This window comes from Tursiops truncatus, chromosome X (assembly GCF_011762595.2).
Source record: "Tursiops truncatus isolate mTurTru1 chromosome X, mTurTru1.mat.Y, whole genome shotgun sequence".
Taxonomy (NCBI): Eukaryota; Metazoa; Chordata; class Mammalia; order Artiodactyla; family Delphinidae; genus Tursiops; species Tursiops truncatus.
In genome coordinates, this window is record NC_047055.1 from 118,820,493 (window position 1) to 118,943,752 (window position 123,260).

Genomic DNA, 123,260 nt, shown 5'->3' on the forward strand with positions numbered 1-123,260 from the left:
TGGGGAGTCTCATTACTCTTTATTACGAATGTATTTATCTACCTATTCACTTGTTTACTAGCGACCTCCCCACTTCACCTCCCTCTGTCAGTTGTGTAACTTAATATGCAGACATAAGTAAAGAAAACCCTGTGTCCACAGTGAGCCAGTAATGCCTGTGACCCTGGCAGAGAAGCGCACGCCTAGCTCCCTCAGATCCCCTCCCTCTTTCCGGCCCTGCCTGCCCCCCATCTGCTGATCTAGTGTGAGTCATCCTTTGCTCGCATCCCGACACACCCAGTCCCAAATGAATACTCACTTCTTGTCTTAAAGCTGCTACTCTAATTGCTGAAGACCCCCCTCTCTCTCTCTTTGCAGTAGGTTAAAGTTCAGCCTGCAGAATATTAATTCTGTATTTTGATCCCCGGGGCTAGTCTCTTCTCCTAAGGCAGTTACTATTTTCTCCTACATAGATCTAAGGACACAGGGGGAGTCCTTCTCTCCCGCAGCACAGCAAATATGCCTACCCCCTCCCTGGAGTAACCAGGCTGATTTTATAGACTTCCCTCATTTTTACTATGAGAGTGAACACCTTCTAACCTGATCTTACCCCAAGGAATGTCTGCCTAGTACTTTCTTACTGAACAGTCATCCATTATCAGTGCTCCCCACTCTACCTTCACCACCTGTCTCGTGAGGAAACAGGTTTAAATTGATCTGCACTGTTTAAAACAATGAAATATCCAGTATCCTGTGATAAACCATAATGGAAAAGAATATGAAAAAGAATATATATATGTATAACTGAATCACTGTGCCGTACAGCAGAAATTAACACATTGTAAATCAACTACTTCAATAAAAAATTTTTTAAAAGAATGACAAATATTATAAATAACCTAAATAACTCAAGGGAATGAGGTGAGAAGCAATATGGCCGGGTGTTACGAACTTGGACTCGAAAGCCAGACCATCTGGGGTTGAACCCCAGATACCAAGTTAATGAACGTCTTAACTCAGTTTCCCGGTCTGTAAAACAAGAGTACTCATAGTACCTACCTCACAGAGATGGTGTTATAGTGCTTAGAACAGAGCCAAGCGCATAGGAAGCATTCCGTGTTAGTTGTTAATATTTACAAGTCTACCGTGGAATACAGTTTGACCATTTAAATGGATGACGAAGATGCATATTTACTGGCGCGCAAGAAGCTTTACAGTATAGCACTAACTCAAAGCAGATGTTAGGACAGCAGCCATTTGGAATATGCATATATCATACATGTGTGGGGCCACGTTAGAATATATACCGAGGCTAACGGTAGTTTTTACTGAGTAGTAGAATTTTAATTGATTTTATTTATTGATCGGTCTTTTCCATATGTTCTCATTTTCGACATTAATTATGTATAACTTGAATAATGTTTCAGAATAAAAAAAAGAATTCTCTGCTTACCTCATTGAATCCTGTGGCTTCCTGGTTTCAGGTCCTCTTTGTACGCGAGGTACATAAACAATTCTATTGTTAGGATTGTTTTGTTGGCTAGCCCTGCGGGGGATGGATTATATTTAGAGAGAGCGGTTAACCACTTTGGCTTTAGTCTTCTTACATATTTATGTTTCCATAAGTTATCTCCTCCCGTGAAAGCTTAAGGAGGCACAGTTCAGCTCAAGCAAGCAGTAAAATCCACACTTTTTGCCTCCGGGTTCCAGGCTTTTTCCTACTCCACCATCTTTAATTAAAGATCATTGATCACTTGTGTTTGCTAGAGCACAGGTGCCCTAATTACCCTAGAAGATTCGTTAACTAGTTGTGATTTAAAGAAACATCCCACCACAGTATTGAAACAACAGGCCTTTAAAATGATTTCAGCTGAGAGGTACCAACAAGTTTGAACAATAACATTTGATTGAGACAGAAAGGTCAGCCCCAACTGGTTTCTGTCTGTAGCTAAAACTTACATCACGCTGGTTGTAATTTTGCAACGTCAGAATAGTTTGTCCAATTCAGGAAAAACCTCAGACCGACTGATTGTTTGGTATTATACAGTCCAAACATCTGGATGCCTGGATTCTATGAAGTTGGCTGTTTTGTTGCTACTGTCTGTGTTTCCTTTCCTGTAAAGAATGGTAATGATGCAAACCCCAGCATCCTCCATGGATTTGTTTGAATAAGTTCTGCCTTTGTCCAAAAAAAAATGTTTATTGTAAAACCAAAGACATTCCACACGTCCCTGGTGAAAAGTTCCACACGTCCCTGGTGAAAAGTTCAGGGTGACTTCCAGTAAGTCCAGAGGGTCTGAAAATCATGGACTGGAATCTACCACAGCACCACTGCTGGCAGCCCAGGACTTGACGTAAGGAGAAAATGTTAGTATTCAGGATCAAGGTGAAAAATTTGACATTTCTTAATGTGCAATAATTTACTTGTTTATCAGCCACCTTTTCCCTCCAGTGTCTATTCAAATGAAGTATCACGCCTGAAAGGCACTTTTTTTTTTTTTTTTTTTTTGCGGTACGCGGGCCTCTCACTGTTGTGACCTCTCCCGTTGCGGAGCACAGGCTCCGGACGCGCAGGCTCAGCGGCCATGGCTCACGGGCCCAGCCGCTCCGCGGCATGTAGGATCTTCCCGGACCGGGGCATGAACCCGTGTCCCCTGCATCGGCAGGCAGACTCTCAACCACTGCGCCACCAGGGAAGCCCTTGAAAGGCACTTTTAAAAGATGTCTTCCCAAATGAAGACATGCCTACAATAGCAGAGAGCAAAGGATGAAGCAATGGGCAAATGTTCAGTAAAAATGTCCTAATATTCCTGCATTCTTGGTGTTTCTTCTCCTTTTCGTCGAGCTGTGTGGTAACGTCTCCCTCTTCTGACTTACCCCACGCGATTTTGTGTAGTGTGGACGTAGACTTTGCATTGTGACCACAGTAGACACCACACATGGTCAGTGGCCTTAGAGTTTCAAGGTTTCTCCAAATGTCATCCCGAAGCCGCCTCTATCAGGATAATCTGGCTGCTTGTTGACTACTGCAACAAGCTGCACCTCACCTCACACTTACTGAATAAACATTTCTAGGAGCAGAGCTTGGAAATCTGCATGTTCATCAAATTTTCCAGATTATTCTATGCACACTATAGTTACAGACTGAAGTGTCCACTGTTTAGGCCAATATTCTTCTTTCAGGAGACTGACGTTAACCCACAGCCAGAGTCCTATGAATTAGACCAAAGCCAGTGGCACCTCCTAGCTCCCTGCCTTGCTGTCCAAGATGCTGGAGGGATTAAGAGTGGGGCAAGAAACAACCCTAGTCACTGAAAATGTGAGTGTCCAATAGGACCCCAGTAAGAAAAATGAAAAGTCAAGACAAGATTGGGAGAAAATATTTACACATCATCTGTCTGATAAAGGACTCACATCCAGAAATATCTAAAGAACTCTCACATTCCAGTAAGAAAAACAAAACAAACAACTCAGTATAAAAAGAACCAAAAGATTTGATCACACACTTCACTAAAGAGATGCAGATCGCAAATGAGCACAGGAAGAGATGTTCAACATCATTAGTCATCAGGGAAATGTGAACTAAACCCACAAGGAGATGCCACTACAAACCCATAAAAGTGTCTGCAATTTTTTCTAAAAACTGACTATACTGCCAAGGATGTGAAGCAATTGGGAATCATACGTCACCAGTGGGAATAAAATGGTACTGCCACTTTAGAAGACTGGCAGTTTCCTTTAGGTTGAACACGCACTTAGCATACAACTCAGCATTCCCACTTCTAGGATTTACTCATGCAATGGACTGAATGTTGCTGTCCTCTCAAAATTCATGTGTCAAAATCTTAACCCCCAATGGGACAGCATTTGGAATTGGGGCTTTGGGAGGTGATTGGGTCATGAGGATGGAGCTGTCATGAATAGGATTTGTGCCCTTATAAGAGGGCTCTCTGGCCCACCCTCTTTTTTTGAATATGAACTTCAGTTCAGGTGATTTTTTTGATCCAGAAAACACCTATCTACACAGCAGGAGACCAATGGAAAAATAAATGTATAACAACGACAACAAAATAAGAAAAAAAAGAAGATATTGAATCACTCCCATTGTTTTAATTTCCTAGTGTCAAATACGCAGCCTGGGTGATTGACATTTCTTACTTGCTGACTCGGTCTGACTGGTGCCACAAAGACATGGCCAATTTTTTCCCCATAAACGGGAAGAAAGGGGCAAAGGACAGTATGAGGATTTTAGGGAAACCAAGGAAATTATGAGATACAGATGAAGTAGATTAGATCCCAGAAGTGGCATCTCAGATTCTGAAAGAAAGAACCAAGGAACATATAATTGCACCAAGCTGCCATTCGAGGAAGAATAAGATGCACCTCATGGTTAAAGATAAAAGTTTTAAATAGCAAGAAGGATGGGATGAAGTTAATCTGAAAACAGTTAAACCTGGTGCATCATTAGAAAAATTGGTGAAACACCTACTTGGGTGAAAGGAATTTGACTTGTCATGAATAATGGCTGTTGTAAACTACACCTCGTGGAAAGACAAGTTTGGACATTTCTCTTCTTTCCTTCGGCATCGCAGCCTTCATTCTCTAGTGTCATGACAACACTACAGGGTCTTAAAATAGTTTCCCCTTCTCTAGTCACTTTTTTTTTCTTTTTTTTTTCTAGTCACTTTTGCAAAGCTGCTTCAGGTTTCTAGAATTCAATGGCACTCAAGTGGGGAGCAGCTGACGCTCAGGAATGCACTTCTGAAGAAAGGTGGCAGCTGGGAAAGCAGGGCAGCTCTCTTTGTGCCCAGGGATCAGGAGAGCTGTGAATCTGGCAGGGGAAGAAGATGTCTTCAAATACTCAGAACAGACACCACAGAAGGATCTGATTGCCCTTGGTCTACAGATGCCACATACTCCTCGCTGCCTGCAGCTGCCATTTCAATCAGGGCTTCATTACAGAGCAAATTTTCCTCTTAAAGTATTTTCTTTCATAGGAATCCTGTCTGTATGAGCACTGTGTTCAACCCCAATGCCAGGGAAGACCAGCTGTAAAGATACAGGTTGGTGTGAGTGAGTAGAACATGACATGAGGATGTTTTAAGTGGCTGGGCATTTGTTCTAATTTTCATTCTTCCTGACTCCCCAACCTTCTCTACCACTGATCCAATTAGCCACGCACGAAGCACTGTATTTCTTTAAGAAATTACTATAATGGATGGAATTGGGAAAATAAGTATAGAAAGATTGTTGCTACTTCTCTAAAAATTTGTTTTCTTATATCTAAATCACAACTAGCGATGCTAATTTCTGTAAAGTTAACCAGCCACCTTCCCTGTGGCCCAGCAGTTTTCTTCCTAGGTACATAACCACGAGAGATGGAAACACAGGGCCGAAAATACAACGCTCGTAGCAGCTTTATTCCCAATAGGTCCAAACTGGAAAGCGTTCAAACGCTCATCAACAGAAGAATGGCTAAACAAATTGTGGCATACCCTTACAGTGGAATAATACACAGTTTTTGGAAAAAAAGAAAAAAACTACCGATACACGCAACCACACAGATAAATCTCAAAAACATTATGTGGAGAGAAAAAAGCCAGACGCCAGAGTATGTTCTGTATGAGTTCAGTTATATGACGTTCAAGAGTAAGCAAACCTAGTTCATGAGGGTCACTGCGGTGTGAGGACGGTGGGGAAACAAGGGAACTTGTTTCTGGGGTGATTGGAAAGATTCTATATCTTGATCCAGGAAGTGGTTACCAGGAGGTATATGTAGGTAAATAATCAAGCTGTACACTTAAGATGCATGCATTTTACTGTATGTAAATTATACCCCAGTTGAAAAACAAAGGACCATCAGGTGTCCATGTCCAGTTGCTGCAGGCCTGACAGAACGTGCGGGGATTTCTTGCTTATAAGCATCAGACTTGGCTTTGTGCTGCTTGACCACCAGGCAATAAAGAGAACAAAGTAACATTTCTCATAGTTATAGGACGGAGGAGGCACACATTCACCATGGGTTGAGCACCACGTGCTTGGTACTGTGCTGGGGGCCTTGGGAGGCTTAACAATCAATCCAACAGCGTTCCTGCCTCCTGGGAGCTTACAGTCTAGTGTAGAACATACCGCATGTACACTGACAGGAAATCAAGGTAGAAAGTGACAGGTGGCTCCAGCTACGGTGGAACCAGGCACTGAGATGAGCAGGTGGTTTGCCCAGCAGTCACCGGGAATTGTTGCCTGACAGAGGCAGAGGGAAGGTAGGCGCCATGTTTCCACAGGCAAGGGTGATTCAGAGGGAGCGTGGTGCAAAGAAAATGGACATCCTCTCCTCAAATTCTACCCCATAAAGGCTGTGGCTTTGTCTGTGTTGTAAGAGTTTGTCCCTCGGCCTCAACCGATCAACATGGGGGCTCAAGGAGTGGTAGGGTATTTTAGTTTCCTAGGGCTGCTGTAACAAATTACCATAAACTTGGTGGCTTAAAACAAGAGATTTATTTGCATGGTTCTGGAGGCCAGAAGTTTCTAATCCGTATCACTGGGCCAAAATCAAGGTGTGGCAGGGTCACTCTCCCCTTGGAGGCTCTAAGGGAGAATCTATTCTCTGCCTTTTCCAGCTTCTGGTTACTGCTCTCATTCCTTGGCTGGTGGCCCCATAGCTCCACTTTCTACCTCTTTTATCACATTACCTTCTCCACTGTGCATGTGTCATACCTCCCTCTGCCTCCCGCTTATAAGGATACTCCCAGTGGCATGCAGGGCCCACACAGATAATGCAGGATCGTCTCCCCGTTTCAAGATCCTTACCTTAATCACATCTGCAAAGACCATTCTTTTTCTTCATATAAGGTAACATTTACAGGCTCCAGGGATTACGACCTGGTCTTTGGGGGCCATTATTCAGCCTACTACATAGGGCCAGCCCATACCTTGGTCCTGACCCCTGTAAACAGAGGCCAACACTGACCTCTCGCTGTCAGGAAGAAAGATGCAGTGAATTAAAACCCGTAGGCATAGTTCCACCTTTTCTCTGTCCCGCCTTCTGCCTAGCTGTAGGCGCTGCTGGCTTCCTGGTTGCAGACTGTCGCTTTGAAGAAGCCCCAGACAGAGCTTCCTCAGAGCCGCAGGTGGGGTTTCTCACCACAGCACTAGTGACACGTGGCGCTGCATCATTCTTTGTGGTGGGGCCGGGGGCCGCCGTGTGCACGGCAGGGTGTTGGGCTGCCTCCCTGGCCACCACCCACTAGATGCCAGGAGCGCCCTCTCTCCAGCTGCGACAACCAAAAATGTCTCCAGACATTGCCAAATGTCCCCTGGGGGCCCAAACTGCCCTGGCTGAGCACCGCTGCTCTGCACGGAGGACATGGGGCCTCTCTGTGGTCTCAGGGGAGGCTGGGTTGCGTAGCCATCTCCCTCCTGTTTCTCAAGGTCTCCTCAGTTTTGAAGACACAGCCGACCGTGTACCGGGTCTCTGCTGTAGCCCACACGTCTTTAGTCTCACTGAGGAAGGAGGACCTTCTAGAGCTGGGTTTCCTGAGACTGGGGCCCTGAGTGAGGGGCTCAGCTGCTGGATTGCAGGCTCCTCTCTGACCAGACAGTTCTGGATGCGATCTCCTAGGGGGTCACTGGGAACTTTCCCATCCTCAGGCCTGAGACAAGCCAAACAACCTCACAACTTTCTTTCCATAGGGTCCTGAGAGTCGGAGACAGTCGATGTCTTAGAGATTGGAGTTCCTGGCGCCATTGTGTACTACTTAAGGCCTCTCTGTTCTTGCCTGTAAACATAGGAAAACATCTCAATGGAGTGAGGGGCTTGGGCATCTGACTGCTGGGGCGGCTTCTTAGGTCCACTACTTCTAAGCTCGGGCCCCTTGGAAAGTTATGTAACTCCCTGCGTCAGTAACTTCATCTGTAAAACGTGGATAAGAATAGGATTTCCTTTGTGGGATCATGGTGAGAATGAAACGGACGGTGCATCTAAAGCAGCTGATAAATATTCACTGGAAAAATGTAGAATGGAGTTTATCGTATTTGTGTTGTCTCTCTCTACAAGATTTGATGATCCTTTTTAAGCACCCCTTAAGGAGAAACTTTAAAGGATGCATTTATTTCCCAGAGGCTCTGAGGAACGGGTCTCCTACACATCATAGATAAAATGCAGTAAAGCCTGCGCCATGCCTTCACCATCCCCATAACCTCCTGAGCCACCCCTGGTTATTTACTTAAACAAAACTAGTTTCTGTTTTCTATGTATTTTCAGGTAAATGCTAACAAGCCAGAAGCTGCAATTGAAGCTTTAAAACAAACAAAAAAATGCCCCAAAGGCATTAAGATAAGACGTCTTTCATAACTGGGAGAAAGACACATACTTCTCAAAGCCTTGCTTTTCAAGTGCATATATTATCAATCTAGTTGAATGAGGTAAGATAACTACCAAATATGGGCAGGACATACTGCGAAACCTCACTTGTGATTGGCTCTTCACGTTGCCCCCAAAAGAGAACATTGTGTTTTCAATGGTGGTCCCAGGAAATCTTGAAATCAACCGAACGAATGGTGTTTCAAACTTGACCGTCGTTATTTCAACCAGAGCCCCAGGCCCACCACTATTGGCTGCTGGAAGAGCCAAGCCCTGAATAGGGGCTGACATTTCCAACCCCTGTTTGACAGAACTTAATTAGCGAAGAAGCCACACCCCAGTGTCGGAGACATTTGAGTCTCAAGAGCTTTCGATCCCAGCATTGGGTTGAATTTCACTTTCCTTTCTTGCCACGCTGCCAGTTTGTCCTGCTGTAAGCCGACCAGCTTAAACACTCTGCAAAGGCAGCTACAGTTCAGAGGATTTTCAGAGCCCCATCAAAAGGCCGGTGCTTGTAAAAGGATGTGGACGGGGTAGCTTCAGCTGGCCCCTCTCAGCGATGGCCTGACACGATAAAATGCTTTGCAGCTTGAATTGCCGCCAAGTGTTTTAAAACTCTGGCGTTTGTTCCAGGCCTTGTGTAATTCTTTGTTATCGGCAACACAGGCACTCTCTTTGCTCTTGTGATCAGATCACGAGTCTCTTGCACAATCACCCCAGGAACTCTGGAAGGATGAAAGCTATTAACCCCAGCCTCGTTCTGTGAGCAACCCAAGGCCTCCTTAGATAGCTACACTGTGGGCTGGGGCTCCCTATCAATCATTTGCACACACTGTCAGTCCTCTCTCCCAAACCTTTGATAAGCACCAATTCAACCACAAGTATCCCTTGGGAAGGCGATGGATATTATTATCCCCAGGGGAAAAGCAAACAATGACGCTGTCAGTTCCGGCCAGAAGCAGAAGAGGGCCAGGATCGGTTCACCTCGAGCTGCCCACTGCACAGTGCCCACTGACTGAGTGACCTCAAAGGTCAGCTTATACATTCGCTTCCCTCTGTGCAAGAGCTAATCACTTACGCAGGCGCGCTCCCCTTACTGAAACCTCAAACCCTCCTTGGCTACCCTGTCACGAACCCTGACTTGAATAAAGAAGTGTGGGTTTGGAGGACCTAAGGGAACTTTTGGATGAGGTATATGTCTTTTTCATGTTCAAGTTGAGGGCATTTTGTGCTGGTCACTTTGGGAAAGGTCAGTCATTCTGCCAACACAGTCCTGGAGGGGTCATTTCCTTCTAGAGCAACCTTGGGAAGCACCCTCAGCTGCACCTCTGATCAGTTTTCCTCCTGGATGTTGAAATTCCTGTTAGGGAGCTGGTCTGTGCTTTTCATTCTCGCTTGAGACACTGCACAGGCACTATTAGTCCTCAGTACCAAGGATCCTTTCATAATAAAGAGCAAGAAAACCTTATGTGACTGTAAACTGGTACAGCCATTTTGGAGGGCAGCCTGACAATGGGCATCGACAGCCTCAAAAGTATTTACACCTTTTGATCTTGAAGTTTTTACTTCCAGGGTCCTACGTTTGGCCAATATTCAGAGATACAGTCTAAAGTCTACGAAAAGAGATGTCCAGTACAGTGTTTTTTATCCTGGAGAAAAATTGTAGACCTTTGAAGCGTCCCTCAGTAGTAATTTTTAAATATATATGGCATGTTCTTACAGTGAACATAGCCATTAATAAACCACGTTGTAGGAGAATGGGGGTAATGTAGCTAAATTACCACATAACATGAAGAAAGATGGGAAACAAAATTGAATATCCAGAATGACCTAGGTTTGTAAAAAAAAAAAAAAGGGACACGTGTTTATGGCAATATGCAGAGGTAGAGAAAAACACTACAAGGAAATACATCACAATATTAACAGCGGCTTCAGCTTGGCTGGGGAGGAATTAGGAAAAGAATATCCTTAGTTAATTAATTAATAACATGAAAATGAGAGAAAAGCAAGGTACTAATAGGCCAGTGGACATGATGGAGGTCCTGAGGCCATGTGTACTCTCCACTCCGCTGCTTAGAACAGGGTTACCCTGATTCCATAGAACCTCTGCAGGGGGAGGGGGGAGGCCCTCCTTTCACACTCAGATATGGAGACTGAAAGCTCGCCCAGGCCTGTGGAGAAGGAGGTAGCTGCTCTTGCATGTGAACTGAGGGGCAGTGGGCTGTGAGCATCCTCCCAGCTGACTGAGAAAATGCAGGAGTTCCAAGCTGACTAGCAGAGAGGGCTAAGAAACAAGGCCAGGGCAGCTGGTATCCGGCTGAGACAGTCTTCTGTTTCCTTGAGTTCACACAGGCGAAGAGGAAGCCTTCATCGACCGCAGAGCACAGTGAAGCAAACTCTGTGCAGAGCGCAAGGAGGGGCCCCAGAGGCCCCAGAGAACCCCGATTTGGGGACCTGTAGCCGTGGCTACAGTGCTCTCTTATCTTCAGGAAACTGCTCACCCTGAGCTCAGAACTTTGACACCACTGGTCACTGGTCGCCAGATGCTTGTCCTCAACGGCACTGAATACGTGTCCATTGTCGTTTACAAGAAGAGAAGTCTCTGGCATTCCTTGGGGGATATGCTGAGCTGACTTGGGAGGTCTGATGAGAACGTTACACAAAGCCATGCTCTCCTCCGTGCTCTCTGATTAGTCTTTGGTGGGTACCGGACTCAGCAGGAGAAGCTGCCAACCTTCTGGCCTCACAAACCAACCTGCCCATGCCAGTCCCATCGACTCCATCTTGGACAACTATCTCACCATCGGTCAGTCATGTTCCCTTATCTCAGCCCCATGCTTCCTTGGAGGTCCCCCTGCCAAAGTGCACTGCTTTTAGCCCCAGAGATGTCCCAACTCCTCCCTAAGGCCTCGATGGACCGGCTCCGCTGGATCTACAATCTCCTCTCTATTGTCCTGTGTTATCTGTGTGCTGATGGGGAGACTGACTGATGGAAAGTATTCACAAATATCTTAAAATACAAAGTACAAGTTCTTCTTTCTCCTTGCTTGGAAACAGCACACAGGCAATGCAACTTGTACTCTACTGTGCAACCCTACTCAGGAGCCACATGAAACACGAAGCTTCTGGGGTGGGGTGGGGGTTCCTGCAAGCATGTGAGAGATAGTCGTGGTTTGAGGGCAACAGTCAGGTAGATCTGGCAGCCGGAAACGTTCACACCAGACACCCTTTCTGGCTTCTGTCTAACTCTAGTGTTAAGTTAGACACTGTCCTTTTGCTACTTGGACAAAAGTCATTTGATTTCTCACACTGTATTTATTTTTTCTGATTGCAGCCATGAAAAGGACGGCAAACTGGATCCAGCTGAGGAGAGGCCTGGGTCTGGGGCCTTTTCCCAGCTCCTCAGATTGAGTCATTTTTCCTTGAGCCACAATCCCTCAAAAACTTCTAAAGAGACCACTTAGAGAAGGAAGAGCCCCACTCTACTAAGGCAGCTGAGTGAGCCCTCCTGGGAAATGAAGCTAAAAGAGAATACCTTTTAGCCGCCTGCTCTTAGGAATCTGGTCTTAATGCCAATCGTTGTTATTTATCACTACTGAAGACGTATTAATGGTGAGCCTGAGAGGCCCGAAGATGATCAGACTCCTAGGAACCACATGTTCAGATCCCAGTGGCATTTGGTCAGGTTTTCCCCTTCCGAGGAAGATGAAGTCCATAATTTAGGAGACAGGCTCACAAGCTTTGCAAGCAGGTTACACTTCCATTATGAAGAAAAAAACCAACCAAACAAAAAAACCCCTCGTGTTGCACCACTGATTTCAAATACAACCACACTGCAAGACTGCAAGATGATGGACCTTGCACAAGGGTACCGAAGATAGAGGGGAGCTTTTGTAAATATTTATATATTTCTCCACTGAGGGTTTTTGTTTATTCCTAAACTTTAGACAGAGTTAGCAAAGGGAACAGCTGGTGCACAAAATCTCAAATGGAGGATGGTTTCTCTCCCTCCCCTTCTGATTTCTCCATTCCTCACTCTAAAAGTCACACACTTTGATAAACAACCCAAGAGACATTTGTAAATTGATAATGCTCAGCTTTTAACAATTCCCCTGAACAGCCAATGCTCTACTGTCTAGTTAACAGTCGAGGTGGTGGCCTGTCTTCTTAAAAGTCACTAATGGTTTCCTAAACCCACATTCCCGTCCTCCTATTAACATTCTTTCTTGCTCAACTGTTGCTAAGATGAAAATAAACAAACAAATGAATGAATACATCAAATGGGATGTGGGTTTGGGATTCAGTGCCTTTTGCCCTCATGTCTGATCCAAATTCAAGCCCCAAAACGAAGGAAAAGGCAAGACAAAGTCCTGAGTAAAAGAGAGACTGTAAAACTATTCCTGAAAGCAGCTGCAGAAGGAGTAACCTAGATAGCCACGTGTTCTGGGTGGGAGGGTGTGGGCCGGGGAGTGAAACTGATGGAGAAACAAACCAACCCCGCCCTCCCCGGGGGTCCTGCAGGCCCCCCCACAGCCCAGGTGGGTTGCCTCACTCCCTACAGGCTGACTTCCGGTGAGAGACTTCCTGTCGAGGAAAAAACCCGTGGTGGTTTCTGAGTTCTTGCCCTGTGTATTCTGTTTTCAGCTTTCAAGAGCCTGTCATAGAGAAGGCACTACACACTGAAACACTACTCTATTTTGCATACAGATTTGCTTGGAAAATTCTAAATTTATTAACATTCAGACTGATATTAAGATAGACATATTACTGTCTGAGCAGGGTCTGCAAGGCCTACTTGGACCTAGAAGTAGACTACAGTTAGATAAACGCCCAATCCCAACCATTTCAGAATAACAAATAGGTTTAGATGCTGGAGGAATAATCAGTTCTCCATCACAGATGTCCTGGTTTCATTTATCTGGTGAAGGAAAGAAGGTCTTAATTATTTACAATCTTTCTATAGCAGATACTGATTCCTTTCTCTGTTGGATTAAAGCACAAGTCCAAGAGTTGATGAGCTGTCACTTGACTGCTTCTAAATTGGTAAAAATAACTAAATAGAGACTTTTGGTGGTATGGTGAAAATCTCAAGGTTAGGCTGTACTAAACTATTTTTCTCCTATTGTTTCTTTAGTTTAACCGTGACCTTGGAGGTCATAACCTGTGTTTTACAGAAGAGAAAACGGAAGACCAAGGTCACACAGATAAATGGTGACCCCAATTGTCTTAAAAGCCCCAATCTCCCAATTACTGCGCTTTGCACAAAACTCTCCAAACCATGGGCAGGACTTTCTGTATTCACATTCTCAAAGGATCGTGGACTTCATATTTCAATAACAGTCATTAAGTTTCCTAACTAGGAAGAACAACCCACATAGCCAAGTGTTCTGGGTGGGAGGGTGTAGGCCGGGAGTGAAACTGGCAGAGAAACAAACAAGCCCCGCTTTCCCCGGGGTCCTGCAGGGCCCACCCCCCCGCAGCCCAGGTGGCTTGCTTCGCTCCCTGCAGGCAGACTTCCGGACAGAGACTTCCTGTCGAGGAAAAAACCCATAGTGGTTTCCCTCTTCTGGCCAACAAATTAGAAGAACCAAGGGTTCAGGCCGACTGAAGCAGGCAGTGCTTTGTTGGCCTTGCATGTATATATATGTCACTTATTGCCCTGCATCTAAAAACAGTTTTAGCATAAATTTCAGCCTTTCTCCTTAAACTGGGGAGAATGATCAAACAAGCTAGATTTCTTTTTAAAAAATCTTTTTAATGTTTCACCCTCACTTGCCATTTCAACAAATTTAGCCAAGAGATGCTAATGCAGTTATAAATGTTTATTATTCCAGTGGTTTCGATAATTTTATTGGGAACATAATAGCCTCTAGAGAATGGCAGAAATTGCAGCGAGACGTATTTAAGGAGATTGCTTACAGAGTTGTTTTTTCAAAAAGGTCAGGTTTACATTTATTCAATGATTTTCTGCGGGGTGGGAAAGAGGAAGGAGGAAACATTACTAACTAGGTTGCTTGGTTTTTTGTTTTATCAGACTGTTGTCCTGGTTGATTCCACCAACTGAGGGATGTTTCAAACGGGTTTATATTTAGGATGTGGGTTGGGATGGGGGTTTCTCAGCCTTCGAACTAGTGACATTTTGAGTCAGGTCATTATTCGTTACGGGGCTGCCCTGTGTTTGACAAAATGTTTAGCAGCATCCCTGGCCTCTGTCTATTAGATGACAGTAGTAATGCCCACCTCCACGTGTTATGACAACCGAAAATGTTTCCAGATATTGCCAAAGGTGCCCCTGCCGATTTGCCCCTGGTTGAGAACCACTGAGTTGGGCAAGTTTTGGAGTCTCCCAGGCAGCTTTTGCCGTACATCATAAGAGCTCTAAGAGGAATTGGCTTCTCTGGATATTTTTTGCTTGGTTTATGCTCCAAGGACATATGAAAAATTCTAAGTGACGCTGTCTGCCTCACAGCATCACTAATCCTCCATCCAACTCTCCCTGTGAAAACAGACGCCCGCTATTATTTGAGGAGAGGTTTCAGCTAATCAAGGAACGCGTTCCTATCAACTTGCTTTACATCAGATAAAGAGAAGTCATTTTTCTTTCACCATCAGGCACGTTTCTGCTCTTGGTTACAAGATGTGGGTATGCATGTGGTTTTTAGCTCCTGCGTCTTTGCTGGTCTCTGAACCGGCCAGTTCTGCCTCAGAAATGCAGCGTTTCCTACGTGGCTCTGGTCAGAGCCCTCTGCAGTACAGGAGTCGCTAATATTGGGTCATGCTATTTTTGCATTCTCTGAAATTACAACATTCACAAAAAATCCCACCTCCCCTCTGCTTTTTGAGCTTTTTTTTTTTTTTCCCCTCAAATGGAATCCATATGGGTGGTGTGTCCAAGTCAGTGCCAGGACAATGGAATGTGGATTGGTGAAGCATTCCCCTAAGCCCAATGAGAGTATGGTAACTGATGGGGAGAAATCCTCCCGTGTCCAAAGCTGAAACTTTGTGTTCAAGAGCTCTCCTACCAGAATTCCACACTAAGTCTTATCTACCTGACATATTCTGGTACTCGGATCCTCCTCAATTTTATTATGCTTGAGATAAACAGATGCACACAAAAATATGTTTTGGCTTCAATGTCAGTATTGAGAGAAGGAGAGGTAGGATTTCTTGTTTGCTTTTGCATCAGACAGCAGCAATACCAGCCACCATACAGATCTAAATTAATAGAGACGTCCCAGCTGTAAAATGTAATCGCTGGAAGCTCACGGTGCTATTTTCTAATCATAGATCTCCTTGTGCAAGGCCTGTGTGCACGAGTCTGCGACCTGGCTTTCCAAAAGCAACTTCCTGCTCAGGGACAAAAATATTTCAGGCAGAGATCTATTTCTAAATTCTTGTCCTTTCTTTTCTCTCTCTTCCTTTTTTTTTTTTTTTCTCAAACTTTCACTCCCCTTGTGACAAATCCAGTTGTCTGACTTGAAATGCTAATATGCGTGTTCTTTGGACCTCCCACAATCACCCAGGCCTGGCACAAATGTGATAAATAAATGCAAACACAAAGAGGTTTTATATTCTCCCCTGTCCCTCCCCCACATATAAGCTGTAACAACCCCAACTGGCCCTGAGAAAGGGGATAATGCTATTTGTTGAAAAATGCTATTTGTTAACTTTACCCAGTAGAAAATGTCTTCCAGTTCTACCACTTTCTATAGTTAATAACTTTTAATCCAAAGGACCTCCTTCAGGTTCAAAACTCAAGTGGCTTGTGACAAAAGAGAGAAGAGACTAGAGGGAAAGAGGAGTTTCTGGAAGTTTTCACTTCAACCGAAATTCTTTTATGCCTTCATGAAGTATAAATACTGGCAGAGAAGAAAAAGCCATAAGGGTGCTTTACTATTAGAAAATGCTTCATTTTCTGTGGATGTTTCCTTCAGAATCCACCTAACTGAATCTGTTTGAACATGTAATTCTTTTTTTTTTTTTTTTCGGTACGCGGGCCTCTCACTGTTGTGGCCTCTCCCGTTGCGGAGCACAGGCTCCGGACGCGCAGGCTCAGCGGCCATGGCTCACGGGCCCAGCCGCCCCGTGGCATGTGGGATCCTCCCAGACCAGGGCTCGAACCTGTGTCCCCCGCATCGGCAGGCAGACTCTCAACCACTGCGCCACCAGGGAAGCCCTGAACATGTAATTCTTTGTTATTTGATTCTGTGGACCTTTTTTGAAAAATCAACACAAAGTGGGCCCAGAATGCAGAAGCAGGCGAAAATCCTTAGTGGAGCTACATTCCAATGGCGGGGGGGAAGAAGGAGAGAAAGAGAACAAAAGCCACAAACGGAATCAACCAGTCAGAGTCCATAGTTTGTTCGAAGGTAATAAGTGGAGCAGAATAAAGGGAAGGGCACTTGGTGCTGGTGTAACTGGAAACAGGATGGTCAGGACAGGCCTCCTTGAGACATCTGAGCAGAGACATGAAGGGGGTGAGGGAGGGAGCGCCGTGGGTGCTGGGGAGAAGCACCGTCCAGGCAGAGGGAACAGCCAGCGCCAAGGCTGGGAGGGTGGCAGACGGCTGACACAGAGACGCAGCGTGCACCGAGGCCAGCGCACCCAGTAAGGGAGTAGGGGCAGCGGGGGGGCGGGGGATGACACCAGGGGGCAGCAGATCCTGCAGGCCTTGGCAGACCACTGTAAAGACTTGGCCTCTGCTCTCAAGGAAATAAGGAGCCATTGCAGGTTTTAATTAACAGTTCTTTCTTTTTTCCTCACTGAGGTGAAATTCACGTAAGAGAAAGTGACCCACTCAGTGGCATTTAGTACATTCAAAATGTTGTTCTCACCTCACTTCTATCTAGTTCCAGAACGTCTCATCATCTCAAATGGAAACCCCCCTCTGCATTAGCAGTCATTCCCCACTTCACCCTCCCCTTCAGCTCCTAGCAACCACCAATCTATATTATATCTCTATGGACTTGCCTCTTCTGGGTGTTTTACATAAATGGAATCATACAGTACGTGGTCTTTAGTGACCAGCTTCTTTCACCTGGCATGACATTTTGGAGGTTCATCCATATTGTAGTATATGTCAGTACTTCCTCCCTTTTTATGGCTAGTAATATTCCATTGTACAGGGAGACCACAATTTGTTTAGCCACCCATCAGCTAATAGACATTTGGGCCATTTCCACCTTTTGGCTATTGTGAGTACGCTGCTATAAACACTGTAGGTTGTTAAGTAACAAAGGGACATGATCTCACTTCCATTTTATACAATACATGCAAGGCTATTTTATTCGTAAATTCGATGTTAAATGGTAAAAGTAAATAAGTGAATGAGTGTTTCTCCCACCGTATTCATTAGATTCATCCTTCTGCCATGTGCTACCGACTGCTTGGCTTCTTAAAATGTCATCTAATCCCTCCAGAACCATATTTTTTAAAATAATTTTTCCCTACCATTGGCAATTAAAGGCCGATTGACTGTTAAATACAAGAATCCTCTCATTATCCAAAGAATTAATGTTTTCCAAAATTGACAGGAATTTTTAAGAAGGACAAACAATGATGATGAAAAATGAAAATTCTCCAGCCGAAAGGGAAAATCATTCTTGCTTGAAAATAAAAATGAACCAAATGCATCATGGTGTCTGGAAATGGATTCTGAAACGGAAAAAAAGGACAGCCTTGGTGTCCCTGAGCTCCTGAGGGCAAGGCAGTGCCTGACTCAGAGGAAGTCTTCATCAGTTGGGCTCACCTTCCCTCCTCCACCAAATAGTTCACGTGTCTATGACCCGCCAGACATTGCTAGGTGGCAGAGAGCAAAGAACAATGACACATTTTCCCCCTCTGTCACAAAGCAGCTGTGAAAACACAATGGGGCCCAGAGGCAAGTACCTGGAGCCCCGGGAAGCCAAGCCCCAGGCATCAAGTCTCTTCCCGAGTTTAGAACGCGCTTCCGGCTCCCTGGCTCTCCATCTGCCAACCTGTTTTGAGTCACAGAAATCATTCTGATAAGGAAAATGAACGGTGTTCCGGTGACACCATCTTCCCCTGTGTGTGCGCCTTGGTGTGGCTGGAAAGGCAGTGGTGGGCTCGGCTGATCTCTGAAGTAAAAGCCCAAATTGGAAGCTCTTTCCTTTTCCAGCAGGGAGCCTCCCCCAGATTCCGCCCTGTGAGTGCTGTGAAGAAGCCGAGGCTGCGGCACTTACTGCGCGCCCAGCGGCGCCTCTCCATCACCCCCAGAGAAGCAGCGTGTGCCTGTGTGATTCCCAGAACAGGTTGGGCCAGGGACGAGAGGGATAGTGGGGGGGCAGAGAGAGAGAGAACGCCCCCCCACGTTTTTAGCCAGGCACAGTCAGGTTAAAAGCATCCAGCCTTGAGGAGGAAAGAACACCCCTAAACACAATTTCCAGCCTCTGCACCGTCTTGGCTGGGGGGAGGGGGGAGGGGAGAGGGAGGGGGGAGGCGGGAGAAACAGGCCAACGTGAAGTTTAGGGCATCCCTGGCTTCTGACTCTGTCCACATAACCTCTGATGGAAAAAGTGACTCTCAGAGGAATTGGAAATCATCCAGAGCTTGCTTCAGGGGTCCCCTCCCTAATTTCCCCAATTTGAAAGGGGAAGGGCTGCTTAAGAAAGGATTCTTTTCTAAGGATGTGTTGAAAGTTTGCAAAATATAGCAGTCTGCGCCATCCTATATTCTGGGGTCCCCTGTACCACGCCCAAGGCCACTTGTTGGGGGAAACGCGGCGCTGAGAAGTCCAAATGCGTTGACCCCACTGACAAATAAAGACTCCGGTTTTCTCTTGCCTCCCATCCTTGGCCCCTGCCGTGTCCTGTGCCTGGAACAGTGTCACCTACCCACACTCCATCCTGGCTTCCAGCAGCCCAGCCAGTGTTGGCTGGCAAGTCTCAGCTCTTAAATCAGTTCCTCTTCCCTGTCCCCCCCCCATCCACAAACAAACAAAGCCTGCTAATTAGATTAGGTGCCCATTCTGAGCCCCCTGCATTTGCCTTTCTCGGAAACTTGATCACACTCTGTTCTAGTGTTATAGCTCCGCCAGTGACATGGTACCTGGCAAGAAGCGGGCAGGTAGTCAATAAATGTTTTTTTGAATGAATGGATGAATGAAGTTATAAACAGTAAGTATCTTAGTGGGCACAATACATATCCCCTTACAAAACACAGAGCTATATGGATGATAGATAGGTCGAGTTAAATAGACCTCTGATTGGAGTTCATGATCTCCCTCAGAACAAGTATTCAAAGTTTTCATTTTACCAGCAGGCCTCACACCTGTAAATGATTTGCCCAAGTCACAAGTGATAAAGTCAAGTTCTAATTCATGGGGATAATATTCTGTATATTACTATACGTATATTTATAATTTTCAGGTTCATTTTACTTGAAATAAATATTATGCTGCTAGCCTTGGAATTAATAACATTAATCCTATGGAGAATATATATTGAATATAAAAATACAGAATTGTAAAGTTAGAAGAAGCTTGCATGCTCATCTGGGCCAACTCCATCATTTTACAAATGAGGGAATTGAAGGCCAAAGAGATTAAGAGACTTGTCCAAAGTCACAGAGCTGCTAGACAAGAGGTGGGAATGGAATCTAGACTTTTCAGATGCTAAATTCAGTACTTTTCCTACCATACAACAAAGACGATTGGTTATGAACAAATTCTTTGAACACAGCGTATTTATACTTGGGCCTGCTGTGTTTATAAAACCACACATACCCAGACCTCCCAGAATGATTCCTGTTGCAGAACTCCTATGCCAGTTTCAGAGCGCAGGGTCCAGTGTGGTGACAGAGTTAAGAGTTAGCTCTGAGGTCAGATTACCTGGGTTCAAATTCTAGCTGTGTGACCTCTGACAAATCACTTAGCCTCTCTGTGCTTATTTATCACCTGTAAAATGAGTATAATGGTTCTCATCAGAGAGGGTTGCTGTGAAGATTAAATTATTTACTACATGTAAAGTGATTAGGAGAGTGCCTGACTCATACTAAGTGCTAGTAAATGTCAGCTTAAATCATCTTGGTTTAGAAAACAGCTCACTGCATATACATGGAGTCACCGGTAGTTCACCTGAGCTGAGGAGAGTAGTGATGGGAAACGGTCATGAGAAGGCGTTCTGGGTGCTGATATAATCTTTCCTGAGCTGGTAACTGGTTCCATGGTTATGTACAGTATGTAAAAATCTATCAAGTTGATCCCATATGATTACCAAGAACTGTGAATGGTCTGATTTGCAAGTTGACAAGGTGGCCTGCAGATTCTGATTCTGCATTTAGATCTGGGATGAGGCCCGAGCCTCTGTATCTCTGAGAGACTCCCAGGAGATGTGGGTGTTTTAGCTCATGGAAGACCACACCTTGAGTCATGAGGGGCTGGGAAACTCTCTTTTTCAGGAACTTCTCACAAGACTGGATTCTACCAAACATGCTGTAGCTCTGCTATTGTGTCCTATCTAATATGGGTGGGGGGAACCCACATAAAATTCTCAAAAGCAACCTCTCAATGATTTGTAATTCGGGTCACTCGAAGCTGAATAAATGTAAAATGTAAAAATACTAGAATTCCTAGGAAGGCCTAACATGACAGAAGTATTTCCTACATTGTAGGTAAAAATCATGAATGAGGGCTGAAGAGCAATGAAATGCTAATTTTGCCATAAATGATAACCAACAAACACTAAAACCAAGTGAATGTGATTTTGAGAAACAGATGAGACCTAAGCTAATGAAGGCCTGAACTGACAGAGGCTAAGCTGCTGGTGGAAGATTTCCTGAGCTTCAAATGAAATGGGGAACTTGAGCCACCCTAATCCGAACTGGGCATTCCCCATAGATTAGCTCCATGGACAGAAAGCTGTTTCTGGCTTTCACACAGCCCTGGGCAACAGGGCATCATCAGCAGTGGAGCAGAAAGGACTCAGCTGCACTTCCTCCCATGCTTATCTTCCTTAAGAATCCAATTTCAACCTTGGCTACACTTTAGAATCAATGGAGAAGCTTTGAAAATACTCTTGATTGCCCGGGCTCTTCCAGACCAGTAGACTAGGAATCCCTTGGGGCAGGGCCCACGCATCAGTAGTTGTAAAAATCCCCCCAGTGATGCTGATGGGAACTGTTACCCTTAAGCCTCCGACAGACCTCGGTGAAGGAAGTGAAAGGCATCGCAGAGTGTAGACAGAGCATAAATCACCCAAGTACACACACTTTCCCCTCTTTCACACCTCTGATTCTGCTACTAAGAACCACCAGGTTTTGAGAATAGAGACCAACAGAAGCATGGTTCATTTCCTCCTAGAAATCACCACGTCTCATCTCTCTAGAGCTCATGTTAGCACCAATGTTCTCATTTTTAGGGAATCTGAGCACAAAATTCCCTATCGGGGACTTTGGAGGATACTTGACTGGGGTGAAATTAATGATAGCTCATATTTCTGACAACTTGAGGATGACATTATCTCCATTATTATGAATGATACAGGAATTCTGCAGGATCATATGCTGTTCAGTGAAGATGTCTGGGTTTGGGTCACAGCTTTCTGTATTTACCAGCTGTGTGACCAATTTGAGCAAGTTACTTCACCCCACGAATCCTAATTTGTTCACACATAGGACTCTGTAAAGTTCATAGAGTCGTGAGGAACATGAATAGAAGGAAGTTCGTGAAAAGGACTGTTCACAGTGTCCAGGGCCTAGTAAGCCCTCCATAAATGCCAGCTATTTTTATAAGTTGATTTGTTCTCATTCAAATGCATGAGTCATAGACTGGTGCTGGTGTGTGGATTATTTATTACTCTCCTTAATTAGATATGTAAATTGAGAGTAGATGTTGAGAAACTTTTATACTAATTTGGCAGAGAAATTATATGTCTATTAAATCTAATAATGAAACTCTTAGGCTTGCATTTTGTATGTCCTTTTATTGAATGTTTGTAAATCATTTTTATTTCACTTTAGGAAAGTATTGCTCTGTGGGCTGGTATTTTGTATGTCTTTTGATTTAATTTTTCTAGTCATTCATTTTTATTTCATTTTATGAAAGTATTTTTCCGTAGATAGACTGGAGATTAAAACACTGGTTCTTCACAGAGAGTTTGAGAATAATTGGTTTAAAAATAAATTTATAGAGATAGGCGGGAGCGAGGGAGCGAAGGAGGTAGAGAAGAAAAAAAAAAATAAAAATAAAAATAAATTTATAAATACTGTGTCATAGAAATTAATGGAAAACCCACTGCATTTGTTTTCTATACTGTATAACAAACTATCACATCTTTACCGGCTCAAAATAACACCCACTTATTAGCTCACAGTTTTCTTGGGTCAGGAACCTGGGCTCAGCATGACTAGGCTCTCGGCTTAGGGTCTCACAAGGCTACAATAAAGGTGACAGCTGGCCTTCAGTCAGAGTTTGGTTCCTTGAAGCTATAGGACTGGGATCGCTGTTTTCCTCCTAGTTGTCGGCCAGGGGCTGCTCTCAGCCCCTAGAGGTTGCCCACAGTTCCTCGCCACATGGTCTTCTCACAGACCCTCTCCCAACATGGCAGCTTACTTCTTCAAGACCAGCAAGGGAGAGTCTCTCACTTCAGTCCCCTAACACAGAGTCTCAGGCAATGTAATCAAGAGAGTGCCATCCCCATATATCCGGAAAAGATGAAAACCCTAATTTGAAAAGACACACGCACCCCAACGTTCACAGCAGCACTATTTACAATAGCCAGGACATGAAAGCAGCCTAAATGGCCATCAACAGATGAGTGGATAAAGAAGATATGGTACATATATACAATGGAATACTACTCAGGCATAAAGAAGAATGAAATAATGCCATTTGCAGCAACATGGATGGACCTAGAGATGATCACACTAAGTGAAGTAAGTCAGATGGAAAAAGACAAATATCATGTGATAGCACTTACATGTGGAATCTAAAAAAAAGATACAAATGAACTGTTTACAAAACAGAAATAGACCCAGAGACATAGAGAACAAACTTACGGTTATCAAACGGGAAAGGGGGGGAGGGATAAATTAGGAGTTTGGGATTAACATATGCACACTACCATATATAAAATAGATAAACAATAAGGATTTACTATATAGCACACAGCACAGGGAACAATATTCAATATCTTGCAATAACCTATAATGGAAAAGAATAAAAAAAACACAAGATAGGTATATACGTATAACCGAATCACTTTGCTGTACACCTGACACTAACACAATATTGTAAATCAACTACATGCCAAGTAAAAAAAAGAGAGTGAGTGCCATCCCATCACCTTTACCATATTTTATTGGCTGGAAGCGGATCACAGTTTTCCCTGGCACTCAAGGGGAGAGGATTATATAAGAATATCACTCATTGGAGGTCACCTTAGGGTGTGTCCACTGCACCCATCTACAGATCATCCTATTTTAATGGGTTGAGGCTTCCAACAGTAAGCCACCAATTACCATATATATATATATATATATATATATATATATATATATATATATATATGGCAGCAAGAAGCGTGTATCCATTTACAAGGAATAGATTAAACAAATAGTAGAGAAGTTGGATAATTTGATACTCAAATAACATTAGACATAAATAAACCAATCTAAGACCTAGTCCTGCCAACCTGCATGGCACGATTTTCAAATACTACATAAAAAAAGAAATGTTACTTTTGATTTCCACCTTTTATAATGCTGATGCCTCCGAAAAGAAATTGGCATGTACGGCACATTCTTCTGCAATTATTTTCTGATGAGTATGGAGTTCAACGTAATTGTCCTTGAAATGGGGTATTTAAGAATGTGAAAGCTAATGACCATGTTAATAATGGTGATTCCCAATAAAGATCTACTTATCCTCATACACTCCCTGAAATATAATGCTGTAGCTGGGGAAATTACTTTAAAAATCTCTTTTAGTCTCGGCTAATTTTTATAGACTAAGGGTTAATTGAGGGGGACTTTTTTTGAAAAGCCCACTTCCCTATCTGAATCTACTTGAAAAATCCAGAAAGGGCCTGCGCCGCTATTTGTTCACAGCAGGACTGATGTGCTCGTGGAATTATTTTCCTTCGGGAGAAGTCCAAGTTTGACAGAACAACAGCGGGGAGAGCCCGTTTGTATACCTACGAAAGGTACCTCGCAACTTCAAGAACTTTGGGGATGGGCTCGTATATAAATACACAATGAGCGGATGAGAAACACATCCCTCCAAAGGAGAGCGAGCCATCAATAATGGAGCACAGCTAAAAACATCGCATGGGTGGTTGTGCAACAGAAGTGATTGGGTCAGTAACAGCTCCTTCTGAATTTTAAAGATTTTTAATAGTGGAAGAGGATATGGGGTCAGGGGTGGAGGGGCTGATACGGAAACAAGTAGAGATTATTTTAGGGGATGTCTGTTTGAGCCATATAATATTGATTGGAAGACTCCCAACTCTGCCTTCAGCAGAGAGAAGGTTGATCTATTTACAGAATAGCTGTGCATCGCCAAAGCTTGGTTTCAATACATTACTCCCAAATACCTCCCTCCTGACTTTTGGAAATACATCTTTTTACTGAGACACTTTGCCAGAAGTTATCCCACTGGAGCGCTTCACGATCTCACCTCTAACGGGGTAATGGAGAGACTGTCTTTTACACTCTTGTGGGAAAGTTTTGAAAGCCCCCATTCTGCTTAACTGTGTGAGATCCCTAGGCTGAGGGGGTGTTAGTTTGGGGGAGATGAAAAAGAATAATGAGCAGCCGCAGAGCTCAGGGAGATGTCTTGGGAAGGGCATTGCTGAGATGCTTAAGAACAGCAAATAGTGTCCAGGAGCTGAGAGAGGCACCAAGGAAGGCATCAAAGAACGCACCCCAGCTCTTCCATTCTTGCTCTAGTTCTTAGAGCCCCTGAGGAGAAACACTGTAGGGCTTTAAAGTTACCAGCTGATTAAACTCACAAAAAGCTGAATTCAACTCTGTAGAGTAGTGCTCTCCATTGGAAATATAACGTGAGCCACAAAAGCGAACCATATATATAATTAAAATTTTCCAGGAGCCACTTTTTTTTTTTTTTTTCCTGTTACACGGGCCTCTCACTGCTGTGGCCTCTCCCATTGTGAAGCACAGGCTCCGGACGCGCAGGCTCAGTGGCCATGGCTCGTGGGCCCAGCCGCTCCACGGCATGTGGGATCCTCCCGGACCGGGGCACGAACCTGCGTCCCCTGCATCGGCAGGCGGACTCTCAACCACTGCGCCACCAGGGAAGCCCCAGGAGCCACATTTTTTAAAAGTATAAAGAAACAGGTGACATTAATACACTACATTTTCTTTAACTCAATATATCTAAAATATTATCATTTCAACATGAAATCAACATAAAAATTACTAGACGTTTTATATTCTTTTTTGTACTAAATCTTCAGTTAGGTATGTATGTTACACTTACGGAATATCTGAACTTGGATTTGACACATTTCAGTTTCTTAATAGCCACATGTGTATACTGTATAGAAAACGGCAGCTATAGACAATGGTTCTAATAGATCTCCGGCTCGATACGGCATGTTTAAGACCACACATTGGCAAGGTTGCTGAACATCTAAAACACTAGAGAGTAAATCTGGAACATTCTTCATGGTCTTTCATGGAAGAAAACAATCAAGTAATTTATTCAGGAAGAAAATTGCCAGGACTTCCCTGGTGGTCCAGTGGTAAAGAAACCGCCTTCCAATGTAGAGGACACGTGTTCAATCCCTGTTTGGGGAACTAACATCCCACATGCTGCAGGGCAACTCAGCCCATGTGCCACAACTACTGAGCCTGCGCACCTCATCTAGAGAGAGAAAGTCCGCACACCACAAGGAAAGATCCCGCATGTTGCAGTGAAGATCCCACATGCCACCACTAAGACCTGACGCAGCCAAGAATAAAATAAATTTTTTAAAAAAGAAGAAAATTGCCTACAAATAAATTAACTATCTTTAACATATGAGGTACATCTGTGCATGCTTATATAAAATAGTTTCTGGGCGCTTACCCTAGAAATACCATATTAATTATGGACATATATGTACACACACACAATGTTCAGATGTCCTGAATTTCACAAACCATAACTGATTTTGGAAAACTGAAGCAATAATCTTTGTCAAAGCTTCAGTGTACTAAGGTGACAATTTTTTTTTTCCTTTTGGACAGTTTTGCTTTATGCGTTCAGACAGAGGTGACAATTATTAATGTCCCCATTCTACAAGTGCGTAAGTTGGTACTATTCTCTCAGGGACACATATGGTTTTTGGCTTCTGCTATGGACTGAATTATGTTCCCCCAAAATTCATATGTTGAAGTCCTAACTCCCAATGTGACTGTATTTGGAGATAGGGCTTTTAGGAAGAAATTAAGGTTAAATGAGGTCTAAAGCGTGGGGCCCTAATCCAGTAGCATTGGTAGCCTTATAAGGAGAAGAAGAGAGATCTCTCCCATCCCCCCCCAAATTTGAGGAGAGTGAGAAGGGATCTCACCAGGAACCAAACTGACTGGCACCTTGATGTTGGACCTCCCATCCTCTAGAACCGCGAGAAAACACATTTCTGTTTTTTAAGTTGAAACAAGTATTTGTTATGGTAGCTTAAACAGACTAATATAGCTTCTACTTCTTTTTGAGTCAGAATTCAGCACCAGAAGTGGATCTTAACAGTGGACATCTATAGATAAACTGTACATCCATCACTAGAATTACTCTGCACAAGCTGTCTGTGAATTACTCAATTCCAAGTTGTAAAGCTGACTCATCATCAGGAAACTGAAGCCTGCAAAGGCAACTGCATCTTCCAGAAAAGAAGGTCTCCCTGCCTCTCCCGGATGATATTCCCTTTTGCATTTCTTCTGAAACCATCAGCCTCATTCAAAAGTCATTTGGTGGTAGGGAACCAAAGTCTCTCAAAGTGGTTTAAAAGTAAACGAAGAATTTATTAGAAACACATGTTCAAGTATTTCATGGAACACAGAGGGCTGCACACAAGGGTTAGAACTAGAATACCAACAGACTCTGGGGAGACTCCCTGTGGGCTGCAGTGTCTCCTTTTTCTCTTCTCTCCCTGTGCCTGCTTCTTCCTTCTTTGTCTCTAAAACTGACTTTCTCTTTCTGTTTGTACAGTGTCCAAATGTGGCTACCCTAGTCACAAACATCGACCAGAATCACTTTGTTCCAATTCTACCTTCTTAGGAGGGGGGATCTGATTGGCCCAGATGATAATACTTCCCCACAATCAAATATAGTTATTAAACACAGTCATAGCATTTCGACAAAATGAGAAAATTCATACTCTACAATGTGAAGTGAAAAGTGCTAAAACCAATTGTATTCATCGTGTGAGTGTGACTCTACTAAAAACGCTTTGAAAAAAGATACTAAGAAAACATTCTAAGATATAAAGGGGTTATTGCTTGTTGCCTAAAAACAAACTCAGCAAAATTTAGTGTCATACAGCAATAATTATTTATTATTTCTCATGATTCTGTGGGTAGGCTGGTCTTGGGTGGTTTTCCGTTCCATGTGACATCAGCTGAGGTCACAAATTCAACTGCACTGAACTGGTGGCTAGGCTAGGCTAGGCTGGAAGGTCCGAGAAGGCTTTCCTCACATGTCAGACACCTTGGCCCTCCTCTGTGTGGCCTTTCCACGTTACTAGCTTGGGCTTCCTCACAGCATGGAGTCTCTACATAGTCAGACTGTTTACATGGCAGCTAGTTTCCAGAGGGAAAGTGAAAGTTGCTAGGCCTCTTGCAGTCTGAGCACAGCAGTACCTTTTTAGACTTCTGGTGCTCAGAGTGATGCAGGACATCAGCCCAGATTCCAGGGGAGATAGACCCCACCTCCTGAAAGGCAGAAGAGCATGTGCATACACGGAGAGAAGGAACTGATGGCAGACATCTTGGGAGACCACCAGAGAGGGATCAGAATCTTGGTGTTTGCCATTATAAGTGAGGGCATATTTTCCAGCTTCATTTTGTTTTTCTGTACTTGCAAATTCTTCAATGAGCACCGTTTTAATAATAATAGTAGTAGGTTTTCAATGGTGTTAAGTTCGTAATAATAATTTATTAACTGGTGCCACGTTGAATGTCGGCAATAAATAGATCAAGGGGAAGATGTTTCCACGCATTTGAAGACATGACACTTGCTGGGAAATAATGTCTACAAGAAATTCTTGGCTTTGCCTCTCTCCAGAGTAATAAAAACTAGCCACAATGGCAGCTGAAACACAAGAGGAAAAATGTATTTCCTGCTGTCACCTAAAAATAAATCCCTGCCTTAAGTACTCTGATTCCTGGTCATGTAGCTTCTCTTGTGTTTGTACGAGGACTATGGCCTACATCCTTGAGAATAAATATAGACTCACCCGCCCAGTGGCTGTGAGCATCTTTTACATGAGACCTTGCTCTGATACAACCAGTCTGACAGCCAGTCCGGGGCCAAAAGGCTCCCAAATGTGATGTCTGTTGGCTGCGGCTCAGCAAAAGCAGTTTCATCTCCTCTAAAAGATCTGAGTATTCATTCCCTGCCCTGAGCCTGCATCAGTATTACTGACCGTCCAATTGTTCTGGAACTCACAGGGGGCGAGATCAGATGAGCTCCTTTCATCCAAGGAGCTGCGACTTCTATACACAGGTGACACTGTGCCCTCTCTCGCCTTCCCAGCTTTGTCTTCCACCAGCGCCTTTTCCACAGACCCTCCAACCACATCTATCACTTCACTCTTTCTCCAGGAGATGCACCTGCCCAGGCTCCGACTTATCCAAATCACAGGATTGCCCTTCCTTCCCGGCTGCCTCCAGACCAGGTCCAATCCCCTCTCTCCAGGAACTTTCCCTCGACCTTCAGGTCAAATTTTTCTCCTCCATCCCCATGTTCCCTAGCACTTTGCTCTGCAACTCTGCCCTCAACGCTGGAAATGGGAAGAGGACAAAATTCTAAATCCCTGCTCTTGGAGAGCGCTCAGTCAGGGGTAGAGAGATGTGATGTAATATGGTGATGGTCACCATGGAGCTCTATCTGGGGAGCTATGAGCCCAGAAGACGGGGGCACTTGGTCCAGCCTGGGCCTCCAGAAAGCTGCCTGAAGGAAAAAAGCATGCTGGGAAGAGGGCACAGCAAGAACACAGGCACAGAGGCAGGAAAGCACACGGACTGGTTTTATGGTCTGTGCCAGGTTAGAGGAGGACGCATCGTTGCTCACCTCTGCAGCATGAAGGCCTCCCAGACAGCAGAGGCTCATCTTTGTGACTCAACACATGCCAGGGCTCACGCAGAAAGGAAGTGACCTGCAGTCCCAACTATACCCAGGGGGAGCCCTGGGGATGGCTGAAACCCAAGGTACCGTGTGCCTTACTCTCTCAATCTCTTCCAAGGGAACAGCGGAGTTTCCCAGAGGCTCCACGGTGTATGTCAACAGACTGAACGCAGAGCTGATGATGAGCGAACGCAGCATCTGCTGTGAAGTCAGTGATGAAAGAGATTTGCAACAATGTAAAACATGGCCACTCTTCTCATTACATGCTTTTGTGTTTAGGAAAATAGAGCTGATTTTTTAAAAATAAGAACACGTCATGTTAACACACAATGAGCTTATTCTTATATTTAAATATATTAATAAATAAATATTTTTAAATTTCTCAGGTTTAATTTCTACTATGGTCAATTTGGAGAGATTTGGCCCACATAAAGAGAGGCTCTTTGAGGTCCTTGATAAATTATAAGGGTACAAAGGGGGGCTGGGACCAAAACTTGGGGAATTGCTAGTATGGTCAGCCCTGGAGCCAGATTCCTTTGGTTCCAATCCTGGCTCCTCTAATGGCTAGCTGTGTGACCTTGGATTAGGTTCCAAACTTCTCTGTGCTTGTTTCTCCATCTGTAAAGCTGAAATAACAGTAACAATGCCGCTGCAAGGATTAAAGGGTTCATCAGGGAAAGTGCTTTGGAAAGGTGCACGGTGCCTGGTCAGTGTTCAGGAAGCGTTAGAAAACATTAATGTGCACTTGCAGAAGCACTAGTGGGCCCTGGGCACCGTGCTAGCCTCCAGTGACATAAAGATGACTAATTCAAGGTCAGCGTCCTCAAGGGACCCACAGCAGGGAGAAAGAGCCCAATGAAACAGATCACATGTGTACAGACTTGGCCAGGACCTTCATAAAAGGAATTGAAACATCTTGCTTCAGCAAGAGATGCTGCTGAGACAAATCCCTCACTGAGTCCAGAATGTTCTGAACTGACATATTTGTCAAGAACGTTTACAAAGCTGAGATTTAATGAAAGAAGGGCTGCCTGGGAGTCTGGTTACCAGGGACACTCCTTTTATGACTTGCTTTAGCAACTTATTTCATAAACAGCAAACATCTGCTGTGTTCTTGGCACTCTGCTAGGATTGAGGGTCATCAAGACGATTAAGATACACCTCTTGCTTTGCAGGAACTCCCAGAACTGAGAGGAACACAACCTGACCATTATTATGCACCACAGAAAGTACATGAAAAGAGGCGGTGAAGACACTTCACCTCTCTGATCCCCGTCCTTCACCTAACGGATGAGAACAGCACTGCATAACAGAAGTTCCTTCCTGATCTAAGACCCCAGTCCTCCATTCAACCGTTATCGATCATCTCAGAAACCACGTTTGGAGTTTGAGGGTCATTTGTCAACATCATTAATTTCGAGAGAGCTGTGTTCCATGAGCAATAATATTCCCAGTTTATCAATGGAGCGATTGGGACCTGGGCAGGTTAGAATGTTGTCCAAGGTGAGTCTACATGTTTCCTCCTTTGTACATTTCCCCTCCTTGTACGTTTCCCGCCTTGTATATTTTGTGTGACAAAAATCAAAGGGAGGCACTCCTCGATCTAACACAATGTTATTGTCTTACTTATTTAGTTCATTTCCTCAGATAACCACAAACACTCAGTTTTTTCTTTTAACATAACGTGATATATAAGGGTTACACAATTAGGCATAATACTATTCAATTTTATTTTAGAATTTGGACTGTTAACCTCCTGTATTTTGTAATGGTACTATTGGAAATGTCTGAAATTAGCTAATATTTACAGAAGGACGCCAGAACTTGATTTTATTTCTTCCCTGGATGCAGAGAAACACCAGAGCTGTCACTTATTCTTGTATGGAGAACACTGATTCTAATCACTTGAGTATTGTATTTCCAGCTTAAATGTCCGTACACTCATAGGAAGCATTTTGCTAATGTAATGCTTTGGTAACCAGCCAAGGCTAAATGAAATTTAGGACAATCAAATGGAAGAGAGGCTCAATAGCAGTTTTTAGGCTGTCATTTTTTTTTTTAAATGAAACAAAATGTATAAATTTGGGGAGACCTGTTTGGGACCTAGTCCCAGCCCCTGGATCATTACTGACTCAAAATTCCATGACCTGTATAAGGCCTCCTTATTCCTATTTCTCCATCACTAAGTAGGCAACGTTATATGTGATCACCAATGGCCCACCTTTTTTTTAAGTACTGGAAGATTCTTAAGGTAAAGTCTTCAAGTTGGGAGTACTCAATTTTTAAAAGTATCATTGTATTCCCACCTAACATACATCATAATCATGGAATGATGAGCCCCACATAACCAAATTTTCCAGAATTCTAAAGTCTGTCAATTTTGCCTCTTGCCAAAGTACCCGTGTCTGCTTACTCCCCTTGTTCTTGCAAGTCGCTTTTAATCAGCAGCTTGCCATTTCCAGAGGCTTAAGCAATCTGATAATTCATCTTCTTGGAATTATGCATGACACAAGAGCAATGAGGTCTGAGTCAGGGCCAAGCCCCATTCAGCTTGAAGGATACACAGGCTATTTTACCGTAATGAGTGGAATCTCAGGGTCAGACAGTGTCCACAGGTAGATAATCAAAGTGCCAGTCTCACCACATCCCTATCAGTAAATCATCGGTTTCATTCTGTCAGTCTTTATTGACCCAAGAGCATGGTTTCACACAGTCAGACTCACAAGGCTGTCTCTCTACCAGCTCAGGCTAGCAGACCTTTTCAACTTTTCCTTGGATGACTCATCCTGTTTACATTTTCTGTCTGAGGCTCAAGATAGAAACTCTGAACTTTAGATAAAAGCTGTTTTCTCTCCTTCTCACCACAAAGCTCATATCAAGAGACTACCTTCCTAGGAAAGCAAACTTGATGATACATGTCTGGGAAGGGAGCTCCCTGGGTGGATAAGACAGAAGATAAGAATGCCGAGGAATGTGCTAGGGGGGAGGTGGGCAGACTCTGGGTTGAAGGTATAAGGCCACAGTTCCCAAACATCAGTACTCTCAGAATCCCTGGGGACGTTTGGTAGAAATACAGTTTCCTGAACCCCACTCAGAAATTCAAATTCGGAAGATCTGGGGTTCAGCCAGGAAAGAGCAATTTGAATTCATACTCTGGGGGTTTTTCTGATGGGAGAGGTCTGAGGACGACCCTGGGAATGGAGTGCAGAGAGCAAGCAAACAAAATCAGACAATGCTTGGGTCACCCTTGGAAGGAGGTGAGGAGTCCTCGTTCTGACTTGGAGCAGTATTTAGACAAAAGCCGGAAAAATTTGCTGGCTGAAAAGAGAAACATCAAAGGCAGAATAAAGAGCACGCAAATATGGAGTATTCGAATTTCTTGTAACCTCATTTAATAATAAAATTTTGGCAACAAAGATAGCTACTAGATTCACTCCCAGATTTGAAATGACACCAGAAAGGGTCTGCATGCCATCTGGGAAATGGTGTTTAAACACACACACACACACACACACACACAAGTATCTCAAAGGGACAAAGTTTTTGTGAGTCTTTAATACATGAAGAGTACAAATAGCACCCGAATGGATAGTTTGATATGGGGCACATTCAATTTAGCACAGTTACTTTAAGTCAGGAGGTTCTTAGCTCAGAAATCATTTTTAGACAGCATATTGGGGACCCCTCACCCATCTCCCAGCATCCCTGGCCTCCGTCTTATAAATCTCAGTCCCTCCAGGAGCCCCATAACCCAGATTCCCCCTTACTTACTTCACCTCATCCAGATTCCCATCCCCTGAGAACTGCTCTGCTGTCAGGGAAACAGAATTTAGTAAACATCCACCCGCACTACATGCTAACCCTCCCCAAAATGGGAAGAGCAAGAAATTTGTCAATCCAAAGGAATGACCCTTAATGATCACTGCATTTTATGGAAGGGGTCTTTTCTCCCAGACTCTCAAATTGTCTGGCCTAGATGACATTTGCTCTGTCTGGCCAGAAAAGGCTAGTTCTAGCTGAAAGTCACCATCGCCTATTTCAACGCTGTGCCAGGCACCATTCTAAACCCTTTAGTGTACTAACTCATGTAATCCTTACAACAATTCTAAGAGATGAGCACAATTATTGTCCTGGATTTACAGATGAGGAAACGGAGGTGTAGTGGGGTTCAGTAACCTGCCTTACTAAGGTTAGCATGCCTCCAAAGGGGTGGAATTACATCTCTTAGCTCCACCTTCTACTGTCTTCAAGATTGGAAGTAGCCCTGGACTCTACTAAATCAGTTATAACTGCATTTTTTTCTCTGCAGGTGAGAATTATGAATTGCCAGTTTCTCTAGACATCACTGATTATTTCCCTTAAATATGAAAAAGAATCACTTTGATATTCTACTGCTCGCCTGCCCAAACTCATCTCTACCACCTGCCCTACATCGTCATCCCCAAAGGACTCCTTGAAGGCTCCTGCTCTGTTCTGGATCACCCCAATTCTCAGCCTCAAAATAAGGGTTCTGGAAGCTGCTGTGCCTGGTCTCAAGCAAAGTTCCAGTTACGTTTCCCAGGCTAAAAAAAAAATCTCAGGCCTAATGGTAATTATGCATTATTAATTGGATCCCTGCTGATACTCCTCTATTTCCAGCCAGGCTAAACCTTCCCCTGCCTCTTTCTCACTTGGTATGGCCATGCCTGTAAGACTTATTAATAAGGGAAACCTGTCTCTAAGCAACAGCCCTGAAGGCGGCAGGGCTGAGACACAGTTGCACTGATGCAGACGGCCTACATGAGGAGTGTGCTGGCCACCGGGAGGACAGAAGTCTTCCACGAGTCATGGAGCTCCAGGCTTCAATTTGGCAGGATGACCAGGGAACACACAGTCATGGTGGCCCGACGCTGGCAAGGCTGGTTAAGGAGCTCAGAGTAACCATTGAAAACACAGTTATGTCTCCAGAATGGTCAACACCAGTTAGTCAAGAGTGTGAGTGATATTCTACCTCCTCTATCTTCAGCTCTTAATATTCTCTCCAAAGCAAGACACTCTGCAGGCTAATGGATTTTAAATTGATGACACTGATGTCTCAAAACAATGTTTTTGTGTGCTTTTCTTTTAGAGAATTTCTAACATACAAAAGAGTAGTCGTCAAAATAATACAGTGAAGCCCCAGAACTCATCACTCAGCCCAAACAACCGTCAGCCCTTGGCCAATCCTACCGCATCCACGGCCACATCCTCCACCACCCCCTACCAGACATTCTAGTATTATATCCAAAAATATTTCGGTATGTATCTCTAAAATAGTGGCTCTCAGTTGGGGGTGAAGTTGCCTTTCCCCCTACCCTGGGGACATTTGGCAATGTCTGGAGACATGTTTGGTTGTCACAACTGGGAAAGGGGTCCCACTGGCATCTAGTGGGCGGAGGCCAGGGATGCCACTAAACATCCTACGATGCACAGGACAGCCTCTCCTCTCCCCGAACAAAGAATAATCCCCAAATGTCAGTAGTGCTCAGCTTCAGAAATCCTATTCTAAAAGATAAAAACTTTTTTAAAAGCCTAAACACAATGCCATTTTCACACCTGAAAATAATAATTACTAATATGTTTTAATAAAGCATGGGGCGCCCAGAACAAGAATTGAGCCTTTCATGCTTATGGTTTTTATTGCAAAAAGATCTCCAGGAGATGTATATGAAGGTCTTAAAGTAGCTTACAATGAACTCATGGGGCGTCAACGAACTCATCTACCCACAAGCTACTCCAAGAATATCAATTATGGTTCTCATTTTCAGATAAAGTGAGTAAAAGGAGGCGTGCTACTCTATAATGTTGCTTCAAGTCCCCTCCTCTGTCAGCCCCCACTTCTGTTCATGGACTTCTGAAAATTCATGGAAGAGTACAGTTGAATTAAAAATCAGAAATTATCTGGCCCAACATTTAGCCTTTCAGATGAGACCCAGAGAGCTTCTCTACTTTCCCAAAAAACACACAGCTGGTTGCGTGTAAGTTTTTACAGAATTCACTGAAATATTTTTATTCCATTTCAGCTTTTTTCACAAAAGTTCCTAGAAGAAATGTGCAAGATATAAAATATAGGAAATAATTTGCTATTTGCACATTTCTGGAATACTAAAAATTAAAAATAATACAAATATGGCTATTTTATTCCACTCAAAATGCAGGGTCTTATTTCCGTTTAGGGCAATGGGTAATGTATGCATAAGGACCCTGGATTGGGCAGGAGGGACCCATCTGGCTGGATGAATGATTTGAGCTGGTGAGCAGTGCTTTGATGGGCAGGAAAAAGTGGGATCAATGAGGGTCCTGCAATATAGGGACAAAAGCCTAGTCTTCATTGCAGTGACTAAAATGGAGCTCTTGAATGTTGCTGAGTTCGCAAGTGGGAATGGCAGGTTAGTGTTTGGATAGGGAGAGGGTTTTAAAAAAAACAGGTATGCCAAAAAAAGTAAACATGGGGAGGAATTATTCCTACTACATAGAGGCTAGTTAATTAAATGCCACCCTACATGGAACCTACATTCAGAAAACCACAAGCACTAGGTGACGAGGAAGCATCATTGCTATTGCTGGGAATCATTAAGAATAATAACAACATACGCCAAGGGATGGAGGTTAGACAAGGTTATAAGGAGCTAACCTGCTGCTTTTAAAGAGGCACCAATAAAGAGAATCATAAATCCTTATAATGTCATTCCAGAAACAGAACTGGAAAACTCACAGTGATCAATTCTCATTACTTGTTTATTTGGCTATGGGACTTTGAACTCTCTATTGAGGGACAGTTCCCCATTGTGTGGGTCTTGGTAGATTTCCCAAGCAGAAAGGCAAAGGGTGTCAGATAATTCCCTCTCCCAGAGTCCTCTATGACTGGCACTTGAGCACGTGACCTAGGCTCAGCCAATCAGAAAGTCCCACCTAGGACTTTGAGTCTTGAGGGAGGCGCGCATGAGATGATTCTTGGTGGCAGCGGTGAAGTCGGGAGCCTAAAGGTGCGGGGAGGTCCAGGAGTAGTGGAGTCAGCAGTGAGGCCCTAACCAGAGCACAGCATGACCTTGGCCTTGGCCATCAGGCCCACTGTTGGTTGCTGTTTATTTTCTGTACCTGATCTCTCATTTTCTGGTGATTATAATGAACTACCCATGTCCTTCATCAATTCCTTTTTTGCTTGAGTTATCCAGAGTTGAATTCGATATTTTATAAACAACAGTTCTTACATCCTGTGTCATTGCAGAAAGACCATCCAATGGACATTTAGAATGGCCTGAGTCCTGAGGAATAATCAATAATTTAGGGCAGGGCTTCCCTGGTGGCGCAGTGCTTGAGAGTCCACCTGCCGATGCAGGGGTCACGGATTCGTGCCCCGGTCTGGGAAGATCCCACATGCCGCGGAGCGGCTGGGCCCGTGAGCCATGGCCGCTGAGCCTGTGCGTCCGGAGCCTGTGCTCCGCAACGGGAGAGGCCACGGCAGTGAGAGGCCCGCATACCGCAAGAAACAAAAATAATAATAATAATAATTTAGGGCAAAGGCTTGCCTGAGTATTTGTAATACTAGTAACAAGACTTATTCTTCCATAGCTACATGCCAAATAAGCAAATTCACGATAGTTTTTGAAATAGCAATCGTTAGCATTTATCTTGTCTCCTCTACGTTCCTGAAATCACCAAGCCCCATCTTCACAATGAAAGTTCAGTGTGTCTGTGAAGAGCTTCCCATAATCAAAGATGGGGATAATAAAATCCAGTAGAATTACAACATGTCGTTCGCCAGCGAGTGCTATAAACACAAAATGGCTGTGAATCAGCTCACACACTGTAGAAGAGCAAAGGCTCTATTCTAAACTATTCCAGGGACACCTCCCCTGATACAGGTACCTTCCCTTCCTAAATATCAGCATTGGCTTTCATGCCAGTGTGAAACATGCAACAGATCACTAGATTTAAAAATACACGCCAGTTGATCCCGTTTTTTTTATGTCAAGGATTTGCACAACTAAACAATAATATAAAAATACCACATGTTTATACCAGCAAAGGAAAAAACAACATAAATAGCCACCAGGAGGGAAATGATGAAAAAATGCTATCTCCATACAATGGAATAGTGTGCAACCATGAAATAAAGCAAATATGCATGTAATCATACATGAGAACACCCAAGGTTCAGCATTAGCTTAAATAAAAGGCAAGCGCAGATGTGCAGTGTGATGCTATTTATTTGAAAACAGAGAAATATCAGATGGTATGCTTCCATTCACAAGGTTGTTGAGGAGGAAACTAACTGATGTCATTTACATATAAATTCAGTAAAAAAAAAAAATCTATATGTTTATATAAGGCAGTGTTAATATCCCTCTGAGGAATGGGACTAAAAGCGGGTGAACTGTCATTTCTTTACACTAAGTCCATATTATTTTTAGAATTAAAAAAAAAAAAAAAGATCCCAAATGCCATGATTGTACTGAATAGAAAACACTGATGCAAGGCTGTGGCCTATTCAAGAAACTCTTCCAAATGCATAATTATTATGCATAGGTAGTCTGATGAATGGATTATACTGATTTAGAGCAATACTGACTTGAAGTACACTGTAATTCTGATTATTTATGTAATTATTACTCATAATTAGTGTGATGAATGGATTACGCTGATTTAGAGCAATACTGATTTGAAGTACACTGTAATTCTGATTTTATGGGACTAAGCTAGAAACTCTTGGTTTTTATGATTTTTTTTAACATCTATATTAGAGTATAATTGCTTCACAATGGTGTGTTAGTTTCTGCTTTATAACAAAGTGAACAAGCTATATGTATATGTGCATATCCCCTCCCTCTTGTGTCTCCCTCCCACCCTCCCTATCCCACCCCTCTAGGTGGTCACAAAGCACCGAGCTGATCTCCCTGTGCTATGCGGCTGCTTCCCACTAGCTATCTATTTTACAGCTGGTAGTGTATATATGTCCATGCCACTCTCTCACTTTGTCCCAGCTTACCCTTCCCCCTCCCCGTGTCCTCAAATCCATTCTCTACGTCTGCGGCTTTACTCCCGCCCTACCCCTAAGTTCTTCAGAACCATTTTTTTTTTTTTAGATTCCATATGTATGTGTTAGCACACGGTATTTGTTTTTCTCTTTCTGACTTACTTCACTATGCATGACAGACTCCAGGTCTATCCACCTCACCACAAATAACTCAACTTCATTTCATTTTATGGCTGAGTAATACTCCATTGTATATATGTGCCACATCTTCTTTATCCCTCCATCTGTCGATGGACACTTAGGTTGCTTCCATGTCCTAGCTATTGTAAATACTGCTGCAATGAACATTGGGGTACATGACTCCTTCTGAACTATGGTTTTCTCAGGGAACATGCCCGGCAGTGGGACTGCTGGGTCGCATGGCAGTTCCATTTCTAGTTTTCTAAGGAACCTCCACACTGTTCCCCACAGTGGCTGCACCAATCCACACTCCCACCAACAGTGCAAGAGCCCCCCCACCCCGCCAACACCCTCTCTCCAGGATTCACCACCTGCAGACCTTTTGATGATGGCCACTCTGATCACTGTGAGGTGACACCCCACTGCAGCCTTGATCTGCACCTCTCCAACGACCAGCGATGCTGAACATCCCTTCAGGCGTTTGTTGGCAATCTGTGTATCCTCTATGGAGAAATGTCCATCCAGGTCTTCCGCCCATCCCTGGATTGGGTCGTCCGTTCCTTCAACATTGAGCTGCATGAGCTGCCCGTACATTCTGGGGACTAAATCATCTGTCAGCTGCTTCGCCCGCAAATATATTCTCCCGTTCTGAGGGTGGTCTTTTTCTCTTGTTTATGGTTTCTTTTGCTGTGCAAAAGCTTTTAAGTTTCATTAGGTCCCACTGGTTTTTGTTTTTATTCCCATTACTCTAGGAGGTGGGTCAAAAAGGATCTTGCTGTGATTTATGTCATAGAGTGTTCTGCCTATGTTTTCCTCTAAGTGTTTGATAGTGTCTGGCCTTACATTTAGGTCTTTAATCCATTTTGAGTTTATTTTTGTGTATGGTGTTAGGGAGTGTTCTAATTTCATTCGTTTACATGTAGCTGTCCAGTTTTCCCAGCACCACTTATTGAAGAGGCTATCTTTTCTCCACTGTATATTCTTGCCTCCTTTATCAAAGATAAGGTGACCATATATGCATGGGCTTATCTCTGGGCTTTCTATCCTGTTCCATTGATCTATGTTTCTGTTTTTGTGGCAGTACCATACTGTCTTGATTACTGTAGCTTTGTAGTAGAGTCTGAAGTCAGGGAGCCTCATTCCTCCAGCTCCATTTTTCGTTCTCAAGATTGCTTTGGCTATTCGGGGTCTTTTGTGTTTCCATACAAATTGTGAAATTTTTTGTTCTAGTTCTGTGAAAAATGCCAGTGGTAGTTTGATAGGGATTGCATTGAATCTGTAGATTGCTTTGGGTAGTAGAGTCATTTTCACACTGTTGATTCTTCCAATCCAAGAACATGGTATATCTCTCCATCTATTTTTTTGTATCATCTTTAATTTCTTTCATCAGTGTCTTATAGTTTTCTGCATACAGGTCTTTTGTCTCCTTAGGTAGGTTTATTCCTAGGCATTTTATTCTTTTTGTTGCAATAGTAAATGGGAGTGTTTCCTTAATTTCACTTTCAGATTTTTCATCATTAGTGTACAGGAATGCAAGAGATTTCTGTGCATTCATTTTGTATCCTGCTACTTTACAAAATTCATTGATTAGCTCTAGTAGTTTTCTGGTAGCATCTTTAGGATTCTCTATGTATAGTATCATGTCATCTGCAAACAATGACAGTTTTACTTCTTTTCCGATTTGTATTCCTTTTTTTTTTTTTTTTTTTTGCGATACATGGGCCTCTCACTGTTGTGGCCTTTCCCGTTGCGGAGCACAGGCTCCGGACGCGCAGGCTCAGCGGCCATGGCTCACGGGCCCAGCCGCTCCGCGGCATTTGGGGTCTTCCCAGATCGGGGCACGAACCCATGTCCCCTACATCGGCAGGCGGACTCTCAACCACTGCGCCACCAGGGAAGCCCTGTATTCCTTTTATTTCTTTTTCTTCTCTGATTGCTGTGGCTAAAACTTCCAAACCTATGTTAAATAATAGAGTTAGAAGTGGGCAACCTTGTCTTCTTCCTGCTTGTAGTGGAAATGGTTTCAGTTTTTCACCATTGAGAATGATGTTAGCTGTGGGTTTCTCATATATGGCCTTTATTATGTGGAGGTAAGTGCCCTCTATGCCTACTTTCTGGAGAGTATTTATCATAAATAAAAGGTGTTGAGTTTTGTTCAAAAGCTTTTTCTTCATCTATTGAGAGGATCATATGTTTTTATCCTTCAATTTGTTAATATGGTGTATCATGTTGATTGATTTGCATATATTGAAGAATCCTTGCATTCCTGGGATAAACCCCACTCGATCATGGTGTATGATCCTTTTAATGTGCTGTTGGATTCTGTTTGCTAGTATTTTGTTGAGGATTTTTGCATCTATGTTCATCAGTGATATTGGCCTGACAGTTTTCTTTTTTTGTGACATCTTTGTCTGGTTTTGGTATCAGGGTGATGATGGTGGCCTTGTAGAATGAGTTTGGGAGGGTTCCTCCCTCTGCTATATTTTGGAAGAGTTTGAGAAGGATAGGTGATAGCTCTTCTCTAAATGTTTGACAGAATTCGCCTGTGAAGCCATCTGGTCCTGGGCTTTGGTGTGCTGGAAGATTTTTAATCACAGTTTCAATTTCAGTGTTTGTGATTGGTCTGTTTATATTTTCTATTTCTTCCTGGTTCAGTCTCAGAAGGTTGCATTTTTCTACGAATTTGTCCATTTCTTCCAGGTTGTCCATTTTATTGGCATAAAGTTGCTTGTAGTAATCTCTCATGATCCTTTGTATTTCTGCAGTGTCAGTTGTTACTTCTCCTTTTTTATTTCTAATTCTGTTGATTTGAGTCTTCTCCCTTTTTTTCTTGATGAGTCTGGCTAATGGTCTATCAATTTTGTTTATCTTCTCAAAGAACCAGCTTTTAGTTTTATTGATCTTTATGATTGTTTTCTTCATTTCCTTTCATTTATTTCTGCTCTGATCTTTGTGATTTCTTTCCTTCTGCTAACTTTGGGCTTTTTTTGTTCTTCTTTCTCTAATTGCTTTAGGTGTAAGGTTAGGTTGTTTGAGATTTTTCTTGTTTCTTGAGGTAGGACTGTATTGCTATAAACTTCCCTCTTAGAACTGCCTTTGCTGCATTCCATAGGTTTTGGGTCGTTGTGTTTTCATTATCATTTGTTTCTAGGTATTTTTTGATTTCCTCTTTGGTTTCTTCAGTGATCTCTTGGTTGTTTAGCAGCGTATTGTTTAGCCTCCATGTGTTTGTATTTTTTAGTTTTTTTTTTTCTGTAATTGATATCTAGTCTCATAGCATTGTGGTTGGAAAAGATACTCGATATGATTTCAATTTTCTTAAATTTTCCAAGGCTTGATTTATGACCCAAGATATGATCTATCCTGGAGAATGTTCAATGAGCACTTGAGAAGAAAGTGTATTCTGTTGTTTTTGGATGGAATGTCCTATAAATATGAATTAAGTCCATCTGGTCTAATGTAGGTCTTTTCCTTCTCTGTGTTTCCTGCCTAGAGAAGTTCTTTTAGCATTTGTTGTAAAGCTGGTTTGGTGGTGCTGAATTCTCTTAGCTTTTGCTTGTCTGTAAAGGTTTTAACTTCTCTGTCAAATCTGAATGAGATCCTTGCTGGGTAGAGTAATCTTGGTTGTAGGTTTTCCCCTTTCATCACTTTAAATATGTCCTGCCACTCCCTTCTGGCTTGCAGAGTTTCTGCTGAAAGATCAGCTGTTAACCTTATGGAGATTCCCTTGTATGTTATTTTTGCTTTTCCCTTGCTGCTTTTAATATTTTTTCTTTGTATTTAATTTTTGATAGTTTGATTAATGTATCTTGGCATGTTTCTCCTTGGATTTATCCTGTATGGGACTCTCTGCACTTCCTGGACTTGATTGACTACTTCCTTTCCCACATTAGGGAATTTTTCAACTATAATCTCTTCAAATATTTTCTCAGTCCCTTTCTTTTTCTCTTCTTCTTCTGAGACCCCTATAATTCGAACGTTGGTGCATTTAATGTTGTCCCAGAGGTCTCTAAGATTGTCCTCAATTCTTTTCATTCTTTTTTCTTTATTCTGCTCTGCAGTAGTTATTTCCACTATTTTATCTTCCAGGTCACTTATCCATTCTTCTGCCTCAGTTATTCTGCTATTGAGTTCTTCTAGAGAATTTTTAATTTCATTTATTGTGCTGTTCATCATTGTTTGTTTGCTCTTTAGTTCTTCTAGGTCCTTGTTAAACATTTCTTGTATTTTCTCCATTCTATTTCCAAGATTTTGGATCATCTTTACTATCATTACTCTAAATTCTTTTTCAGGTAGACTGCCTATTTCCTCTTCATTTGTTTGCTCTGGTGGGTTTTTATCTTGCTCCTTCATCTGCTGTGTATTTCTCTGTCTTCTCATTTTGCTTAACTTACTGTGTTTGGGGTCTCCTCTTTGTAGGCTGCAGGTTTGTACTTCCTGTTGTTTTTGGTGTCAGCCCCCAGTGGGTGAGGTTGGTTCAGTGGGTTGTGTATGCTTCCTGGTGGAGGGGACTGGTGCCTGTGTTCTGGTGGATGAGGCTGGATCTGGTCTTTCTGGTGGGCAGGACTGTGTCCAGTGGTGTGTTTTGGGGTGTCTGTGAACTTAGTATGACTTTAGGCAGCCTCTCTGCTAATGGGTGGGGTTGTGCTCCTGTCTTACTAGTTGTTTGGCATGGAGTGTCCAGCACTGGAGCTTGCTGGTCGTTGAGTGGAGCTGGGTCTTAGCATTGGGATGGAGATCTCTGGGAGAGCTCTCGCTGATTGATATTACGTGGGGCTGAGAGGTCTCTGGTGGTCCAATGTCCTGAACTTGGCTCTCCCACCTCAGAGTCTCAGGCCTGACACCCGGCCGGAGCACCAAGACCCTGTCAGCCACACGGCTCAGAAGAAAAGGGAGGGAAAAAAAAGAGAGAAAGAAAAATAAAATGAAATAAAGTTATTAAAATAAAAAATTAAAAAATATATTTAAAAAAATTTTAAGTAATAAAAAATAAAAAGGAGAGAGCAACCAAACCAATAAAAAAAATCCACCAATGATAACAAGCGCTAAAAACTATACTGAGATAAACATAAAAATCAGAAACTAGTCAGTCGCATACAGCAAACCCCAAGTCTGCAGTTGCCCGCAAAGTCCACTGCCTCAATTTTGGGATGACTCGTTGTCTCTTCAGGTATTCCACAGATGCAGGGGACATCGAGATGATTGTGGAGATTTAATCCGAGGCTCCTGAGGCTGCATGGAGGAATCTCCCTTTGTCTTCTTTGTTCACACAGCTCCTGGGGTTCAGCTTTGCATTTGGCCACTCCTCTACGTGTATGTCACCCTCTGGTGTCTGTTCTTCACCCAGACAGAAGGGGGTTAAAGTAGCAACTAATTAGGGGGTTCTGGCTCACTCAGGCTAGGGAGAGGGAGGGGTATGGAATGCGGGGCAAGCCTGCGGTGGCCGAGGCCAGAGTGACGTTGCAACAGCCTGAGGCGCACTGTGTGTTCCCCTGGGGAAGTTGTCCCTGGATCACGGGACCTTGGCATTGGTGGGCTGCACAGGCTCCCGGGAGGGGAGGTGTGGATAGTGACCTGTGCTTGCACACAGGATTCTTGGTGGCGGCAGCAGCAGCCTTAGCATTTTATGCCCATCTCTGGTGTCCATGCTCATCTTTGAAGCTCATTTAGGCGGTGTTCTGAATCTCCTCTCCTAGCGCACCCCAAAACAATGGTCTCTTGACTCTTAGGCAGTTCCAGATTTTTTCCTGGACTCCCTCCCGGTTAGCTGTGGTGCACTAGCCCCCTTCAGGCTGTGTTCACGCAGCCAACCCCAGTCCTCTCCCTGGGATCTGAACTCTGAAGCCTGAGCCTCAGCTCCCAGCCACCACCTGCCCTAGCGGGTGAGCAGACAAGCCTCTTGGGCTGGTGAGTGCTGGTCGGCACTGATCCTCTGTGCAGAAATCTCTCCACTTTGCCCTCTGCACCCCTGTTACTGTGCTCTCCTCTGCGGCTCTGAAGCCTCCCCCCCTGCCCCGTCTCCGCCAGTGAAGGGGCTTCCTACTGTGTGGAAACTTTTCCTCCTTCACAGCTCCCTCCCAGAGGTGCAGGTCCCGTCCCTATTCTTTTGTCTCTGTTTTGTTTTTGTGGTTTTTTTTGCGGTACGCGGGCCTCTCACCGCTGTGGCCTCTCCCGTTGCGGAGCACACGCTCCGGACGCGCAGACTCAGCGGCCATGGATCACGGGTCCAGCTGCTCTGCGGCATGTGGGATCCCCCCGGACCAGGGCACGAACCCGTGTCCCCTGCTTCGGCAGGCGGACTCTCAACCACTGCACCACCAGGGAAGCCCTTGTCTCTGTTTTTTCTTTTGCCCTACCCAGTTATGTGGGGAGTTTCTTGCCTTTTGGGAAGTCTGAGGTCTTCTGCTAGCGTTCAGTAGGTGTTCTGTAGGAGTTGTTCCACATGTAGATGTATTTTTTATGTATTTGTGGGGAGGAAGGTGATCTCCGCGTCTTACTTCTCTGCCATCTTGAAGGTCCTCTCTACCAAAGGTCCTCACATACCAAAGGGGAAAGGTTGGGGGGAGGGATAAATTAGGAATTTGGGATTAACATATACACACTAGTATATATAAAACAGATAATCAACAAGGATCTACTGTATAGCACAGTGAACTCTACTCAATATTCTGTAATAACCTATATGGGAAAATAATCCAAAAAAGAATGGATATATGTACATATGTATAACTGAATCACTTTGCTGTACACCTGAAACTAACACAACATTGTAAATCAACTATACTCTAATATAAAATAAAAATTAAATTAATAAAGATTATCCCAGTAATTGCTATGGCAAATGCTAATGGCCAAAGATTATCTCTGCGTCACAGCTCCTTTTGCATTCATGAACTCATATAGGTTCAAAGTTCAAGTGTGTTGATGAATCCTGACTCACCTGAAATTTGAACACAGCACACTGGTGATTCAGAGACGGTTCAATACTAAACACTGATTAAGTCTAAATGACTAGTGATCAATTATTTTAAATCATAAAGAGGACAGCAAATGTCTATGAATAAAGCGCTTTTAGAAAACCATTTCTGGGATGGCCTTAGGTAAATACAAATTTTCTTAACTAAAATGTCACTGGGGGCCGATAAATGATTACTTATATTCCGGTTGATGGATATTTAGCAAGGAACGAGGAGGCAGAGCACCATGACTCTGGCAGTCGTTCTATTTCAGCTCAAGCTCAATGACTTTCAGATAGGAGGTCACTTCATTGCAATACGGGGGTTGCATGCCTTTACCCTAGAGCGAGATGGCTAGAGCGCTCTGTCCTCCCCTTGAGGCGACCTATGTGACATCACAGACCCTGGATCTTGTTTCTGAGGTGCATGGATCTTGATCGTCAACCTAGACTGGGATGACCAGGCCCAAGAAAACACTCCTCTCATAGGAGACTCGAGAGTGACAAATTACAGAAGTGTCATGTAGCCTGGAAAAAGTCATCTTGGTTTGGAGACAATACTGCTTCAGATACTCTACAGATATTTGTCCATGTCTATGGATATTTGTTCATGCCTCCTGCATTTAATTCAGACAATGCGGTCACCATATCCAAAATGGTGCCCAAGGGAAACCTTCAAGGCACTGGATCCAGGCCTAAAGCCCCTACTTCCCAAAGAGACTCTAGAACCTCTTAACCTTCTTCGAGTCTGATTTTCATTTGCGGTGGTCACAGGTCCAACCATTCAAGTCTATCATGGTCCCATGGATCTGAACCCAAAGCTCAGGACACTGGGAAAATTTCATAGTTTCTTTAGCAGTTTGAGTCGACATAAAGTAATCTTGGGGGCTCCTCTGGTCAGCGAGTCTTCCAATCCTTCCATGGCTGCCCTGCGCACATTCTGTACTGAAAGATGTCATCAAAAATCTACCGTGTCCCTCTGGGTTGGTATAGCAGCCTCACCCCAGAAAAAAAAAAAAGGTCCCTCTTAGACATTACTTGGAAGAATTTTCAACCATGCCAAAGCTGAAGGTGTGAGTGTAGATGGCAATGACATGCTAGGTAGCCTGGGAGCGTGGCTTTGGCCTTGGAGCCTCCGTGACAGGGCCTACATGGGTCCAGTACCATAATTTTAAAATAGTGTGGGGGATGTGTGGGGATGAGCAGGGAGGAAGATGATGGGAGTAGATTACAGCTCCAGGAAGAGGCACCTTTTCGTGTTCAAATGGGGTGAATGGGAGGAACTGTGATGCCAAGATGTGTAAATATTGATTGAAAAATCAGTATAAATATCTTTCCTTTTTCAAAATTATTGTTCCACCATCTTTGTGTATAGCCAGTTGCAAGCTCAAAAAATCCGAGTGTCTCAAATCGTTTCTAATTTCTCTATAATCGGTTGCTTGGATCAACAAAGAGGAAATTGGGAAATTTAATTTTCAGCAGGAAACTTAACGCATAACAAAAGAATAGTGGGGGTGGGGAGCAGACAGAGGAACACAATGGTGTGGGTGTGTTGACCCATCAAACAATTATGCAAACAAAGGCCCTTGGAGCTGGTCTGACTCTGGCAAACAGCCATTGTTGTCTTTGAAACCCTCAGTGACATTGTTGAAATCATCTTCAGAAACAGGAAACGGTGTGATACTGATTTTCGGGCAACCTCATCCTTTCTTGTGAACTGGCAACCTGGCTGTGAGCTGTTAACTCTGATTCACACTAAATGATGGAGGCAGAAACAAAAGTATTTCCTTTTCACTTTAATCTCCACGTTTTCAGAAACAGCTCTGAAGCTAAGTCACTTCTGCTCATTAATGTACCCAAGAAACATTCCTGAAATGAGGCCCGTACAGAGGCCAGACATGGCTTTAGCTCTAGTTTCCATCTGTCGCTAGAATGGGGAGGAAAATCTGCCTCAGTGAGAGAGGAAATTCAGTGGATGATGAGGGCTGTACTAGGTAATCAATCATTCCAGGAGGCATTTCTGCTTTGTCAGAACAAGGCGGCAGATGGGTGTAGAAATATAATGGAGTGTCTGTTTCTTCATCTTTACATCAAGGAAGTTGACCTAGAACAGGGGTTGACAAACTTTCTGTAAAGGGCCTGATGGTAAACGTTTTCAGTTTTGCTGGCCAGATGGCCTGTCGCAACTACTCCACTCTGTCCTTGTACCACAAAAGCAGCCACAGACAATAAACAAATGGGCACGGCTGTGTTCCAATAAAACTTTATTTACAAACATAGGTGGCAGCAGGCTGGAGTTGGTCTCTGAGCCATAGCTTGCTGACCCCTGATCTAGATGATTATATTGATACTTCATTCTCTCTGTTAAAATGTACTTTTGAGAGACAGAAGTTAAAACACCAGCATGCTCTCTTCCTTCCTGGCACTGGCTTCTTTTCCAAACTGCCCTGGCCCTAGAGGGAGGAACTCTCTTTCCCTCTCTTTCTCGGTATCATCTATCCACTGCAATCTGACTACTCCCTACACAGTCCTTCAGAAACTACAAAGCAAAGACCTCTGGTGACCTCCGGATGGTCAAAGCTGTGGGTGCCCATCCAAGTCTCAACCTCCTTGACCTCTATGAGTTCTTTGAATTGCCTGACCTCTCTATAACTCTTAGAACTCAGTCCTCTCTAGAACTCTGGACCCAGCTCTCTGGCTTGTCCTCCCACCTCTGGCTGCTGCGTCATGGTCTGTAGTGCTGCTTCCTTTTCCTCCATCTCCGCCAGGGTCAGCCTTAGCCATTTTCCAGTGCATTCTCCCTGACATCTATCAACCATCTCCTCTCTCATGGTATTTGAGATCTCTTAGATAACTGCACCTTCATCTACCCCCATCCCTGAGCTGAGAATCATGGAGTCATCTTTGACCCCTCACCTTTGACCTGCAAGCTGGTATATTCCCACTTCATATATTGCCTCTCCCCTCCCCCACTCCGAGTCAGTCCATGGATGTAAATGTCCTCAGATGGCAATCACCCTCCACTGAAAGACCCAGATAGTTATTCAGACAATCGAATGAAACTCTCTGAAAAACGGAAATTAGAAGCTAGTGAGAAAAACAACTTTTTACTTGAAAAGAGTAGAGTATTGGAGTGTAGGGAGTTGTAGGACAACTTTCATGGGCTGTAGGCACGTGGCCCTTCACGAACTCTTTCCTCAACAACAAAAAATATTAAAAATTATATTTTATGACTACGTTGGTATGAAGGCAAGTACAGTCCAGGCTGGATTATATTAATTTTTTTCCTTCTGATTTTTAGAAGAAACTGAAATAATTTTGTGGGCCCTCAGCTCCGTGCCTAATGGAAAAATCGCTCCTGGGGATGTTTGTCAGATGTTCATAAAAGCACAAAAGTTCTTTTAAGAAAACCTAATCATGTCAGATATTTACTGTTTTAAACTGTTTATCCTGCTTTTAAAGAAAAATGTAATGAATGTCTGCCAACAGGAAATGTTAACATGAATATCGGGATTATATTCATTCACATCATATAATATTTGGTGACACTGAGATACTGATATCAGGATGAGAAAATCATTTTTTTAATATATTAAAATAATTTATGAATGATAGAAGTAAATCAGCATTCTGATGATGCTGTAAGTCATTTCTTTTTTTTCCAGCTTTATAACTGACAAATAAAAATTGTGTATATTAAGGAATACAATATGATGTTTTGATATACATATACATTGTGAAATGACTGCCACGTCAAGCTAAGTAATATTTCCATCACATCACAGTTACTACTGTGGGTTTTTTCTTTGTTTTTTTGTGTTGAAAACAATTGAGATCTACTCAGCAAGTCATAAGTATACAGATCATATACAGTATAGTCACCAAGCTGTACATTAGATCCTCAGAACTCATTCATCCTACGTAACTGAAACCTTGTACCCTTTGACCAACATCTCCTCCTTTCTCCTAACACCCATCCCCTGGCAGCCACCATTCTACTCTCTGCTTCTATAAGTTTAACTTTCTTAGATTCCATATATAAGTGAGATCATGCAGTATTTATCTTTCTGTGTCTGGCTTATCTCACTTAACATTATGTCCTCTAGTTGCATCCATGTTGTCTCAAATGGCACAATTTCCTTCTTTTTTAAGGAAGAATATATATATGAATATAAGAATATATATATTCTTATATATATTTATATATATATAATTATATATTATTCTATATATAAGAATATATATATTCGTGTGTATATATATATATATATATATATATATATATATATCACATTTTGGTCATCCATTCATCCATCAATGGACATTTAGATTGTTTCCATTTCTTGGCTATTCTGAATTGTGCTGCAATGAACATGCGGTGCAGATATCTCTTCCAGAGCCTTATTTCATTTCCTTTGGCTAAACAGCCAGAAATGGGATTGCTGGATCATATGTTAGTTCTATGTTTAATTTTTTGAGGAATCTCTAGACTGTTTCCATAATGGATGCACCAACTTACATTCCCACCAACAATACTAAGGGTTCCCTGAGAAAATAAATATTGATATGCTTTATTCATGCTTTAATAATAAAATGAAAGCCAGCTATCACCTCTTTCTGCAACCACTAGAGAAGGCATCGATCTCAAACAAAAACTCTGGCTATTCCATTCTATACATCACTTGAATTTGTTGCGTCTGTTTCATTCAAGTACTTCACTGTTTCATCCAGCCAACACTTATTAAGCGTAAACCTTATGCCAGGAATTGTGCTAGGTCCGGCAATACAGCCGTAACTACTGTATCTTCTATTTTAACTGTGACATTTAACACTGTATTAATAGACCTCTCATCAGATTATTCAGAAGTTGCCATTAGCACAGTCACCTCAAATGTCCATAATAATAAAGATAAGAAGTGGCTCCGAAAATGCAAAAGTGATTTAGACTTTGCCCTAAAAGGCATTTTTTTGGATTCCTGGTGGGATTACGAGGAAGGGGCATCAGTGCCTTGCTAGCGATTAGGCTTACATGGCACCTGAATTCCATTCCGCAAGAGCAGGGAAGATGAAGAATGTTTTAGGCCCGAGCTTCTCAAACAAAGGGGTTTTTGAAACACGGGAGATTATTCATTTTATACTAAGACAACACAGACCTACTGGGGAGCGGAGGCAACTTGTTGTCTTTAAAACGTGGAGCTCACACCCTTCATTAAATGTGTGACGTGTGGAATGAATTGAGTTTCTGCATTTAGAACCTCTGGCTCCCAGGAGAAGCAGATGGCCCTGGGAGGAAGGGCCTGGCACAAAGGGCACACGCGTCACATGTCAGCTCTCTCATTCGTTGGAGACAATCCCACCTGTAACACCAACAGTTGACTCAGACATACTTTGGAACGAACAGCTGCGCAGTTGTCTGTCTTATGTGGGGCACGGGCACGGCGTGCACGGAGGAATAACGGCGAAGAAATGAGTCTAAGATGCCTGAGCTGGACGCAGGTTACCACAGACCAAGGTGGCCCCATCTCAGTCCTAGTGGCATCTGGGCCGGGTCATCCTTTGAGAGGGACGGTCCTATGCACTGTAGGATGTTTAGCAGCATCCCTGGGCTCTACCCACTAGATGCCCTCACTCCCAGATGTGACACCAAAAAAAGCCTCTAGACACTGACATCTGTCCCCGGAGGGCAAAATCGGCCCCAGTTGGGAACCACTGCCCTGGTGACCTGTTAGACCGTCCCGAGAATCAAATGACAGAGAGTAAGTGAAACTATCTGGTAGCCCCCAAAGCCCCAACCCAGGGGTTCTCGGTGCAGCCGGCCCATTTCTGTCCCTGGGGAGATTTTAACGTCCTGAGGCCCAGGAAACATGCCAGCTCAGTTGATCAGAAACTCAGCAGGTAGGACGGAGGCAGCAGCGTGATTTGGCATTCCCCCAGTGATTCCGGGGGCCAGCGATGGGGGGACCCCTTGCTCTAAGCAGACGTGTCATTCTCAGGACTGGGTGGGTTAACTGCCATTTGATGGGAAAGCCTGGGCCTGCGCCCCTATATGAATACACAGCACTCATCCACCTACAGACAAAGGCAGCATTTGCTGATGGCCCACGATGGGCCAGCCGTGCACTGAGTGCTGGAGAAGCAAAGTTGACCAAGACTGTTCTTGCCCTCCAGGGAATTCTAATCTACTAGCTGGAGACACTCCTGAAAAGCCCACTGAGAAGGGCCCTGACAGAGTTTGCACAAAGGAGCACACAGAAGAGGGGCATCAGTCGGGGAGGGGTGCCAGGGAGAGGAGGCTTTCTGAAAGAGATGAATGCAGACATTATCCTTAAACAGTCAGAGCCTGAAATGTGCCGTGGCATTTCCAGTAAAAACTTTTGCCAAGGTGGGGAGACATAAATTAGGAGTTTGAGATTAACAGATACAGACTACTATAAATAAAATAAACAAGAGCCTACTTATAGCACAGGGAACTGTAAATTTAGTATCTTGTAATAACCTATAATGGAAAAGAATCCGAAAAAGAACACACACACACACACCATATTGACTCAGTTATACGTATATATGTATAACTGAACCAATTTGCTGTATGCCTGAAACTAACACAGCACTGTAAATCAACTATACTTCAATAAAAAGTTGTTTGCTTTCGGGGGGGGGGGGGGGAGAGAGACTTGGTAAAAACAAACAAAAAAAACCCCACAACTTTTGCCAAGAGCCTAAGAATTGGAGAAAATGCGGAAATTTAAATGAACATGAAACACTCAAGCACCTAGAGGACTCCTGGGAGTGAAACCTCCATCTCCTGCACTACCAGCCCCGTATGATAAATCAGCAATGTTTGCTTGGCCATCAGAGCTTAAATCACTAATTCAGGCTACAGAGCATGGATGTTCCCAGCCTTTAGCCCCATAGGCACATCTAAGACTTCTAGATGTTCTCAAAATGAGCGGTAGGTTTTGTCTAACATTTCTTATTAAAAATTTCAAACATAATACCAGGTGGAAAGAATTCTATAGGGAACACCCATGTTCCCACCACCCAGATTCCACCATTGACATTTTGCTATACTTGCTTATCCATCCACCCGTCTTTCCCCCTGTCCGTCTACTAATCCAAGTTGTACATTTTTTTAAGTTCATTCTCAATGAGTGTGATAAAAGAGTGAACATTTTAAAAAGCCATTCCTAATTTGTTAACCAGCATTATTATTATTTGTTGGCCAAGTCACATAACCATGTGGAGACCAATGTTGGGTGTGGGAGGAGTCAGGCCTTGAGTTGTTAGAAACCAAGTCACTAAATTACTGTACTTATTCTAATAATTCTTGAGAGATAGCCTTTAAATTTGCTTAAACATTTCCTGTGGTCTTTGCAGATAACCTGTAGTGGAAAAAAAAATTGAAGTGACCATGTGCGTCCTAAACACTTTGGTTACTTCACAAAATGTATGTGAAAAATGCATTTGCAAGTGTTTTAGCTTCCTTAAGCCAGCGTTGCCTCAAATACACTTCCTCCCTTTACAAAGGCTTAAAGATTTTCCTATTGAGTTGTTTCTTTCTGAGAAACAGCTCACAAATACTCCAGCTGAGAAAAGAGATAAATTGCCCCATCTGAGAAATGAGAAGAATTTCTTCAAGGTTTTCTAGCTTGGACACTTGGAGTTCTTAAAAAAAGGCTTTGTGCCTGTCAAACACTGCAGAATCCTTTTTTTGGTTGTTTCTAGGCGGTTGTGCCGGAGAAGTAGCTCTGTAATCCTCATTTGTCTCCACCTGACATCTCATCCTGCTTTGTGGCAGAGAATTCTTCCTTGATGTGACATTCCTTTAAAGAAGAAATGAGCTGGCATTGAATTCTTAGCTGAATACCGCTTGTTGGTGTGTGTGTGTTTTTCTGATTACAGAACAGGCCTGGAATACCATTTTCAGCCAAACTCCTTGATGAGGCATTTGCAAATTGTATTTCTCCATATGGGCTATAAAATAGTAAGAATGGTTGCACAAAGCAATCAGCAAGATTTTTCTTCTTTCTTAACTGTTCCACATCTGTAGCTTGAAACAGAGAGAAACCTGAGGCCATTATGGCTTAAAATTGTCCAAGATGTCTCAATGGCTAATTGGGGCGTCAAGTGGATGGTGGGGAAATGGGACGAGCTGGTGGGGTTTAGTGTCAGTAGGCTGGGATTCCCTTCGGGTTACTGAGAACTCCCGGATATAAAGGTAGGCTGACTTGAAGGGGGAAGATGGTTTCCAACCCTGCAATGGAAATGATCCTGTCGAGACAAATCTTGACACAAAAGTGTAGAGGTTGAGTTTCAGGTTGGGGCAGAACTTCCCAGGGTGCCTGTGCTTAGGGCTGGAACCTATGTTGCCATGGGAGTGGCGCTTTTCTGGGATGAGCAAGGGAGTCCGAGTGCTAGGAGTGAACAGTGACAAAGGAGGCACAGGCGCAGTCTTGGGGACCGGCGTGGAGATGGGGAAAGAGCCGTAGACATGATTGATCGTTCCTGATCTCTGGGGCTAGGGACTCTCATATTTCCGAGCCCATCATTTTAGGCAGAACAGACACTTTGCCCAATGGAGTACAAAAGGCCTGGATAGATTCAAATCTATCCTTAGCATTGCTGGTCCAGAAGGTGGAAAAGGATTTTGAGAGTTTCTTAGCAGAAGAAATGGGTTTACGTCTACAGCTGAGGGGCCTCAGGTTGGTTGCTTCTTCCTGCATGACATGAGATGGTGGGGGGCACCCTCAGCCACCAGAGCCCTGTGGCTGTGCTCTCTGGGCTCCAGTGAAGGTGCAGGCAGAGGATCAGCACAGGTTGGGGAAGGGCTCCTCAGTGGAAGAGCAGGTGAAGGAGACGTGCCCAGGAGACAGGCAGGGCAAAAGGTGAGCTCTGGGTGCCCCTGTTGTGGTTTCCTGTTCTTTGTTTCCTCCTGAAGCAATGCAGTTCATATCATGGTAAACTCATCACCAGGCTGAAGCAAACCCGGGTTGCAAACAGACAGAGAGCACGTCTCCTAGAACATTCTGCCTGCTCCAAGCTCCTGCAAGCCATTGGCTGGGCAACTCTTCAGCTTCGCAGATTCACTGGAGAATCATGTCATGCCCGGAGTGAGTGACCGAAGTAGGAGAGGACAAAATGAAGCGCCCTGAGTCTGTGGCAGGTCCTCCAACCTGGTACTCAAGCCCGCCCAAGATTTGTGAATTATCTCTAGAACTAGAGAATTTCTAAGAGCAGAGAATTAATATATCCTTATAGATACCTTAAAGCAACCAGGCCTCAAACCAAGTGATTATTTTCATTCATCCCACTGTCATGCTGAACACCCTTCATAATCTTTTGACCCCTCTTTTCATGAACTTGAATGTCCAGAAATTGTTGCCTAAGACATCCCTGGAACATATCTTGATCCTGTGTTTATTTACTTATTTATTTAATATTTATTTATTTGGCTGCGCCAGGTCTTAATTGCAGCGTGCGGGATCTTCGTTGTGGCATGTGGGATCTTTTAGTTGTGGCATGTGGTACCTAGTTCCCTGACCAGGGATTGAACCCCATCCCCCTGCATTGGGAGCACAGAGCCTTAACCACTGGACCACCAGAGAAGTCCCGATCCTGTGTTTAAAGAAGCCATCTAACATGCAAAAACGCCCACAGAGCAAAGTGGAGATGAGAAAGGCTAAAGCAGCAGAAAAGAGAAAACAAATGAACAACTCTTAAAAGAAACTGGAGAGCTATTGAATAGGTGTCATCAAATACACAGCAATTTCCAAAAGGGAAATTCAGAAGTTGCTGAACCCATCTGCTCAGCTATTGCAGTACTGGCTGGGAGTGGAGGTCGGTTCAGAGTGCTGGGGAATAAAAAGATTCAGCCCCCAGAAAGCCAAGACTTATAGCTGATAAAAACCAAAACTGGGGCTTCCCTGGTGGCTCAGTAGTTAAGAATCTGCCTGCCAATGCAGGGGACACGGGTTTGAGCCCTGGTCCGGGAAGATCCCACATGCCGCAGAGCAACTAAGCCGTGCGCCACAGCTACTGAGCCTGTGCTCTAGAGCCCGTGAGCCACAGCTACTGAGCCTGCGTGCCCCACCTACTGAAGCCCATGTGCCTAGAGCCCGTGCTCCGCAACGAGAAGCCACCGCAATGAGAAGCCCGCGCAGCACAACGAAGAGTAGCCCCCGCTCACCTCAACTAGAGAAAGCCCGTGTGCAGCAACGAAGACCCAACACAGCCAAAAATAAATTTAAAAAAAAAAAACAAAAATCTGTAGGAAGGATCAAAATTAATTGATCCTGACCAGCAAGCCTATGCTCTCAAAGGAGAAATTTGCGATCTTGAATTTAATATCATTTTAACCACCAGAGCCAAATTCATCAAGAATGTTCGGAAGGGGGACTTCCCTGTTGGTGCAGTGGCTAAGACTCCATGCTCCCAATGCAGGGGGCCCAGGTTCGATCCCTGGTCAGGGAACTGGATCCCACATGCATGCTGCAACTAAGAGTTCGCATGCCACAACTAAGGAGCCTGTGTGCCGCAACTGGGGAGCCCACGTGCCACAACTAAGGAGCTGGTGAGCCACAACTAAGGAACCCTCAAGCCATAACCAAGGAGCCCGCCTGCCACAAATGAGACCCAGCGCAACCAAAATAAATAAATACTTTTTAAAAAAGTGTTCATAAGGAACAAAACAAAATTTTATGTTGAGCTTCCTAAAGAATGTTATCAAAGAACATTTTCTGTTACCATTCCAAGTTAAAAAGCTTTATTGTCTCTGTTCTCTTCTTGTTTCCTAACTCCTCTTACACACATTGTTTGTATTGCATGTTTCCGTGTTTACTATGGATGTTAAGGAGACTACCATTCATTCTATCACCTTGTTTGAGAAATGGTTCTCAGTAACAAATCCTTGAGGTTTAGAAAGCAGCTATGGTTAGGTTAAGAGCTCTCCGTCCCCCCTGATTTCAGCCTGCGCTGCTTTTCCAATTTACTGGGATGTCTTTCCTTTGTAAATCAGGATGCTTTTCCCTCTGGTGATTACTGGGGCTGACTGGTTTTGCTCTGCACTTCCCTGGAGGACCCTGTCTTTTCTTTGGCTAACCTTCTGTTGCCCTTCCTTATTTGTAGATCACTGAGGGAGACAGGTTTCCTTTGAATGTCATTAACACTTTGTAATTGGCCAGGAAGCGAACAAGAATACCAAATGTCCCTTTCCCATCATGGGGCCAGCCCTGTTTTGTTTTTCTATCCTGAACCCCAAGCAGGGAGTGGCCCGGATATAAGGGCCCCTCTGGGCGAAGACTGATTAATATCATGCGGAAGTGAAATGTGCACGGTGCTCTAGCAGCTCTTGACCTGTCCGGCTCAGGACTCGGCAAGCTTATCTTTCGAAAACCACAAAAGGACTGTGGATTCACTATAGTGACAGCAATGCTACTGAGAGGCAAAACGCAGGAACACCCAGGCTCTGAGTCAAACAGACTCAGGCTCCAGGGGAGGCCTGGGTGACGTACACTTCTTTTTTTTTAAGTCAGGTGGTGAGGTATAACTTACATACGGTAAAACTCACCAAGGCCTCGTATTTGGAATCGCACTTTCCTATAATCCTTGGAGGAAACTGCACCACATTCAGAGTCAGGAAGCATGGACCCTGTTCCCATTCCCCCCCGCCCCCCACCAATGTCACTTAATAGCTCTCACCTCTGCGTGGCTTCTTTTGTAACATATGAGTTGAGCTAGGTGCTGGTAAGGGCCCCTCTAGATTTTAAGAAGTCCATAGTTTTATGTTTTAAAGTCTTCCCCAAAGATCTTTAAGAATCGCGTGAGTGAAGTTTGCTGTTGAAAGAACGAAGCTTCTAGAGCTCAAAGTTTCATTTTTACAGTTGCTGCTGGGAGACTTCCTAAGCGTGTTGGCGCAGAGTTCCCACCCCCTGCTTTGAAACTAACCTGCAGCCCTACTCCCCACCTTAGTCACCCCAGTCCTGCAGTTCCCAGAGGTGGTGGGAACAGGAAGTCAAGTTTCTCAGAAAGTTCAGGTTGCCTTGGATGGGTGCCAGATGGCGCTGGAATCAAAGCGCTGCAGGGAGACATAGAAGGTTCTCTTCCTCTGGTTACAGAAACGCTCTCCTTACATTCCTCCCTTAAACCTTCCTGAGCTTAAATGCGAAAACCTTTCTGCAGCTGGGGAAAGAGCCCAGCATTCTTTGGTTATGGATTTGGGGCCCTGTTCTACCCATTTCCGAGCGAGACATTCTGGCTTGGCTGAACTTTGTTTGCTCTGCCTTGTCTCTCCTCCCCCCAAACCGAATAAACGAAGCACACACATTCCCGGGTCCAGACTTACAGCCGGAACTGAAATGGGACATTTACTAACATAGCGTGACCAACTTTGAGTTTTTGGAGAGTGTTCCCCCCATTTAAAATGCTCTGGCTTGATTCCCACAGTTGGGGAAGGAGACAACGGCGAGCCCCGTCTCTCCTCTCTCCTCCAGGTGGACACAAAAGCTGCATACCTGCGAGCAGTTGCAATGCAGAAATCACATTCTCTGACTCCTGGCCATTTAAGGCAGCCTTAGTTTTGTTTGGTTTGGTTTGGTTTGGTTTTTGAGTCCTATTGGAAAGCTGATTTCCATGGAATCTTGTGAGACTGACGGAGAAAATCACACCAAAGTCTACATTCCGTGCAGTTTACGGAAGCCGGTCCCAATCTGTGCTGCATCGTTAGGATGGTGTCTGATGACATTTTACCTTGTTCTATTATTTCCAATTTGCACATGTTAACTTCTAACATACTATAAAAGTTTTAATTGTGCTTATAAAAAAGGAAAATAAGAATCAAAATGAGCACGAGAATCAATAACTCCTCAGTAAAGCTGAAAAATGCCAAATGTCCATCTCCTCTCATTAGAATATAAGGGCGTGAGAGCTGGATTCATGTCTGTTTCCTTTATTTCTGTATCACCAGTGCCTAGAACAGTGCCTGAGACCTAGTGTTGAACTGATTAAACAAGGAGGCCCTTAGATGGAGGTGGCTTTAATGCCCTGGTGGCCTACATAAGCAAAACAAAATCTCAGCCTGTAAAGGCCTCAAGGTTACCAAGTTGAAACCTAAGGACGACCAATCCCAAACAGCCATCTAGGCCTGAAGCTACAACCAATCAATCATTTCCTTATTTTGCTTCTGCCTTTTCACTATAAAAGTCTCTCCCTAAGCTGCTGTCAGTGGAGAGCTCCTGACCACTTCTGTTTTGGTGCTGCCCCATCAAATCAACTTTTGCTCAGTTAAACTCAGTTTATCTCTTAACACTAGTAAAGGCTCAGTCGATCTTTGCTGAATGATTGAATACGTGAATGAATTAATAACCTCTCATAGAATCTTCTGGAAGAGATTTTTTTTCAGCAAATCCTTAAATAATACAAGTATTTATTGAGTCTGTGAGGTGAATCAAACAAACAAAAAAATAATATAAAGAAACAGAGTAAGAATGTGTCCACTGACTTATCTATCCAGGGAAGTAACAACTAAGTTTCAAAAAATAAACTATATGAAATACCGCTCAGGAACAAAGAGAAATGAAATACTGACACTTGAAACATCATGGCTTTCAAAATAATTATGCTGAGTAAAACAGGCTGGGTTTAAAAGAGTATCTACTGTATGATTTAATGTATATAAAATTAGTCTATAAAATACAATTGATAGTAACAGAAAACAGGTCAGTGGTTGCCTGGATCCTGAGAGTGGACGGGGAGGGATTACAGACAGGTATCGGGAAATACTTAGGGATGATGGCCATGTTCAGCATCTTGACTGCGGAGATGGTTTTACAGGTGTGTGTATAAATCAAAACTCATCATACTGCACATTTTAAATACATGCAGTTTATTTTATGTCCATTACTCCTCAATAAAGCTGGAAATGCAAAAAGAGTACATTCTAATGTACCAAAATCAAGAACTACCCACTGAGTAAGTAACCCAACAGAATTAATCCAATAGGCACTCAATGAACCGGTGTAAACGAAGTACCTTTATGCTTGTCATGATACATCTGAGGTGTCTATTTCAGAAGCAAAGGTGCCATAACTATGATCCATAGACCTTTTGCTTTATAACCTGCCTCTCCATCTCCACCTCGAACAGAAGAACTGCCTTGCATTTTAATACCCATTCAACAAGTATCTGTTGTACTGTTTTGTTTATGAATTCATTTTCAATTTCCTCTGATCTGTTTTGAACTCGTGGCCTGTCTTCCAAGCTGTTAGGTACCCATCTTCACAGCCATCTGCCTCTCCAGAAAGCTTACCTTAACATCTAGTGATTTTAAAATCTAGGGTTTTCTCTTCCAACCTCCAAATCATTGATAAAACTATGCAGAACACCAGGAAGATGAGGAAGAATTTCCCAGGTTGTTTACTAAGAAAGCAATCTCTGTCACTGAAATCGCGCAGCTTCGCCCCCAAGCTGGAGTCTCACGAGAAGAGGCTTCATCTAAAAAGAAGGTCTGTTCCCAACTGGCTCTCCCTTGTTTTGCACTCAATCAATAAACTTGCGTCAGCTCAGGGAGAAGGGATATGGTGTAAGTAGGAATAACTACTTAAAGTGAAAAGAAACAGGAGATGTTGATCTTTGCTTGACACAAACCTCTATCACTTTTCTGCTCAGCATTCTTTCTTGCTACGCTTCCCCACTTTTCCAGATGGTGCAGTCAGTTGCGTCTGGGCCGTTCCCATATGCATTGTGGTTTACTAGTTCATGTTCACGCCCTGGTCATCTCATGACCTGGCATACCAGGGAGCTGTTTTCTCTTTCAGACACTCTTGGGCCACATTTCCATCGCCCGCGACATCCTCACTTTTAAAAAATTCTATGTGAAATCATCTTTCCCCAGTGGGGTTAGTTAAGGGGTGACTGCTAAAGAGACAACAAATGTTCTAGAGTCCCGGGTCCTGGGTTTGAGTTCTGACCTTGTAACCTTTGACACTTCAGGATTGCTGATGACTCTCAGAGCCTCCGTTTCTTTATCTGTAAAATGAGGCCATAATACTAACCTGCATTGTATTAAAGTACAAGGATTTTACTGCTACCAACCCATGTTTTATTAAAACAGCAGGAATGAATTCTGCCCAACACTGAGTAAAGGCTGACTAATGGGTTCCTTTCCGTCTCACTGGTGGTGTGAATTCAGCCATTTGCCTTCAGGAAAATCCTGGGTTCATCAGTAGTTTGTTTTTGTTTGGTTTCTTGGGGTTTCCCCCACTTCTTTCCACTTGGACAGTTACTAAGCCTAAGGGGGTCTTGGTTGGAGAGACAGATAAATCTCAGATGCTAATGGCTTTTACTGCTACTGATCTAATTACACAAAAGCCTCTGGGGCCTGCCAGGCGCTTCATTACTTGTGTTATATCTAAGACAGTGGGGAAGTCTGGTGGTTTCCTTGGAAATACCCAAGTTCAGAGATTTAGATCACGGGTTTTCTGCAACTTTCCTATAGGGAATCAAATGTGTCCAAGTGACTGAAGTTCTTGCATTCAAGTCCGCTTTTGCCTCGCTCTAATCACTTACTAGTAGCCTAACTAGTGCTTTACGGCTGTGGTCCAGATTCAATTGCTTTGCGGATAAAATGGTTTCTCATATGTATTTTTAAAATGTATTTTTTAATTGAAGTAGAGTTGAATTACAATGTTGTATTACTCCTGTACAGCAAAGTGACTCAGTTATACATATACATACCTTTTGTTTTCATATTCTTTTCCATTATGGTTTATCACAGGATGTTGAATATTGTTCCCTGCGCTATACAGTAGGACCTTGCTGTTTATCCAGTCTCTGCATAATAGCTTACACCTGCTAATCCCAACCTCCCACTCCATCCCTCCCCCACCCTCCCTCCTCCTTGGCAACCACCAGTCTATTCGCTATGTTCCTATATGTATTCTTACATCAAAATCAATCTCTCTCTCTGTCTCTTTCTCTGTCTTTTTTTTTTAATAAAATGGCCCACATTCATGATCTGCAGAAGATGGCAAAGGTGACTCTTTTGACCTGCTGTACTATATAATCTGTGCACCTTTCCACTATTAAAAAAGAAGATTCTTGAAAAGACCAAAGAGAGAGGTTGGAACCAACTCCCTTTCCTGCCAACCCAGGCTCTCTCCTAACTGTGGCCAGTCAAGACCCTTATTTGGCGCCCAGACCCACTCCCAGCACCCGTGGTTTCACGTCAATAAGGTTTTCTTTTTACACACACAGAATTTTAAATTATTTTTGCAATCTAATCAAACCTTCAGAAACAACCATCCATGTACAAGTTCTGAAAGTCGTCTTTGGCAGCGGAAGTATACTCAACCACTTTATATTTGCAAACGCCCACCAGTGGACACAAGAGCTGAGCTCGGAGAGATGGGCAGGAATGGAAAACTCATTAGCTGCCTATTGAATTCAAAGGAAAACAAGCATTTCCCCCAGATGCACAGGCTGAGGAGTGCTATTCCTTTTCATGTGTCAGCACCCAAGGCTCTTGCTTATTCTGAGACTGGAAACACACGGGGTATCCTCCTATTCTCCTCTGGAGGGGAGGAAAAGAGAACAGGTGGGATGAAATGTGGGAGAGGAAAAAGGAAGGACGCCCACAGTGCACTAGAAGGGACCCGCTACGTCCCTTGAAGATAAGGTCCCACATTGAGAATGGTGAGTGTGAAGCTGGGAATCTGCTGACTTGGTAAACAGCTGACTCATACCCCCGAATTGAAGAGATTTGATATTTGCTTTTGTCTAGTTGCCCAGCACTGTTCAGTGAACCATGGAGACCCAAGGGCCATTATCAGTCACTTCCTGTCACCCCACCATCTTCACACCCTCTCTCCATATGGATCCCACAGGCCCATCCTTTATCAGTGATAGGGTGAGAAAGCTGTTTGACAGAAGTACTCCAGACTCCCCTTTCCTCTGATTTTCCGCAATTCCAACATCTCAGATGGGTTGTGGCATGGGGCCAGGGAACACAGCATGGATGAGCCCGCAGAGCAATCCGGAAGGAGAAGAGAGAGGGGTTCTTGGGGAAAGAGGAAAATCCTGCCTGGGCAGGCTGAGCTCTGTCTACACAACAAAGCGACTGGCCAGAAAGGGAAAGATGCGTTCAGTTAAAAGCCTGTTACTCCCAATGTACACAGCAGCACTACTCACTACAGCCAAGACGTGGAAGCCACCTAAGTGGCCATCGACAGATGAATGGATGAAGAGGTGGTACATATACAACGGAATACTACTCAGCCATAAAAAACATAACAATGCCATTTGCAGCAACACGGATGGACCTAGAGATAATCATGCTAAGTGAAGTAAGTCAGACAGAGAAAGACAAATGTTATATGATATCACGTATATGTGGAATCTAAAAAAAAAAAAAAAGATACAAATGAACTTACTTACAAAACAGAAATAGACCCACAGACATAGAAAACAAACTTATGGTTACCAAAGGGGAAAGGGGTAGGGAGGGATAAATTCAGAGTTTGAGATTAACAGATGCACACTACTATATATAAAATAGATAAACAACAAGGACCTACTGTATAGCATAGGGAGCTATACTCAGTATTTTGTAATAACGTATATGGGAAAAGAATCTGAAAAAGTGTGTGTGTGTGTATACATATATATATACACACACACACATATACATACACACATATATCTGAATCATTGTGCTGTACACCTGAAACTAACACAACATTGTAAATCAACTCTACTCCAATAAAACACAGCAACCAAAAAAACCTGTTACTGTGTTTATTTGACACCAAATCCCTGATTTGACTGGCTTCCATTCCCTTCTATGGAGCAGTTTTTGACTCAATCGATCCATTGTGGTTTTGCTGTAGAAACAGCTTCATAGCAGAATTTGTGTAGGTAGTCAGGTCGTGGAAATCTGATCCCCAAACCATTACGGAATCATGAGATGAGAAGAACAAGAGCTGCAACAGTTTATCGAAGGTCTAAAGCAAAACTGGAAAGAATCAACACTGAAAATCGGAGCCTTAACTGGCACCCAAGTCTTAACTGGCACCCGAGTCTCTTTATCCAGATCCTACTCAGGTTAAAACGCAGGTTGACCTCACAACCTGAGAATCCCTGGGAATCAGTCCTGTTCCAAGGAATTTTCCATTTCAGGTAAACAAGCTGTTGTTCAGGGAGGGGTGAGGGTGCTGTTTCCTTTCAAGTTACTCTTATCTTTTATCAAGGCCAAGGGCAGAGCAGTGGTGACTGTAAAGCAGAGCAAACACAAGAGCGTGCTATCAGAACATGTTCTCACCCAGCAGGCCAGGCCTGCGGTATCTGTGGTCCTCAATCCCCACCCTCCCTTGCTAACCCATCACCTCTACCTGCTCCCAGCTTGTCTCCCAACGTAGACATCCAGCCCAAGGCCTCTTTCCCAAACTTATTAGAAGGATGGTATCTCAAAAATGATCCTAATCATTATACTGTAATATTCTTATTACGAAGCATCAGATCACCCCACTCCCTGCTGTTGGCCATCCACTGCCCGAGAATCAGACGGCGCCAAGACAAGGCCCATGGGCTTCTTCCCCATTGTTCGCACCCCATGCCCACCCAGCTGTCCACATAGGTCTTCTCTCCTTCCCTGCAGTGCAGTGAGCAGTCGCTTGCCCTCCTCCCACTTCCAGGGCCTTTGCACTTGCTGCCCTTCAGTCTGGGACACTTTGGCCCCCCAGTTATCTCATGGCTGGCTCACTCCAGTCATCTTGTCCCAGCACAAGCTTTCCTTCTCGAAGCAGGGCTTTCCCAGACTACTCAAAACAAATCTACCGCTCCTCTAATTCCTTCCTTCTCCATCTATTTATCACATTCATTGATATTATCTTCATTCCTTGGTTGACCTGCTAATTGTCTGTCTGAGAATTTATTCTCCTAAGGGCAGAGATCTCGCCTGGCTTTTTCAAGCTATATTTATTGAATGAATAAATAGCAACTCACACAGGCCAGCCGTCTCCCACTGACTCCCGACCCAGGATTCAACTTAGAGGTTTTCCATTTCTAGAAACTTCCAAACCCCCCCCCCCCCGCCACCGTTTCCACACACACACACATCTCTCACACCACCTCACCCTGCCCCATCGTCCCACTCTCTAGGAGTCCTGGATATACCTAGCTTCCTACTTAGCACAAGGAATTGCAGTCTCTCTCCCAAATTCCTCGAGCTTCCTTTGAATGTCTGATGCATATGTGAATCTCTGGCATATGCTAGGCCCACATGCTCAATAAACACTTGTCAGATGTATAAATAAACTAATGAATTAATCAAAGGGGCTTATGAGCACAGCTGAGGGCTTATTTTTATGTAGGGTTTTACTGGGAATCGGCAAACATTTTCCGGGAGGGCCTAGACGGTGAATATTTGAGGGTTTGCTGTCCGTACAACGTCTGCTGCAGCTACTGCTCTCTGCCCTTGCAGCAGGAAAGCAGCCACGGGCACCATGGAAACGAATGAGCAGGGCTGTGTTTCCAGAAAGCTTCATTTACAAAAACAGATGGTGGGTTGGATTTGGCACCTACCTGGTTGAGACCCTTAAATGTATTGCCTTGCTTAGCCCTAAAACACCTTGAGGTACATATTAGAATTCTTTCCCCCTTGGAGAGGAAGAAATTGACACTCAGAAGGGTTGAGTAACTTGCTCCAAGTGGTAGAGCTGACCTGTCCTCTCCAAAGCCTATACAAAAAGACCCAAGGAATAATCTAGAAAGAAGGAGGTGCTCATCATCTGGAGAAGACTGAGGAATCAAAGATGATCAGCAAACTGCTATTTTTCTTTTTTTTTAAAACATCTTTATTGGAGTACAATTGCTTTACAATGTTGTGTTAGTTTCTGCTGTATAACAAAGTGAGTCAGCTCTACATATACATATATCCCCATATCTCCTCCCTCTTGCGTCTCCCTCCCTCCCACCCTCCCTATCCCACCCCTCCAGGCGGTCACACAGCACCGAGCTGATTTCCCTGTGCTATGCGGCTGCTTCCCACTAGCTATCTACCTTACATTTGTTAGTGTATATACGTCCATGCCTCTCTCTCACTTTGTCACAGCTTACCCTTCCCCCTCCTCGTGTCCTCAAGTCCATTCTCTATGTCTGCGTCTTTATTCCTGTCTTACCTCTAGGGTTTTTTTTTTTCCTTAGATTCCATATATATGTGTTAGCACACGGTATTTGTTTTTCTCTTTCTGACTTACTTCACTCTGTATGACAGACTCTAGGTCCATCCACCTCACTACAAATAACTCAGTTTCGTTTCTTTTTATGGCTGAGTAATATGCCATTGTATATATGTGCCACATCTTCTTTAGCCGTTCATCTGTTGATGGACACTTAGGTTGCTTCCATGTCCTGGCTACTGTAAACACTGCTGCAATGAACATTGTGGTACATGACTCTTTTTGAATTACGGTTTTCTCAGGGTATATGCCCAGTAGTGGGATTGCTGGGTCGTATGGTAGCTCTAATTTTAGTTTTTTAAGGAACCTCCATACTGTTCTCCATAGTGGCTGTTATCAATTTACATTCTCACCAACAGTGCAAAAGGGTTCCTTTTTCTCCACACCCTCTCCAGCATTTATTGTTTGTAGATTTTTTGATGATGGCCTTTCTGACTGGTGTGCGGTGATACCTCATTGTAATTTTGATTTGCATTTCTCTAATGATTAGTGATATTAAGCATCCTTTTATGTGTTCGTTGGCAATCTGTATGTCTTCTTTGGAGAAATGTCTATTTAGGTCTTCTGCCCATTTTTGGATTGGGTTGTTTGTTTTATCTATATTGAGTTGCATGAGCTACTTGTATATTTTGGAGGTTAATCCTTTTTCAGTTGCTTCATTTGCAAATATTTTCTCCCATTCTCAAAGTGCTTTATTAAGAACACTTAGGGTCAACAAGAAAGTTTAAAATGAAAGATTCTTTGTTGTTGTTTTGTGTGTTTTTTTGATATTTGGATATGTGGAACATTCAAATGATTTGAAGGAAAAAAACATTTCCAACATGATGTAGATTTGGAGAGAGTCTTAGGCTCTTGCCTGGCACAAAATGCTAAGATGTCCTGAGCCGTCTGTGCCTGGAAGCCTGGAGGGACTGGGGGTTCAGGGGAAAGCAGTGGCCAGCGTGTACTGAGACCCTGCCCTGCACACTTAGTCTCACCTGATTCTCAACATTCCCCCACATTCACATCAGCGATGACCCTTCATTAACAAGAAAAGGGAAACAGTGCAGACCTCTCTGTGGACCACAGCAACCTGCCTGTGGGAGCATATTAATTTGGATGTGCCAGAGAAAGTGACTGGATTTAACTTTAAAGAGAGTTCCCTCGTGATTCTTTTCTGCCTTTATTTCGGCATCCTGTAAAAATTATGAGACATAAAAATAAAAAACATGAAAAGTCTCTTAATCTTAAAGCATAAAGAAGCTAAGGCAAGTTTGGATTTATACATTCAATTGGGTATAACTTGAGAGTCTTCTCCCTTGGAACACGGAAATAAACACTGTCTATCTAAGCCAGGGCATGCAATGGTAACAATTCCATAGGGTCTACTTTGACATTGGTTTCTATCTGTTGACTAGAAGGAAGGAAGGGAGGGAAAGAGAAAGAACTTGGCTCTGCTATCCATGGCTCTGTGGCCTCAGGCAAGTTACTTGACCTTTCTGTGCTTCAGTTTCCTCTTTGTAAAATGGATACAATGATTCTTAGACTTCAAAAGGCTTTTATGAAGATTAAACAGAACCTGTAATCCAAGATGTCATTCTTATGAGCCGCAGTTCTCCTGGTCATTACAATCAGTTGATGAGAGGAACTGTGAAATCATAAAATCATTAGAGCTACAATGGACCTCAGATTCTAACTCCTCTTTTTAAAAATAAGGCAACTGGGGCCAGAACACATTCGTGACTCATAGCATTTATACACAAAGCTGAACTATCTTTACATAGACCAAACCCTTTAGGAGGTTTAAAAAAATGTTTTCAACTCTGTATTGAAACGGCTGTACTTTTAATTCAGTAACATAATATGCTTCGCATGCGTAACTTTTTACAGATAGCTTCTCCACACATCTTTCCAGTAAAATGGTATGCATTTGAGTGAAAAGACCAGTTGGTGTTTTAGAGTTTCTTGTAGAGCATTCCAGCTTGTTCCTAGACCAAGCCGGAGGGACTAAAAATGATCCCTCGGAAAAATCTCATCCAACTGATTATTGCTGTGTGATTATAAGTTTGTACAATCTTTTTGAAGTTGTTTTTCTTCCCCCTCCTCAATATCTATTAAATAAAAAATGAGTAAACTTTCTGAACGAGCGATTTCACTCCAGAAAATACATCCTACAGAATTTCTTGCGTAAGTGCACATAATCCAGTACAAGGATGTTTACTGTAGCCTTATCAGCTTTCCATAACATTAAAATATCCTTCAGAAAAAAAAAATATATCCTTCAGACACCGCATTTGAAAATGATGGCCCCTCTCCCATTTTGTTATGCTATCATTGATCTGAGGGCCTTTGCTTGGGTGTTCAGGTTATTTCAAACTTTCTCTTGTTACAGTTGGATACTACAAATATCCTTGTGGGGAATCTTCGTGCAGAACAGCTTCTCTGAAGAGAGAAAGATGGTGAGGAGATGAATATCTTATGCTAGAACACACACCACATCATTCAGAGAATGAAAGAGACAGCACCATTGGTGAGTTAATTAAAACCCACTGCCCACTGCATGGTGTCCTCTGATAACAGAGAGGGTAGCCCTGGGGCATAGAAAGCCACTCCTGACGAAGAAAGGAATAGTCCCAGGACTGGCTGGGAGTTCCTCCAGCTGCTGATCTTCCAGAGGCTGATTCTGTGGTGATTCATGGAGAGCAAATGTGCCCCCTGGTTCTGCTTTTTAAACTACCCAGGGATGAGCACATACGGAGATTTTACTGTGCAGAAAACCTCCTATGTGCTTTATCCAGGGTACAGGAGGAGGAAACAGAGAGGGGAGATCGCCTGGTGGTAACTGTCACACAACATCCCAACTGAAGGACTGTAAAGAGGCGAGTGGAAGTGAGGATGACAAATCAAATGAAGCCTCTCTTTCCGCCTTGTAAACCAGTTCATGTTCCTCAGAATTGAATCTACGAGTCGACCTCGGTAATGGCATTGCTGGGAACTGAACCACGTGTAGCAAAATAAATGTAAAATTCATTTTAGAACAGAGCCATCCATTGTAATCACTGACGTCATAGTGTAAGTTATTTTTAGGGGGAAACCAGAAATAGATGGATCATTTTTACCTACACCGTATCAACTACACTCTCACCGGGCCATTAAGAGCTATGTCAGCCCTGAGAGCCCCACTGGGGGAAACGAATACAGGTTATTGGAAGACCAAAGTGTGTGGAAAAAGTCAAAGTAATTATTGACAATATAGAGTAGGTAGGTAAGTCAACTTTACTGAGTCAATTCATTCACTGAAGAGAGAGAGTTTATACTAATGTCTCTGTACCAGTTTAGAGGTAAAATAGAGAAAGGCAAAGAAAGAACTTTTAAACTCAATGTCATTCTGTATGTCAGTCTTAAAAATAACAAAATTTTCAACAGAAATGATACGGTACTCCAGTTTTTAGCACAGAGGAATTATGGTGGGTGGCTTTAAGATAGTGAGCTTCTCATTCCTTTTCTTTTTTTGTTTGGCCGTCATGGAAGTCTGTGTTTGTGGGGCAATTCTGAGTGGATTTGCTCCAAGGATTTGTGTCTGACTTCTCAGCCCAATATTCTTCCAAGTAGCAGAAGCAGAGACGGAGGGGTGACTTTACTGAATGTGAATTAAGCAAAAGCACATTTCTTAAAATGAGATTCCATCGGAAAGACATTTATTGGAGATGGACTCCAAGCACTGGGTAAGGCATCAGGTGGCATATTTTCATTCTGTTCAAATGAATCTTTGAATTTGAAAGCCTACCTCAAGCCTTATCATCTTGGAAAGCATGCCATGAATGACTTTTTGACCCACCCAGGGAGGCTAGAGGGAGACGAAAATATGAGTGAAAGCTGTCGTCCAATGGTCTGAGACGGCTCAGAGAGGAGTGAGTTATACAGAAAACGAAGCATACTTTCTGAGCAAGCAATGCTTCCTTCACTTGACTCTGAGACAGCTACTTCATTTTTCCGTATCTGAGTTTCCTCATTAAAATGGAAGACAAAAATTCCTGCCTGAAGTATGGCTGTGTGTGTGGCCAGTGTCGGCTCCATGATGGCTGCCCAATAAGGAGGACCTACTTCTTTCTGCTCTGTCCCTCTGTGCCTCTTCAGGCCCAGCTCCCAGCAGCCCCCAGATGGCTTTATTCCTGTCCGTGTAGCCCCAAAAGCTCTCCTCAGTACTGTCAATGGAAAACTTGGGGGGAGCGGCTCAGTGTGAATACACCTCGATGGCTCATCAGATCACTCTGATAAGGGGTCAGAGTGGTGGAAACTGTCCTCCTGATTATTTTGCATAGGAGACAGGTTGGTTAAATAAAAAATGATACATTCAGGATGCTATATATTTTCTAACACACGACCATGCATACAGCCGTTTGTCAGACTCTGTGGAATATGTACCAAAGTGAAATATGGTGGAAACCAGACCAAAAAAAACAGAATTATGCGGTAACAATGGGATATAATTTGGGCCCCAAAATGGAAGGAGAAAGATGGTGGACTGAGGGCAGAGAACGGCATTTACTCTTTCCTGGTGTTTTAACATAACACTGTAAGGATTCACCCAACCAGCTCTCTTTATTTTAAATCCCATAAAAGACACTAATGTTATTAATACAGTAATAATAATGATAATAGCTAAATGCATTCGGTCCTCTCTGTGTGCCAGGCAACATCCTAGATGCTCTGCCTGCATGACCTCGTTAACGCTCTCTCAACAACACTTTGAGACTGCCCTTATCATTCCCATTCTAGAGATGAGGAAACTGAGCCTCGGAGAAATAAACGCACTTAACTCCGCACAGCCAGGAAGCAGGATCACGGCCACTGGGGCCCAAATCTGATGCCAAATCCAGCTCTCTTTTCCCTGTACCACATCACACCAGAGAAAGGAGATGCACAGGGTTTTGGAACTGATAGGTGTTTGCCATTGAGTCCAACTTTCTCTCTCTAAAGGGATGGGAGGAAATAATATTTCTGATTATATCGTGAGTGTGCCCCTCCTACCATCTCTCGTTGTGGTTTCTTCTTTATGTCTTTAGTGGTAGATGTTTTCTGGTAGGTTCCAGTCTTTTTTTGTCAATGGTTGTTCAGCAGTTACCTGTGATTTTGTTTTATCAATGGTTTTTCAGCAGTTAGTTGTGCTCGTGAGAGGAGATGAGCTCAAGGTCCCTTCTATCCTGCCATCTTGCTTGGATGAGGAAATAATATTTCTGAGCTGAGATGGAAAGTGGGACCTGACTTAGCTGGTGAAAGGCTATGAATGGCGGTGGAGAGCCATTCCAAGAAGGCCTGGCTGTGGTTTTCCCCCTTGAAACTGGTGACAACGGCAGAACAATAGTCCCAAGGTATCTGGAATCTGTCAAAGACCAGTCAATATAAATGATGTGACAAGAGTGATATTTAATTCTACCATGAGCGTGCATCAGAGAGAAGGTCCCGAAGGTTTAAATTCCAGTCTGTGAAAGGCAAGTATAATGTGCAATTAATTGAGGCAATAGAGGGAACTTTCCCTCAACAAATGGACCTCTTACGTCTTCAGCATGAACTTCCTCCAGAAGTAATTGAGACATGGGAAGATGCTGTGCTAGTTGCCCTTGGCTGGGCCCTGCACCCCACCATACCAGAGGAGGATCCTGCCTTCCTTACATTTCCGAGACAAGATGCCCAAAGGTGAAACCGTCCTACATTTCCCTGCAAAAAGAACTCGGTAGCCACGTTCCCTGGAGTCTACAGAGGACGCAACATGGTATAGTTTGCTGGCCTCCAAAGCCTGCCCCCAATTCTGCAAGCCTCCAAACCTGAGGTTAAAGGGAACAAAGCAGGTCTGTTCTCTTTTTGCCTTTTCTTACTTCCTTATCCACTGAATCCCAGCGTGAAAAACGAGCCTACGGTTTCCTTTCCAGTGTTGTCAGTGGGCAGAATGCTAAGGACAGGGCTTTGTGATGGAGCCAAAGTCTGGGGGAAGAGTCCAGAATGCCACCTGCTGTGATGAAAAGAGCCAGAGGTCACAATAGTCAGGGGCCACTCGAGATTGGTGCACTTTGCAGGGAGGGGAAAAGAGCCCACCGCTTACAGACGTTTGCAATGGAAGAGAATAAGCCACCGCATCGCTGAATCAATGCAAGTGTCAAGAAGGACTTCTCATAAAGATTCTCAACATTTTCAAGGATCTGAACTTTGAAAGATATCCTTGGGAATACAAGGCGTACATCTGATGCCTGCCCTGGAGCACTTAGATTCCAAAAGAGAAATAAGAAACCAAATCCTGAAGTTTACAGAGGAAAGAAGCTAGCAGGGCAGACTTCGATTGCGAGGAGAGTGGTCCCCTCAGTATTTTGTACTGCCCGCTGTTAAGGGAGTTGAAAACCTGGGATTTTGTCCATAGTCCGTATCTTCCAAGTACGGAGGTAGAAATTGCCAACCATGCAATTTTTTTGGTCCAGATTTTTTTTTTATTATTATTTAACATCTTTATTGGAGTATAATGGCTTTACAATGTTGTATTAGTTTCTGCTGTATAACAAAGTGAATCAGCTATACATATACATATATCTCCATATCTCCTCCCTCTTGCGTCTCCCTCCCACCCCCCTCATCCCATCCCTCTAGGTGGTCACAAAGCACCGAGCTGATCCCCCTGTGCTATGCGGCTGCTTCCCACTAGCTATCTATTTTACAGCTGGTAGTGTATATATGTCCATGCCACTCTCTCACTTCGTCCCAGCTTACCCTTCTCCCTCCCCGTGTCCTCAACTCCATTCTCTATGTCTGCGTCTTTATTCCTGTCCTGCCCTTAGGTTCTTCAGAACCTTTTTTTTTTTTTTGCAATACGCGGGCCTCTCACTGTTGTGGCCTCTCCCTTTGCGGAGCACAGGCTCCGGACGCGCAGGCTCAGCGGCCATGGCTCACGGGCCCAGCCGCTCCGCGGCATGTGGGATCTTCCCGGACCGGGGCATGAACCCGTGTCCCCTGCATCGGCAGGCGGACTCTCAACCAATGCGCCACCAGGGAAGCCCTGTCAAAAGCTTTTTCTGCATCTATTGAGAGTATCATATGGTTTTTATCCTTCAATTTGTTAATATGGTGTATCACATTGATTGATTTGCATCTATTGAAGAATCCTTGCATTCCTGGGATAAACGCCACTTGATCAGGGTGTACTATCCTTTTAATGTGCTGCTGGATTCTGTTTGCTAGTATTTTGTTGAGAATTTTTGCATCTATGTTCATCAGTGATATTGGCCTGTAGTTTTCTTGTGACGTCTTTGTCTGGTTTTGGTATCAGGGTGATGGTGGCCTTGTAGAATGAGTTTGGGAGGGTTCCTCCCTCTGCTATATTTTGGAAGAGTTTGAGAAGGAGAGGTGTAAGCTCTTCTCTAAATGTTTGACAGAATTCGCGCCTGTGAAGCCATCTGGTCCTGGGCTTTTGTTTGTTGGAAGGTTTTTCATCACAGTCTCAATTTCAGTGCTTGTGACTGGTCTGTTTATATTTTCTATTTCTTCCTGGTTCAGTCTCGGAAGGTTGTGCTCTTCTAAGAATTTGTCCATTTCTTCCAGGTTGTCCATTTTATTGGCATAGAGTTGCTTGTAGTAATCTCTCATGATCTTTTGTATTTCTGCAGTGTCAGTTGTTACTTCTCCTTTTTCATTTCTAATTCCGTTGATTTGAGTCTTCTCCCTTTTTTTCTTGATGAGTCTGGCTAATGGTTTATCAATTTTGTTTTTCTTCTCAAAGAACCAGTTTTTAGTTTTATTGATCTTTGCGATCATTTCCTTCACTTGTTTTTCATTTATTTCCGATCTGATCTTTATGATTTCTTTCCTTCTGCTAACTTTGGGGATTTTTTGTTCTTCTTTCTCTAATTGCTTTAGGTGTAGGTTAGGTTGTTTATTTGAGATGTTTCCTGTTTCTTAAGGTAGGATTGTATTGCTATAAACTTCCCTCAGAACTGCTTTTGCTGCATCCCATAGGTTTTGGGTTGTCATGTTTTCACTGTCATTTGTTTCTAGGTATTTTTTGATTTCCTCTTTGATTTCTTCAGTGATCTCTTGGTTATTTAGTAATGTATTGTTTAGCCTCCATGTATTTGTATTTTTTACAGCTTTTTTTTTTCTGTAATTGATATCTAGTCTCATAGCGCTGTGGTTGGAAAAGACAATTGATATGATTTCAATTTTCTTAAATTTACCAAGGCTTGATTTGTGACCCAAGATACAATCTATCCTGGAGAATGTTCCATGAGCACTTGAGAAGAATGTGTGTTCTGTTGTTTTTGGATGGAGTGTCCTATAAATATCAGTTAAGTCCATCTTGTTTAATGTGTCATTTAAAGCTTTTGTTTCCTTATTTATTTTCATTTTGGATGATCTGTCCATTGGTGAAAGTGGGGTGTTAAAGTCCCCTACTATGACTGTGTTACTGTCGATTTCCCCTTTATGACTGTTAGCATTTGCCGTATGTATTGAGGTGCTCCTATGTTGGGTGCATACATATTTACAATTGTTATATTTTCTTCTTGGATTGATCCCTTGATCATTACGTAGTGTCCTTCTTTGTCTCTTCTAATAGTCTTTATTTTAAAGTCGATTTTATCTGATATGAGAATTGCTACTCCAGCTTTCTTTTGATTTCCATTTGCATGGAATATCTTTTTCCATCCCCTCACTTTCAGTCTGTATGTGTCCCTAGGTCTGAAGTGGGTCTGTTGAAGACGGCATTGCTTTTGTATCCGTTCAGTGAGCCTGTGTCTTTTGGTTGGAGCATTTAATCCATTCACGTGTAAGGTAGTTATCAATATGTATGTTCCTATTACCATTTTCTTGATTGTTTTGGGTTTGTTATTGTAGGTCTTTTCTTTGTCTTGTGTTTCCTGACTAGAGAAGTTCCTTTAGCATTTGCTGTAAAGCTGGTTTGGTGGTGCTGAATTCTCTTAGCTTTTGCTTGTCTGTAAAGGTTTTAATTTCTCCATCGAATCTGAATGAGATCCTTGCTGGGTAGAGTAATCTTGGTTGTAGGTTTTTCCCTTTCATCACTTTAAGGATGTCCTGCCACTCCCTTCTGGCTTGCAGAGTTTCTGCTGAGATATCAGCTGTAAACCTTATGGGGATTCCCTTGTATGTTATTTGTTGCTTTTCCCTTGCGCTTTTAGTATTTTTTCTTTGTATTTAATTTTTGATAGTTTGAGTCATACGTGTCTTGGCATGTTTCTCCTTGGATTTATCCTGTATGGGACTCTCTGCACTTCCTGGACTTGATTGACTATTTCCTTTCCCACATTAGGGAAGTTTTCAACTACAATCTCTTCAAATCTTTTCTCAGTCCCTTTGTTTTTCTCTTCTACTTCTGGGACCCCTATAATTCGAAGGTTGGTGTGTTTAATATTGTCCCAGAGGTCTCTGAGAGTGTCCTCAATTCTTCTTTTTTCTTTAAAAAGACTATCCTCTTTTCATTCTTTTTTCTTTATTCTGCTCTGCAGTAGTTATTTCCACTATTTTATCTTCTAGGTCATTTATCCGTTCTTCTGCCTCAGTTATTCTGCTATTGAGTCCTTCTAGAGAATTTTTAATTTCATTTATTGTGCTGTTTGTCATTGTTTGTTTGCTCTTTAGTTCTTCTAGGTCCTTGTTAAACATTTCTTGTATTTTCTCCATTCTATTTCCAAGATTTTGGATCATCTTTACTATCATTACTCTGAATTCTTTTTCAGGCGGACTGCCTATTTCCTCTTCATTTGTTTGCTCTGGTGGGTTTTTCCTTTGCTCCTTCATCTGCTGTGTATTTCTCTGTTCTCTCATTTTGGTTAACTTACTGTGTTTGGGGTCTCCTTTTCGCAGGCTATAGGTTTGTAGTTCCCGTTGTTTTTGGTGTCTGCCCCCAGTGGCTAAGGTTGGTTCAGTGGGTTGTGTAGCCTTCCTGGTGGAGGGGACCAGTGCCTGTGTTCTCGTGGTTGAGGCTGGATCTTGTCCTTCTGGCGGGCAGGACCGCATCCGGTGGTGTGTTTTGGGTGTCAGTGAACTTAGTATGATTTTAGGCAGCCTCTCTGCTAATGGGTGGGGTTGTGCTCCTGTCTTACTAGTTGTTTGGCATGGAGTGTCCAGCAGTGGAGCTTGCTAGTCGTTGACTGGAGCTGGGTGTTCGCATTGAGATGGAGATCTCTGGGAGAGCTTTCGCCATTTGGTATTACGTGGAGCCGGGAGGTCTCTGGTGGACCAGTGTCCTGAACTTGGCTCTCCCACCTCAGAGGCACAGGCCTGACACCCGGCTGGAGCACCAAGACCCTGTCAGCCACACGGCTCCTGTTGTGAGAGGATCCACATTTCATCTGGAAAGGACATAAATCTGGCCATCTCACTTCAGGCCTAGCCCATCCGCCTTTTTTCCCTTTGTGCTTAGTCTGTTTCACTTGCTCATAGCAGGCCCCGTGCATAGGCCTTGCCCCCAGCCCTTCAGACCAGAGTTCCTCGTGAAACGGCTGAGGTGACACCTCAGCTTGGGACGTGCGCTGAAGCTCTGTGGTCTAGATTTTTAAATGTATAACGTGAGCAAGACATCTGATGTCCCTTCAAATATTTTTGTTTGAAAAAGCCTTTTGACTTTTAGTTGTGTCAGCTCAAAGGAGGGAGAGTTCAAAGGGAAAGAGAGGAACTCTCAGTAGAACTGAAGGGCAGAGGTATGGATATGAGGGGGGAAAAATGTCTGAGTTCAGGAAAGCAGATGGGCCAGTCCTGGAGACCAGGGTGGCTGGTGCAGAAGCTTCCTGAAGGATGATCGTGCGGAAGCAGACTGGAAAAGGTGCTGGGTGGAGACTGTGCAGAGCCTTGAACACAGATACAAATGGTACTGCGTGTCATGGTGATGTGCGCCGCTTCCAAGGCTTCCAGTGCTTTCCTTCCCTGTAGTAACTTACTGTTTTCGTACCTTTTATTCTGCCATCGTGAATATATATCCATATTGTCTAAGCAAAATAGTTTCCACTGGTTAAGCAGTTTATAGCACCAGGCACCGTTCTACTGGCCTCATATACTGCCTTCCTTAATTTTTACAATGACCACATGGCATACATTGTACTACTCCTCTCATTCAAGATGAGAAAACTGAGGCACAGAGATGTGAATTAATTTAGTCAAGGTCACACAGCTAGTAAGTGGTCCAACCCGAATTTGACACCACACTGTGTGATGACACAGCCCCACCTCTATCCTCTAACCTGAAAGATCCTTTTGCTGAAAAAAGTCTAGATTTTGGAGTATTCACCCAATGAGATATCCAGGAAGTCTCTGTGGTTTGTCACTGCATTTTGCATGTGCAAACCTAACCACAGTAGCCCTCATCCTCAGAAGGATACAATACAGGCAGGTGAAAATGTCTCCCATCAGGCTTGAAATATTGTTTCCCAATTCCCTGGCTGACCTGCCAAGCAAATCTGCAAAAATGATTTTCATGGCGTTTGCGACAGAGTTATATGATAAGAAAGACATAAACTTAATTCCTTCTTTCACGGACCACACTGGCTTTTGTAGCTCCTGGCTGTGTAGTGACAGCTCATAACATGCCACAGGGCCGCCCCGCTGGGTGCTTATCCCTTTCAGCCCTTTGAATCCCCAGACAAGCAAAGAGCATTCGTAAGAACACAGGAGATGCTGCATATTCGATCATAGTATATATAAAAGATATTTCTGCAATTAAAATAAAAGCTTGATCGTGTCTGCAACAGCCAGTGCAAGTGTCCCATTCTTTTCCCTACATCTGTGTCACTGCACTGTAGAGGTCATTCACTTGTGTAATGTGGAAGAACCAAGAGTGCTGCTTCCACATTGTCCCACAAGGTACTGCAGCCTCCCAGCTGTTATGAAACAGCGTTAGCGTCACAACAGGAAGTACAGTCCATGGCCAGTAAATAAAGCCCTTCCTTCCCTTTTAGCAGGCCTCAGAACTTCCTCATCCTCAGTTCCAAATCCTTTTACAGATGTTGACTTAGGAGTTTAGATTTTCCTCTCCCTCTCTGAGCTCCTTTAGGGGTCCAACAGTATGAATCAGGCTTCTGTCATTTACCCCTCCCTTCTTTTAGGTTATAAGTAAGCAAAGGGACAAGCAATATTATCTGCATTGTTCCCACGGAAAGCTTGACATCATAGAGAAAAAGCCCACTTGACCGTACCCATCTTTCTTCTGTAAATATTTTGAGTAGGACTTTATCAACACCACCTTGCCCTTGAGTTGGAATTTCCCTTTTAATTTACCCCTGGCACTCCCTGTTCAAAATCAAGCCAGGGAAGCTGAAGCAGGCTTCCCTGTATTTTGTATATAAATCTCTGCAAACATAATAGAAAGTGTAAAAAGAGCTCTGTAAATAGCTGTTCAAGCTCACAATTCATGCCAGGCAAACGGGGGAAAAATACTAATGTGTCGGTGATTATACACGAGAAGAAGGAAAGAGGTTCCTGAAAAAGCGTTCAGCTAATAAACATTTCTTTCTTATATCCAAGAATGTGCCATTGTTCCAGAATTTCTATATAGGTGCATTCGATTTCTATCGCTGCTGTAACAGATGACCACAAACTTAGTGGCTTAAAATAACACAAATTTTTCATCACACAGTTCTATAGATCAGAAGTCTGGCAGGGATCTCACTGGGCTAAGATCAAGGTGTTGGCCACGTTATGCTACATTCTGGAGGCTCTCCGTGAGAACCCACTTCCTTGCCTCTTCCACCTTCTAAAGCTGCCTGAGTTCCTTCGCTCACGACCCCCTTCCTCCGTCTTCAAAGCTGACCCTGCCAGGCCAAGTCCTTTTCATGCTGCCACCTCTCTGGTTCTCTCTTCCATAGTCACATCTTCCTTCTTCACTTTTGAGGACCCTTGTGATTACATCAGGCACCCCCAAGCACTCCAGGATCATCAGGTCATTTCTAAGTTCATCTGATAAGCAATCTTAATTCCACCTGCAGCCTAAATTCCCCTTTGCCTTGTCACGTAACATGTTCACAGGTTCCAGGGTTTAGAACATGGACATCTTTGCAGAGCCATCACTTTCTCTACCACAACAGGCAATATATATTGTTTTATATGTTTTTTTCTTAGTAGCATAACGTTAGTTCTCTTTTCACTGAGCCAAGACCCCCATATTTCTAGCAATTCAAAAGCAGGAAAAGTGTTCTTTTAAGATACATGAAGTAGTGAAAACAATAGCCGCTCGATTACTCATTGTATCAGGTAATATAGTTACTGCACATTCATCTGCTTTCTGAATTCTTAGTAGAGCCCCGTAAAATAGACAGTGCACATGAGAATGTTCTCATGTGTGGTTGAAAAAAGTCTGAGCTTCAGAAAGATTCAGGTTCACTCAGCTAGTGAAGTCACACTGGCTTCCAATCAGCCGTGAAAGGCACACTTTACCCTGCCTCCTCAGCCTCCAGGGCCTCACCCAGGGAGGCCTGCCCTACACCCCCCCCCCCCCCCCCCCCCCCCCCCCCGCCGGACCTCCACTCCGGAGCCTCGACTTTCTCTCCTCTTTAAGTTAAGCCCACCTGCCTAGTGAGTCCTGGTGCTAAATAGCTGGAATGCTGACAGCCCTCCCAGTCTTGCCTGGCCCTCGGCATCAGCCCTACACGACTCCCAGCTCCACTACTAAAGTCCGGAATTGCTCGTGGCCTGTGCAAGTTGAGAATTTTTGTGGAAGACCCGACTACCAGAGCGTTGATGCTACATCTTGGCCTCTCCACATCAAGAAAGCAAATTCTCATGAGAGAACAGAAGTTAAGCTTTGAATATGGAAAGCAGAACTTGGGAACACTTTGGTTGAACCCGACCTGAAATCCCGTAGGTTTTCAACACTGCAATTTCTTCTGACATCAGTGGACACCCTGCTTTTGGAGACAGAGCACTGCTTTCAACAGTGTCGGGTCTCTCTCCCTGAGACACCCCAGGATCATCTCTGGGGACCAAACTGAGGCCGTGTGTCAGTCAGCCGGCCCCGCTTCCCTGCAGTCATTTGGTTTCAATGGAGGAAATGGGTCCTCGCCCCACTAGTCAAACCTCTGCCTGGATAAGAGTCAGCAGAGAAGAGGGGAGATGATTCCCACCAACAAAACGAATAACCAACACTGAAAGTGAATGATTTTCTATCTGGGTGTTGACATGGTACAGGTTTTGGGGTGTTTTCTTGTGCTTTCAGCCTGGGGAAAAAGGCACTTTTTTTGTGAGTTCTTTGCTATAAAATCAAATAGTTCAACCAGCTACCATGTAGCTAAAGAAAAGAAAGATTGGTGGAGTTTCTTCCTAATGAGCCCTGCTTGAAATCATACACACACACACACACACACACACACACACATTCTCCCAGTATTAGGGTACTTCGTTTCATTGTTTTTGGAGACCAGGACATTGGCAATATAGATGCTTAGAACCAGGCAATGATTAGCTCAGCACCCCGCAGTATTTTCTCTTTCCTATTGAAGTCAAATTGGGCAGAGCCCTGTTTATCACCTTCCCAGACCCCCCTCCCAGCCCACTCGCTAGCTAGGCATGACTTCTGACGTTCCCGGGCGCATAGTACATTTATCCTCACCGATACCTCTGCTCTGCAACACAGAGGCTCTGTTTGCAAAGCACACTGGTTGTGAGCATCCCATGGTGGTATGTGAACATCAGCCTCGACAGCTAGACAGCGACTGCCTGAGGACATTTCATCTCTGCCTCTCAGAATCCAGCCAGGGTCCTGCACAGAACGGGTGCTCAGGGAGGCTGGTGAAAAGATCAGCTACATTTGTGCAAGTGGAGGTTTGCTAGAAAAAAGCTACCAAATGCAATATTACACCCTGGATTGACTCCTGGGATAGAAAAAGCACATTAATGGGAAAGCTGATGAAACCCAAATAAAGTCTGGTGTTTAGTTAATAGCATTGCCCCAATATCAGTTTGTTTTGACAAACAGTTGGAAATGTCAAATGTTAACATTAGGGGAAGCTGGGTGAGGGGTATATGGGAACTCTCTGTACTATCTTTGCAACTTTTCTGCAAATTTAATCCCAGAGCAAAAAGTTTACTCAAACAAAAACAAGTATGCTCACTGGCTTTAAGGGTATGGCGACATTGTAAGATCAGTGGTACAATAAGAAAAATGGACTGAACTTTTCCCGCCCCCCCCCCCCGCGTCACCCCCCTCCTGGGGCCTGGCTCACTGGGTAGAGGTATAGAATGGCCCTATCAGTGGGTGTCCGCTCAATATGCCACATCTGGAAATGTGGACAATTCAAAGTACAAAAGATTTAGCCATTCAAAGTGATGGTGAGAAGGGCCATTGGAACTAAAAGGGTTTTTTTTCCTTGGACTTCCCAGAATCTCCCTCTGGAAACAGTTGGCATTTGCCAAGCCGAGATCACAGTCTCACGCAGAAAAGCCAGGCCTGTGATAGCTGGGTTGCCTCACAGCCTCATCCTTGAGACACTGCAATGGACTGAGATTTGGTGACAGAGAAAAGGGCGTTTGCCTTCACTATTCCCTTCCCCAAGGCTGGGAGGCTGTCACAGACTGGACCTGATATTGACCAGGAAACTAGCCTTTGTTTCCCTGGGTGGCTTATCCAGCTGGTAGAAAACATTCTAGTAACTGATAAGAGAAGTGCACCTCTACTTGCCACCCCTTTAGCTCAACTTCAAACAAAAGAGACCAGTGAAAATTCCCAGAATGAAGTCCAACCTTCCGGGCCATTTCCTGGGGACTCAGAGCATTCCACTTGTCCTTCCTGAGAGTGTCAGGGAGAGTCCAACTGTCCTCTGGGGAACGATCATCATCCCAGTGAAACCAGTCTTAACTATAGAAGGAGTAAGACAGCCTCCAAGATTTTGGCAAACGCCGAGAAATCCAAAGTCAGCTATCTGTCACCCACTCGTCACCCCATCCTCACATCCTCCGCCAGATCTTACTGAGCACAGACTAAATGGCCCAAAGTCTCAGACTGAGATGACGCCCCACGGAGCTGTGAAACCCTAGGCGCGCCAGAACTGCTTTTGCCTCCCCAAGAATAATGGGAACTGTTTAGCCTTTGCCCACTTAGAGATGTGAATTCAATTTTTTCTTATCATGACTGTTACACCATTTTCCTCTGAGAAGCAACTGAGCTCGCAATTGGGGGCTTAGTTCTCCCTAGCTCAGCCAGGTCACGGTGGGGGGACGGGGGCTGGCCTTTCCCTCCTGAGCTGCCCTCTGGGGCCCCAGAACACGCGTTCATACGCGCAGGGCCAGCCCAGGTGGTGGACAAAAGACTTGCCATGGTGGGTAGCAAGTAGGTGCAAATGTAAAGAGCCACAGAAGGCGGGTTTTGCAAGAATCCTGCTCTCACACTATTGACGACAGCCAGGACACAGAAGCAACCTAAGCGTCCACCGACAGATGAATAGATAAAGAAGATGTGGCACATATATACAATGGAATATTACTCAGCCATAAAAAGGAACGAAATTGACTTATCTGTAGTGACGTGGATGGACCTAGAGTCTGTCATACAGAGTGAAGTAAGTCAGAAAGAGAAAGACAAATACCGTATGCTAACACATATATATGGAATCTAAAAAAAAAAAAAAAAAGGTTCCAATGAACCTAGAAGCAGGACAGGAATAAAGACGCAGACGTAGAGAATGGACTTGAGGACGCGGGGAGGGGGAAGGGTAAGCTGTGACAAAGTGAGAGAGCGGCATGGACATATATACACTACCAAACGTAAAATAGATAGCTAGTGGGAAGCAGCCGCATAGCACAGGGAGATCAGCTCGGTGCTTTGTGACCACCTAGAGGGGTGGGATAGGGAGGGTGGGAGGGAGACACAAGCGGGAGGGGATATGGGGATGTATGTATATGTAGAGCTGATTCACTTTGTTGTACAGCAGAAACTAACACGACATTATAAAGCAATTATACTCCAATAAAGATGTTTAAAAAAATTTTTTTTAATTAAAAAAATAAAGAATCCTGCTCTCTACAGACTGTTTCTGCCACCTTTCCCAAACCAAGTCCCGGTTCACGCTTGCGCCTTCCTTCAGGATGGCTCAATCAAAGGATCTTAACAGTGGATAGCGGCAGCTCCTCACAGAGGAAAAGCTCCAGCATGGGGCAGGCTTTTTCCTATTATTATTTCCCAGCCAAGGATGCAAGCTTTCATTTGCAGACGCAGACCGAGTCACCCTTGCACCCGAGATTAGCACGCAGGAGTCTCAGCTTGCAGTCTGGCGGGGAGACGCTTCCTATATTATTTATGCAACGGTAACCCTTACTCACTTCCCTCCCCGAGTTTCAGACACACGCACCCCTTTTTCTCTTGGCATAAACTGTGTGGCCTTGGTTGGCTCTTCCATCAAGAGACTTTACCATGTGGCCCCGGCAGCGGGCTGAGCTAACCCCGAGTCTGAAACATCTGTTTTTTGCCCAGATAATTACGTGCCTAACACTGTAATTCAGGCTTCGCACTCGTGTTTCATAACGTTTTCTTTTTTTAAGCTGGATTCTTCCAAAGGAGGGGAGTAGGGCAATAGGGAAGGGAAGAAAGGAAATGCCAGCTTTGACTCTGAGGTTTCTCTTGCAGTTGTGCTGAGCAAAGTGGAGCAGAGGCGCCTACACCCTCGCTACTCAAGTGTGGTCCATGGACCAGTAATATGAGCGTCACCGGACTGCTTGTTGGAAACACAGAATCTCGGTCCCCAGCTAGACATCTTGAATCGGAACCTGCATTTTCACAAGATTCCCAGCTGACTCTCGTGCGCATTAAAGTAGGAAGTGTCCTGAGTGCTTAAGGACCACAGAGTTGATGAGGTCAACTCTAGACCACTCCGAAGTCACCAACTGGTAAATTAACCCTTTCTACATCTTAGGTACCATTACTGCTGGCACAAGTTGGTACAGGAATAGTGTTGAACAATTTATTTTGTACTCGTAAGAAAATCAATACAAACTGATCGCAAAGGGAAGAAATGATAGACTTCAAAATCGGATGGCAGCAGCTCATTTCCAACTGGGGGCAAGCTGAGGATGGAGGCAAAAGGGAAGAGCATTGGTCTTGGGTCAGGAGAGTTGGTTCTTATTCCCAGGGGGCATAGTCAGCTGGGGGCCCTTGGGCCATCTCTCAGTGCCCCCGTTTCTTCATCTGTGCAGAGGAAGAATGGTGACTAGACTTAATGATTCTTACAATCATAATGTGTCTAATACAATAGCACGGATCCCCACGCTCCCATTCTCTCTCCATCTCCTTCACATTATTTTACTTTTCTCCAAAGCATTTATCAACATGCCTGGCATATTATATATTCCTTTTTTTTCGGCGGGGGGGGCGGTCAGTGTCTCCTTGCTAGAATGCAAGCTCCCTTGGGGCAGGAACTCTGTATTTTAGTCGCTGTTTAACTCCAAAAGTTGGTAAAGCCCCAAGCATACAGCAAGCTGTAGGAATCAACCTTTCCCATCTCTAACGCACCAAGAAGAATCATGAATATTTGTTATTAAATGGTTCCCCAAACTTTCTAAGCCCAAGAGAAAAACCAACATTACTTTCAGTTCTTATTTCATGATTCTCTAGCTACATCTCTTCATTCATCTCTGCACACCATCACATTATGTTACTTTCTGCATAAGGTCTGACTTCCCTTGAACTCTTACTCACAAATCTGTATGTCATGTTTTCTTTAGGTACCTTTGCAAAACTGACGATGTTTTAAAACTTCGTTGAACACACCAGTCAGAATGGCCATCATCAAAAAGTCTACAAATAATAAATGCTGGAGAGGGTGTAGAGAAAAGGGAACCCTCCTACACTGTTGGTGGGAATGTAAATTGGTGCAGCCACTATAGAAAACAGTATGGAGGTTCCTTAAAAAACTAAAAATAGGGCTTCCCTGGTGGCGCAGTGGTTGAGAGTCCGCCTGCTGATGCAAGGGACACGGGTTCATGCCCCGGTCTGGGAAGATCCCACATGCCGCGGAGTGGCTAGGCCCGTGAGCCATGGCCACTGAGCCTGCGCATCCGGAACCTGTGCTCTGCAATGCGAGAGGCCACAACAGTGAGAGGCCCACGTACCGAAAAAAAAAACAACTAAAAATAGAGTTACTGCTATGATCCAGCAATCCCACTCCTGGCCATATATCAGAAGAAAACCATAATTCAAAAGGATACATGCACCCCTATGTTCACTGCAGCACTATTTACAATAGCCAAGACATGGAAGCAACCTAAGTGTCCATTGACAGACGAATGGATAAATATGTGGTACATATACACAATGGAATATTACTCAGCCATAAAAAAGAATGAAATAATGCCATTCGCAGCAACATGGTTAGACCTAGAGATGATCATACTGAGTGAAGTTAAGTCAGACAAAGACAAATATCATATGATATCGCTTATATGTGGAATCTAAAAAAATGATGCAAAGGAACTTATATACAAAACAGAAAGAGACCCACAGATGTAGAAAACAAAATTATGGTTACCAAAGGGGAAGGGGGGAGGGGTAAATCAGGAGTTTGGGATTAACATATACACACTACTACATATAAAAGACATAAACAACAAGGACTTCTGTATAGCACAGGGAACTCTACTCAATATTTTGTAATAACCTATAAGACAAAAGAATCTGAAAAAGAATATACATATGTGTATATCTATATATCTATATAGATATGTATTTAAAACTGAATCACTTTGTTGTACACCTGAAACTAACACAACATTGTAAATCACACTTCAACACTGTAAATCACTTCATTGTAAATCACACTTCAAATAAAAAAAAAAACTGTTGAATACATCATATCCGCTCTCCTTATTCATCGCTCACAGAAAAAGAGGTCTTCTCCTTGGGGTCCAGTATTTCAACAGGAAAACTAATTTTCCCTTCCCACGAAAAATCCAATGAAAGCTTAGAAAGGCACTCATGGGCAGATCAGTAACATCTTTCAAAAAGCCAGTTACAAACACACCAGGCCTACAAGATGTTGTCTTTTATAGACTCTTCATTTTTCTAGGATGCAAAAATATCAGAGGACTAGCTTGAGATGAATGGTGACTACTATGGAAAGTCAGGAATGGCTAAAAGAGGAAAAATTCCCCTGTAGTAGTGTCATATGTTTTCCTCATTAGTTCTTCCTGTTTAAACCCTTAGCATTCCTCTCCATCTTCTCTTCACACTCCCAAGCACATTTCAGACCTCCCTCATTCCCTGATCGGTTTTTGTATTTCATTTATGGGCTGGTGCGACAAAATCCTGTGGAAAATCATGCAATCACTTGCCTAGAACACATTTGTCGGTCTGGACTCAAATGAATTTAAAAGTTGCCAAACATACTATTTGCAGGCCGTGTACTCACACCCCTTAATGACAGGGATCTCTGCCTTGGTCGGAATCTGTAGGAAGCAATGGTGATGCACCATCGTCCACCATTCTTGGTCCCAGCATTGTCACACTGCCCAACCCAAGTGTTACTCATCCCACAGAGCTACCTGGAAGATGCTATTGCGTGTAACATCAGTCCCGACAGTTTTCCCTTTTAGCACTGTTTTTTTAAAATTTGTTTATTTTGTTTTGTGTTTTCAAATCTTGAGGCCCAGAACTCATCCTGATACAGGCAGATGTGGCAGCATTAGAAGTAGGTAGTTTGTAAATGTCCACCAACAGGTGAATGGATAAAGAAGATGTGGTACATACATACAATAGAATATTACTCAGCCATAAAAAAGAATGAAATAATGCCATTTGCAGCAACATGGGTGGACCTAGAGATGATCATACTAAGTAAAGTAAGGCAGACAAAGACAAATATCATATGATATTGCTTATATGTGGAATCTAAAATAAAATGATACAAATGAACTTATATACAAAACAGAAACAGACCCACAGACATAGAGAACAAACTTATAGTTACCAAAGGAGAAAGGTGGGAAGGGGTAAATTAGGAGTTTGGGATTAACAGATACACACTACTATATATAAAATAGGTAACCAACAAGGACCTACTGTATAGCACAGGGAACTACACTCAATATTTTATAATAACCTATAAGGGAAAAGAATCTGAAAGAGAACATATATATGTACATATGTATAATTGAATCACTTTGCTGTACACTTGAAACTAACACAACACTGTAAATCATCTACAATTCAATTTTTAAAAAAAGGTACAAAAAGAAAGGGAATATGACAAAGCAAAAAAAAAAAAAAAATAGAAGTAGGTAGGTTTGCCAAGAGCCTACGTGGATACACAGGCCACCATGTTCTATTTCTCTTTGTTCAACAATGCCTCCGCTTATTCTTATTTTTTCTCTTCTGGCTTTGAGCAATGATGTGTTTTGTTCCAAAAGAGAACCACCAAAGAAAGGAGTTGTGCATTGCTCATCCAACCTCAGGGTGCTCTTTTTGTAGGATTCTTCTGCCCACTCACTGTTTCATATGCGAAAGCATTTAAATTCAAAACTCACTAAGTCAGAACTGAAACTATGTGGGTTTCAGGTCTCCTTTTCCATTTGCCCTTCTTTAAAAACCAGGGAGTCCTACAGGGAGATGTGCGTGTGTGCCAGGAAGGGTGAGCGAGAAGGCTGTGGGGTGCTGTGCTGGAACCCATGATGCTGTGGCTCGCCTATGCATCACAGACCTTTAGAGGTGGAAAGACCCTGATCCAATTCCATTGTTCTACAAATGAGAAACTCAAAGCCAGAGAGAGGGACCCGCCCAAAGTCACATGGCGAATTAGAAGCCAAGAGCAGACCCATACATCTTGGCTGCAGTTGGGTGCCCTAATCTAGATCTATTTGGCCTCCTGTTCCCCAACAAGATCAGAGAACCATGCAATTAAAAAAAAACCTTGAAGCCAATGGCAAGTCCCCACACACTACTTAATATGAAAGAGCATCTCTACCTATTTTTAAAGAAGGCAACATGAACCAGAATCTAGACCTAGTGAAGAGTTCTTAGTAGTCCTTATACAGAGAGATCTGTGTGACTCCCAACCCATTCTATGCAACCACAGTTCAGGTGACTTACGTTCAACATCAAGCAACTAGAAAAGTGAAGTACTGAGGAGCCTTGGGAGCTGAGTTAACTGGGACATTTTCTTGGTAGAGGTAAGGTTCTGGGGTCATTGCTAATTAGATGAAGAAGTCCCTAGAAACCATCCCATGAGGAAGGCCTCGGTGACTCTAGTGGGTCGGGATTTTCCAAACAAGTTCATACCAGCCACATGTTAAGAGCCAAATAACAGTCACAAAGGAATCCAAAGGGGAGCTTCTGTGCTGAGAATGGATGGGGCCTTTTCAACAATTTTTAGGATAACTTGTTGACAAGATGACTGTAAAAACTGTGATGAAAAGACATTAGAAACAAACGATTTTCAAGCGAGACTAAAGAACAGGTGGAAAAAGTGGTTAATGGGGCCTTTTTTTTTTTTTTTCACATGACTATTCCAGCAGCCCACGGGTCAGGCCTGGACCCTTTATCCATCCAGCCAAGGAGCCCTGATGGTCCTTTCAGGAAGGAATAGGTCTCTGCAACCTTTATGCTCATAAAAAAACTGAAAGACTGCAACAGTAAGAAAAGAAAGCCAAACAAGCTTCAAAGGCCAAAGTCTGCAAAGATGGAAACTGTTAATTCACGAACATTTGGTCAGATTCTTACTAGATGGAGGTCAGAGGTCCTTTACTTTGTACTAAAACATAAAATTAGTTGCAGCAACCAGAGATGTGTTTGAAGGGTCAGTGCAGTGACTCTTCCCAGGCAGAAGTTGATCAAGAGGATGAACCAAGCAATGCATGAACAGCTGGTCTCTGCCTGTGAGAGGAAAAGACGGCTTAATTCCCATCCCCTGAAATGAGATACTGAGAAGCAATTAGAAAACAAGGGGGGGAAGCATCCAAATGGCTAAGTGAAAACAAGCAGAGATTCTCTACGAGGGGTCTCAGATTCCTGCAGGCTCACAGTTATAACAGGGACTGAGAGATTCAATATCAAATATGTATTTTCCCACTCAAAAGAATGCAATGCCCTAGCTAGAAGATTCTTTTTAAATAAGTTTCAAAATTGTAAAAATAATCATAGTATCTTACGGCAGGCCACAAAAATTTGAGGATACCAAAAAGGGGTCGCTTTTTAAAAAAAGTACAGAACTGCTGATAGAGCAATATAAATGGAAAACAGAAATTAAATATAGCAATATAAATGAAAAATATATATGGACAAGGAGAAATCAAGGGATTGTCATAGAGGAGAATGAGGATGAAAGTCCCGGAAAAGGAGAATTTGAATGCTTCAGCTAATTTCTTTGTGGTCCCCCCCACCCCGTCCCAAAGGTAGAGGGTTCTATTGGTTTTATAAGGACGGTTTGGTTAGCAGAATGTGTGAATAAGGCTAAGGTTTGGAGGAAGAATCATCGAAGTCTCTGAAAAGGGCTTTTGTTTCCAACCCAAAGGGAAAAAAATCTGAAGCTTTTTTACAGTACTAAACGATTTATTCATATACTGCATATATACGCACAATGACAAGAGAGAAAAATCTTTGCAACTTTGGGGCCTTAATTTTCCGGTTCTGAAATGACCTAAACATTGTCATATTCATTCCAGAGACAAAAAAGTACAGTTTAATGAAATGAATCGTTACATTTTTGAAACGTTTAGCTTAAAGGCCATAGAAATGCAAATGATGAACAGGAAGTCAGGGCTGCCAAACCACTGAGGTAGCTGAAGGCAGATTTTCTCACTACATCTCCAGACACATGGAAAAAAGGAAAAGGAAGGCTCTAGAGATGCACGGTCTAGTAAACTTCTCAATGTAATCTCAGGAGTACAAACAGTACTACGGACCCAGGAACTCGTGATTCAAATCTAACGTTATCCAAAATAGAAGAATTCGAAGGACAGATTAGTTAGATTAGAAAAATAAGCAGAGATTCTCTACTCTCGGTCTCAGATTCCTGCAGACTCACAGTTATAAAAGGGACTTATCCCTGTTACGGGAGGGAGAAGATTCCTGAGTTCAACAAACACCAACCCCACCATCTCTGGTTGTGTGGGACACAAAGGTGAATAAAATGCACCTTCTCCCTCAGAGCTCACACCTGGCTTACATTTTCAAATCTTTAAGGTTTATTAATAAAGGAAAAAAGAAAAAGAAAACCTTCAAAATCAGGGAGAGGAAATCTGAAAGCATTTTCTATTTTCTCGTGCTATGCTAGTTTTTTCCCCCCAGCTTTATTAAGACGTTAAAAGCTAGATTTTTAAAAAGTCACTCTATTTTATGCTGTCTTAAAAAAAAAAAAATCGCACGCTGGTATGAATACAAGAGAGAATTCTAAAAACGTAGGTTTGTGTATTTAACCTCATATTCTATTAAAGAGCTAAAACAAATGGATTTCAATCAGTGATATTGGAGCTGAAGGCTTGAAGTTCATTATCAGCCTGTCTGGAAATGATTTGCTTGCTCTCTGGGGTTCCTGATTTTTATTTGCATGTGTTTCTGCCCAGCGGCTGAAAGGTCGGCAAGAGGAAACACTGTTGCAGGGCCCCAGTCCGTCTCATTCTTGAGAAACAGCTGAGCTGGCTCCTGGGACAGGCTCATGCTTCTAGAATACTGTGGGCTTGTCAAGCCAGTCATCATAGCCACAACAGCACTGCCATTTCAAACACCAGATTCAATGTCATTTTTTTTTGTTTTTATTCCATAGCCAAAGAACAGACAGCAAACACAGACACTTTTTGCCTGCTATTTTCAAGTCTTTCTTAGCAAGTCTTGGAAGAATGTATGAGCAGGCGTTCCTGCTCTGTCTGAAAAAAAAACACACCAAAAAACAGCAGTGCAGAAGAGTGCAAAAGGTTTCACTTCCTTTTTAATCTTTACTGAGCAGAAAAGAACAGCTTGAAAATGGTGTCTCTGGGGAAGAGAGAGTCACTTCCTGGCGGCCTTTGTCAACAGAGACCCTGCCACGTGACCCATCTTCAGACAGTATAGAGAAGCATGGTTTATTATATCTTCCATGGAAACACCCAATTAAGTCATGTGGAGTGTTGACTTAGTATCCTTTCCCGAACATTCCAGGGACTCTGACAGCTAAATGGTGCAGCCTTGGGTAAAATGTACCTCTCTGTAAGGTTTTCAAATGTGCTCTAAGGAGTCCACCCACGGGCCAGCTGCTTAAATGGTTCCAAGAGTCCAGAAATATAAGACTAAAATTGCATCAGTACCACGTGGATTATTCCTCTTAACAATAATGCTGCAGGTGGTACAAGTTACATATCTATATCTATATCTATAGTTGGTCATTAAGAAAAATGCCACAAATGTCTAGAAGGAAAAGAAGACACTCATAAAATAGTAGTCATCAAATTTGAGAAGCTAATAACACAAGATACTCACTCTCAGATTTTCTTAGTATAATTTGCAATACCCATTGGCAATATGAACCCCTAGTCACATCCACCGCTTCTCTGCTTTTGATAAATGCCATGGCTTCCTAGATTTTAAAGAGAGAAATCCTAGGTGTAATGCTGAGCTTCAGATAATAATAATAAAGGTGTTTTATCCTGTTTTGTCACTGATTAAAAAGAAAGTGAGATGAGCTGAATGGGAAAAAATACAGCTGGGGATCACTGAATGAGAAACTCACGCTGGAGGAAACGTGTGGGCGAAACTGAACACTTGGTTCAGAGGTGAAAACTGCATCTGACTGGCTGCTTGCAATTTCGCCTTCCAGATGGCAGTTGGACCGGTTGTTTTTCCCTCCAAGAGACACGGAAGAGATTGACAGAAAGCTGGCTTACTCCTACTAGACGCCTTTGGTTTGGCTGTTGGTAAACTGGAAATCGAGTTAACCACATCTGCTAAATGACCAGTCAATTCAACCTCACTCTTGTTCTCTTGTAGAATTCGGCAACCCGCTGAATGGTTTTGACCAGCTTTGCCAGAAGATGAGTTAGGCGTATGGGAGTCAATACAACTTTGAACGATGCTTGTCACAAGATTTCTAGTCCCTGGGATAGGACTGCAAATCTCTTACGGCCCGAGTCCCTCTGTGTTTCCTTTGTGTGTCTTTCAGTGTCTTACCCATAACAGGCGCTTCCTAAGTGTGTGCTGAATGAATGAAATCTGCTCGTGTCCCACCCATCCCACCCCTCCAAATACATACATATAAATAAGGAAATAAATCAAAAGGATAAACAATGAGTCCATGGAAAGCCCAGACACTTTGTGTCCACATAGACTTCCACACTGTCAAACACCTGGATGCTTGGAAACATCTGGATGGTTGCCTCCATTATTCTATGTTCCTCCAGTGATTTAATGATAAAAATAGATTATAGGGAGGGAGGGAGACGCAACAGGGAAGATATATGGGAACATATGTTTATGTATGATTGATTCACTTTGTTATAAAGCAGAAACTAACACACCATTGTAAAGCAATTATACCCCAATAAAGATGTTAAAAAAAAAAAAAGATTATATACAGAGATAGATTCTGAAGTAAGACAAGAAATGATCTACCAATCCTATAGTCCTTTTGTTCCTACGGTCTAAAATGATTCCTATTTTATGAAAAATTTAGCAAGATCTGGATCTGCTACTTAGGATGGTTTGCTAGTACTTGACAATGAGACTCAGAATGTTGCTGTATGTTGATGTCATTTCCCTCCCTCTCTCCCCCCTCTCTTTTCTATAAAATTTTAGAATAGTTAGCTCTTCGGTTCACTCTGATAGGAGCTCCGAGGATCCCAAAGCACCAGGCATGTCCGAGAATTCCAGGATGGCTGAGTTACTGGACCTACAACACAGCCCCGGCTCCCAGGAATTTTCCTTTCCCAGGCTCCCCAGGCACCACCCACAGCCATACCAGCCACTCTGCAGAGCGTTCCTCAGCCAGCAGGCCCTCTCCCTGTTACCAGACCAGAAGCCATTCTGGAGAATAAGAAGCCAATATAAGGAGAAGACAAAAGCCCGCAGTGTGTGATTTCTGTCTGCCCATTGTTGTAAGCACGAGGTAACGTGGGGTTGTGGATTTTCCACAGATCAGCAAGTCTGTAATCAAGGGAATCTCTTTGTCTTTACTTCCAAGGACACAAGCAAATTGAGAGTGGTGTTTTTCTGGGGGGTCACCTTGTTTGGGGGGGTTTGTTTTTGTTTTCTCTCTCCTTCCCTTCAGAGAGGAAGGGCTTAACACAGGCCTTTAGCTTGTGACTAGGAGGTAGGTGAGAATTATCACTCAGTACAGAAACTACAGGTCCTGGGTTAGATATCTGTACTTCTCCATTTGCTACACAATACTTTATCAAGATCTTTGGCAAACGTTCTTACACTCTGACTTTCTCTATTGGTTTCATATTAACAGACCTTACCTTAGATCGGGGAAGAACGCAGGGGCCACATCGACAGATCAAATGTTTGTCAGGTTCAAATAGTTCTGTGGGTAACAATAAAGAGAAAAAAATAATTTGGTTAAGCAGTGATTTGACTTTAAAAAGAAGATAATCACATCCATTAATCCACAGACAATTATTAAGCGTGTACTTTTGTCCAGATTTAAATTCAAGCAACATTTATTCGGTGCAGACGCTTTCACAGACGTATCTCACTTTGTGTTCAAGCACCATTTACTGAACTAGCTTGCTCTCAGTAAGCCCTTTCTACTATAAAACCGGGATTAATTTGCATTCCTAATTCCTTCCTCTTGTCTTGCTTTCTTGAAGATCCTGTGATGCACGTTCTGGCAATGTCCAATATCATTTTTCCGTTGGATGAATAGAACGTCTGTATGTATAAAAATGAATGAAAATATCTGACACCTGTTCACCACTTGCTATTTGCCAGTCACAGTTCCAGACCCTTTGTAAGTATTATCTTATTGAATTCTGGCACCAGCCTGAAGTGGTAGATGCTGGAACGCTAAAATGATGCTACAATGATCTCCAGTTTACAGTTGAGAGCACGGAGGCATGGAGAAGTTAAATTACTTGTACATTCACACAGCTAGTTAGTGGAAGAGGTAAGATTCAAAGCTGGCTCCCTCCGACTCTTGGAGTCATGCTTCCCTTGCCTGGTGTGAGAGCCAAAATTCTAACATGGTATCTATGATCTCAGCCCCCTGGTGTTACGATTAGGTTATGTTATATGACAAAGGCAATGGATGTCACTCCCTTGATTGTGTGACATCATATGACAAGGTAGAAGGGAATTTGCAAATGTAATTGAGGTCCCAAATCAGTGAACTCTAAATAATCAAAAGAGTGATTATCCTGGGTGGGTCTGACTTAATCAGTTGGGCATCCTCTAAAAGAGGGCTTAGGCCTTCTCTGAGTCAGAGACTCTTTCCTGATGACCTTGAAGAAGAAATCCACCATGGGTTTTATAGCTTCAAGGAAAAGAATTCTGCCCCCAAACTACTTGAACTTGGAAGGGGACACGAGCTTCCAGATGAGACCACAGCCCCAGCCGACACCCTGACTGCACCTCTGTGATAGCCTGAGCCAAAGATCTAGCTACACCATTCCCAGACTCCTAATGGATAAAAACTGTGAGGTGATAAATATGTTGCTTTAAGCCATTAAATCTGTGGTAATTTGTTATACAACAGAAGAAAATTAAGCAAAAAACAAGTATGTTAACTATCTGATGACACAAATAAAACTATCAATAAAAAGTCTGGGGCTTCCCTGGCAGTCCAGTGGTTCAGACTCCACACTTCCACTGCAGGGGGCACAGGTTCAATCCCTGGTCGGGGAGCTAAGATCCCCCATGCCACATGGCAAGGCCCCGCCCACCAAAAAAAGTTTGATACCCTATAAGGGAAAAGAATCTAAAAAGAATATATATACACACATATATGTATAACTGAATCACTTTGCTGTACACCTGAAACACAATATTGTAAATCAACTATATTTCAATAAAAAATTTTTTAAAAAGTTTGATCGCACAAATATGTAAAGAATGTATTATGTATTTATAAATTATATACACGAGATTACCCCCAAATAAAACATTAGATAGCCACATACACACACAAACCAGAAATTACAAAGTATAACCATTGTTCTTAGCCACGTCCGTCCTCCACCACTGACAAGGTTGTAACAAGTACTGAAATTCTAACCTTCGTTATCCCCTCACAAATGGACTAAAACCTGCCCAAAATAAAAGGAAGAGGCAGGCTTTTGAGAACCTGACTATAGCACTTCTAGGGGGCCATTCACGGAAGGACATAGACTCAGCCTTTTTATGGGCCCCCCCCCCCAAAGTATGTGTGCTTTGAGACCCTAAACATTCAAAGGTCATCGTGATCACTGCCTACACCGACCAAAGTCAGAGCTACGTGACCCTCATCCAGCAATCAATCAGCAAGGGTTTGTGATGGCCTAGGGCTGCATGGCTCTGCTTTCGGGAAGGGAAGCATGCTACTCCAGAAAAAGCGCATTTTGGCAATAGATAAAATACGTCCTGGATCCTTGGGCTCTATCATTCAAACATTCCCACTATGCAAAATTTAGATTTTTGATTTTTGTTTTCTACTTTCACCTCCAGATTTTAATTTCCCCCACTTATGCAAGATGCTTCGCTAGAAATTACATCACATGAGAAGTTTGGTTTACATCCCAGGCTAGTTCATTGCAGTGATTTTGCTATGTCTACCCACTTCATGCTGGGCCTCAGTTCTCTTTCCAAAAATAGCTTTGTCTGGAAGAGGAAGCAGCAAACGTTTTCTGAAATGGGCCACACAGTAAATATTTTCTGTTTTGCAGGCCATATAGTCTCTGTCAGAGCTACCCAACTCTGCCACTTAACATGAAAGCCATAAGCAAGCTGCAAATGAATGAGGGCGCCAATCAAACTTGATTTATGAACACTGAAATGTGAAGTTCATATAATTTTTACACGCCAAGAAATAGTATTCTTCTTTTGATTTGTTTTCCAGTCCTTTACAAATACAAATGCCAGCCTTAGCATTCAGGCTGTAGAAAAACTGGTAGCTGGCCATATCTGGCCCTCAGGCCAGAGTTTGCTGACTCTGGTATGCAGAGAGATATTATCAGAGTTAATGAATTAATCGTTATAGAAGATTTTTCTCTTTTTGAAATGAAAATTTTCTGGATGAAAAAGCAGCAGTATATAGACGTGTATTAAATTAGCAAAGATGTCCTTATAGTGGTCAGGTTTACAAATCATGCCACATCTTCAAAGGGGAGGCTGATTTTACTTTTGCTAAGGGAACTTGTGCATTTCATTCATTCAAGAAACTCAGTCAACCGGGACGTACCTTGTGGTTCTCACAACTAAAGACCCAGGTAGTAGGTTAAAATTACCATGGAGTCCTTTGCACTATTTGACATACACACATCAGCATGTATGAAAAATAAACCATGTGATGGCAGAAGCCTTAAATGTGATTGGTGGCAATCAGCCGAGATAATCAAACCGGAAGTGACTCAACCAAATCCAGATCTCTGCCACCTTCAGATAACCATGGACAAAATTCAACTGTCCAAGTTTTCCTATGTCCTCGTTCATCACATTGAGATATACACTTTTGTTCTCAGATACAGCTGACTGTAGTGCCATGCTGGCATTATGTTACAAAACAAACAGGTATAACTTTAAAGATATAAAAGACTGGACTAGAGAGTTTGCATATTCTTAGAGAAAGCATCTCTTTAGCCAATGGGAAACATGGAGCGTGGCAATCCCATTTTCCAGAGTTCAAACTTTTAGGTACCGAATTACTATATATACATAATTTTGCCTTTTTAGAAACCTCGAAAGAAAGAAGGAAGGAAAAACATGAATCATTTTTCTAGAACTAGATAGAAAACTATTCTCATGATTTTGTGTTGTCCTGTTTGCATATCAGAGTTTTGCTGGATTACACCAATTTTATGCCACTGTATCCTCTACAGTGTAATGTGTTGATGGATAATGAAAAACCAGGAGTATCCACTTGGACGGTCTGGCAAAACTCAGTTTAGAGTAAATATAAGCTCTATGGAGATATCTACCATGAGGAGTGTTCTTTTTTTTTTTTTTATTTAAATTCTTCCCTATGGCCTCCAAGGGCCAACTCTGTTCCGGGATCCAGGTTCCCCTCAGTCCTCCCTCAGGGCTCTCACCCTGACTCCACGCAGGACCTGGCATTCTCTCCCGTGCCCGCCTGAGATCACGCCCCTTATACCCCCTCCCAGCCTCTCTGAGACCCCACCCCGTACTCCCCCTCCCCAGCGTCTCTGAGACCCGGATGTCAGGAAGTGCTGCACGTGCTCATCCCGCCCTATGGCCGCCCAGGGCCAACTCTGTTCTGGGGTCCAGGCTCCCCTCAGTCCTCCCTCAGGGCCCTCACCTTGACTCCACGCAGGACCTGGGATTCTCTCCCGTGCCCGCCTGAGACCCCGCCCCTTATACCCCCTCCCCGGCCTCTCTGAGACCCCGCCCCTTACTCCCCCTCGCCAGCGTCTCTGAGACCCGGATGTCAGGAAGTGCTGCATGTGCTCACCACGCCCTATGGCCTCCCAGGGCCAACTCTGTTCTGGGGTCCAGGCTCCCCTCAGTCCTCCCTCAGGGCCCTCACCTTGAGTCCACGCAAGACCTGGCATTCTCTCCCGGGCCCACCAGACACCCCGTCCCTTATACCCCCGCCCAAGCCTCTCTGAGACCCCGCCCCGTACTCCCCCTCCCCAGCGTCTCTGAGACCCGGATGTCAGGAAGTGCTGCACGTGCTCATCCCGCCCTATGGCCGCCCAGGGCCAACTCTGTTCTGGGGTCCAGGCTCCCCTCAGTCCTCCCTCAGGGCCCTCACCTTGACTCCACGCAAGACCTGGCATTCTCTCTCGGGCCCACCAGACACCCCGACCCTTATACCGCTTCTCCAGCTTCGCTGAGACCCCGCCCCATACTCCCCCTCCCCAGCGTCTCTGAGACCCGGACGTCAGGAAGTGCTGCACGTGCTCATCCCGCCCTATGGCCGCCCAGGGCCAACTCTGTTCTGGGGTCCAGGCTCCCCTCAGTCCTCCCTCAGGGCCCTCACCTTGACTCCACGCAAGACCTGGGATTCTCTCCTGTGCCCGCCTGAGACCCCGCCCCTTATACCCCCTCCCCGGCCTCTCTGAGACCCCGCCCCTTACTCCCCCTCTGCAGCGTCTCTGAGACCCGGATGTCAGGAAGTGCTGCATGTGCTCACCACGCCCTATGGCCTCCAAGGGCCAACTCTGGTCTGGCGCCTAGTTTTCCTTCAGTCCTCCCTCCGTGCTCTCACCCTGACTCCACACAGGACCTGGGATTCTCTCCTGTGCCCGCCTGAGATCCCGCCCCTTATACCCAGTCCCCAACGTCTCTGTGACCCGGATATCAGGAAATGCTGCACGTGCTCATCCCACCCTATGGCCGCCCAGGGCCAACTCTGTTCTGGGGTCCAGGCTCCCCTCAGTCCTCCCTCAGGGCCCTCACCTTGAGTCCACGCAAGACCTGGTATTCTCTCCCGGGCCCACCAGACACCCCGTCCCTTATACGCCCTCCCAAGCCTCTCTGAGACCCCGCCCCGTACTCCCCCTCCCCAGCGTCTCTGAGACCCGGATGTCAGGAAGTGCTGCACGTGCTCATCCCGCCCTATGGTCTCCAAGGGCCAACTCTGTTCTGGGATCCAGGTTCCCCTCAATCCTCGCTCAGTGCTCTCACCTTGACTCCAAGCAAGACCTGGATTCTCTCCTGTGCCCGCCTGAGACCCCCGAGGAGTGTTCTTTTTAAAGCTCATTGTTTGTTTTAATCCAATGGAAAAAAAAAAAAGATAAAAACTGAGGAATAAGATCTATAAAGAAAAAGCACAAATATTAAGAGTGGCAAATGGAAAAGGGCAGTCAGGGGATGAACTGAAAGCCAAGTTCAACTTTCAGATTGTCCTGGCAAAACTGTCATTAAAGTGAAGGATTAAGGCCCACCTGAGCACAATATCTTAAACTCAGTAAGTCTTAATGAAAAATCTACTAGTATATGTCCTTACAGTGCTTTCAAATACAGTTTTCTGTTTATATGACTACAGATACACACATGTGAAAAATACAGAAAAGTACAAAGAAGAATATACAATTAAAAACCGAATCCACCACCTATTACTAATGCCTTCTGTTTTTAAGGAGAAGGGCTACTATTTTCATTATTGCAACAAAAATTTCAAACTTTTTGAACTATAACAGTCAAATAAAATTAATAACCCAACATCTAACTATAGAACTATGGAAACTCTAATCTAGAAAAGTCATGACATGACCAAGACCACCCAGATTCTCATATGTCCAATCAGGATAAGAAATTAGTATTCTCTAACTTATAGCCTAGTTCTTAAAGGGCAAAATCTTTCAGGCAGTAATCCCTAGCAAGAACCAAAATTTGTCCTCAGCCCTGGAAGAGCTGTGATTTACAAAATACCAGCTTCTTTGTAAGATGAGACCTTGATGCCGAAAAGAATTAGTGTTCCTTAGGTTTTGTAGCTCTCTAATTAAAGAGGAGTTTTAGACTTACCCCCCAGAGGTTTTAATATTGTTACTTTAATTTATAGCTGTTCTTTAATTTTAATAGTCAAATGAAAGTTTTAATTATAGTCAAGCAGGTCTTCATATGGAAAGATGGCACTGCTAACTCACCTTCCAGAGACCACGTGTTTTCAGTTATTTTCTGGGGGTGGAGGTAACCACACTGAATATTTTACCCATCCTGGTTCAAACAGCATACATTTGTCCAAGATCTCTCTAGACAAAGCTAGGACCGAGACCACATCTACAGAAATACACAGAATTAAGCTGCCATGTCAAATCAAGAGCCTTGATTTTAGCTGCTTTATACACCAAGCAGCCTGTCATAAGCTGTTACAAACAGAACACTTCATTATGTTAACAGATGGTCTGTGTACTAACAAGATATGAGGAGTACTGAAATGTTAAAAACAAATCTAGGGCTTCCCTGGTGGCGCAGTGGTTAAGAATCTGCCTGCCAAGGCAGGGGACAAGGGTTCGAGCCCAGGACGATCCCACATGCCACGCAGAAACTAAGCCCGTGCGCCACAACTACTGAGCCTGTGCTTTAGAGCCCACGAACCACAACTACTGAGCCCACGTGCCGCATCTACCGAAGCCCCGCGCTCTAGAGCCCGTGCTCAGCAACGAGAAGCCACCGCAATGAGAGAAGCCCGCGCACCGCAATGAAGAGTAGCCCCCACTCGCCGCAACTAGAGAAAGCCCGCGCGCAGCAACGAAGACCCAACACAGCCAAAAATAATAAATTAAAATAAATAAATATTTTAAAAATCTAAAACAAAAAAAACTAGGTCGAATACTTGGTAGCCAATTAAAAGATGTTATCTTTTGTTGTTTTTGTTCACTTTCTTTCAATAAACTTTATATTGTTTGTCACAACTAAGAAACTAACAAGGCTACGTTACTGTTAACTAAAGCAAGACTTCATTCCAATTTCACCTGTTTTTCCATTCAATGTCCTCTTTCTGTTTGAGAATTCAATCCAGGATTCCACATTGCGTTTAATCATCAAGTCTTCTTAGTCTCCTCTGGGCTGACAGTTTCTGCATCTTTCCATATTTTTTCATGAACTTGACAATTTCCAGTAGTGTCAGCCAGGAATTTTATACAATGTCCCTTCATTTGGGTTTGCGTGATGTTTTTCTCATTAGACTGAGGTTATGTTATGCATTTTGGGAAAGTGCCAAAGTTCCCTTCTCTTCATAACATGTCAGCAGGTACCTGATATCTACATGACATCACTGAGGATGTTACCCTCCATCACTTGGTTAAGGTGCTGTCTGCCAGGTTTCTCCACTATAATATTGCTGTTTTTCCCTTCCCTGTCCATACTCTATTCTTTGGAAGGAGTCACTAAATCTAGCCCAGTGTGGGTGGGAGCTGGGGAGGGATTAATCTTGCCCTCTTGCAATTCAGTTTTTTTTTTTTTTTTTTGCGGTACGTGGGCCTCTCACTGTTGTGGCCCCTCCCGTTGCGGAGCACAGGCTCCGGACGCGCAGGCCCAGCGGCCATGGCTCACGGGCCCAGCCGCTCCGCGGCATGTGGGATCCTCCCAGACGGGGGCACGAACCCGCGTCCCCTGCATCGGCAGGCGGACTCTTAACCACTGCGCCACCAGGGAAGCCCAATCTTGCCCTCTTGGATGGAGAGTATCTAGATACATCACTTGGAATTATTCTGTAAGGAAGATGTGTCTCTTCTCCCCTACGATGTTATTATCTCTTCATGCCCAAAGCATGGTGACCAGGCAAATTTTCATTCAGAGAAAACTTCTTTTGAAACTCAACAGTTCATTAGAGAGCCATTATGATGAAAATCAATTATTGCCAGACACTGAATGCTCTGTTTTTAGGAAAATTTCACCTCGCCATCTAGGAGAAATGAGACATTTCACTGTCTAATTAACAGTGAACTTGAGGTGGAATAAGAAACAAAAGAGTAGGGAAAAAAGGAGTGAAGAGGGTGGAAAGGAGAAGAAAAAGGGTCAGGCCAGCTGAAGTGCCCACCCACTGGTATAATGAGTTATTCCCTGCCACGTATGCCCACTCAGCGGGAGGGAATTCCTCCCAGGTCACTAGCTGTTCAGGTCAACTTACCTAGAGACAGGTTTTTGCCTGGTTATTAGTCCACTAATCAACAGCCATTACGCCTTATGCATTTGATGCAAATGTATGCATCTCTGACTTGTAACAAAAACGGTTTTACTTGGGTGTCAGTCTACCCAGTCTACCACTATGGATAAACTCTACCTGAAATGATTAAGTGGTTTAAATAATTATAATCAACTACACGTATTATCATGGATGCACAAGTTTAGCTTTGTTCACCAAGCCCTTTCATTGACTGGGAAAATGTTTTCTGATATATGACAGGTCAACATCTTGGTTCTCTTGTCTAGATTCCTTTTATTTCCTCTTTCTCATTTTGTTGTTTTTGCTGTTCTCCCTTTCTTATGTATTTTTCCAGGGGATTTTACAGATTTCTTAATAGATTTTTCACCAGAGCTTTACTATCCTGGGGAACCTCTCTGCAAATCCTGTTTTCTTTTACCCCTTTGTACCCCCATGGAAGACATGGGTTACTTGCCTTTAGAACTCTGCTGACTTTTGGCACCTGCAGAGTTACACACACACACCCAGCCTCCACCCCCCTCCCCCGTGTGGGAAGTGGTTCTAGACTTCCCTTTTAAACTAGCAGGTGCCGTGGTCAGAGGAAATCCTGTCATCTGGTGAGGGAAAGACTAGTGACTTGGCTGCATCCCACCTGGTGAACCATCTGGCTGAAAAGGCAACAAATCAGTCTCTGGGAGGATGCCTGGTTTTGTCCCTTTAAAGCATCCCTACGTGGCCCACGTTATAGGATCCAAGGAGCCACAACACCCAACGTTTATGGTCAGCAGTGTGATAATTATGAAGACTTTGATTCTATTAGATCAGAATACATCTCCATCCTCCCAACATGGAAAGTGGCAAAGAAGTTGATTGACTATTCACAGTCAGGGCCAAGTAAGTAGCGAGAGAAACAAACAAGGAGACAGAGCAAGGTAGAGGATGCAGAGATAAGCTGCTGCCAGTGGATGATGCTCGCAATTGAAAACAATGTTTTAATTAATGAACAAGTTGTGGATCTAGATGCCAAAGTACAGGAAGTGCAGACCACATGATGAGCTGCGCCATTCAGTAAACAAATCCAGACTGTGAGAAACTTTACAAGTCAAATACCCCAGGTACTTCAACAAAAAGAAACTGTAAGGAAAGGGAAGCACCAGAGGGGGGATCTGCAGATGAAAAGACACAAGTTTTAAAAAATGACTCAGACTCAATTTGCGTTAAGTTAGAGTATAGCACCTAGGGGTGCACACCCAAATGATAAAACCATAAGAAAATGAAAGCAAATTATTAGTATAAATGTACAGAAGGGGTTCATTTGGGGGTGCTGAGACTGGAATGGAGCCCAGGTAGGCTCCTGGGGTAGGTGGCCAAGTTCTATTTCTTGACCTGAGTTTCCATTAGAAGAGTTGGATGTTTGCCTCATAATAACGCATTAAACTCTATGTTTGTGGGGTGGGGTTTTGTAGTTTCCTTTTTTCAATTTTACAATAAAAGGTTAAAATGTCTCTAGTTACCAGTAATTATAACTTGGGAGGTTGCACATTTAAAAATCCCTATCTCTGCCTTCTCTTGAATAATTGGAAGACTTGGCAACACTGGATCCGTGTTTCCTTATGGTTAAGTGGCTTGAGCTAAGAAGGGGCTGCTTCCTCTCTCGACAGAGCTTGACCTCTCCAGTTATTTATGTGACCTGTGCTGGGCACCTGTAAACACATGAATCTGTGACCCCTGCGGTGGGGAAAACTAGCTCTTTCCTACACCTTTCACTGGCAAGATTCCTATACATTGTACATAAATTCAATAGAAAACGATTCAACTCACATTTCTCAAGCACGTACTCCACAGAGCTCCACGCCAGGATCTCTTCTGTCCCTCTCCAGCCCAGGAGCCTCCAATCTGGGGGAGGGAAATCGAGATTTAGGTAATTACCCTACTCCAGAGAGGGGTAGACTCTAAGTCTTCATAGAAAGTACCAGCAGAATGCAGTGGGGATTGCAGGAAGACAGAATCAAGGTGAGCGAGGATCTAGGGAGACTTCTTGGAGGATGTGAAAGGACTTGGGCCTTGGAAGGTAACTGAGATGAGGCTGGGGCATGGAGGGAAGAAAGAGTCTGATGGAAGGGAAAGTCTGAACCCAAGGACACGGCCGGAGGTTGTAGAGCAATGTTTGGATTAGATTCCCAGTGCTGGTGAGTGATGGATGTGACTGGTGAGTCACAAGATACAGCTGACTTGTCAAGTTACTTGAATGATAATGATGCCATTGACCAAGTGGGGAGGACAAGTTCTGTAGACAGGATGACTTTAAGCGATGATCACGTGGAGATGTCTAGCCAGATGGAGCCCGAGAGAGAGTCAGATGGAATCCAAAGGAATCCTAGAGTCATCAGGTTAAAGAAACTTACTAGGTAAAGCCATGGGGAAAGGAAGAGCATAGACAAGGAAGAATGCAGACGAGGAAGAGTGTAAGCTCAAGGTTGGCTCATTGCACAAACCAATATTTAAGGGATAGTAGAAGAAGTACAGCCAGAGAAAAAAATGAGTGAAGAGAAGCAGGAGAATTTAGGACCAGGGGAGACACTGGAATGACCATCCAAATAGTGACAGGTGGATGAGAGATGAAATTTTCCAGGATGAGGGAGGACAGACCTTGTCTACTTGGCCATTTAGATTAAAAAAAAAGGGAAAGGCTATTTGGACATCCATGAGAAGTAGCCATTTATTTTTCCTAACTAAGCAATGTCATTTATTCTCATGCCGATTTTCTTTAAATTTAAAAATAACTGTGTTGACAGGTTTGTTGCATCTTTACATTTCCTAAGTTGATATTTTTGATTAATTTCAATGAAGCATCTTCTACATTCTATGTCAATAGAGGTGTAAAGTCCTCAAGAAGAGTTGAGAAGAGATGACCAGTAGCCATCATTTTCTTTTTTTTTAATTGAAGTATAGTTGATTTACAATGTTGTATATGCCATCATTTTATATCTCCACCATAAAGATGGTACCTGTAACATAATCAACCTCGAGAGCATAGATTGTAGTAAAATGTAGTAAAATAATTAGGCAGTGATGAGTTATGAGTATCTATGACCTTTACTTTTAATATAATTTATTTTTTTGTACGTTTATATCATTTAATTTTTAATAGTGGCTGTGTTTAGCAAGCAGCTCTCAAGTTTCTAAAAAAATTTTAACATCTGGAATGGCTCACAAAAAACTGGTAACTAGCTACCTCGGGAACATGGGCTGGAGGTTCGGAGAACTTTTTCATTCACTCTATTCTATACTGTGTGATTTATTTTAAATAAACAGATGTGTATTACTGTATAATAATTTTTTTAAGTTTAAGAATACCATATTAAATACCAGTTGTGTAACGAGAGGAGAGTTAAAAATATATATTTGCTTTCACGTATACGTTGGAGGCTAAGCAAGAAACTAGAAAAGAGAGCAAGGGAAATCTGTTGAAAGGGAATATACTTCTCATATTGTTTTAATATTTGAACCAGATAAATGTGTTCTCTGTTCAAACAATTTTAATAATTAAAAATACTTTTAGCAGTGGGGGAGGGATGGATTGGGAGTTTGGGATTAGCAGATGCAAACTATTACATAGAGAATGGATAAACAACAAGGACGAACTGTATAGCACAGAGAACTATATTCAATATCCTGTGATAAACCATAATGGAAAAGAATAAGAAACAGAATGTATACATATGCATAACTGACTTACTTTGCTGTACAGTAGAAATTAACACAACATTGTAAATCAACTATACTTCAATGAAATAAATTTTAAAAATAAAAACTACAAATAAAAATACTTTTAAAAGGTCAACCTCGGGCTTCCCTGGTGGCACAGTGGTTAAGAGTCCGCCTGCCCATGCAGGGGATGTGGGTTCATGCCCCGGTCCGGGAAGATCCCGCATGCCGCGGACCGGCTGGGCCCGTGAGCCATGGCCGCTGAGCCTGCGCGTCCGGAGCCTGTGCTCCGCAACGCGAGAGGCCACAACAGTGAGAGGCCCACGTACTGGGAAAAAAAAAAAAAAAAAAAAGTCAACTTCTATCCCCCATGTCCCCCAAATGGGAGAAAATTTGTACTGTTTATGATTACATACTGGAGACTCTGCCTCTCCTGAGGACATGCTCCCACTGAAAGCAGAGACTTTTTCCTGGTTTCCATGACAAATATGTGGCCAGGGCATCTTGAAAATGAACCTGGGAGTGACTCACTGTCCAGATAGGCAGCTGCATCAACACCGGCCTCACGACTCAGATAGGTAGGGTGCCACAGCTATAAGCAAACAGCAGTATTCAGGTGAAGACATTTTTTCCAGGTAGAAAGTGGAAGAGGGCCAGACATTCTTGAAGCTCTATCCATCCATTATTCCTCTCATACTAGTGTTGGAAATGAGTGTTTGACTAATCAACAGGTGATGTTTGTTCAAGGACTGCTGGAAGGCAGGCACCTGACCGAATTCAAAGCCCAAATTCTGAAGCCACTTCCTGGTTCTCAAAGAGCAGAAACTTCTTCCCGCGGCGCAGAAGCAGAAGTGCTGAAGGCCGCGCCCAATGATTCCAGCGGTGCACAGTTTTCCTTTATCACGCCAACGTCTGTTGTCCATCAGGAGCCCGAAAAGCATCTGCCTCTCCCGTCCTTCTACAAGCCCTTGCTGGAGCCACTAATGACGAGCAATTTCTCTTCCAATCATGGGAACTCCATGAGATGTGCGGTTGATCAAAATTAATGTTAAAGATCTAGTTTGAATTGAATGGGAATGCGATTTACACATATGCCTCTGTATTCTTTTGAAAAAGCACAGCCGTGACACGTGAGAGTGTTGATTGCAAACAAGCCCTAAGATGACTCTTAAAGATGAAATGACAGCACAGGCCTCCATCAGCCGTATCTTTTTTTTTTAAGATTATTTTACTTTTTAAAATTTATTTATTTTTGGCCGCTCCTGCGGCATGTGGGATCTTAGTTCCCCGACCAGGGATTAAATCCACATCCTCTGCATTGGAATCGCGGAGTCCCAGCCACTGGACCGCCAGGGAAGTCCAGCCATATCTTTTTTTCTTTTTTTTTTTTTAATTTTTATTTTAAGGAGTTCCCTGATGGTGTAGTGGTTAGGATTCGGTGCTTTCACTGCAGAGGCCCGGGTTCAGTCCCTGGTCGGGGAACTGAGATTCCACAAGCCGTGCGGTGCAACCCCCAAAGAATTTTCTAAAATACCATATTGGAGTATAGTTGATTTACATGCATCAGCCGTATGTTGACAGGGCCTTTGAAAAGATTCCCTATAACATGACATCTCTACAATGTTGAGTCTCGTCAAGCAGAACAAGCCCACAGGCCTACATAAATGAGTTGCTTTTATTTTCCATATTGTTGGCGTATAAGTTTCGAAATGGCATTCATTGGTTTAGACGTCTAAGGTGGAACACATAAAAATCATGTTCACGTTAGAAGGAATGACAGAGTAAGAGATTTGCCTTTTTGCTGACATCATAGATAGCACGGGTTCGGACAAGCATCACCCATAAATGCTGAAACCACGTGGTAAAAGTTTGATGAGATACAGGAGACCTGAGTCTCAAAGTATCTCCCCACAGGTTATTAATGACAAAGGGAAAACGCTAGTTTCCCAGCAGAGAAAGCTGGTGGCAACCCTGGGAACAAGCGGTCCCTCGTCACCATCAGCGATGGCACAACTGGACGTCACGTGCCTCTCCTGTGAAACACCGAGGACACGACATCCCTCACCGGGCGCTCCTACCAAAATGATCGGATTCTACCCGTGAAAAAACAGGAGGCAAACCCAACTGAGAGAAAGTTGACAAACCAGCTGGTCTGTATTCTTCCGAAATGTGAGAGACAAAGAACAGCTGAAGGATGGTTTCAGATTAAAGAGGCACAAGAACTAAATGCCTCTCGTGAGCCTGCACTGGATCCCGGTGAGGAGGAAAAAAAAGGCTGGCAAAGACATTAACGGAGCAACTGGCAAAATTCAAATCTGGGCTTCAGCTTCGATGATAATAGCAGTACACTGGATGGTCCATTTCCTGAATTCAGTCTTGGTACTGTGGTTCTGTAGGAGAATGTCCTTATTATAAAAGCCACCATGTATTGAACACCTTTAACGTACGAGGTGCACGTATTTCTTTCAGCCCTCAGGAGAAGCCCACACGTTGGGACCATTCCCCTTCCCCACTTTGCAGAGGAGAAAAGAGAAGCTCAGAGCAGTTATGAAGCATATGCAAGGCTGCACAGCTAATAGGGAGCTGACCAGGAACAAGAGACAAGTCCAGTGGTGATGGCATGGAAGACTGTATCTTGTGTCTATTAGCACCTGGGAGGCTGGACAACGGAATGGAAAACAGAGGCTCTTGGAGGAGTGTCAGAACTGGGGTGTACAGGGCGACTTGGGAAGGGCCTGGGGAGGTGAGAATTTTAAATCAATGCCAAGTGATTGACGAGTAGTGGGGGCTAGACTGAGAAAAGGCAGGAAACGAGGCCATGAGGAGGCAGGAGGCTGGGGGATGGATGTCTTGATAAATGTGCCTCTGACTCACACTGAGAAAACATCTTACATCACAGGCTGGTTAAACACACATACACACTCTCACATAAATAACTGAAACAAAGTTTGATTAAACAGTAACCTACCTTTACCATGCAGGACAGCCTGGTCCTTCCCGTTCTGTTGCTCTTTAGTGATTTGTTTTGGCTTGTTCATTTTTTTTGCTTTGCTTTGTTTTCCATGCTGGCAAGAATCAACTAAACTGATTTCCTGAAACTGGAAGGGGACAGGGTGGCTGTGGTTTGAAAACCAGGCTCTAGGGTGTGGCCCAAGCTTGAGGGGGCGCTGGATTGGGGGAGTCAAGGTTAGAATGGCAGTCAGCTCTCTAGTTTGGAGACCACCCTTTCGCCTTTCTTTCCTCAGCTAAGCCTAAGCCCCTCACAGCTCTGTTTGCCTGGTCCTGTGATCCAAAGCCTTAACCACGCCTGCACCCTAATGAAGCCCTAATTGGAAACACCTGTAGTACCAAGCATGGCAGCAAGGCCCCAAGTCACAACTGGCCTTGGTCAAGCCAAATACCTGAGAAATTCTAAACATACATAGACATCAACATACATAGGCGTCAGCTTCCAGGAGAAGAGGAAAGAAAATACATCATAGCTGTTTCAAGGGGATACGGTCAAAAGCGTTGCCTTCCTTGGGGCAGGCAGTCCTTAATGTCTGGGTTAGCGTCAATTGACCTCACCTCTTTCCGATCTGAATAATTAATTCTTTGCTACTTGGGTTGAGGACCTAAACAGATGGACTTTTTCGTATCCATCTCTCCTGACGGGAAACTTCATAACCTATTTCAGAAAAGCAGGCCTGAGTAGATGAAGGTTCAAAACATTAGTTGCCAATATGTTTGTTCTTGGTACATATATGTATTCACGCATCTCTGTGATAACATGGGGCTTTTAAAGAGAAAGTCAGTGGAATCTTTGAGGAATACTTTAGGCATATCTGTTTGGCTTCAAGAATTTATGTTTGGATATAAGAACTCACGGTGCTTTTGTCTTCCTAGCTGAAGTTAAACAATAATTTTTGAAATGATAACGTCAGGGTTACATATTACAATCCTTTCTTCAAATAACCCAGTTTATATTCTTTTTTTTTTTTTATATTCTTTTTACTTTGTTGTTTTCTTTTTAATTTTCATGACTGGCCTCTCCAATTACTTCTACTACTATATTTACTTATTTTCCCAGATGGTATTTTGCATTTGCCTGGTGGACATTTCCAATTACTGTACCAGAACAATTGTTTTATCCTATGACCACCTGTGTTCCTCACCTCTGTCATCATAGTAAACATACAACCAATCCCAAACCTTTGATGTTCCCTCCATTCCATTCCCCTTGGTCCGCACTCACTCACAGCTCCTAGAAGTTTCTTCTTAGGACTCCTTATATCATGGAGTAAGTTTCTGATAAATATGAAAAAACTGCAATTATCCTCTCTCCTCCCACAAACCCACTTCTTCAGTAAAATGTCTCTGCCCACAGAGCTGATCACCAGTTTACCACTTCAACCATTGTGGTGTAACTAGATCCATGGGTCATGATTCCTAGTGGGTTAGATGGTGGCCCCCCAAGAGCTCTATCCCCGTCAAATCCCTGGAACTTGTGAATATTGACTTACTTGGAAAAGGAGTTTTTGCATATTTAAGGATCTTGTGATGAAACCATCCTGGATTGCCTGAGTGGGCCCTAAATCCAATGGCAAGTGTCCTTAGAAGAGAAAAGAAGAGGAAAAGACACGGAGAAACTCATACATGATTGAAGACTAGCTTTTTTTTTTTTTTTTTTTTGCGGTACGCGGGCCTCTCACTGTTGTGGCCTCTCCCGTTGCGGAGCACAGGCTCCGGACGCGCAGGCTCAGCGGCCATGGCTCACGGGCCCAGCCGCTCCGCGGCATGTGGGATCTTCCCAGACCGGGACACGAACCCGTGTCCCCTGCATCGGCAGGCGGACTCTCAACCACTGCGCCACCAGGGAAGCCCTGAAGACTAGCTTTTAAAGTACAAACTCTAGGATAAGGCACTGCAAACCTCACAGATCCCACCAAAAAAAAAAAAAAAAGTCATTTTAACCATTTCAAATATATTAACCCTCTGTCCACACCAGTATAAAAATTGGAAGCAAATCAACATGAAAAGTGTTTCCAATATGGAGGTGTGACAGCCTGTCTTGTTGAAATGTAGACCAATGAAAGTCTGATTTATTACCTGCTCATACTCAGTTAATGTCACATGGATAATCTGCTTTGTCGATGACAAGTATGGGTAGCCACTTCTTTGCCCTACCCTCCAGGTAGCTTCATTCCGAACAGGAAGAATCTACAAACTGTCGTAAGTGCGCTAAGGGATTTTACTTCTGATAGCTCCTAGTTGCCAAAGAGCAGTTAATAAACTCCTTAGCCAAGCAGGAGGGCCCTTTACAATCTGCTTGCTGTGGATGTCCCAGCCCAAAGTATTACCTGGCAAACATGGAGCTCGGTGAATTTTTTGGGTAAACGAACCGATCTATGGCTCATGCTGTATGTGGCTGTTCGCTCACACGGGTCTGCCTCTCCCATCAGGCCTGGCTCTGATTCCAATTCCTATCCCCAGCAGCTAGGAAAGAGCTGGGTACACAGGAGATGCTCAATACATGTTTGCTGAATAAATAATGATTTTTTTCCACCCTCCATGCAAGCCATGACATTTGGTTGAAATAAATGGATGACAGTCGATATATATAATATTATGTATATATAAATAGTATATATATTTAATTTTATGAAATATTTTTGTTTCTAGATTGGGAAAACACTATCACAAGGTCTCTGTGTAGCCAAAGGGTATCCAAAGGGTATCAGCCACTTACAGAGCTCAGTATGGTAATGAGGAAAGGCATAATTTCCTGTGGCTTGACAATAATGGGACAGGAATAGCTCCAACTGCTTTGAATAGATCATGAACGTAACCTGTCCCTCTCTGTTGAGGCTCAAAGCTCTGGAGTCCTACTAAACAGAAGTGACCCAGCCGTCCGTCAGCCAGGTGCTAGGCTTACAGATATCCTCACGTGGTCGCCATTTTGCTACATTCTCTGCGGATTTCAAAATTTGAATGACTGTTTTTGCCTCTGACAATCTTAGTCAAATTGGAGAAGGAAGGTTGACAGAGGAAGGGTAAGGATTTAGCAATAAGAAATGTTTCTCTGGACAGACATAAGAAACAAACTATGGTTACCAAAGGAGAAAGCTGGGGGGAAGGGAGGGGATAAATTAGGAGTCTGGGATGAACAGATGCACACTACTATATATAAAATAGATAACCAACAAGAACCTACTGTATAGCACAGGGAATTCTACTCAATATTTTGTAATAATCTATAAGGGAAAAGAATCTGAAAAAGAATAGATATATATGTATATATAACTGAATCGCTTTGCTGTACACCTGAAACCAACACAACATTGTAAATCAACTATACTTCAATAAAATAAAGTTCAAAAAAAAAAGAGAAGTGTTTCTCTGGAAATCCAGCATCTCAATGATAAAATCCTAGAAAAAGATAGATTTTAAAATAATACCCAGGCAGTCCATTCCTAAGTCTTGGGCATTCCTCATAAAGGACTGTCAAAAGATAAGAGGCAGGAGTTATTATGCCCAATCTTTCTATGCTGATAAAATTTTTGATTGTGATGCAAAGAATCAGGTGGTTTCCATCAAATGTCACTCACCGTTGAGTTTTCGAAGAGATTTGAATGGAATCATTATAGAGACATTTGGAAAAAAGTCCACACCAAAGCAGAGCAGAGATCTTCGCACTCATTTGAAAATACAAAGCCCTTAGGTTTGACATTCACCCTAAAAATGGAAAAGAATAACTTCTTAGCATTTTCCACTCAAGTTTAGATGAAAAGGGCATCTTAAGCCAAGGGAAGACACACAAGGGCAGGGACTACACACTTTTTTTTTTTTTTCGGTACTTGGGCCTCTCACCGCTGCGGCCTCTCCCGCTGCGGAGCACAGGCTCCGGACGCACAGGCCCAGCGGCCACGGCTCAGACCCAGCCGCTCCGCGGCATGTGGGATCTTCCCGGACCGGGGCACGAACCCGTGTCCCCTGCATCGGCAGGTGGACTCTCAACCACTGCGCCACCAGGGAAGCCCAGGGACTACATTTTATTTACGACTCTCTCTGTGGCAAATAAAATACCTGGCATGTACTGGGCAGGCAATAAACACCCGTGGAGTGAACGAATGACCCAGTGCTCTGGCTTATTAATATGCAGTTGACTGTAAGCGTTGATTCAAAATCAACACATCAAGGATGGTGGCAAATTAGCATTCAAAGCTCTTTAAATATATCTGTAAAAGAATTCTTAAATTTCACAAATGGAGATTCCATATTACCTGTGAATTTCCTTTTACTATATTTAGGTGGATATTAGCAATAAGTATGGAGAAGAATGTCCCTGTATAGTCTCCTTGATTAAAATATATATATATATATTAAATATATATATTTTAAAAATTGTGCTATCATGATATTCACATACTCAAAAGTATGTTCAAAAACATGTTAAATGAGGTCCCCATCAATTAAGAGGGGAAGAGAGTCTGTTGAAGCTCTAGTATTGGTCCACTACTATGCAAGGCATACTATTGGATGTAGAAGAAAAAATACACAAATGTGGGGCTTCCCTGGTGGCGCAGTGGTTGAGAGTCCGCCTGCCGATGCAGGGGACACGGGTTCGTGCCCCGGTCCGCGAAGATCCCACATGCCACAGAGTGGCTAGGCTCGTGAGCCATGGTAAATATAGGTCTTAGAAACGTTATCTTCTTCTTAGCTTATTTCATGGCACATCTGTGTCTTAAATTTCTAATTTAGGCCCTTCTCCTTACGTGCAAATAAAATATAGTTGAACTTCAAATTGATGTTTCATTCTCTTAGATTGGTGTGTAAGCCACTCTCAAAAAGTGTGAAGCGCTTTCAATGCTATGAAACAATGTTTTCAGTTTGCATTATTGAACTAAAATAAGGCTCAAGATTTTTCTTTTTCTTTTTTTTGGCCATAATGTTGTTTCTAAAACGTGCTGCTCTTTCTAGTAAGCACAAAATTGGCCCCATATGTTTAGAAAGAATAGAAAATTATTTCATTTTGTGTCTTGAGGTGTTAAGATGCTTCTTTAGGGAAATAAAGAGATCTTCCCGGTGTATTTCAAGGAGATATTATCTAACTCACAGGACTGTGGGAGGGGATGCAATGATTATCAGGGGTGGAAGAGACCCTGCACCGGGGAGGGTTTGTTAAGACTTCGTATGCCTCCCCCCAGCTCCCCCATATACACAATCCTCAGAGATACAGCCCCAAAGCTATGCTGCTCTCCTGGAAGAATAAAGTAGCTTGAAAATTCCATCCATCGGAAGACTGAAAAGTGTGGCTGTGATGGTTGAGGAATTTGTGAGGTTTAGAAATGAAAAGACTGTCCCAAACAAGCCTCTTTTACTTCCTCTCTTTTTGCTTTATTCTTCCTGCTCAATTCAAAGTTTGCTTAAGTCCCAGCCCAGACCGGACTGTATGACCTTCGGCTTGAACATAAGCTCCCTTGGCCTGTTTCCTCCTGGGGGTTTGCGGGGGGAGAGGGTCGAAGATGCGGTGGCTAGGGTCTCCTGCAATTGGAAGGATCCCTCATTCTAACGGTGACCCTCAGGTCCCCTTCGTGCTTGTGAAAAACATTGTCCACTCGAAACTCCTCAATAGCAGAGGTATAAATCCCCATACTGATTCATAAATACTCCAGCCATCTGGGAAGACCCTCTCTTGGGAAGAAAAAAGAACTCTCTTCCCCCATCAAAGAAAAAAAAAGCAGCCTCTCCTCCCCACTCCCACCCTGCATCCGTGTCCAGGTGCAGCAGCGAGGTGTATACAACGTGATACATGCAGAAGCTTGTCAGTTTCCCCATACCACACACCAAGCGCCAATCCTTACCAGATTTTTCATTTTCTTTCTTTTTTTGGGGGGGGGGGCTACGTTTGAGCTTTGTCCTCCCAGGAGAAAGGTCTTCTCTCCCATCACTTGATTTCATGATTCACCCCTTTCCCCTTAACGCTCACTTTTATTTAAAAACTGAGGAACAGTCGAGTTGTGTGCATTCCTTACAATCTGATTTCATCTCTGCATTGTTTGAAAAATGCACAGAGCAAACAGCTACGTGGGCTTGGTTTATCTGTGTGCCATGGACATTTTCATTTCGCCCACACCCTTCCTTACAGGCAGGAGGAGAAAGTGCAGGGCTGGAGGGCCAGGCTCCACCTTGAGAAGGCTCCCAGACCTCTGTGTGCTCACTGCTCTTTTCTCGATGAATCCAGCAGGCAGAGGCCTCTCAGGTTTGGCAGTTGCCTGCACACATCCCCTTTCCTTGCAATGCAGAGTCTTCTAGGTGATGGTCTGGTTGATTGTCTAAACCACAGATAAATGGTTTCCTGTGCATTTCTCAAAATAAGTGTGGAGCCAAGGAGATGAAATCAACCGGCTTAATAATCATCAGCAATTTGCCCTCCACCCTCTCCTTAAAATTGGATATTTTTGCAAGTCAGTTGTGGGGGCGGGGGGCGTGACGGCAGACGAGTTTAATATTTGCATTGTAAATCTTAGCTAGCTTTGCTGAGCTATTAGATCAACTGTCACTAAATGCTTTTTCCACTTAGTAAAATTAACTTATTCTTGAAAAATTTGCACCCTTCCTTATATGAGGGAAGAATCCATTAAAGACATTTGTTAAGACATCACTTTTCCTTTAAAAACTTGGTACTCTTATTTCCCTCTTTCTGCACATTAAACGCCCCCCAAAACAAGGGCTTGGCTTTTACCCACCACTTAAAATAGGCATTTCAAATGATTGAGAAGTTATCAAGGACTCAACGAAGGTAAGGCCTGACTGTAGGTGAGCCAATTAAATCCTATCAGATTTAAACAGCACAAATTCCATTCCTGTCCGGCTGGTGTCCTTTAAATCCGAAGACAGTTTTCAGTATCCAAGTTGAGAATTAAGTCATATTCATTAACCGTTAAGTGCACTTATAAAAGCCATCTTAAATATTGAATTTGAACCAGCCGTTAGACAAAGAGGAAGCACGTATCTTCAATCCTTTTATAAAGCAGCTGTTAAAAATGTCATTTTCTCCTTATCTGACAGGACTGATAATTGTCTAAATAACTCAAGTTTGACACCTGAAAGTGTGCTGTGACTTACCACCACCTTCATTTTCTTGATCAGATACAATAAATTCAGTGTCGGCTTAACAAATAACAGACCCTTCAACAGTTAAGCACTGCAAATGTTTCTATCAAAGTTCGCGTTCAATGCTAGATACTAGGAATTCAATGACCCTAAGAAAATGATCTAATTACCTAGTGTAGACGAGCTATTTCACATACCTGGATGAAAAACCCATTTCTGTGTCGTTTTGCCCAAATGACCAGGTGTTTGTCATCTATCGCCCCCCAGGGCACCCACTTGACCCTTTTGCAAAGGTTTCATCTGAATGAGCCGCTCCTTTCAGAGACCGTACCGTCACACCAGCCAGGTTTTAAAACTTTTTATTTGCATATTAAAAAAATTGTGCATTCCAATAATTAAAATCATTTGAACAACAACAAAAAAAAATGGCACTGATTAAACTGCATTTTACAGCCCGCAGGACACCCTGGACCAGCTTGCTCTTTACTCTAGATTTCACTGTCGTCCCACCCAGCCTCCTTCACCAACATGCAAATTCTTTTCCTTCCCTGCCAGCCAGACAGGCGGATGGGAAGCAGGCGCGGCCTTCGTTGTCAGTAGTTCTCCATTCTTTGATGTGAAAAAGGGCAGCACAGTCATTTAAACTTGATCCAACCTCTTTGCATCTTACAAAGTTAAACAGCTAAAAGAAGTAAAATAAGAAGGCAATGCTCGTGGAATGTACAGTGCATATTGGCGGCGCACGCCTCATTACGACTCGCCTGCTTGCTTCTCCTGTTCAATCGCTGCGACCGGAAAAGAAAAAGACAAAAAAAAAAGATGGAGGGGGCTGGAGATGCGAATTCAGTATAGCCGAGCATAGGATTTCAGTACTTTCGTTTAAAGACATCTCTCCTCATCAGACAAATTTCTACAAGCACAAATAGGCATTCCACCATGAAATATTTATGTGATATACATTTGAACAGAGAAAAGGATAAAAGCATTTGCATATTAATATGGTATATTAAACGCTCAATGATTAGATTATTAAAGCCCCGCGTTCGTTGGCTGCAAGGCAATTTTCAATTAACCTTTCCATGCCGCGTGAATCACAAAACTGTCAGCTCCTCCCCCGCACTTCGTGCACCCACCCCAATTCTCCCAGCCCCTCCCATCCTCTCCGACCCACCCCGCCACTCCCGCTCGGCCTTTTCTAAAGAAGGGGGGTGGGAGGGAGGCTTACTTTCTTGTGAAGGCAGTGGATTTTTCTCTTTCGTTTCTGTTTTCTTCAGTTTCGACTTATCGAATTTCTCAATCTCAGCCATATCGGGTTTGTCAGACATGGCTGCAGAGGAAGCTGCAGGTACAAAGCCAAGAGCGAGATTGAGGGCGGGCCACCTACCCTCGTCTCTCCCGACTCAGAAACGCGCCTCTGCCCTCCTGTCTCCTGCCGGAAAACCCACTCTGCCACCTTCCGCTTTCATTCAGGGCTAAAGATCATCCTCTTTCTACAGGAGAAAGAGAGAGCCCCCCCCCCCCCCGCCTTTAGTATTTCAAAACGCGGAGGGTCAAATTGGGAAGATCGCCCACACAAGGAGGCCGAATCTTTCAAAACAGTGAAATTAACCACTGTGGGTTTGTTACTTGCAGTGTTTCAACATTAGAGAAAAGTGAAACCATTTCAAGCTTAAGGGGAATAAAATCGACTTAAGAGTTCTTAAAATGAAGCCAAGGCTGCACAAAATGTTTCCGTTTTCTATACGTGGCCTCTTCCCCAAAGATGCGAGCCGTCCTGCTTTCTTCTCTGCTCACAAAGGCGGCAGCTGCTGCCGGGCGCCACCGACCACCGCCCTACCCGCTTCCTTCCTTTCGCTCAACAATGGAGCCAGCCGCACACAAAGCTGTCCCCACACCCTCTAGATCAACGCTGATCTGCATTTAGGAGCGACTCCGCAGCTCTGCACACATCCCCCTGCAAGAAGGGCGTTTTAAACATTTCATAATACAGCCCAGCCGTCTTAAACCTAAACAGATACAGCCCACGAAGCCATCGGAGGCGAGAGAAAAAATGTGACTGTGAAGCTCCGGGCCTTGGTGGGTGTGAGCCGGAACAAAGGATCTTTCTGTTCCTGATTCATCATCGCCTAAGAAGCGATGCAGAATGCTTTTCTTTGGGCGGGGGGGAGGAAAGAAAAAAAAATGTTCCCTTCGAAGCTGCCATAGCAAAACGCGAAATTTTTAAATATTTAAAAAACAAAAAATCACCGAGTTCCCGACCCCGTTACCCAGCATCTGGAAGGGTCCAGCACCCCCAAGCTCCCCAGGGGCCGCCTTTCCCAGGAGGACCACTCTTGCTCGGCTTCACGGATGCGGGCGCGGGGCGGGAAGGGGAGCAAAGGGCAGGAGGCAGGGGCCCCCGGGCTCACCGGAGCGAGTTACGAGCGAACGAGGTCCGACCTGCGCAGTGGTCGCCGCCGAGTGTCGGGCAGGGCCCGGCGGGCGCCGCTATATGCGCGCTCCTATGTAAATGAGGTGACGTCACCGCCGGCGCGCTTAACTCCTTCGCGCCGCGTCTCCGGAACGGCGTCCGGGGCCTGCCTGGCGTTGGGGGCCCACACCCTGTGTCCACCCACGCACCTAACCGCAGCGAGGGCGGAAAAATAAAACGCGCAAAGCCCACCCTGCAACACTTCCTTCATAGTACATTCCCCCAGCCCCTTATGTCTGTTCTGTCATCATGGATTTTTGCAGCAGCCGCGCAAACCTGTTCTTGGGGACCGGAGCGTGATAACTGAGGGCCTGGGTGGTACCTAGGGGGTACTGGCATTCCTTTACTGCGAAGCTGCCTTTGTCCGTTGCAGACATCCCCAAGCCAGGGTGCGGTGTCCCTCGCCCCAGGGCCTCGCCCACTGCAGCGGTGCGATTCCCGTGATTTCAGCTTTCAGGCCAGTGGAAGCCCTACGCCCCACCCCGGCCTTCTTTGTCTTCTCGCTGGCATTCTCCTAGACTTGGGTGGGAAGTAAAGCACCCTTAAGTGATTTAAAAAAAAAAAGTTTTCTCACTGTAACATGCATATTTTTTAAAATGCTGTAAGTTTGGTTAGCACCCAAATCAAATAACCGGAATATTTGCGGGTTGGCGGTGAATTTACCGGGAGTTTATAGAGTACATCGCCTGCCTCTTAGGAAAATAAGTCAAGTTCAAGCTCTGCTATTGACTTGCTGCCGGACAAGGAAGAAGTTCTTTTACTTTCCTGTTCCTGATTTTCCTAAATTACAAAAGTGATTGCCAAGGAGGCCCAGGTGGAAGGCCAGAGACTGCACTCCCATTAGCTCTAAAATCTGAAGATTCAATTTAAAAATCGAACTCCGTATTTTGAAAGGCGTCTTTCGAGCAGGATTCCATTTTGAAGTGCGTTTCTGAGTTACATCCGGAAATATGGGAGCTCTAGGTAGAGAGGAGTTTTCAAAATGGCACCTGACTCTGAATACTAGGGACCCCTCCCCTTGGGCTGAAATCAGTTACAAATACCATGGGGGGAGGAGAGGGGAGCTGCACATGGCCTGTGAAGGGAAAAAGAGCCAGGTTGTGAGAGTTTTCACATAAAGCAGTATGCACAAAACTCCTTCCCCCTCCCTGCGTCCTCAGAAAATGTTTCCAGAAACCCCTTGCTAATCTTGTTTATGGCCGAGGCTTTTGTCTCACTGGGGGTTGGAGTCAATTGTTATATAGACCCATGAAAGCCACTGCAGGAGCACCTCCGACTTCCCCATTTCTGCGTCCACTAGACTTCCTTCTTCCTGGGGAAGGAGGGGTACAGGGTGGGCAGGGGCAGGTGACCGTCTGGTTCCCCAGTTCACACTCTGCTGGGTCGCTGTCATTCTGCTCCCGAATGAGGGCACTGGACTTTTTCATGCAGGCACAGTATGTCATCTCTCTGGTTACACGTTCCCCTGACCCTCCCCTAGTTGACTGGCCCAAGAGTCCACTTCATCGTGGAAACTCAGGAAGGAGCGTGCAGGGTGGATTTTTGGCCCTTTGCCGCCGTCAGGTGCTTCGTGCCGACACCATTTCTGTTGGGTTCTGGGAGTCCATTTCCCCTCACCCAGCTGCTGTCAAGAATCACTTCTCTCCTCCCCGAGTGTCCGGATGACACAGGTACGACACTAAGGCTCCCTGCTTCTCCCCAAGGCCTTCTCCTCAGGCCTTGCAGCGCAATGTCTCCGAAGGCAGTGGCGGAGTAGAAATTTGTAAACCCTGGACCATTTTTCTAGTTAGGCAACAAGCAGCCTTCCTTCTGCCTGTCTCTTTAGAAATGGATAGAGAGGAAGGGAAAGAGAAGGAAGCAACTCCCTGAAAGGAAGAGTGGCTGCCATGTTAGGCTTGACTTGTGGACTTTCCGGGGGTTCTAGGAAGAATGGAACGGGCAGCGGGAGGCAGATGGCAGCAAATGCGAACTCAAGGAATATTCCCGGGAGTTGTGTGACCCTGGCCTGTGAATTAATTTTTCTGTGTATTTTCTCATCTGTGAAATGGGATCATTCAGTACTTAACCTTCCACGGTTGCTGGGAGGCTGAAATGCTTCAGACAGTGTGTGACAGTGTTGTTACTGTTTTGCTTTGTATTATTATTTAGGATGGAGGGTTGAGGAAAAAATCCTCAGTGTTTGGAATTAATTGCACATTTTAGATGTTTTTCTATTAGTTCTTTCTCTTTTAAAGTACCAGTTTACTGAGATTTTCATGAGATCTTTTGCTAATTTTTCAGCCAATAAAATTTCAGTCAGGCATTGTAATAGCGGCTTTATGTTTGTTTTCGCCTTTCATGACCAGGGCCTTTCCATGAGGAGAGGTTTACAGATACGGAAACTGAGGCTTAGAGATCCAGCATTGGGATAACTCAGCGAGTAGCCACTCTGTACTATTGACGCTGAGAAAATTCTTCACCTCCGGGGCGGCCCTGGGTCTGTACCTGAGACTCACCAGGAAGAGCGGGAGGCAGGCTGCCTTGTGTCTCACAATGCCTGGTACATAGTAGTTGCTCAGTTAGCAGTGAAGGATGGCATGGAACTGACTGGCTTCAGTGAGGAAGGTCCTTGCACCTGGCTCAGCCCCACTCTGCACCTGTGACTCTAGCCACCTTGCTTTCTTCTCTTCAGTCCTTCCAGTATTGATGCTTCAGACGTCAGAGATAATTCCTGCCTCCTGGAAGCTACCGTCTGTAATGGGTTAGCACGTGCTGGGTCACCAGTTCTCAATCCCAAGAAAAGACAGAGGCTTGGAGGGACAAAAGAACGGCGGCGTGTGCCCGGGGCTCAGGACTCTCCAGCGAAAGCTGACTAGACAGCCCACCTGAGCCAGGCCCTGTCTTCCTCTCCTCGGGAGGCCACAGACCCCGTGAAAACCGTGCCAAGAGAGCCTGCGCTGGAAGGTGGCCACGTCGAAGCCTGTGCCCAGTGGAACTAGGAAGCGGTGTCAGGGCACACTGTGTTTTATGTTGCTTTCCAGGGCGGGCCGGGGACAGATTTGTAGCTATTTCCAAAGCTGGGGAAACAGCCCTTGAAATCTGAGTTCAGGAAAATTCATCCTATTATTTTTAACCTATTACATTTTACGCAAGGCACTGGCCAGAGAAGAGGAGGGGCAACGGGGACTAAGCAAGGCTCCCGACTCTTTGCTTTCTCAGGCCCAGGTCCCTTCGTCCACTTTTCAGGGCCTCCTTCCATCTGCCCCCACCTGCCTCAAGCCACTTTCCCGTGACCCTGCAAGCTCCATCTGTTCATCTAAATCTCCTTAAAGACCCAGCCCGAGTCCAGCCTTGATGACAGGGAGGTGATATTTAGTGGCCTAGCTGTATGTCAGACCCTCTGTTGAAGCCCTTTGTGTACAACATCTGATTCAGTTCTCACCCTGTGTAGTGGCTGCAAATATCCCCATTTTACTGCTGAAGAAACTGAGGCTCAGAGAATTGAAGCGACTTGCTCAACATCTATCTACCAAGCCTACGTGCTCTCACGGAGGCCCGTCTCTACTAGGATTCCCAGCTCGGCGGGGGTCCACGTTGTATTCCATGCAATGGAACAGAAGGCTCCCTCAGCTAGGGGGCTAAAGAGGAGGGGGCAGTACCAGGAGAGCAGGGAGGGTCAAAGAACAATCTCGAGGATGTCGGACCCTGGGCTGCTTAACTTTCCTGTCCACTTTGTTGATCTGATGGAATCTTAGAGCCAAGGGGAACTTACAGGGGATCTCATTCAACCCGGATCCCTTCTGTGGCTTGAATTCACCTCTAGGACATCCCCTCAAGTGGTTCCTCAGCCCCCTCACAGCAATGGCAACAAAAAGAAGGCAGAGAACCTTTGAGTACATGCAGGGGGCGAGGAGTAGCTTCCTTTAGCCTGGGGCTTGCATCGAGTGAGACAAACTGACAGAGGAAATAATGTGGAGAGGCAGGCAGGGGCCAGATAACAATGACAACAATAACAATAATAACAACAAGAACCACCACAACAAAAGCAACCGCGCAGCAGTCATGACCATAATAATAGCAAACATTTCTTGAGGGCTTACCATAAAGGGGGGAGCTTTCCATGTGTAATCTCCCCAAATCCTTGCAGGCATCTCTGACAGAGGCACCCGAAGGCCCCCCATTTTGCAGGTGAGGGAGTCTTGGAGAATCAGATAACTTACCCCAAACCACACAGTGAAAGCCTGAGGCAGTGTCTGAACCCGGACTGGCCGGCCTAGAAGCTGCCTCATTTAAATACTACAGTTTTCTAGAATCCTACCCTAAGGCCTTTAGACTTTTGTTCTGTAGGCCACATCAGGGTAAAGTTATATATTCCATCTCAAGAAACCATCCAAGGTTTCCATCATTAAAACTTTTAAGCGTAGATATCATAGTAACAGATCGTATCGGTTAAAAATTTGCCTGCTCCAATTTTCAAATGATTTCATTACAGACACCCAATCTGCCCTTTGCCTGCTCCTACATAGCCTGGCACGCTCGCAATAAAGGGGATTCTTTATCTTGAACAGTGGCGTTTTCACACAGCTTTTCACTACTTTAATATTTTTCCCAGCAGTCATTCATATTAAAACGGTTAAAACAAAATTAGTAGGTCAAACAACGTATCGGAAGGGGGGGGCACTGACAGCCTCCTGTGTTAAAAATGAAACTATTTATTCCGTTGTGAAGCAGAACTATCATTAGCAAGTAGTAAGTGTTCATATGTTGTAATGTGCTTCTTCGCTGGGCGACAAAGCTTTTCTGTAGCATATAGTTCCCAGGTCGTCAGCAGAAGGTGGTTAATGGCTTTGTGGGGAGAAAAATGAAGCTCAGGTGGGCAATGGACAAGTGGCCCAAATTTGGGGGGACACCTCACGTGGGCTGACACCTTCGTGGCTGACCCTGACCATTTCCCCTCCCCGAGGCTGGTTTCTTGGGCCTGTGACCCGTGTTGTCGCACAAGGCCCCACCCTCACAGAGGCCCTGTGCTTAGCTTAATGCTCTGCTGCTGCCATCTTGAAATTCTTCATAATTCTGAACAAAGGGCCCCACGTTTTCATTTTGCCCCGTGTCCCCAAGTTATGAAGCCAGTCCTGCCCCTTTCATTCTCATTCCCTCTGTGCCCCCAGTGCCCCTGGCTCTTCCTAGGACCCAGGAATGGGTCCATCGACTCATCCGTCTCTTCCTCTGCCTAGCACGCCCTCTCTCGTCATTCCCACCCAGCTGCCCAAGAGTGGAAAGTTTGAGCGTGTGCACGGGACAGTTCAGCCTCGCCACCGTGTGCTAAGCTTCAATCTGAGCCTAGTTGTCCTTGGAGC

At 43.8% G+C, this 123,260-nt stretch overlaps 1 protein-coding gene and 1 long non-coding RNA gene across 5 annotated transcripts; both read right to left on the minus strand.

Annotated features, from left to right (window-relative positions):
- Window positions 1-63,012: 63,012 nt before the first annotated feature.
- On the minus strand, window positions 63,013-112,069 carry LOC141277656 (uncharacterized). 4 transcript variants are annotated; one of them, XR_012329407.1, is made up of 8 exons: window positions 111,947-112,069; window positions 110,699-110,845; window positions 109,862-109,950; window positions 108,328-109,646; window positions 103,473-103,547; window positions 93,370-93,434; window positions 67,559-67,627; window positions 65,759-67,175 (listed from the first exon to the last, which is right to left on the minus strand). It is a non-coding gene; the product is annotated as an uncharacterized lncRNA (long non-coding RNA). The 4 variants fall into 4 exon arrangements; XR_012329409.1 differs by lacking the exons at window positions 65,759-67,175; window positions 67,559-67,627 and adding an exon at window positions 63,013-64,033; XR_012329406.1 differs by having other exon boundaries at window positions 65,759-67,627.
- A 3,728-nt stretch (window positions 112,070-115,797) lies between these two features.
- Window positions 115,798-117,743, minus strand: TMSB4X (thymosin beta 4 X-linked). The gene is made up of 3 exons (XM_073799142.1): window positions 117,722-117,743; window positions 116,680-116,793; window positions 115,798-116,239 (listed from the first exon to the last, which is right to left on the minus strand). Exons 1-3 carry the CDS (start codon window positions 117,726-117,728, stop codon window positions 116,205-116,207), a joined length of 156 nt encoding a protein of 51 aa, XP_073655243.1. The 5' UTR covers window positions 117,729-117,743; the 3' UTR covers window positions 115,798-116,204.
- Between the last annotated feature and the right edge of the window lie 5,517 nt (window positions 117,744-123,260).

Bases quoted from the DNA above. Each gene is read 5' to 3' on its own strand.
- TMSB4X (XM_073799142.1), bottom strand. The intron at 116,240-116,679 runs GTAAGCCTCCCT...TTCCGGTCGCAG, and splicing joins TCCACTGCCTTCACAAGAAA to CGATTGAACAGGAGAAGCAA.